The sequence below is a fragment of the Lepus europaeus genome, chromosome 9 (assembly GCF_033115175.1).
Source record: "Lepus europaeus isolate LE1 chromosome 9, mLepTim1.pri, whole genome shotgun sequence".
NCBI lineage: Eukaryota > Metazoa > Chordata > Mammalia > Lagomorpha > Leporidae > Lepus > Lepus europaeus.
In genome coordinates, this window is record NC_084835.1 from 91,099,420 (window position 1) to 91,243,598 (window position 144,179).

General features: G+C 38.9%; 1 pseudogene; it reads left to right on the forward strand.

Annotated features, from left to right (window-relative positions):
* Window positions 1-27,912: 27,912 nt before the first annotated feature.
* Window positions 27,913-85,568, forward strand: LOC133766359 (small ribosomal subunit protein uS5-like; annotated as a pseudogene).
* Window positions 85,569-144,179: the final 58,611 nt, after the last annotated feature.

The window sequence follows — 144,179 nt, forward strand, 5'->3', positions numbered from 1 at the left end:
CTGTAGCCTATGGATGGTGGTACAAAGGGGTAGAAATGCCTGACAAGGTCAGGACTCAGAGAAGTGGGGGATGTAACTTGTCATTGCTGTTGTGCAGATAAACAGCCCTGAAATGCCATGTCTTTATTAGTGGTGCAGGATATCAGGAGACTTCCAGCTGCTCCCTAGTGAACCTTACCACTGCTTTCCTCAAACAACAAGGGTTATTTGTATTGTTGTGTTGATTGACTGTTAAAGGTCAGGGTTCTCTCTGCCCCTTCCTACCCACTCTCTTTTTGTGTTGCTTTTATCCTTGCTTCTTAATTCTTAGCAATTGCATGTAGTGTGGCCTTTTTGAATGGTACTAGGAAAAGAAGGAACACAGATAAGGTAGGAAAGAAATAGGACTCTGTTTTTGATAATCAGTGAAATTTTGCTATGATAGTCTGTATATTTTTGGTACCTGCTATGTGTTGCATACTCTGCCAAGATTTAAAAAATTAACTAATATAGTCTTCATAACAGGTAAATATTATTAACCTCATCATTAATGACAAATAAATCATAGAATATTTTGACCATGACTCTTATAGCCCCAGGGCTTTTTACTACAAAACACCTACTTACCCAGCACATCTTACTGTCTCCCATGCTCAAACTAATATTGTCTCATGAAGCAAGATTCACTGCCTGATATTCAGGGAACATTGTGTTGGGAAGCTTTGCCTTCATTGTAACAAGAGGCAGGTTGGTCCTAGAATTAGAAGACTTGAGTTCAAATTCCAGCTGTGACAATTATTAATTGTTTAATGCTGTTGATGATAAAACAAGTTACATCTGGAAGCAATGGGCACATGCAAGATGATTAGTAATTTTAAATAATATGTTGCTGTATGGCCTTGGGTAAATCAGTTAACATCTTTATTTCCAGTTCCATCACCTGAAGAGTGAAGCTGGTTGTATCCCTGACTAAACAGGCTTAGGGATGTTTGGGTGCTTGGTCCTTGGACAAGCCAAAGCTGAGAGCTGGAAACTGAACCCAAGTAATCCATGTGGGTGAGGATGACTCAAGTACTTGAGCCATTCCCTGCTGCATCCTGTAGTGTGTATTTGCAGGTATCTGATTGGAAATGGGGATAAGACTTGAACCTATGGTCTCTGATATAGGATGTGAGTAACCAAAGTAGTGGTTTAAACTCTGCCTCAAATGCCCACCCAAGTAAACCCCATGTCCTCTTCCTTCTCTTTCATTTTTGTATGGATATTTGGGGAGGCAGGTATGAGCCAGCAAATGGAAGATGCCTTACTCTACATTGCTCTCTCCCTGCCTTTCAGACAAGTGAAGATAAATAAATAAAATTTTAAAAAGGAAAGAAATCTTATTTCTCCCAAGGATTATACATTTGAATGAGGGTTATTATATATGAAAGGGCTTTGTTCTTTAACAGCCAAGTGGGAAGGTGCTCTTGAGTGTAGCATCTGCTCTTGGATTCCCTCAATTATTCTAGATAGTTAAATAACATGTGTCAGATTAAGTCTGCAGCAATTATGTTAGTGTCAGACTGAGATCCACTGTAGTATGAATAATGACAGTACCTAAAACATTTGTGGTGATCACTGGGTGCTAGGCATGGTTCTCATGCATTCATGTGTTGCTTCATTGAATTTTCAGATATTCCCACGAGACAGATACCACTGTTTATTCCCATTTTCCAGAAGATGAAACTGGAGCATGGGCAGGTTAAGTAACTTGCTTAAGAATGCAGAGTTCATAAGGAACAGAGTTAGGACTTACCCAAAGAGCCCAAGAGTCTCACACTCAACTCCACAGTGTCGGGACAAGCTGGGATAAATCTTTACAGTGCCATTCTAATTTTGTCATCAGCAGACACTAAACCTTAGGTACTTTTTTTTATTTGTGTGTATCTCATAAATACAACATTAGGAACATAGTAATTCTTCCCACTGTGCTCACACTCCCACCCGTTCTCCCTGCATCTTCTTCCCTCTCCCGTTTTGTCTAAGAAAAGCAAAAGAAAGAAAGAAAAAAGAATGAATAGAATAAAAAAAACCAAGGGAACTATTCCTCAGCAGTCTATACAAGGGCTATTCTATGTTATTACTCCTCCAGGGTGATTTAGCATTTTTTTCCCCTTCTTCTTTTCCCTTCCTCCCCACCTCCTTTCATTCCTTTTAGAAACATAATTGTCTTTAAAGAAGAACCCAAGGATGATACATTTTTTTGAGCTCTTAGATGTAACTATAACTTATGAGGCATAATGATATCTTCCATTTAATACACTAAAAGGAAATGATTCTTAAGAACAAGTTTTACTAGTAAGTCTCATGGTACAACTCTTTGGGGACAGAGGTCCTTTAAGGTAATTTTGTGCGCAGTGACTCTTGCTGTTTATTTAACAAATAACACTCTTATGTATGACATCAGTGATTACTCAAGGCTCTTGACGAGCTGCCTTGGCTATGGAGGCCTTTTGGATCCACTAGCTCAACAAAGCCACAAGCAAATTGGAAGTATTCTCCACCCTTCAGAGAAAAGTACATCCTTCTTTGGTGGCCCCTTCTTTCTACTTGGGTCTCACCCACAGGAGTCCTTTGTGTAGGACATTTTTTTTTTTTGCCAGTGTGTCTTAGCTTTCAATGCCTGAAAAGCTCCCCCTGGGCTTTCCAGCCAGACTGAGTGCCTTAAGGGTTGATTCTGAGGTTAGAGTGCTTCTTAAAGTGATCCTTATTCTAGAAATCTGCTGTATGGACTGCTTCCCATGTTGGAGCCTTCACTCCTTTTTAATTCTATTATTGTTTCCAAACACTTAGTCCTATTTATGTGATCACTTTATCATTTGATCCTATCTATATGGTCACTTTACCACTTAATCCTGTCCATTTGATCTTTATAACACTTAAGCTGCTGTTTTTATCAGCCAGCATAAGGGATTTTGAGGTCTGATGGCAAGTTGTTAAGCTGTAACCTTAGAATTAAGTCCACAGAGGGCCTGCGCTGTGGCGCAGCGGGTTAAAGACCTGGCCTAAAGCACCGGCATCCTAGATGGACACCGATTCTAGTCCCGGCTGCTCTGCTTCTGATCCAGCTCTCTGCTATGGCCGGGGAAAGCAGTAGAAGATGGCCCAAGTCTTTGGGCCCCTGCTCCCGCATGGGAGACCTGGAAGAAGCTTCTGGCTCTTGGCTTCGGATCTTTGCAGCTCCGGCTGTTGTGGCCATCTGGGGAGTGAACCAGAGGATGGAAGATCACTCTCTCTGTCTCTACCTCTCTCTGTAACTGTCTTTAAAATAAATAAAATAAATCTTTAAAAAAAAGACTTAAGTCCATAGGAAAGTATGTAGGACTATACTGCTTTACAGTTATGAACTTTGTACATTTCACAATTATAGCTTTAGGATCTTGTTAATTCTTCCTACTGTGCCCACCTTCCCACCCACACACCCACCACCTTCTCTTCCCTTTCTTATTGTCCTTGTTCTCTTTTCTAAAATCTATTTTCAATTAACTTTATACATATTTGATTAACTCTATGTTAATATAGAGTTCAATGTTTTATATGAAAGAGAAAAAGTTAAGGAACACATTATAAGGGAAAAGATAAACAAAAATATAGAATAAAAAGCTTTTCCTGAACAGTCAAGAGAAGGACTGCTCAAAATCATTGCTTCTCAAAATGTCAATTTCATTTCTACATGTTGCCTTTTAGGTACTCTATTAGTTATCACAAGTCAGGGAGAACATATAGAATTTGTCCCTTTGAGACTGGCTTATTTCACTAAGTATGATGTTTTCCAGTTTCATTGATGTTGTTTCAAATGACTGAACTTTGTGTGTTTTTTTCTGCTGTGTAGTATTCCATGGTGTACAGTTCCATAATTTTTTTTCTAGTCTTCAGTTGATGGGCAGTTGGGTCGATTCCATGTCTTTTCAATTGTGAATTGAGCTGCAATGAATGTGGAGTTATAGATAGCTCTTTCATATGCTGATTTCATTTCCCTTGGATAGATTGCCAGGAGTGGGATGGCGGGGCCATATGGTAGGTCTATGTTCAGACCTCTGAGGTATCTCCATACTGTCTTCTATAGTGGCTTTACCAGTTTACATTTCCCCAACAGTGGATTTTCCTCACATCCATGCCATTATTTGTTGTTTGTCAATTTCTGTATGAAAACCATTCTAACAGGGGTGAGGTGAAACTCATTGTGGTTCTGATCTGCATGTCTCTGACAGTGTTGGCCATTTGGATTTCCTCTGTTGAAAACTGTGTGTTTAAATCCTTTGCCTGTTTCTTAACCAGATTGTTTTGTTGTTGTTGAGTTTCTTGAACTCTTTATATATTCTGGTTATTAATCCTCCATCAGTTGAATAGTTTGCAAATAATTTCTCCAATTCTGTCAGTTGCCTTTCACTTTGATGATTGTTTCTTTTGCAGTGCAGAAGATTCTCAATTTGATATAATCCCTTTTGTGAAATTTGGCTGTGATTGCCTGTGGCTCTGGGGTCTTCTCCAGGAACTCTTTCTCTATGCTGACATCTTGGTAGGGTTTTCCCAATGTTCTCTAATCCATTGATGGTGCCATGTCATAGCTTTAGGTCTTTAGTCAATTTTGAGTGAAAGGTGAAAGGTGTCAGGTAAAGGTCTTGCTTCATGCTTCTGCATGTGGTGATCCAGTTTTCCCAGCATGATTTGTTGAAGAAACTGTCTTTGCTCCAGGGATTTATTTTAGCTCTTTTGTCAAAGATAAGTTTGTTGTAGATGCTTGAATTGATTTCTGGTGTTTCTATTCTGCTCCATTGGTCTATCCATCTGTTTTTGTACCAGTACCAGGCTGTTTTGTTTATAATTCTTCTGTAGTATGTCTTGAAATCTGGTATTGTGATGCCTTCAGCTTTGTTTTTGTTGTATAAGATTGCTTTAGCTATTTGGGGTCTCCTGTGTTTCCATATGAGTTTCAACACCATTTTTCTATATCTAAGAAGATTGTCTTTGGTATTTTGATTGATATAGCATTGAATCTGTAAATTGCTTTTGGTAGTATGGCCATTTTGATGATATTGATTCTTCCAATCCATGAACATGGAAGATTTTTCCATTTTTTGTATGTTCTTCTATTTCTTTAATGTTTTGTAATTCTCATCATAGAGGCCTTTTACATCCTTGGTTAAATTTATTCCAAGTTATTTGATTGTTTTTGTAACTATTGTGAATGGGATTGATCTTAGAAGTTCTTTCACAACCATGGCATTTTTTGTATATACAAAGGCTATTGATCTTTTACTTATTGATTTCTGTGTGTTGATGTTATATTCTGCTACATTTCCAAACTCTTCTATGAATCTCAATAGCCCCTTGATTTATGAGGCCAAAATCTAAAAAGCCCCCAAAGCAAACAATTTCATCAGTTTGTGGCAAGTTGATTTGAGGGCCAAATCTGACTTGAACTTTAATGGGACTATATATAGTTTTATACCATGTAGTGTGAATATGTTTGAATGTATGTTTAATGTGCTTGAATCAAATTGATATATTATGTAATATGTGGTATACATATAGTATTAAATTTGAAAGATAAAAAATGGAATCATTGTTTCAAATATTTAAGAAAAAGGACATGGACTTGTCTATGTAGAATAATACTGGCTGAAGGAACATCTTGCTTTCTGCCTCGTGCTGAGGAGTCTGAGTGCAAAATGTATTTTGTACCTCCCTAGAAGAGCAGTGCTTGGCATCACTATCCATGTCCTTTCAGAAAGCAAGGCTACTCCCTAGCTCTCTCCTCACAACACAGTTTATATCTACCTTCATAGGTCTGTTGACTAAATATACTGGCAGATCAAATATGTTGGTAGCATCTGTAGTAAACCTAGGATTCCCTGAGAGGTTCCCTTTCTTGAGATGCATAAAATCATCTGCAGTAATCTATTCTAGAAATATAACAAGTAGTGAAGTCCACCTTGCAATTTTCCCTTTTGAAAATTGACACATACTTCACTGAGTCATGTCCTCTTTCCTACTCCCATGTAACCTTCCTCCTCCCTTACCTCTTCCTTCTTTCTGTCCTTCTCTATTTCCATGATATGGGAGGATGGGGAGAGATACCCATTTATAATGGAGCCAGATACAAAGCTAGAACTCAGAGGTAACAGGGAGTCTAATTCCAGGCCAGACCAGGCAAGGGATGTGTTTGTAGTGGGGGGGGATTGGGAAGCACCCAAGACACCAAACAGATACAAGCATCATCATGGCCCTATATTCCCTCTTAGGCTCCTACTTTCTGGCCTGATTCTCTAGTCATCTTCCAGCAGAATGGAGATACAAATCTGGAATGACCGAGGCAGACAGAGGTCAGACAGAGGGTATGAGCAAAGAGAACTTAATAACTGCTTATGGAGGAGAACCAATCAAAGATGAAGACTTTTCTGGGTTGTATTGAACTTTTCTCCAATGCTCTTTTAGATATGCTGACACATTCTTCTCATTCCATGCATGCACTGTTTGTATAAGTCCTGCTAACATTTACTGCATTTGTGTTGAGTTGGCTCCACATACTTAGCTTTACACACAGGCACAACACTTGTGGGTGTAATGACACCGTGGCTTTCTGTAGAGGTCTTCATTTCAGTAAGTGTAACTTTACTTGAGCGTTATGACTTGATGAATGATGGTGAGCAGTAACCTCAGGATATAATACTTGAGTCCATTTTTTAATAAACATGATAAAGATACAAGACAATCCCATAACCATTTAGGTGCCGACCGGCATCTCATCAAATGCAGAGGTCTGGAAATATGGATCCCAGACTCTTAACTGAACCAACATAATGAAATATGACTTGTTGATTTCTGTCATTTTACATTTCGATAGTTGTAAACAAAGTTTCTTTGCTTCTTTCAGCTTCATTTGTAATAAAGAAAACTTCAGTTATTTGAGCTCTAAAATCTCTTTTGTATATATTCTAACATTCTGAGTCGAAGAGCTTTGAATCTGGACAGTAATTCGGTAAAATTAGAATAGAGTTTTCTCTGACGCCTTTGTCACTATGGTTACCATATACCCTGATTTGCCTGGGCAGTCCTGATAGATGTCTCTGTACTGACATAATTAATAATAGAACATCTTATATTCTCTAGGGGAATCTCAAGATTAGAAGATGACTTTCATGGTCATCCTAGTGATGTTATGCAATACTAAGTTCTTAAACAGATTCCTTTTGTATTTCTCACAAGTGTTCCCTAAGTAGGAGCATGATTTGGCTGTTTTACTGAGTCCTATGTCCTCTTTGGTTTCCTTTTCCTTTTTGGCCAGACAGGTGATAAATAAATAAAACAAATGGCCTCTCAGGAGCTGTTGTCAACTTTGCTCCGATTGAGCCCCAGTTGGAGGTGCTTTTTTTTTCTTTTGTTCCTGTTCCCATCACTCAGGCCTTGAAAGCTGATAGATTTCTGATTTCTTCCTTGAAACATGACATGATGAATAAGACTGTATGTTTTACTGCAAGCGACAAGGGAGAGAACTATAAAAAGGGACTGTCCTGTAAAATGGGAAATTATTTAACAGGTTGGCCTTTTGCATGAGAAGAAGGGGCCTCTGTATGGTATGATTTCAGGCATTCTGGAAAGTTTTCTTACCCACAATCCCACTGGACAGATAGGTAGACTTGAAGGTTTCTTCAATTAAGAACAAAACATTTACTTCTATGAGAGAACAGGTTTCAATGATAAATAACTGTAGGAGGGGATTCAGCAACAATAAAACTACCCACTTTTCCATGGCAAGACAGGTCCACAATATAGAAATAAAGTGCTCATATCTGGAGAGGTGACAGTTCCTCTGTTCTCTTGGCTCACTGCAGATACAATATCTGAACTACTCTGACCAATTTTGGTATATCATGATGTGTAAGCACCAAAAATATTCTGCACAAAATTCATTACTAGTTACAATGATGTTCCTGTTATGTTGGCTTTTCATTTTCTAATTTTTGGAAGTCAGATTGCTTCTTTCTTATAACCTAGCAGATCTGAGCTCACCAAGGGCCAGAAAGTTCAGAAGAAGCAGTGAAGGGGACTAGAGAAAGGATGAGAATGTTCATTTGCTTTTCTGCTTACTATTTGTTACATTATTTAGTGGAGGGTTAATATTGTGAGTATAAATTAATTTGAAAGTATGTCATTGTAAAAATTAAAAGAAAGATAAGGAAAGAGAAGAGGATAGGAGTGAGAAAGGGAGGGTAGAGAGGGAAGTATTATGCTCTTGACATTGTATAAATTAGATACATGAGATTTGTTCCCTTTATTTAAATAAAAAATTCTAAAAAATTCCAATCCTCCCTATCCGAAAAAATCCAACATATAAAACTGGAAGAGTTTGCGTCAGTTAAAATGGTCTAGTGATAGAATTCAGTGGTCTAGAAAAACATGAGGTAATGCACAAAATCTTCCATGATTTTGGAGTTTGTCTCTTTTCCTTTCTATTCTATTGCCTGAACCTCAATGATTAATTTATCAAGCATTTTACATGTAATAACTTATTTAATTTTCATAAAAGCCCTAGAAGGGAAATTCTATTAAATTTCACAGTTTATACATTATGAATATGAAGCTTGGACAGGTGACGGGTGAAGCACCTTGCCAAGATCACACAGCTTTTGGGCAGAAGTCAACACTCAATCTACACATATATTCCAAATCCTCACATTTATTTTGCTTTGCTTTTGTTATTTTTTTTCTGTTTTCTTTTGATTTTTGTCTAATTTCAGATGTAAAGAGAATTTGCAAGAAAAAAATCCTATGGCCCTTTACCTAGCTTTCACAAATGTGGACATTTTGTCACATTTCCTTTCTTTTGTTCTCTATTTTTGTTGTAAGATACCTCTTTACCCCTAAGTACATAAGTGAGTTTCCTGAAAGTAAAGAATCCATTTATATGACCATACTATAATTAAATCAGCACATTAATAATATGACAATAATATTATCAATCTACAAACTTATTCAGATCTTATGTATTATACAAATAATGCCCTTTATAATCAAATAAAATTCCAGATCATCTATATCATTCAATTCTCATGTTTCCTTAGTCTGCCTTAATTTAGGACAGTCCATAATCCTTATATTTCATTAACAAATACAGATACAGACCAGTTATTTTTTAGGATCTTCCTTATTTGTGCTTTGTTTGATATTTTCCCATAATAAGAGTCAGATTATGCATCTGGGGCTTGAATACTTCAGAAATGATCTTTGTTCTTCTCAGTGTTTCATGCCAGAGGCTCATGATGTAGATAACGATTGTCCCATGACTGCTAATGTTAACATTGGTCACCTAATCAAGGTGATATCTTCTAGGTGGTTAGTGATGTTACTGTTTTTGTCCTTTGTAATTAATTAACATAATTTCTGAGATACTTTGAGACAAAGAAAATGTCCTATTTTTACTCAAAGTTTCATTCATTCTTACTGGCATCCACTCTCGATTCCTTCCTTAGTTAATTATTATTATTACAATGGTTACCAAGTATTAGCTTTCTGTCTGACATTCCTTGTACATTTATTCGTTGGCCATTCTATAAAAATATCTCCTCCCTCCCTCCCTCCCTTCCTTCCTTCCTTCTTCCTTTGCTCCTCAAACCCTTTCTTTCTTTATTTTAATAATGTAATTATGGATTCTTTTTTAAAAGATTATAATCTATTACTTCTCTTTAAAAAAAAAAGTAAAATTTGGTGCTCAGTCTCTTCAGTTTTGGCCACAAGGTACTTGAAGCTAATTCTATGGAAGAAGGATGTTTTCAGATATCCATCATCATTCTTCAAGTACTTTCTTATTTTAAAGAGGTTCAAGGCTTATCTCTCTTTTTTTTTTTAAAGATTTATTTAGTTTATTTGAAAGGCAGAATTACAGAGAGGCAGAGGCAGAGAGAAAGAGTGAGGTCTTCCATCTGCTAGTTCACTCCCCAGATGGCCACAATGGCTGGGACTGCGCCGATCCAAAGCCAGGAGCCAGGAGCTTCTTCTGGGTCTCCCATGTGGTTGCAGGGGTCCAAGGACTTGGGCCATCTTCTACTGCTTTCCTGGCCATAACAGAGAGCTAGATCTGAAATGAAGCCGCTGAAACTCAAACCAGCACCCATATGGGATGTCAGCACTGCAAGCAGCAGCTTTACTGCTACACCAGCCCTGGAACCAACAGTTCTACACGCAGTACTTGTTTATATTATTGGAGAATATATTCCAAATCTGTGTTTGAGCTTTCAGTCTGTGTTGTCTGGACTCACAACCACTGTGATAACTATGTCATTTAAGCCTTTTTGCTCCTCTGGACTCAATGACAAAATTTTATTGACACCCCTGTGTCTACCCTGCTTTACTCCATTTTGTCTTCTGCACTGCTTTTTTTCTAAATCCTAGTATGTGGGAAAGCATTTGGCTCAGCAGTTAAGAGACTACTATGGGTGTCCACATCCCATGTCTGAGTGCCTGGTTCAAGTCCCAGCTCTACTTCCAATACAACATCCTGCTAATGTCTGTCCTGGTAGGGAGCAGGTGATGGTTCAAGGACTTGGGTCTCTGGCAACCATGTGAGACCTGAATTGAGTTCCTGGATCCTGGTGTTAGTCTGGCAGAGGCTTGGTTTTTCTAGACAATTGGGGGGTAAATGGGCAGATGGAGGATTCTCTTTCTCTCTCTCTCCCCGACCCCACTTCAAGTAAAGTGAAAATATAATAAATAATTCCTTTAAAAATTGCTAGTATGGTCTTGTAAATATTTTGCTTATAAAATCTCTCTTTGTTGTCTTTTGGTAATGGAATCTAAAACATCTTTCATATGCCTCCTGAGACCATGGCAGTATCTTCTCACTATATAGTCGTTGCTGTCTTCCAGACTCATTGGCCTTGCTTTTGGTCCCATGAAAGTCCTAGTACAAGATTAACTGGTATTAATTTCTGGTATTATTGTTGGAATGATCCAAGTTTTATTTAAACTCAATAGTGCCTTAATTAACTATATAATATTTTAAGCAAAAAATATTCTAAGTAAAAAAAAGTCACTGTGATCTCTGCAGCTGAATCCTTTTTCTTATGAAAAAATATAATCAGGCTATGTCCAACTTCTAAGACTTGGAGTGGGCATTCAGTTTGCCACCCAATCCAGCATTATGCCACAAATGCTCTCAATTCCATTTTCTCTTAAGATTGGTAGGAGGGGAGCATAGTATGTTTGCACTACACTTAACAAGGCCTGCGCTTTTTAAATCTTATTTTAGCACCATCCCTTTCTAAGGATTTAAATTTTCTTCTAGACTAATTTTTAATAAACTTGCAACCACAGATGAGAAATAAGAACCCATATAAGAAGTGATTAAAACATAATGGACCATTATTCATTTCCACAAGTATCCTGAGTTCCATGGCAAACTAACAAATTTTAGCTTTTAGTAGGAAAATGGATATGAAGTGAGTAAAGAAAATTTTGCATTCAGGATGAAAATTACACATATGCATAACACCAATAAGAAAGATAATTACTGCAGCTTCACTTATTTGCCAGTGGACATTTGTTTGATATGAACACAAGTTCTGAGGAAAACCTGGTTCATTAGCCAAATGCCGTCTAATGAGGATAATTTAAGGATTCAGAATATGCTGAGGCTTTTGTTTCCAGGCATTGTGATGTTGAGACTAGGATCTTTGTGTTTAAGGATCTTGAAATAATTCTAAGTTGGGACTTGGACTTTCAAAGAAAGCCCTGAAGCAATAATGGGAAATGAGTATTGATTATACTCCATTCATGAGTTTATAATATGGTTATCTTCTCACACTTTTTAAAAAAGAGTGACATAACTATATGTGGCATGCATAGGAAATCATATGAAGTGCACTACTATTATGAATAAAGCTCAATGAATTTTGACAAATGTACATGCTCTTGCATTTATATCTGGAAGAAGATATGAAAAATTTCTAATGCCCTAGAAAGCTCTCATGTGTATTTTTCTACTTGGTATTCCCCACTTGGACCCATAACCAGTACTCTAATTTATTTATTATAATGGAATAATACATTATCCATATTTTGTATTTTTGTCTTTGCCTTATTATATTTAGTATACTATCTCTAAAAGTCACCCATACTATTACATGTATTAGTTTTTTTGTTTAATTTGTATATAAATTTCCGCTGTATGGAAATACTACCATTCATTTGTTCATTTTCTTGCTCAACACTAGACTATTTCCTTATCTAGGTCATTACAAATAAAGCTATTATGATCATTACTGTATACAGTTTTGGGCTATAGTTTATTTATAATGGCTATATACCTAGAAATGGAATTTCTGTTTCAAACATTTAATTTAGTAGATACAGTACCATCAAACGGTCTTCTATTTTACTTAAGCATTTTACATTTTTGTAAGCAATATGTGTGAGTTTCAGTTGTCATCAACTGCTTATATTTGGTATTGATGTTCATTTTAATTTTAGCCATTCTCACTTGTTTGTAACTTTTATTTTTTGGAAATTTTTTTTTTTTTGACAGGCAGAGTGGACAGTGAGAGAGAGAGACAGAGAGAAAGGTCTTCCTTTTGCCATTGGTTCACCCTCCAATGGCCGCCGCGGTAGGCGCGCTGTGGCCGGCTCACTGCGCTGTTCCGATGGCAGGAGCCAGGTGCTTCTCCTGGTCTCCCATGGGGTGCAGGACCCAAGCACTTGGGCCATCCTCCACTGCACTCCCTGGCCACAGCAGAGAGCTGGCCTGGAAGAGGGGCAACCGGGACAGGATCGGTGCCCCGACCGGGACTAGAACCCGGTGTGCCGGCGCCGCAAGGCGGAGGATTAGCCTAGTGAGCCACGGTGCCGGCCTATTTTTTGGAAATTTTTAGGTTTGAATATCACATGGTATTTGATTCTGTATTCTCAGATCTAGTGCTTCTTGAATATATCTGGTCCCAGCCTTCTTCTTCATCACTTTTCCCAATGTGCTTCATTGGGAATATGTGTGTTTGTGTACAACACTACCCTAGTTTTATTTTTACTACTCTAGAAGCATTCAAATATTTTAGTCATCTGGATATACCTAAAAAATGAAATAATGAAGCTATATATAATAACCATAAAAGTATGACTGCTAACTTCTTTAATTAAAAGGCCATATAATATATACAGTTACGTATATAACATAGAAAAAAATGCTGCTTCATGCCAGTATCATCTGCTTTCTTTGAAATCCCTGGGAAGAATTGGGCTGATGATATTTACACAGAGTGACGTAGAATAGGAACTGATTCTTAAATGAGAGCTAGTCTGTTTGTCACTGATTCAATGACTTAGAAGACTTAGAAGAAAATAGACATGACAATAAAGACTAAGTTACTCTAGATGTAACAGGTGGAAAATTGTATCAATTATATTTTATGGGGATCCAAAAAATTTAAAACAGATTAATACTTTTTTCTCAGATTTTCTATTGTGCCGTGTCCTTGTGTCCACATATGTTTTATTTCTCAGTAAGGCAAGTCTATTGAATGTGATTACTATTCTCTGCAGACTAGGGATCTTAAAGAGCCTTAGCCACATCTTAATGGTCATGAACTCTCAACATGCTGTACTAAAGATAGAGATAGCATACTGAATCTATAATGACCTTAGGATTTTCACTGGATATTTGAAGTAAAATTCTTCCATTTTTCTTTTTTTGCCTTCTGCTTCTTTATCTTAACCCATTGATTTGTGGAAAATACTAAATTTGCCAGCTAGTTACTTAAGTTCCATTAATTGAGGCATCACTACCACTTCCTATAAGTGTACTTTCTCAAAGTAGGAGTATGACTAAAAAACAATGAGTTCATCATTATAAAATCCCACAAGATACACAAAATAGATTTTATAATAACCCACTGAAGTCTACTTAATTAGGTAAAAGCAACATGTTCTGTATTTGTCTTGTCCTGGGACTAAAAGTGTTGGCTTGATCAAGGAGATACATTATTGTTCTCATACAGAAATCAACAAACAATAAATATGAGCAAAGATGTGGGGAAAAAGGAACTCTGATTCACTGTTGGTGGGACTGTAAACTAGTACAGCCATTGTGGCATTGTGGAAGACAGTATGGAGATACCTAAGCAAGCTGAAAATAGCTGTTCCATATGACCCAGAAATCCCACTCCTGGGAATTTACCCAAGGGAAATGAAAACAGCATATGAGTGATCCTCACTCCCATGTTTACTGAAGCTCAATTCACAATAGCTAAGATATGGAGTCAGTCCAGATGTCCATCAGCTTATGACTGAATAAAGAAATTATTGTATATATACACTATGGAATACTACTCAGCCATAAAAATGAATGAAATCTTGACTTTAACAACAAAATGTATGCAACTGGAAACCATTATACTTAGTGAAAAAAGCCAGTCCCAAAAAGGCAAATAACATAGTAAATTCCCCTGATCTGTTGTAACTAATAGAGTACCAAAAATGTAATGTATAGGAGTGAAATTGAGATTTAATGATTGTTTACAGCCCTTTCTATCTACTGTTGAAGAACAGTATTTTTTCTTCTTACTATCTGCTAAACTCTTTACTTAGTATAGGTTAATCTTAGGAGTATGAAGTAAACTGAAAGTAGATCATTGTAAAAATTAAGAGAAGGAATAAGAGAGGAAAGAGGAGGAAGTGTGGGAGCATGACAGGAGAGAGGGTAGGGTTGGAAGTATCACTATGTTCCTAAACCTGTATATTTGAAATACATGAAAATGTGTATAATTTAAATAATATTTTAAAAGTTGGGGGACAAAGATAAAATGGTTGTGATTAGCTCAGCAGCAATCTTGTCATTCTTTTACCACCTCCTACTACAAAACTTACCAGACTGGAACTTGTCTTCCCAGCGTCCTTTGCAACATCATGTGCCCTGATCATGTGGCCTAATCTGGATCATGAGATGTAGAACAACTGTCTCCCATCCAAGTACTAACTAGGTCTGACCATCCTTAGCTTCCAAGATCAGATGAGATCAGTTGCCTTCAGGATGCTATGGCCGTAGATGTAAGAACAACTATAAGCAGAGTTCCATGAAGAAAAAAAAGCAAGAACCAAATCCTCCAATTTACTAGAAAGCCAATGTTTCTTTTCATATAAATACAGCTAAAGGGGAAATCAGACGGGGACACCTTTACTGAAATCAGTAAACCTTACTACTGCCTGCCTGGGACTGAATTGTCCTGCCTTGGGCATGCATGGTAGATGTGAAAGAAAAAAAAAAAAAAAAAAGAAAATAACATGTGATTTGAAATCCAAAGGTCAGGGTGCATATTCTAGGTTAAATATGACACTGGTAATGTTACTGACTATTTTGTTACCAAATTTCTCCAGCCTAAAAATAAGAAATAATAATAGTAATACTTAAGGATTATTATGAAAATAACACGAGAAGATAATACATAAAAGAACTATGTGTTGTGTGAAACCATGTGACAACAGGAGATATCATTCTCTGGGCTGTCAGCTGGAAACATGGAGGGCATGAAGGTTTGGGATGAGATAGGGTGAGAGCCAGTGTTCTTATTGTGCTCATTTTATAGGCCTTGCATATGATATTAGAGAATAGCACATTTAATAATGAGTGAGTTTCTCAGAGTTTCCTTGAGCTTTTTGTAGATAAGAAGCAGCTGGGTTCACCTTCCCACTTTTCATTCTAATTGCTTTGGTTATAATAAAGAAACTGAAACTCACCTGTTCAGGGTTTATATCTGATGAGGGAAACATTATCTTTAAGTTATCTGATTAAGCATAATTTGAGTGGAAAAAAACCAAAAACCTGGCCATGAGTGTCTTGCTCCAAGGGCTCAGAGATGTCCCTCGATTATACTTATAGTCTGATATAGATGAAGACATGAGCTGTGAGATTTTTAGGAGAGGAGAGAAGAAGGTTTGGTGCACTGAAAAGAATGCTGGCCTGAAAATCTGGAAATCTGGATTTCAGTAAAAAGGAGATGGGTGACTTTGTTAAAGCAGCCTTTTTTCTTAGAACTTCATTCTTCTGTGTGAAATGGATGGCTTTTCTTCGTATTTCTCATCCATGTCTATTCTCCAAGTACACAGTGTCTTTATGATGTCCTTTAGGTCTCAGTTAAAATCTACTAGGAAAGGATACTAGAGCCATCCCTACTAAGGCATCAATAATTGATAGGGTTTCCATGATAAATGGGATTAAAATTTTAAGCTAAAGGAATGAAATGCAGGCTGTAGAATTCTAGGCAATAACCAAAAGGCGGAGCAGTCTTTTCAGAAGCAAAAAACAAGCTTCTTGTAGCCCATGATTAGAACTCAGGGGGTAGTTCTGTTTTATTCCTATGCTGTCATCTGCCTTGAGTAGAAAGATAAACATGGGAGAAGTAATGGCACTGGGTCATTCATCACAGCAGACAAGCCCTGTATGGGTACAGAAAGAGGAAATAACCCATTTTTCTGGATTAGCTAATTTGTGCTCCAACTTCCTCTTCATGGGCTCTAAAATGCTTCACTTAAAATATCCATTTTTTTCTACTCTGAAAATAAAAAAAAATTGTACAATTCTTTTTTTTTTTTTTTTTTTGACAGGCAGAGTTAGACAGTGAGAGAGAGAGACAGAGAGAAAGATCTCCCTTCCATTGGTTCACCCCCAAAATGGCTGCTACGGCCGGCGCACTGTGCCGATCCAAAGCCAGGATCCAGGTGCCTCCTCCTGGTCTCCCATGCGGGTGCAGGACCCAAGAACTTGGCCATTCTCCACTGCCCTCCCGGGCCACAGCAGAGAGCTGGACTGGAAGAGGAGCAACTGGGACAGAATCCAGTGCCCAGACCGGGACTAGAACCTGGAGTGCCAGCGCTGCAGGCGGAGGATTACCCCAGTGAGCCGCGGCACCGGCCAAAATTGTTCAATGCTAAAAGAGAGGAGGCTTGACTCAGTATGATAGGTCCCTGGACCAGCAGTCAGGATTGAGTCACTTGGGGAACTTGTAAGAAATGCAGTATCCCAGGCCACCCTGGACTCACTGAATCAGAATCTACATTTTAACAAGCTCCTTAGGGGATTTTCAGTTTGAGAAGCTCTAGATTCATCTATCAAGACATTTATTCCCTAGTAATTAAAATCCCTGTAAAGTGTCACCAAAAGCCCTTTTCTCTAATTTAAGTGGTTCTTCTTGCAGTGCTGCATTTATCCTCTGGCTACTAATACACAGTTGTCAAATCCTGCAGGCCCACTCAGAATTGCTGTGGAGCCCAGCATTACATATTTAGTTCTTTTAATGTTTGCTCATAAATCAAGTCTTCCATCCCCTTAATCAATCTAGCAACTCTCCACTGAATTTGTAGCAATTTGTCAACATCTTTCTATATCTGAGAAGCTCTAGGCCTGAATGTAATTTTCTATGAGGGGACATGGGTATTATTTACAAGACTTAAAATTCCTCTAAGATATGTGGTCAAGGATAATAATCAAACAAAGTGAAGGCAGTATATGTGCAAAGACTAGATAATCAATTAGAGATCCATTTGACAGTAGCATCATTACTGTGGTCATCATCATTATAAGCTGCAAGAGCTTTCAATCTCTTGTGTAGATGTAGTGCTAGGTGCTAACTCCTTATAGAAGTTTGCATCCTTTTGGAGAGAGATATTTATAATAAAATAAGTACTAGGAAACTTCAGAGAAATTTATACCATATATAAAATAAGTGGTTGAGATTTCGTAGAGGGAAGGGGATTATTGAGGACCAGATCTATTTTTAAAATATATTTTAAAAAATTTATTCATTTACTTATAACAGTGACAGAGAGAAAGGATAGATATCTCTCATCTATTGATTCACTCCCCAAATAACTGCAATTGTCTGGGCTGGGCCAGGGTGAAGTCAGGAGCCTGGATCTCTATCTGTGTCTGGCCTCTGGGCTCAGATCATCTTCCACTGCTTTCCCAGGTATGTTAGCAGGGATCTGGGTTGAAAGTGGAACAGCCAAAACTCAAACTAGCCCTCCGATATGAGATGCCATCATTATAAGCGGCAGCTTAAACCTGCTGTGCCACAGCATCAACCACAGATCGAAGCTCTTAGAAAAGTTTTAGGAGGCCTTAAGAATGTGAAGAGATAGATAGGTCTGGGCCTCTTAACTTACAAGGCCTAAAGCCCAACAGATTATTATCAAGCCCCTTCTATCAGGTTCTATTTGCCTCTCAATCAGAAAACTTAATTGTAGCTTTGACAGCACTTTTCTTAGCTCCTCTAATAATGACTCTGTCCTTTGTTCTAGACCCTGTCTAGTGCACTTGGGCCTCATTCCTTTGTAATCATAACCTCTACTCTACCACCAATGGCTCTACTCCCAACCTGTGTGTACTGATGGTCCTCTTCCCCACTTAATGCTGTATAATTGTTCAAACCTGGTAAATGCCACTCTTAGGATCATTGGTTACTATCCTCACTCTGTCTTTTATGACCTTGTCTAAATATGATCAGAGTCGGCAAACTTGGAAGGCTTCCATAGCCTTGGCAACTCATGACGACAGCCTAGGGTGGTTACTGGCACCATAAACTAGAGTGTCAATTTGTTGGGTCAACAACAGGAGTCACTGTGCACTTGCTCCTCATGTGGGATCTCTGTCCTTAATGTGCTGTACATTTTGATTTAATGCTATAACTAGTACTCAAACAATATGTTTCACTTTGTGTTTCTATGTGGGTGCAAACTGTTGAAATCTTTATACTAAATTGATCTTATGTATATAAAGAGAATTGAAAATGAATCTTGATGCAAATAGAAGGGGAGAGGGAGCGGGAGAGGGGAGGGTTGCGGGTGGGAGGGAGGTTGTGGGAGGGGGAAGCCATTGTAATCCATAAGCTGTACACTGGAAATTTATATTCATTAAATAAAAGTTAAAAAAAAAGAATCTTTAACCATCTAGATTAATGGAAAAAGTATAAAGGATATTCTGGGAAGAATACATATACTATAAGTTTGATGCTAAACCATCAGAACTTTGACTTTTTTCTTTATAGACTTATTCATCATGTTCTAAGATTGAAAATTTCAGCCTGCGCTGCGGCTCACTAGGCTAATCCTCTGCTTGCGGCGCTGGTACCCCGGGTTCTAGTCCCGGTTGGGGTGCTGGTTCTGTCCTGGTTGCTCCTCTTCCAGTCCAGCTCTCTGCTGTGGCCCGGGAAGGCAGTGGAGAATGGCCAAGTGCTTGAGTCTTGTACCCACATGGGAGACCAGGAGGAATGCCTGTCTCCTGGCTTTGGATCAGCGCAGTGCGCCATCCGAGGTGGCCATTTGGGGGGTGAACCAACGGAAGGAAGACCTTTCTCTCTGTCTCTCTCTCACTGTCTATAACTCTACCTGTCAAATAAAAAAAAAAAAAAAGGAAATTTCTCCTTTTTCTCTCTGCATTTTTCTCTGTCCTCCTATTTTTAGTAACTATGTATTACTTTAACAAGACAGACTAAATGATATCTTATGAAGCATAGAGAGAAATCTACCTTACGATTTACATTTCTTTAAATCATGCCATCTCAGTCAAAAGAAGGTGAAGAATTTAGCAAAAGAGTGAAGAAAAATATCCCCTTAGTTGTGCTTCTGTCCTCTTCAACTTGGAATCAGGAAAGGAGTGGTGAAGCATAGATAGCCTCTAATGACATCTTACAGTGAGAAAGTGGAAATGAGGCCCAGGGGACCTCAGTTCCGACAGTTGGTCCTGCTGGAACCAAATTGAATGACATTGGATGTTGCTTATTCTCTTGTATGCCAGATGATATATTATGATTGCACTGTGCTTCAAAGGGGCTAATTGGGGTAATATGACCTTAGTATGAGACCTGTAGCTTCCTGAGCTAAATGTGTGATTCAGTGATGTCAAATTACTGCCTGACTTATTGTTTGAGTCCACACATGTGAGCATGAGATGGGCCTGTGTTAATATTTACACGAAAACAGTTGGTATTAACTGGAACTGTCCCTAGCCATCAGTTTGGGTTCAGTCAGCCCAGTTACTGGAGACCAGATTATCACCAGAACTCTTTTTGAGAGTTCTCATCAGAAATGGAGCAGATTTTTTGGCCTCCTGAGACTGAGAATTTTATCCCACAGCATGAGCAGTTCTGCCCAGAAGCCGTGTTTTCTGTGTGAAGGGCTTCTGAGCATGTGAAGTGAGAGGCAGGATTTTGCTGCATGTGACGATTTTCTAGTCTCTCCTTCTCACCTCTGCTCTAACAGACTGAGTTGAGCCTACTCTCAAGGCCACAGAATAGACTGATGCATATTCTAATTCCTAATGCTTCAGGGCAATAATTCAGGCTGATTCCTTGTGCTACAATAACAAGGTTTATTTTATTGCAAGTTGGAGGCTGTTTGAGACCTCAGCAGGAGAGTATGCTCCATCCCTTGGCTCAAATAGGCTAAACATCTGCTGTGTTTCCTCCAACTTTCTCCTTATCTTTGTTTTATTGTTATTACTCTCAGAAGGCCACTGAGCAGGAGTTGGTGGGAGGAAGAATCCAAGTGACATTTGTACCATTATTCAGCACATTTAGGCAGTTTATTATCGGGGAACTCATTCTCCCTAACTTCCCAAGGACATAATATGAAATAATATTAACATATTAAGCACATAACGTGAGGCTGCATTCATTAGTGAAGTGTCCAGATCTCCTACAAACTGTGTTTTAAAAATTGTGATCCAAGGTGATGGTGTGTGTTACCTCCATGTGAGTGAGAATGTGGAAGTCCAGTGGGTAGCTAGGCATGCAAGATGCCTAGAAACAATCTTGTTCAGTGTGCAGAAGAAAAACGTAGAGTTTATCTTCCCAAGCCTGAAGGCCTGCCATGGGGAACAGGCATGCATTTGAATTAGTAATGAGCCAGAAGACAGGCTAAAAGCAACATAAAACATAAGTCCTTGACAGTGGACCTGAGTCCAGCCTATGCATATGTGAAGCATTTTAGAAAAGGCTTGTTATGAGGGTTTGAGGAACTTGCTATCCTGAGTGAGTGAAATGTGTCAGGAAGTCCAAATCTGGGGTTTGGTGGTAGGTGTATATGTATATGGACCTGAAGTTTACTAGTTCTCAGCTGGAAACCCACTTGAACCTACAACAATTCCTTGTCCCAGCTGTTGGGTTACCGCTCTCTACATACTTGTATGTACTTTCTATTCTATTTTGTTTAATATAGTAATTGGTAATCTCTTTCAAATATCAAGAATATTTCTTCAAGTTTTACCTGTGAACATTTTTGATTACCACCCAAACAAACATCCATTTCTTCTTTCCTGACCAAGCTTAGATTTCGCTCAGGTTTCTCTCCTCTGTTGTGCTGCTGAGTAATACAAGAAAAGCTGAGCCCATCTCCAGTATCAAAGATGGGTTCTTGGGCTGGCGCTGTAGCTCACTTGGTTAATCCTCTGTCTTGCGGTGCCAGCATCCCATATAGGCACCGGGTTCTAGTCCCAGTTGCTCCTCTTCCAGTCCAGCTCTCTGCTGCGGCCTGGGAGGGCAGTGGAGGATGGCCCAGGTCTTTGGGCCCCTGCATCCAGATAGGAGACTGGAAGGAAGCACCTGGCTCCTGGCTTTGGATCAGCGCAGCACCGGCTATAGTGGCCATTTGGGGAGTGAACTAGCAGAAGGAAGACCTTCCTCTGTGTGTGTCTCTCTCTCACTGTCTATAACTCTACCTGTTAAATAAATTAAGAAAAAAAAAAAAAAAGATGGGTTCTTATTAGTCAAACTCATCATGGTGACTTCTTGACAATGATCTGGGAATGGGAAGATGACCCACATCTGGCCTGTGAGACACATGAAGAAAATGGTTTGAGGCCTTTCCAAAGATTCTCTTATGAGAAAAGAAGAGTGTCAGTCTCTCCTTTCTCAGAAAGCAAAGGAGGAATGCAGGCCTCCTTGACTGCTGGCTTGGAGGAAATACAGCCTGAAGGAAATCCACAATGAGAAGAGGAAAGAATCACAAATGGAGCTAGAATTCTAAGAGATTGTATCAAGACAAAGGGCCTGCTAGCTCTGAGTTTCTAGGAAATCAGTGCAGTTCCTGACTGAGCTAATTTGAGTTGAATTTCTACTTTTTGCATCTAAAAGCTTCCTAACTTGCAAGCTAGTCCTTTAGGAGTTGATAATAAGGGACTTAATTCATCACCCATCTTCACTTACTTCTAATTTACTTTTGTTTTGAACTTTTTACTTCAATATCTTGACACCTTTTGAAAGAACTGATCATCTTACGTAGTTATTGATTGCAGCTCTACTCAGCTCTGGTTTCTGAAACTGAGAGACTTACAACTCTTGGTACATTATAAAAGTAAGTTAATTCTGGTCTTCTTTGACAGTTTTCTCTTATGGAAACATTTTCCTTTTCATGATAACATTCTAAATGGCAATAAACACAGTCTTTTTTTTTTTTTTTTTTCTGGACAGGCAGAGTGGACAGTGAGAGAGAGACAGAAAGGTCTTCCTTTTGCCATTGGTTCACCCTCCAATGGCCGCCACGGTAGCGCGCTGCGGCCGGCGCACCATGCTGATCTGATGGCAGGAGCCAGGTGCTTCTCCTGGTCTCCCATGGGGTGCAGGGCCCAAGCACTTGGGCCATCCTCCACTGCACTCCCTGGCCAAAGCAGAGAGCTGGCCTGGAAGAGGGGCAACCGGGACAGGATCGGTGCCCCGATCGGAACTAGCACCGCAAAGTGGAGGATTAGCCTAGTGAGCCGCTGCGCTGGCCTAATAAACACAGTCTAAGATTTCACCTAGGAGTGTCCTCTAGTGGTATATGCAAAATTACTTTGTATCTTATTTCTAATTGTCATTTGCTGATTTTGTTGGATTTCTAGGTTACAAAATTCATAGTCAGAAAACATGTATTGAAGACCCACTCTGAACAAGGAATTGTACTTTTTGTGGGAGACACAAGTAATATGACATAGTCCCTGCACTCAAGAAAGCAAAATATTGGGCCATATTTTCGGAGGACAGCAGGTTTCTTTTAGCAGTTATAGCCAAAATTCTATGACCCATTATTTATTTTTTTAAAGATTTTTTCTATTTATCTGAAAGGCAGAGTTGCAGAGCGGGAGAAGTAGAGGTAGATAGAGTGATAGATAGGTCAAGTTTCCGCCTGCTGGTTTACTCACCGAATTGCCACAGTGTCTGGGACTGGGCCAGGACAAAGCCAGGAGCCTGGAGCTTTATTAAAATTTCCCATATGGGTAGTAGGGGCCCAAGTAATGGGGCCATCATATGTTGCTTTCCCAGGTACATTATCAGGGAGCTGAATTGGAAGTGGAGCAGCCAGGACTCCAATCAGCACTCATAAAAGATGCTAACCACATGGGTGGTATGGTTGATACACCACAATGCTAGCCCTCTAAAACCCATTATTTCCATCAGGATATGGTGTTTCTGGGCCAGTTGTTTGGTGAAGAAAATAAGTCCTGAAAGATAGGGAGCATGTCTTCACCTCACTCTAGAAAAGGATATATGAAAGAAAACATGCATTTCTGAAGTCACCAGAGCTAGGAAATAAAATAAACACCTACCTTTTTGCCTTTCTTGGCATATTTAAGCTGGTGAAATTTTCTTCATATAAACCTTCCAAGGTTTTACAAATTTAGTATCTTTTGCTTGGACTGTCAGATTTTCTTAAATGTCCATTTACTATAAAAGTAATCCCCTGACTATTGAAATAAATGTGGAATTAACATTATTATAGCCTTTGCAAAGGCAAAATATTAGTGAAATGTACCTTGCAATAATGTCAAGCATTCCAATTAATTAGAATGAAAATGAATATGCTAATTTCCTAGAAACAATTGCCATTCTCTGAAGCTCTAAAAATATTGTAGTTGTAAAAATTATAATTTGTTCTGAAATAGCTGAAATGTGTGAGGCCTAATCTGTAATGCCTTGTAGCCAATGAAGCTGTGGCAGGTTGCTGCCATTGATTAAATGTAGTAGCAGAGCTGGAGCATTTAATCAATCATAAAAGCCACTTTAATGCATTGTATCACTCCAAAGTTGGAGCGATTAGTACAATTGTACTGTAGGCCAGAATGCAAAATGAGGAACAAAAAAAAAGAGGGTAGGCTAGGAAGGAAAAATGAATGTCTTCCTTCTTTGTCCAAGTCTTCCTGTCTCAAGACATGCTAATGGATAGTTTTGTGTGCATTTTGTGCATTATTTTAGCCACATAGATATGACAAAGCAACCAGCATTTGCAATGGGTAGAGCTATGCTCATACACAAGAGAGTAGATATAAGTAAGTATAATAGGTTGAGATAGGAAATAATCATGGATTTTTTTTTTAACAATGATGAATATTTTGTAGTGTGTCACTTCTCCTGAAAGTTACCTAATTCCTAACTGAATGAGAATTTCTGATGTTATTCATATCATAGCTATGGCAAAGAAACTAAGCTCTTGTCAGAAGAAGAAAAAAGAAGAAATGAGGCAAAGGAGAGGGAAAAAAAGGGGGCGGGGAATGAGGTAGAGGAAGCACTGAGGTTCCATGTAATTGATTTATTGGATTTGATATGATAAACAGTCAATGCTAGGAATCATCATGCAACACAGAATGATCTGAAATCAAGAAAAGTAGTGAGGACATGAATGAACCATACAACAAAACAAGATAGATGGATAGTCTGTTTGGAAAGAGGGATGATGGTTTTGCTTGGTCCAATCTGAGACAGAATTATAGTGAATGTCATAATCATAAGGCATTTATAAGTTAAAACTTGCCTTACATATATATATATATATATAATATTTAGTTCATAAATGTTTTAAACTTATTTATTTATTTATTTATTTATTTATTTATAGTGGCAGAGAGAAACAGATAGAGATAGACAAAATTCCCATCCAATGATTCATTTCCCAAATGGCTGCAACATCTGGGGCTGTGGTTTGCCAAACTGAGGAGCCAGAATTCAATCCAGGTCTCACAAGTGGGTGCTTCTGACCCAGTCACTTAAGCCATTACCCTCTGATGCCTTCCAAGGTGTGTATTAGGAGGAAACTAAAGTAGTGAATTTGAGAACAGAGCTGAGATTTTGAACTAGTTATTCTGATGTAGGGCACAGGCATTCCAGGCAGTATCTTAACTGATATGTCAAATGCCCATCCTAACTGATGTGTTTATGACATGGTGTCCAATGACTGTATGTATTTGGATAATTCCTTTGTGGTTTTTGCAAAATATTGGGGTAAAAAAACCATTAAAGGAGTCATTAAAGAGAAGTTTCAAAAACAGTAGGATCAAAATTGACATTTGAATTTGAAGCTGTGGATTCTAGAATTTATAGAAAGCCAAATATTACCCCTGATAATTGATCTTTTACCATTCTGCAGCATTTACTGACAAAATTTTTATATTTCCATAGAGCCAAAATTAAGGGGAGTTTGGCTTCTTGGGATTGTAAGGGTAAATCTGCCCTGTGCCTCCAAACTGTGTTTATCACTCCTATTTTTGCTCAACAATTAGCCAAACATTTTGGGATGTATTGTGGTTCTTGATTATTGATTACACTCTTATTTCTTCATTATTTTTCCATGGATGTTGGTTTTGATTGCACAATGATGGGCATACAATAAGCACTGTATAAATACTTTAAAAAATCAATTCATTGGGTTTGAAGTTTTCAGCTAGTACTGAGCATGATAAATAACCATGTCTTCAAGCAATTGGTAATATTATTGAGAAGACAATGTTCATATACATGTAGACAACTTGGGTAATAGAGCATGTAGGTACAAATTATGAAATAAAATTACTGTAAGAGCTGAGAGAAATTCATAGGCAAACATGGATAGTGAGACCTAATGTGGTCATGATAACTTCAGGGAAAATTGGGATTAAACTGAAACCATCATGATGGGCTTGCTTAATGAAAAGAAATAGAAAAATTGATTAAGAAAACCCATAGAGACATCATTAGATGAAGAGGGTTCTCAGTTTTGTATCCAACAACTGATTAAATAAAGATTCAGAGATAGTTAGGAGCATAATAAAAGACAATGCCTTCAATAAACTCAAAGGCCACTCATACACAAAAAAATTGCAATGTCAGTATTTATAAAATGGTGCCTGCCTGTTAATGTATTACTTTTGATGAAACAGGTTAGAAATGCTAAGGAAAATCTGGAGAGAATGGCACAAGGGAGTTAATTTGTTTAGGATAAATTAAGAAGTGACAAGGGACTGTCCTGAAAGCACTGAGTATTTGAAGACAGTGTGGGATCATGGGGGTGGATAGGGATAAAGAGAGCTGATATCCTTTCTGGAGCACTTTGCATGGGCTCTGGCTGTCTCTAGACATGGTTGAAATGTCTGTCTCTTAATTTTCATTCTCTGTCTCTTCATTTTAGAATTAGAACCTCTATATTTTAGCCAAATCCATGGCTTCGAAAATAAAGATTAAAATTTCTAGCTTTGCTTGAACTTAGTTACAGCCATTTGTCCAAGTCTTGGTCAATGAGATGTGAGGAAATGCATGTATTGAATTTCCCTGTCATACCCATGTTTCTTTGCTGTGAGCTTGAACATGGATGTGCTCATGAGCTATCTTGGACCACAAGGACAGGGCACCATCCTGGAAAGAGCAGAGTCACAAGCCAGAGTCTGTAGCTGGGTTGTGTCATGTGCTATTGCTGAGCTCACTGACAGATGTAGATGCAAAGAGAACTGCACTATGTTTTAACCTCAGACACTGTATTTTGGGGTTTCCTTAATGCTATGGTTGTTGATAAGAGGTTGATATTTTGATGAGTGCTTACTAAAGTCCTGTTGATCACTTGAGTAAATTAAAGAAATATATTTCAACATACAGAGCATGTGATTTTATCACATTTTTTGGTCAATAACTTGGTTTTGTTCTTACCTTCAGACTTAATTCACTTTGCAGGAAGGATGTGAGCCTCACTGCTCCATCTATATTTTTGCCTTATTTATTCATATTAATACTAGAGTAATATAGCACAAATGTATGACTTTCTGTTTGTTTGTATGACTGCCTTAGACACTACAGAAATATAGCAAGATATTTCATAGTCCTTAGTTTGAGACTTCTTTGGTATCAACTTTAAGTCATTGGGGCATGTAACTGCTTTACAGGGTTTATCATGTTTCTACTTTGAACTTTCAAAAAACCAAGGGAAGAGAAATAATCATTTGTAAGCAGCTGTTGTATAGGGTCATTCATGTCAACCAAATCATCTCACACAGTGACACTGAGGCTTGTTCTCTGTTGAGATTCATAATTTCATTTCCATGACTTCATTAACACCAAATAATTGATGACTATGACATTTAAAAAGGAGTGGGTGTTGAAGTCAAAGTACAGTGTTGGGTGGTGTTTTCAAGGGAACAAATACTTTTCAAAAGTCATTGGGTGTGAGATCTTGCCTTGTTTTCTTTTCTTCCACCACCCACTAATTTCAGAGTCATTTATGACTTAGAAAAATGATTAGCAAACTTGCAAGAGTACTCATCAAAGCCAATAAGGAAAGAAGCATGAGGACCTACACTCAAAGGGAGGACAGTGTTGTTACAGTGAGGTTATATAAGCACAGGCTCTGAACAAATTAGCAGTGGGGAATGACTGAGAAAGTGGTTCCTGGGTCACCAAGCTCCATCAGAAGCAAGAGCAGTGGCTATGCTATTATTATAATATGAACAAGATAAAAATTCCCAGACAAAAACATTTTTCTTTGATGAGTTTTCTTATTTCTTATTCTCTGACCATTGTTTCATTTGCGATCTTTTACCATCCTCCCTCCTCTTGCTGAAGAAATAGCACTTGCACAGTCATCAGGGCTTATACAGTGTGAGGGAGTCAAGGCTCAGTAATGCTGAAGCACTGTGGGGTGGAGATGTGCGTCTGTGAAGCTACCTGTTCTGCTGCCTCAGAAGCAGCCCTGCTCAGTCTTCATACTCAGCAAGGTGCCCAGCAACGACTCAATGACATGCAAGTATATCAAGTAGATTTCCTAATTTATGTCTGTGGGATTTGCAAACTTCGCCATAATGTATTCTGAAAATTTTGCATCCTTTCGACAAGATATATTGAATTTCAGGCCCTGGACTGTGATTGATCCCAACACTGGGGTAATATATTAGACTGTCGCACAGTATCTGACAGCCTTTTATTATGGATTTAAAAAAGGCTAGCATCCTGGGTGAAAATCCTCAAAGGTCATTCTTAGAAAAAGATTTTAAGCTTTCAAATTGGGTATAAAATGGAGAGGTGTTTCTACTCACAGTGTGGACAATAGTAAACACATTGTTTTGGCTCTGGCTGTCTTCATCAAAGTGTGGGATGCCTGTTTGGAGAGAATTGTCCTAACCCAAGGTCATGAGATTCATTCTCTAGTGGGAAAAATTGATCTTCTTATTCCTGTTCTATTGCTTTAAAGTGCTTGTAAATGAGGCCAGTCTACTTCAAATAAATATTCTTTGCACCTAGTAGACTCCAGAGGACTGTTGATATGCCAAGTTACTGAAGACATCCCTTGGAGAAATTGTGACAGCAGCAAAACTTAGATTTTGCCCATTTTTCTATCCTAATTCCTTACTGTCTCAGATCTCTGATTGCCTGGTCTTAGAAATTTCTGCAAAGAATACTGGTAATAACACACCATATGACTACTAACAGGGATTTAATCAATGTCTTGAGGATTAAAAGCCCTAGACCTCGAAGGAATAAAACTGTAATGATTGAATGAAAGCCTGTTTGTTTAATGTTTTGGGAAAGAAACTAAGACATGGGACCCATAAATCAAATTGTTGGCAGGCTTACATCCAGCCTGGCTGACCCATTTCCTCCCCTGGGATAAAGAAAACAATGCTGATTACAGATCAAGAGTGCCAGCTGCATTTGTGGACATCATGTGTATTAAAATAAATTATCTTAGGCCGGCGCCATGGCTCAACAGGCTAATCCTCCGCCTTGCGGCGCCGGCACACCGGGTTCTAGTCCCGGTCGGGGCGCCGGATTCTGTCCCAGTTGCCCCTCTTCCAGGCCAGCTCTCTGCTGTGGCCAGGGAGTGCAGTGGAGGATGGCCCAAGTGCTTGGGCCCTGCACCCCATGGGAGACCAAGATAAACACCTGGCTCCTGCCATCGGATCAGCGTGGTGCGCCGGTCGCAGCGCGCCAACCGCGGTGGCCATTGGAGGGTGAACCAACGGCAAAGGAAGACCTTTCTCTCTGTCTCTCTCTCTCTCACTGTCCACTCTGCCTGTCAAAAAATAAATAAATAAATAAATACATAATCTTAGGGTGGCTGTGCTGAGCCCACTCAGTCTAGCTCAGTCAACTTAGAAATGTGGTTTCTTCATTGGGTTGGAGAAGAAGTTAGAGAAGATTTCATCTGGTACCTTGAAGTCTATTATTTTTTCTCTCTGCCTTCTGTGGTGCACAGGGAAATCAGTGAGCAAATGAGGGTGACAGTAAATGTGGGAGCCCTGGTGAACTTCCTTAGTGTATGTCAGTCCATGTGAGAGAAGAAGAGTTCTTTCTCATTGATGGGTATTTGATGCCATTGTTAAGATGCTGGTTGCGGTATCTGCATTTCATGTCACTGTGCCTGGGTTTGAGTTTTGGTTCCGCTACAGATTCCAGCTTCATGCTAATGCACACCCTTTGAGGCAGCAGGTGATGGCTCAAGTGCTTGAGTTCCTTCTACTCATGTGGGGAACCTGGATTGTTTCTGGCTCCTGGTTTCTTATAAGCACTTGGGAAGAGAATTAATGAATAGGGGCACCCCCCCTCAAATACACAAATAAATAAAAGTAAATTTTAATTTTAGAAAGATGTTTTAGTTTAATTAAAAGGAAATACTGGCTACAACCCCTTTGAATTTCTAATATTCTTGCTCACTACTTTGAAAGAACTGACTCTAATTTGACTGCCTGGATACAGTTTTGTAGAAATGCTCAAGGTGTTATACTTTACAACAGGTAGAGTATCAAGTGTGTGGTAAAGTTACCCTGTTTTATTTGGTCAAAAATCAAATTTTAGGATGGTAAAAGGAAATGATTTTGAACTAATAAGATATTTCCCCCATGCCATCAGGTTCAAACTTTTAAAAATAAAACCATTTCTAGAAAACATACATTTTTTAAAAAAAAGTTATAGAATACTATAAAGAATATTCTCAAATTGTGGATTCCCAGGCTCAGGAAGAAGAGCTGGCATAAAGCTATATGAGAAGATCACCGTTTAGTATGCAGGGGGAGAATGTCAAATCCTAGGCCTGAAGATAACACATTTACTTATTTCTTTATTTACATGTTTATTTATTTATTTTTGGAGCTAACACTTTTAAAAAGGTAAAGGAAATCTGCCTTCCTTTTATATAAATGTAAAAAATATTTTAAAAAAGCAAATCTGCCTTTTCCTTATATGATTTGAGAAGTGAAAGTAAGGTCTCTTTTGGAACAACAATATTTATGGATTACAAAATGTTGAGACTTTAAGGGTCCAGTTAAGTGATGATGTTATGATAAAACACATGAAAATATTATAGTGTACTTCTACAAACCTTTGTATATGTTCAGTCCCTTCTAGATTTTATCATTTTTTCAACATAATATTTCTGTGTACACAGTGCTTATCACAGTATTTTCTCATTATTTACTAATAATGTGCCTTTTTCTTTGTTTGGCTGGAACTCCATGAAAGTAGGGACTGAGCTTCAAGATATTTAACATTCTATTAAGAATTTCACTTTGGCTGCTAGAGATAAATAAAGTAAAACAAGTTTTATTTTACACATAGAAATTTTCCTTTGGAGATTTTTCTTCTATTCAGAGGAAAATAGCAGCCATGGCAAATCTAATATTCAGGGTTCAAGTAGTAAGTAGTTTTGTCTCCAAACTGTAGTGTGGATCAAAGCCATTACATTTAGATAAACTGGACTGTGACAGTTCCACCAACACCGCTCAGTCTCATCTTGTACCAGACTCCCCTGAGCTCAGGTGATTGCTGTGATCCAACTCAGTCATTCAAATGCACTTGAATGTACCCTGAAAAGTGTATGAAACATAAGAACACAAACATGTACAGCTTTGTGGAAAGTATATTCATGTGAGCACTTCCTGCTCACCCATCAATACCCAAGTAGCAGCAGTTCAGTCATTCTGGTGTTTAGCACCATAGTTAATTAAGATTCTCGTTTTTCTGGGTGTTTAGCAGTAAATGGCACTGTCAGTGGGATTTTCATTTGACCACCTTTGTTCATATTTGATATCAGAGTGATGCTAGCCTCCTAAAAACAGTTTGGCAGGGTTCCCATAGTGGTATGGATGAATGTCTATTTTTGATTTAATTAAGCTAAGAATAGATTCTGTTGTTTGCAACTGAGAACACTCACCCACAGAAGAATTGTGACTAGAATGCTGGCAGATAGGATATTCACAAAGAAATGGGAGTCTGAGATGATCTGGATTGGAAAGGATCCAGTTACTTTTAAATGGTGAGACATTTGTATTATTTCGTATCATCCAGTGAAAACTGCTTTACTTAAATTGTTGCTGTGGCCACCAGAAATGAAGGAATGGTTTTGACAGACTGAAAGCATCCTGCAATTGAACATTATAGTCAGCATAGTCACAATGGGAAAATGGATTACCACTAACAAAAGTGAAGACCTTAAAAAGAAAAGTGACTCTAATTGGATTCAATTAGAGTCAAGGAGTTTCTGTGACTTACCTAATACAGTCTCCTCTAGCTCTAGGGCTGATGTGGGCAAAAGCAGCCACAGGATCTGGTCATGTAGGTGGCAGAATTATAACATAGCTTAGATTTATAGCTTCACCAGGTCTCTCAGGCAAAAATGGAAGGATCTGGCAGACTTGAACTTGGGACATTAGTAGACTCTGAATAACTCCAACTTCCCTCCTAGAGCAGCAAAAGCAGTCTGTCTGTCAGATAAGGCTGATGGTGTAAAGTTTGAAGACATTGTAATAACAGAATGTTAAGTACAACAAGGCATTGTATAGAATAGGATGCTTAAGTCTCTTCTGCCCCACTCCACTACCCAATATTGTCAGTTTGGTACATGTACAAGGAATTTTGGATTTAGTGAGCTAGGTCAAACTAGCCCAAATAGCTGGGAGTGAACTTAATAATTATATATATATATATATATATATATATATATATATATATATATATATTACTAAAACTGAAATAAATAGTAGACTATTCAAATGAAATAACAGAAATGCTTTAGTTTAATGTAAAGAAAGGAATCCAAAGTGATAGGAGGTCCTGGGATTTGGAATAAGTGAATTATGTGTGACTGGTTCATCATTTCAAAATATCTAGACCTTCCTGCATGAAGGCTTAGATGATACTCATTTTAGTGTAACAAAATACCTTAGTTGAGGGAAGTTCTAGAGACTTTAAGAACTATTTGAATGACTGTCCTTTCTTTTTTTTAAATAAATTTGTGTAGTTTTTTTTTTTTTAGAGAGACAGAGAGAAAGGTCTTCCTTCTGTTGGTTCACCCCCCACATGGTTGCTTCGGCCTGCGCACTGCGCCAATCCGAAGTGAGGAGCCAAGTGCTTCCTCCTGGTTTCCCATGCGGGTGCAGGGCCCAAGCATTGGGCCATCCTCCACTGCTTTACCCGGCCACAGCAGAGAGCTGGACTGGAAGAGGAGCAACCGGGACAAAATCTGGCGCCCCAACCAGGCCTAGAACCTGTGGTGCTGGCGCCGCAGGTGGGAGATTAGCCTAGTGAGCTGCAGTGCTGGCCAATGACTGTCCTTTCTAGGATGGGATAAAGGTGTGAAGTTTTCCGATCTCAGTGAGAATTTGAGATCCTCAGATTAAAAGACGTATAGAATCAGTTATTAGTGCCCAGAGCCAAGATGGCATAGCATTGGAGCAGGCAATGGGTCATAAGTAATAATCAGAATAATTTGGTCTACCCAAAAATTTGGCAATGGCCAATTGATCCCTAGAGCTAAAATAGGTGGGTAGTCCACTAAAATCCTCCTTGATTTGGATATCTTAAACAGCAACAGAAACAACTCAGTATTTGATGAATAGAAGTTTGACTTGAATCAATACTAGAGATAGTTGTAGCCCCACATCCAATTTGTAAACCTGAGTTGGAACCATTTGAATGAAGGAATAGTGGGGGATGCTTAATGAAGGACTCTAAATCCACTTTATATTGCTATAATTGCTGAAACTGGAAAATGCATAATAAATAGAAAATTACTGGCGTATAGTTCTAGAGGCTAGGAAGTCAAATATCAATATGCCTGCATCTGAAGAGGGCCTTCTTGCTGTGTTATTGCATGGCAGAAGGCAAGAGAGTGAGAGAAAGCAAGAGGGAACCAAACTTACCCTTTTGTAATAGCTCCAACCCAACTTAGGCAGGTGGAACCCTCATTCCCTGAACCTCTCTTAAAGACCCAGCTCTTAATAGCATTACCTTTCAACATACATTTTGAAGGGGACAAGCTTGCAAATCATTGTAGACCCTGTAAAGACTTCCCAAGTATTCACAAATCTTTGGCCTAGATTTCCCTAAAGAGAACTATGGCAAATCTGAAGTTAATTGTGCCTTACCTAGTAGGAAATATATAGAGGAAGATTATTGGAGATTGATACTATGGTACTATTAAAACATACTCTCTGGTAAATAAGAACAGATGTGTGGTCCAGAGGTCAAGTTTAGATTTATGAATATTAGCTAAAAAGATAATTTAGGTCTGCTATTATGTCATTGTGGACCCACTGAGTTCATAAACTCATCCTGTGCTGAAAAAGTCACATAATCATCAGTGAGAAAAATTCCCATGATAGCCTCCTGACTTGTGGGGTGGTAACTATTAGAAGCCAAGTGGAAGCCTTTGGAACTGAACGAAGTATTTTATCCCTAGAATAAATGCAGAGATGAGTCTATCTTCATAGACTAGAAAGAATCAAAGATGGCTATTTCTTTTTTATAGTCTAATTAACTATAATTAAATAGTGCCTCAAATTATAATTAATGCTACCGATCTTTTTTATTATCAGATTAGCCACATTTTGGACCCCTGTTCTTTAGCTATTGAACTTAAAACTGTATGTCATTCCTGCCCCATCCTAATAAACAGAAAGCATCAGGAATCACTTCTTTTCACCTGGAAGGAATACTAGTGCAACATAACCTTCTTGACTTGGGCTGTGACAATGGGTGTGTGCCTGATTTTGTCCTCAGGAATCTTTTTCATTACATAAGTATCAGGACAACATGTGGTCTTTCAAATTCATGATTTCATGTTGTAGGGCCAGGTAATCAAAAAGTAAGATTCTCCTAAATAATTTTGAAATACGCATATGTGTTTGCCATCTGAATGAAGTTGTTGGGTGATATATACTTGAGAGATATGGGTTATAGTACAAAAGGACACAATTACAAATGCCATAACACTGAATGTTGAAATCTCAAAAGTTAAAAATTCTGTAAGATGAAAATCTTAAGAACTATGGGGCTGGTGTTCTGGCACAGCCATCACCTCTAATGCTAGCATCTCTATCCAGCTGCCTGCTAATGCATTGGGAAAGCAGTGAAATATGGCCCCAGTGCTTGGACCCCTGCTACCCATGTAGCAGACCCTGTTGAAATTCTAGATATCTGACTTCGTTATGGCTCAGGTCTGGCTGTTGCAGCTATCTGGGGAGTGAAATGGAAGATCTCTCTGTCTCTCTGTCTCTCCATCTCTCTGTGTAATCCTGCTTTTCAAATAAATAAATATTTTTTTAAAAAAATCCTAAAAATATAATTATTGGAAAAGTAATAAAAATTATTTTAAAAACGTTTATTTACATTTTCAAAAGAATTTATTTGAGAAACATATAAGAACAAAACAGAGGGGTCGGCACTGTGGCACAGTAGATAAAAGCCGCTGCCTGCAGCATTGACATCCCATATGGGCGCTAGTTCATTTCCTGGATGCTCCAATTCCAATCCAGCTCCCTGCTAATGTGCCTGGGAAAGCACCAGAGAATGGCCCAAGTCTTGGCCTCCTGCACCCATATGGGAGACCCAGAAGAAGCTCCTGGCTTGGGTCTGGCCCAGCCCTGGTGGTTGTATCTCTTTGGAGAGTGAACCAGTGGATGGAAGACTCTGTCTCTCCCTCTTCTCTCTCTGTAACTTTGGCTTTCAAATAAATAAAATAAATCTTAAAAAAAGAACAGAACACTTCATAGGCAATTTTACATAAAAATAGGTAATAATAATATATATTTGATGTCATAAATGCTCAGGTATACTAACAATAGTGTATATAGCAATTGTAAGCAGATAGACAACATGCATAAAAACAGGTCAAAAAGGGAAATATATAAATATGTATCATTATGTTTGGTAATTGTGTGTACCTGACTTTATAAATGCAATCATCTGAAATACTGTGGCAGACAACCTAAGTGTTTGACAAGGTTGATCTAAAATTGTGATGGATCACTAACCACACATGCAATTATCCAAAGAATTAGCTCTCCGAAAGTTTATATTTCACAAATGCAGGCATACAAAAAGAATATATCTTCATTTATGGAGGATGTTTCAATGTTTTTATGAATACACACATTGTTTATGCATAAAGTTAGTGTTGTGAGAGTGCACTTTCATGGAGTCAAATTCAGGGAAAAAAGCATAAGAATCTGTGCCTCCAGTATTGGAAAGGATACAAAGATAAAGATAAATAGGATAGAAAATTGCAAAAAAATATAATGCTGGCAATTTAAAATAGGAGAAAAGAAACTAGAAATTTAAAAACAACCCCAAAAACTAAAAAGAAAATTCAACATGTGAAAAAATGTATTACAGGGATGGAATATGAATGATTGCATGATGGTAGAAGCTCTGCAAATTTCAAAATCATTAATTACGTTTGGAAGTTGTAGATCATTATGAATGACTGTTTTTTTGTTCTTCTTTTAGGTCCTAAGACTCTTTAGAGGGTACGTTCATACTCACTTTCTACATGGCCATGGTCGTTTTGAAATTCTTCATGATACAATGTATAGCAATATTATTATTTCCTGTCTTCTGTGCTAGGCTTCTGCATTGTTTTAGCTATGCAAAAATCTGTTCCACATGCACTCATATACAGATCATAAATTCACAGAAGCAACACAGGAGATCAAACATCAATATTGTTGTATATCTTATCTTACCTAGGACATAATTATTTTTGAATCAGTTTGTAACTTCACCAGCTTCTTCAGGCAAATGTGGCTTTAATGTTGGGAATTTCATAAGCTAGAAGGGATGCCAATACAGATAAATTACACATTTTTTAAACTGAAGTTTCATCATCCCCATATCATGCAAATAATTTTCTGCCCAAAGTATTGAGCAGAATGGAAGAAAGAAACCCTATTGATAATGCCTTGAAAATCACTTTTTAGAAGGCCTTAAATGCACCTAATTAAAATCTATCATTATGGTTTGGGGATTCAATTCAAATTAATTTTCTCTCTTAAAGTCTACAAGATTTTCAAGTAAAAAGTTTATGAAGTGTTTCACTTTATCCAGTTATTAGTATATAAAGTCAGTAAGTTCTACAATTTTTGAATCTAACAGGGGCATAAATTATATGTGTTTGATAAAAACATGAAGAAAAATTTTGAAAGTGCCATCCATTAGCCAAAGTGAAGTATGTTCTGTTGTTTCTATGTTACATTTGGTGGTAAATATAAGAGGGTAATTTTTATCACTCAAATCTCCAACCAAGAATAATTCCTCATTTAATGTGTTTTATAACACCAAAGGAACCTCTGTATGAGCAAGTCTTTGGTTTAGAAGGTTTAGAGTTTGTCAAGATATTAATGTGTTTGAGGTTGTATGCAGGAAACTTGCCTTATGTTAGGCAGAATGAATAATGAATGGTGGAAAATAAAGGCTTAGAAGCTACTATTGCTCCTTCTTATAAAATTGTAGACCACCATCACGCTCCAAATACAAGTGAGCAAGTCTTTGAAGATCAAAGAAATGAAAACACAAGTGAAGACTATCCTCTGCCAAATTACTCAAGAGTTTAATGTCCTCTGATTTTAGAATCAAATCTCTCTCCCTCTCTCTCCCTCTCTCTGCCTCTCCCTCTCTCTCTCTCCTCTTTCTGTAACTCTGCCTTTCAAATAAAAAAAAAGGTGACTGGGGTTAGGCTCTTGACCTAATGGTTAAGTTTTCTGACATCAGAGTACCTGGGTTGATCCTTGCCTCTGATTCCTATTTCCAGCTTCTTATTAATGCATATATGGGAGGAAGCAGGTGATAACTCTAGAACTTGGGTTTCAGCCACCCATGAGGGAGACTAGAATTGAGTTTTGGAAGAATTCCCTCCATTTTAATTTTTTTTGGAATAATTTGAGAATTGACATTGGGGTAGGTATTGTGGCATAGTGAGTAAAAGCCACCGCCTGTGATGCTGGCATCCCATACAGTCACCAGTTCAAAAAACAAGCCGCAGAAGATGGCCTGAGTGCTTGGGCCACTGTACCCACATGTGAGACCTGTAAGAAGCTCCTGGCTCTTGGCGTCAGCCTTGCCCAGCTCTAACCATTACCACCATTTGGAAAATGAACCAGCAGGTGGAAGATCTCTCTTCTCTCCCTGGAACTCTGTAAATCTTAAATAAATTAGTATTAGTCCTTGTTGAACAACTTAATAGCATTTAGCAGAAAGCTACAGGTTATGGACTTTTCTTTGTTTGGGAGAGTTTTATTATAGATTCAATCTCATTACATACTACTGATCTTTTCCATGTCTTCATGGTTTGTCTTGGTAAGTTGTATGTATCCTGAAATGTATCAATTTCTCCAATGTTTTCCAACTTGTTGGCATATCATTGCTCATAATAGTCCCTAATTATCTTATTTCCATGATATGATATTTCATTTATCAATTCTGGTTTATTTGAGCGTCCTCTCGTTTTTCCTTAATCTTGGTGAATGTTTATTAATTATGTTTATTTTTTCATACAACCAATTCTTCATTTCATTTAATTACTTTCTATTTTATTTAATTCTTTCTACTGAGTTTGGGTTTAGCTTGTTGGATTTTCTAGATCCTTGATATGCATGCTCAAGTTGTTTATCTGGTTTCTTTCCTTTTGTTATATAGGCACTTATTGCTGGAAACTTCCTCTTTATTACTTCTTTTGCTGTGTTCATTATGTTTTCATAAGCTGTGTTTCTGTTTTTGTTTCAAGGGATTTTAAAATCTCTCTTTTTTATTTTTAATGATCCATTGTTCATTTAATAGCATGTTGTTCATTTCCCATGTGTTGCATAATTTCTAGAATTTCTTTTTGTTAATTTTAGTTTTATTTCATTGTGTTCAGAAAAGATGTATAATATGGTTTTGATTTTAAAAAGCTTTTTGAAACTTGTTTTTACTCCTAATATATGGCCTATTCTACAGAATTTTCTATTTGTTGATGAAAATTTTCAATTGGATGGAATGTTCTATAAATACCTGGTGAGTTCATTTCATTTATTGTATAGTTTAACTCTGCTATTTCATTATGGATTGTTTGTTGTTTGGATGATCTGTCAATTGAAAGTGGAGTTTTGAAGTACTACACTATTGTTGGATTGGAGATTATTTTTCCCATTAGATCTGATAATGTTTGTTTTATAAAATTTTGTGCCTCAGCATTAAATGCATACATATTTAAAATCATTACATCTTATTGAATTGAACCCTTCATCATTGTATAATGAACTATTTCAGTCTCTGTTCAGTTTTTGCTTAATGTTTATTTTGTCTGCTTTCTTTAGGTTTCCATTAGTATGGAATATCTTTTTCCATTCTTTGACTTTCAGTCTATGTGTGTCTTTTCTGGTAGAGTTTCTTATAAACTGTATTATTGGGTGTTTTTTATTTTTTTAAATTTATTTTTAATTTTTAACATGACCTGTAGTTTTTGTGAAATTCTTTATACAAAGAAATAGTATACTCTAATACCTTACACACAAAAACACATATTCCAATAACATAGTTGTTATCATTATCAAGTATTATGTACATAATTTACATGACTGGCAGCACAGTAGGTTTACATCACCACCCCAATATGAATAAATACTGGACTGCTATTTTATAAAGGCTACAATATCACTAGGAAATTCTTCAGCTCCATTATAATCTTATGGGACCACCTTCATATATGGTGTCTTTTTTTGACCTCATTATATGGCATTGACTTATAGTTTTCATCATACATAGAGGCTTGTCATTCTGAGTTTGGAAAGATGAAATTTCTAAATCTAATTGAGAAAATGATTATTTTTAAGTTAACAATTAAAATAATTTTAAGAGATATATAAAAGATGCTGTTATTATAGTATTTTCATCCACCTGGTCATTCCTTTATTAAAAAAACAAATGTTGCCGTCCTACCTATACTAAACTTTATGAATGAATAAGAATTTTTTTTCTCTTTCAGAATGTTCCATAATTCAAATAAGAGTTCATTTAATGGTATCCCAAATATCTCAAAGGCCATCTTCATTCTTTTAATTATTTTTCTTTCTTATTTTCTTTCTTTCTTTCAATCCCTTTCTTGTCTTCAAGTTCAGATATTCTTTCTTCTGCTTGATCTAATTTGTTATTTAGGCTTTTAATATTTTTATTTGCTTTATACAGTTCTATGAACTTTCTGTTTGGTTATTTTTCAAAATCTCTATCTCTTTGGTGAATTTCTTATTTATACCAAACATTAATTTCATAATTCAATTTAAGTTTCTATCTTTTTTTTATATTTCTTTGAGTATCCTTACACTTATCTTTTTAGGTTTTTCATCAGATATTTCATTAGTTTCTCTTTCTGTGTAATCTGATCTTGAAGTATTATTGGATTCCTTTTGGGGCATGGTATTGCCTTGTTTTCATACTTGTTGTGTCCCAACATTAATATTTGCATATCTGGAAGATCAGTTGTCTCAACTACTTTTAGAGGGAGACTTTCTGGATGGATTTAAAGCTTTTTCTTGAAGATTTGTCTTCGGATATAGATTTGTTAGGCTACTTTGGCTTTAGTTCTCATTGACTGTATATACTCTATCTTCTGTGCCAGGGACAATAGTGATGTATAAAACTTCTTTTGGTCCCAGCTAGGCTATGTGGAACTTGGTAATGGTGGCCAGGGTCATGAAAGTACCAGACTAAATCCACCAAATATGGGATAGTGTTGGGCCATGGCAGCGCTGAAATGCAGGAAACTCACCAGAAAAGTTGAGAGAGAATGAGAAGGGGAGACCAGTAACATTTTATAACAAAGCTGAACTATTAGTGTATTTTTAAAAGATGTATTTATTTGAAAGGCGGCGTTACAGACACACACACACACACACCAAGAAAGAGAGAGAGAGAGAGACAGAGAGAGAGAGAGAGAGAGATCTTCCATCTGCTGGTCACTCCCCAAATGACAGCAACAGCCAGAGCTGAGCCAATCCAAAGCCAGGAGCCAGGAGCTTCTTCCATGTCTCCCTTGGGGGTGCAGGGCCCAAACACTTGGGCCATCTTCTATTACTTTCCCAGGCCATAGCAGAGAGCTGGATCAGAAGTGCAAGAGCTGGGACTCAAACTGGCGCCCATATGCGATGAGCCATCTTTCACTGTTTTCCCAGGCCATGGCAGAGAGCTGGATCAGAGCCCATGTGGTCGTGCAGGTGACGGCTTTGCCTACTATGCCACAGTCACAGTGCAGGCCCTGAAACTAGACTATTAGTATATTGTTCATAAAGTCCTGGCAGAACATATGGATGGCAATGATGCCTCACATAGCAGTGTGCCTGAGTAACTGATAGGATTGACACTCATTGGGATGGTTTCCTAAAAAATAGCTCTCTTATTCCTTTGACTTTGACTTCCTCAGGGATGGGAAATATAGAATGGAAAGTAAGTTTACCATAAGCCATATGCTTTAGAGGAAGGATATAACTGGATCTACTTTAGAAAATAGGTGATATACCTTTATTTTTCTATACATTTAGATATAAGGAAGTAAGCAAAAAGAAGGATAAATTAATCTCTGAAGGTGACTAGAGAATGGCGCAGCTGATACTAAAGTTCAAGTATTCTCATTCCACATCAAATGTCCTTTCCCTCTAGAATTCTGTTTCCCTTGGGCTTTAATTCTGTTATTTTGAAGAATTGGTAGAGAACCTTTACATAGTACTGTAAACTGTTATACAATTTCCAAACTCTCTTCCGTTTCCTGGGGAGTTCTTTACTTTCCAGTCCCAGTACAAACTTCATGTGCTCCATCCCACCTTGTAACTGCACCATCTTCATCCTAGTGCAACAGTAGTTTGTCTTTAGATCACGCTCTTTTCTCATCTTGTAATGGTCTCCCATTTTTCACATGGACAGGGTCACATTATGCCATCTCCCGATAAAAAAGGATCAACATTATTTTCTTCTTTATTCTAATCACTATGTTTTGTTAAGGGTGTCTGGTGTTATACTCAACTTCTTTTTGAGTAATTTTAGCCTTTGTATCTCTATCTTCTGTTAAGCTGACCCTGGCAATATAATCTTAGATCTTCATTTAGCATTCTTGATTATTTAGTTGCTAACTAATAATGTGATCACCCATTGTCCTGCTTTTACCTATGGGATCTGCTCTTTATTGTCTAGTGGTTAAGTTCTCCTTACTCTGTCTTCCCTTTCTGTCCCAAAATTATATCAGGGCACTGGAGTGTGGTTCAATTTGTAGTTATACCTATATGATCCTGCTTTGTACTGAAGGTACCATATTTGCCATATTGCTTTGCATCTGTAGTTTTGTAATAACATATTATTATTTTAATTTTGTGGAAAGGTATTTAGTCCCTCCTTGTCCTATTTGAACATTATCAAAGAATTCTCTGCCTTCTCAACCTGTGACTTTCAGAGTTATTCCGAGGTTTAGGCAGCTATTAAGTTTCCTTTATTTCCTCCTTTGACTTGGGAAGAACTCTACAGAGCATTGGAGGCCCCTGAATCAATGGCCCTAATCTTAATTCTTCACTAACTTTGACAACTGTCTTGTATTTTGCCCTTCTCTGTTTGGCCCAGAGCTAACCTGCTTCCCCCTCTTGTTGGAAGATAAGGGACCTCAGTGTTTTGCAAACTGACAGGGTGAGAGATATAGTGACTGCAGTGTGGCCTGATGGGCATGTTGTCAGATGTAGTCAAAACCACTAGAGGTATATTTTCTCAGAGAAGGGTAGTCCTGAATGTTCCTCCAGCTATTGCCACGTGTTCCCCTGGCTGTGCCCTGTATGCCCCAGGCTGGCTGCAGCGCTAGCAGAGCATAGCTGCCATAGAGCTCAAGATAAGTCAGAGGAAAAGTACAGAAATCATTTACCAAAGGATATCATACATAAATATCACATACAAACAGGACAGCATTCTGTAAAAAGGCAGATTACAGCCAAGATAAAATTTTAACCTTAGCTGAGTAGGGGAGAATCCTAGGGAAAATGCATGAGTTAAACATGTTTTTTGCAAGTTGTTACCTTAAAAATAAAACAAAATGAGTATGTTAGTAGCTGCTGCTCTTTTTTTCCCCCTTAAAGCTAAACTTTTCTCTCTATCAGTCTTCTTCCATCCCCCAATCCCTGAAATCATGGTTACCACTTGCATGCATTTTGGAAGAGATAAATGAGAAAGTAAACATATTTTCATAGACTTAAGGAAGTATCTAGGGCCAGCATTGTTGCATAGTGTGTTATCCTGCCATCTGCAGTGCCAGCAACCCATATCAGAATGCTGGCTGCTCTGTTTCCAATCCAGCAAAAGATGGCCCAAGTGTTTGGTCCCTTGCCACTTGTATGGGAGACCCAGATGTAGTTCCAGATTCCTGACTTTGGCCTGGCCTAGTCCTGGTGTTGAGGCCATTTCTAGATGTACCCAGTGCATGAAAGATCTCTTTCCCTCTCCATCTGTTCCTTTATCTATGTGTCACTCTGCCTTTCAAATAAATAAAATAAATCTTTTAGCAAGAACACCTAGGAAGCGTTTATCCTTACTGGATCAATAATATGGCATAAATTGTGCCCTAAAATCAGCCAACAGAACAAACCCAGAGAGATTGTTTAAGGCCTGGACAATTTTCTGTCTCCCAAATGTTCCCCCTTTTCAAACCAAGTTACAATTTCACCGCCTTTTTGCAATGTCTCCCTATTAATTTTCAACCAGCAGAAATCCCTGTCCCCTTGAGCTGACCGGAGGGTGCATGTTGTCTCTGACATCTCTTATCTGGTAGCTTTGGAATGGGACACTTGCTGTGCATGCATGTGCTTCCAGCCATGAATCTGCCCCAGCAAACTTTGTGGCCTGGGGCAAACAGGTTAGCCTGACCCCATCTGTGTGCCCTCATCTCTCGAAGAGGAATGATAGCAATGTCCCACCCATCCTATCCAATAGTTTGGGTGTTATCATGATTCACTGCTGTTATGTCAGTACACTTACTTTCTAAGCTGTGAAGAATCCCAGTAAAGTCTGTCCTGATTATTATGATGTCTGATCATTTCCAAAGTTTAGACATATTTTCTTCCCAACCACATGGAGAAGGACTTGAGAGCAGGGATTAAACATTGAGTCTTTACTTCTCCAGCATTCTGTATAGAACCATCACTCTATCCTCAGGATAATTTTATAGTCCCTTACCTAATCACCCTATTTCTGTTCACTTCGCCCTACAATGTATTCTTTACAAAAGAATGACAGTAACTCTTTAAAAACATAAAAATCAAGTAATGTCACTGCTATGCTAAATGCTTAATGATTTCTTTTTGAAATACAATATTTTATTCCTGACTTTTTTTCTTTTTTTTTTTTACCAGAAGATATTACCATTAATACATGTGGATTGTTATCTAGTATAATAAGGTTTGATGCTTGTGATTTGAGGTGTGTCCAGGGGATTAGTGGGAGATCAGTCCAACTGTAATTTGTATTTAAAATTAAATGACATTCTTTGTATTCAATATGGAGGAAACTTTTGTTTCAACATGTCCATATCACTTATCCTCATGTGGAGATACTGACCAAAGCAGAATGGCAAAGAAAATTCCTCAGGTAGCTTTTGAACTTGGCTTTTCTTCCTGAAGTCTTTCCCAATGTGTTCCAGTGAAACCTTCTATTATGATTGTGAAAAATTCAGCTGATTTGTGTTCTCTATCTCTAAAAGGCAGGAGGAATAACTAAACAATGTGGGGTAGTAAAGCCTGCAGGCTATATACATTTTCCTAAAAATTTCACAGGCAATAAGAAAACCTGTGAAAGCTGAAAACTTTTGGTATTCTAAGCATATAAAATGTTTTATTGGTATAAATGACCACAAATAACTTGCATATGGTAGAAGTTGGGATTCTGTGCACATTTCAACTCCCCATACACTTATTTCCCAACACACAAAAAATGCTTCTATGATGGAAAACCAGGGTTCTGGATACCTCAGGGATCTGTTCTCTGACTGGATCTCTTTTTAAATTTTAATATCATCCATACTTAAAAGGGACTTTTCCTAAAACCAGAAACTGCATCTTGGAATATCAACAGAGTATTTATAAGATCTTATTATAATAAACACTGGGGAAGAAAATATGAACACAAAGTTTTCCTCCAAGAATCACAGTATATAAATAAACAACAGAAAGCGAAAAATGGAAGTACAGTGTTTGAATATGAAAAGAGAAGATTTAAGACAGACTACCAACTTTCTATTACTGAATAAATACAACATGTCCTGACTGTATATCCTTTAAAGTATAATTAAGAAGTAAAATGCAGGCAGAGTTAGACAGTGACAGAGAGACAAAGAGACAGAGAGACAGAGAGAAAGGTCTTCCTTCTGTTGGTTCACCCCCTAAATGGACATTACTGCCGCTGCGCTGCGCCGATCTGAAGCCATGAGCCAGATGCTTCCTCCTGGTCTCCCACACAGGTGCAGGGTCCAAGCACTTGGGCTATCCTCCATTGCCTTCCCAGGCCACAGCAGAGAACTGGACTGGAAGAGGAGCAACCGGGACAGAACCAGTGCCCCAACTGGGACTAAAACCCAGGGTGCCGGCGCTGCAGGCAGAGGATTAGCCTAGTGAGCCGCGGCACTTGCCCTGCACTGTCAGTCTTAAAAGTAGTCTTTTATTAACAGAATACTCTTACAAAATTTATTTTATAAAATAGACTAACTCATGTTAAGGTGAGATTTATGAATAAATATTTTGAGCTCCTACTATGCTTTCTGTTCTTTGTTAGATATGCAGTAAATAAAAGAGAAATAACAATATTTCCTCTGCTTTTTCAGGACTTTGCTGCTTTCTAAGGGAAATAAGTCTAATAAGACATGATAGCATCAAATGATAAAATTTTCTGAACAGATTTCAAATGCTCTAGCATCTTATGCTTGTTGGGGGTCATCTTTGTCTCAAAAGCAGGTAAAAACCATTCAACCATTAAAATTTGGGGAAAAACACTAAGATAGGAACATTATTATCTGTGGAGTACATCAAGATGTACCTGTCCACTTTTTTCCAGGAATGGTACCCTATGACCTCCAACACTGTGGTCTCAGGCTCCTGAAAAGATAACACAATTTCTTCCCAACATGCCATCTGAAAGTGTCTTTAAAAGTATGACAATATTGAATTTACTTAATAAAAAATTATAGAATTTTTTATGTCCAGTGATTTTTTAAAAAAAAGAATATGAACTGAAAATACATTTTAGCTTACCCATGACAATTTTTCTTATTATGTGTAACTCTCATGGGAACCCAATATATAATATCAATTAGATCTTGGGCTAGTTGCATTATATTTCTTACATTTTCTCCTTTTTCAAAAAAATAAGAGACGTATACTAGCTAATATTTAATTTCCTTTCTTAATCAAAATATTTATTTTTCAATTTTGTGTTTAGGATATTATCCAAATGTCATATGTTTAGTGGTCGTTGTAAAAACATCTATTGATGTATTTTTTGGATATCTGTCCATCTATTCTAATCCTTCCGTGTCTTTTAGATGTTAAATTCTGAAACAACCAAAATTTATCAAGTGTGATAATGAGCTAACCATCCAACATTAAGCCTACTGCTAGAATATAAGCCCAAATGCAAAAATACTTTGTGGTGGCTGGCGCCGTGGCTTAACAGGCTAATCCTCCGCACAGGGGGTTCTAGTCCCGGTCGGGGTGCCGGATTCTATCCCGGTTGCCCCTCTTCCAGGACAGCTCTCTGCTATGGCCCAGGAAGGCAGTGGAGGATGGCCCAAGTCCTTGGGCCCTGCACCTGCATGGGAGACCAGGAGAAGCACCTGGCTCCTGGCTTCGGATCAGCGAGATGCGCCGGCCGCAGCGGTCATTGGAGGGTGAACCAACGGCAAAAAGGAAGACCTTTCTCTCTTTCTGTCTCTCTCACTATCCACTCTGCCTGTAAAAGAAAAAGAAAAAGAAAAAAAAATACTTTGTGGTTTTGCTTTAAATGAATGACATATATCTTTCTATCTCAGTAGCCTATATAAGAAAATTAATATTGTAGGGGTTGGCGCCATGGCACAGTAGGTTAACCCTCCGCCTCTGGCGCTGGCATCCCATATGGGCACTGGTTCTAGTTCCAGCTTCTCTTCTGATCCAGCTCTCTGCTGTGGCCTGGGAAAGCAGTAGACGATGGCCCAAGTGCTTGGGCCCCTGCACCTATGTGGGAGACCAGGAAGAAGCTCCTGGCTCCTGGCTTCAGATCGGCATAGCTCCCGCCGTTATGGCCATTTGGGAAGTGAACCAATGGAAGGAAGACCTTTCTCTCTGTCTCTCCCCTCTCACTGTCTGCAACTCTACCTCTCAAATAAATAAACAAAATCTTTTTAAAAAAAGAAAATTAATATTGTAAAAATTTGAGCCACGGCGCCCCTCTTCCAGGCCAGCTCTCTGCTGTGGCCAGGGAGTACAGTGGAGGATAGCCCAAGTATTTGGGCTCTGCACCCCATGGGAGACCAGGATAAGCACCTGGCTCCTGCCATCGGAACAGCGCGGTGCGCCGGCCGCAGCGCGCTACCGCGGCGGCAATTGGAGGGTGAACCAACGGCAAAAGGAAGACCTTTCTCTCTGTCTCTCTCTCACTGTCCACTCTGCCTGTCAAAAATAAAAAAATAATAATAATATTGTAAAAATTTGAATCAATATTTCATTAAATTATTGGCTCCTTACTTCCAATTTCCTGGCCATCTATTTTCAAGCACATATACTCACTCTCCTACATTTTTCTTCCCACTTATTAGCATTTTGTGTGTCATATGATTTCATTCAGAACCTTCATCATCCACCAAATCTTGTGTTCATAGGCAGATTCCATTGCTAAATCATTCAATATTTGGGTAAGTCATTTATTAGTGCCTTGGTTTTCTTATCTCTAAAGTGGGAATGCTAATAGTGTTTCTCATTGGATTATGATGAAGAATAGATGAGATAATGCAGTAATAAGTTTAGAAATGTACCTACCACATATGACAATAAATAACAACTCTGACTTTATTATTATCATTTGGTAGATTATTTATAATAACTTCCTATACAGTTGGCTTGGCATTAGTATTTGAACTGCAACTTGTTTTCCTGAGTGAAGCCACAATTATCTGTGTCAAACCATGGCTATAATGATGCTACTGTGATTTAAAAGCCTGCAATGGTTCTTGCTGTTCGTACAATGAAGTCCAGACTTCTTACCAAAGTGTGAAGACTAATAAAAACTGATTGCTACTATTTTTTGAACTCTATCCCCACATAATTATCAGATATTGCTTTCTTACAGGACATGCAACTGACAAGATTATGCTCTTTCAGGTCCCACACCCCAAGCTCAATGCACTTAGTGCTCATGAACCTTTTTGCCTCTCTGCTTTTGTCAGTCTTCCTTCTGCCTAGACTAACCACCTTCTTCTTTTGTACATCTGGTGAGTGTGAACTCATCCTTCTAGGACCTATTCACATGGCCCTTTCATTTTGAAGACTCTCATGCAATCGAAATGCAGACAATTGTCTGAGTATGAGGCTTCATTCAGCATTTTATGTATGTCCCTATTATGGCACTGAACCCTCTGAAACAGTCTTGTTTCTCCCCCTCTCCTCTGCATTATAAACTCATTGAAAATAATGACGTTGTCCAGAAGCAGAGTGGAGGTTGGTGAGTGGCTCTAAGCTAAATACATTTCCAGGTACTTTTCTTAAGCTTTTCCATCTTTAATCTGCACAATGAGGCTCTACGTATTAATGAGCCCAAACCAACTTTAGGAGGTTAAGTTATCTGTCACAGTTATGAGTTATAAAAATACAAGCCAAGTATCAACTGTGGGAATAACTTCTTTCAAAATTACTTAACGTATTGCACAAACAAACAAAGATATCTTTCACATTAATACATCTCAATTTGTCTTTATCAAGAATTGGCCTTTTCATACTGATAAAACGTGTTTACAGCAAATCTTCTATACAGAGCAGAGCTTTACAATACTCATCATCAGGGGACTATGTCTGCCCCTGGGACTACTTTGGGAAGGAGGACTTCCAGACTTTTTAGCATTAGCTATTTTTATTTTTAATTCACTAACCAAATGTCCACAAAAGTTCTTGGCTGGGGCCAAAGCTGAGAGCTGGAAACTCAGTTCAGGCCTCCTACATGAGTGTGAGGGACCCAATTACTTAAACCATCACTGCTACCTCATAGGGTCTACATTAACAGAAAGCTGGAATCAGGAGCCAGAGGCTGGTATTGAACCCAGCCTTAACCATTTTTAACCATAGAAACTATACTTTTGTTTATCTTCTATATTGGGTTTGAGGTTGTCTTTTCAAGTAAACAATCCAGTTTATTTATTTTTTTAAGGAATTATTCATTTATTTGAAAGGCAGATTGACAGAGATGCAGAAGTCAAGGCAGAGAGAGAAAAAGAGATCTTCCATCTGCTGGTTCACTCCCCAAATGGCTACAATGGCCAGAGCTGTGCTGATTGGAAACCAGAAGCCAGGAGCTTCTTTTGGGTCTCCCACACAGGTGCAGGGGTCCAAGGAATTGGGCCATCTTCTATTGCTTTCCCAGGCCATAGCACAGAGCTGGATCAAAAGTGGAGCAGCCAAAGATTGAACCAGTAGCCATATGATATGCTGGCACTGCACACAGGGTCTTTACCCACTACATCACAGCACCAGCCCCAGTGATGCAGTTTAATGTTTAAGATGAACTCATCTACAGCATCTTTAAACCTTACCCCTCATCATAATCTCTAAATGATAATACATACAAAGCCATCCACAAATAAACAGTAGTTTCACTTTTAATTAAGTTCAAGTTTAGTGCAAGTGATGCCAAACCATTGTGAAAAGGAGCAGATAAAATAAAAGGATAATAGAATGAAGAACTTTTCTGATTTCCAGTTATAGCATAGGTTGGCTATAGAGTTGCAAAACTCGACTAGCTGTAGGGCCAAGAGAAACCAGCCATGCAGGATGGGATGAGAACAGGAAGCTCCTTTGCCCAGATTCCAATTTTGATTTCTGGGTAAATCACTGTACAAATCCAGTGGCTTGCTCCCAGGTGGAGCCCAGCTGAATGCAACACATGTTGCCTTCACAGCAGGGAGGATATGCTCTCTGGGTCCATTTTCATGATTTCCACTTCCCTTGCCATAGAGAGAGTCTTTCTCCTTAATAAATCTGATACTGTTGAATGGGTGTGTGATTTCCCATCTCCCATCTGAGGCCAGCTCAGGAAGAGATTTATTCCAGTCCATGTGGCCAAGCCACTGTGCAGACAGTGTCAATAAGAAAGGTCACCCGCTGACTCGCTGCCAAGCAGCTAGTTCTTCAGGCCCTATCCATGCCTGCTGCATTGAAATGTGTTCAGCACCTCCTCAGGGGCAGAGGCATTAAAGTTAAATGTTACAGATGTGAAAGGATGGCAGTAAGTGTGTTGGGCTGCAAAAGAGCTTGGGCTGGGGATGAAAACATTGCCTGCAGTGACAGAATTTATTTTCTGAACAAAAGGAGTTTTTAAGGGCAAAAAGAAAAGCCAATTAAAATCAAACTCCCTTGCCTTCATAATCCAACACCATCCTAACTGTCCGACCTTATTTTTCCTAATGTGTATCTTTATCTCAGTCTCTGGCCTAACATTGCATGTACTTCATTTCTATTTTAGAGTTCCCTTTCCCTGCCTCTTTTTTATCTCATGCAGAAGACTTGGTAGATATTAGTGACTTGATCTAGCATGTGGGTTGTTTTGTTCTTATTATTTTTTTTGTTGGGTTTTGCTTTCAAGTCAAGGCTATTGATTTGTTCTGATTTTAAACTTCTAACTCTCAGTATTTAAAAAAAGGATTTATTTATTTGAGGGGCAGAGTGAGAGAGAGAGAGAGAGAGAGGTATCTTTCTTTCACTGGTTCACTCCCCAGATGGCCACAATGGCCAAAGCCAGGAGCTTCCTCGGTGTCTCCCAAGTGGGTAGCAGGGACTCAAGCACTTAAGCCATGTTCTGCTGCTTTTCTCAGGTGTATTAGCAGGCAGCTGGATTGCACATGGGATCCAGAGTCACAGGCAGTGGTTCAACCCTCTATGCCACAACTCCAACCCATATTATCAATGTTGCTGTTAATTTTTGAGGTGGAAATTTATGGAGGCATATGGCCTTAGAAATATGCAGCTATCGGTTTGTAAGATTCATATCCTAGGTTGCAAATAGAGATGGTAATATCAGCTGATCATGTGTCCTAGAGAATTAACAGTTCATAGATTCTCCTTATCAGAGCTGTAAGACACAGTGGATATCTTTTCTGACTGTCTAGGGAAATTATGAGCAAAGTCCTGAATATATGAAGCAGCCCTTTATTAAAGCAGTTTGAATTTGAGCTGATTTGTTAATTATAGAGATATTTAAAACTAGGGAAGCCACAGTTGCTTTTGCAATCAGTGTGTTCAGTGTATAAAGTGGATGGTTGGGATTTGACAAACTGAACACAAAAGTGGAGAGAAGTCTTGTCATGAATCTGAATAAAATCTGATCACAGTTATTACAGTATATATTAAGAGACATTCTCCATAGATGAGCAGTGAGTACCAATAAGCTTGATTGAGGAACATTTGGCATGAACTCAACTAGAATGGTTTATGTTCCCAGAAAGATTCACATTCTGGGACAAGAATATGAAAACAAGACTAGGACCAAGTTCCAAAGAAGTCTGTGCATATTTAGGGCCTCACGGTAAGTACACATGGCCAGCATAAGGAAATAGGTAGATCCTTGCTATTGTTGGTGTATATGAAGGCTAGTCATCAATTTGGGAATTCCCACTTATGCTCTACTTCATCTGCTATAACAGTACAGTCCTATAAAATATACTTCACAATGGCATGTTTAATTCCACAGAAAAGACAAAGGTTACTTTTTAACTTTGTTTAACCCAGTATTTCTAGTCTTGTGAGTCTGTGTGCACATGGGTGCAAGAGAGAATCACTTTTAGCCACTCAAAGAATTAGTATGGAAATGCTAATCTACAAGTGTTTCATCTGCCTCATGCCTGGACCTAAAGGTTTAGCCCTAGAGAGGGTTGAATGGCTTCAGCTATGGTAATTTCAATGTTGAAGAATAAAGGGACTAAGCAGATTATCACAGGATGTGAATAAAGGCACAAGTTTAGGAATGAGTATGATGTGTTGGCCCACCCTGACCATAAGATATGAATAAGAGAAGGAAAAGATGAGGAGGGAAATGCAGTGTTTCTCTATCAATAATTTTATTGAATATATCTAGCAGCTGTGGTTGTATGCAGAAGGAAAGAGCAACGTGATTTTTGAGCATGAAATTACAAGTATAAAATTGTAGTAAAAGATCATTCACTTGTGATGACAAAAACAATGGGCTGGAGGAAGAAGAGGAGGGAGATTGGGCCCCCAAATGGTAAACTATTGAATTCAAAGAGCATGAGATGATACAAGTCTGAGCTTGGGTGATGACTTTGTGAATGGAAATGGATGCAAGAAGGAATCAATATAAAACCAGATGTGATATCTAATACAACAGTTGAAGGAAATGGTGAAGATAAAGATAACTTTGGAATTTAGAACCCCAGTAATGAGAGAATAGTGTGGGATTTCCATAAGAAGAATGATATTGTTCCACAGGCTAGCAGGACTTGTGGTATCATGTGTAAGAAATATAGACACAAGTAAATCACATTTTTTGTGATGTCAGTGGAGATAAATAAGAATGTTAGAAAATTAATTCAGAGTAATAAACATCATTAAATGTGTGTGTAATGTACATAAAGTCACGTGTAAATTGTGTGTGTAAGTGGTAAGATTTTAAGAAATTGAATTTAATCAAATAACTGCACCATCAATAATTAGCTTTGGCATGATTGCTAACTATTTGATCATTTGCAGATCTTCAACATTTTTGCTGAAAGTAAATGGTCATTTGACTGAAGCATGGTTATTAAACTATAATTGAATTTGTTTGCTTTCATAAGAATAAGTCTATAGTGACAAATTATGTGAATATAGAATGGTTTATTAGGGAACTCAGAAGCATCCTGCAACAAAGGAGGCTTAAAAGATTCCAAGTCTGAAGTTCAATATGTATATTCTGGCAACAAGGTCCAGTGTGACTTGTAGTGTGAAACTTTAGCATTCTGGTCTTGATTTCTTTCTTTAAATTGCTTAGTTAATTAACTAGAAGTGTAGAGTTACACATAGAGAGGAAAAGCAGACAGACAGACAGAGATATATTCCACCTACAAGTTCACCCCCCAAATGCCTGCATCAGCCAGGGATGGGCCAATCAATGCCAAGAGACAGAGATTCTATCTAGGTCTCTTACAAGGGTGGCAGGAACACAAGTATTTGGACCATAATCTGCTGCTTTCCCAGGTACATTACCAGAAAGCTGGGTGGAAAGGGTACAAGCCAGGACTCAAACCAGCACTCTGAAGTGGGATGTGGGCAACCTAAGATGCATCTACTCTGCCATAATGCTCACCCCCTAGCTTTGATTTCTTATCCATAAAATGATATAATGAATGTCATAATGTGGTGATAATTAAGCTAGATAATAAATTCCATAATGAGCATATAATCTAAATTAATGTGTTATCTTATGCTTTGGGTAGCTAACTAGTAGTATGACCAGATAAATAATCATAACAACTGGTGAGATTTCATTTCTCCCAATTTAACAAGAATTTGAAATGAACCAATAACTAGAACTTTTATATTAATAAAATAACTTTTATGGAACTGAAATGGTCAGAAATTATATTACTTCTTATTATTCATTTTTCTAGGTGTCAGAGACTTCCTAAGATAGTACTTTCTGTAAAGACTGTCAATTCTGTTCATCCTAGAGCACCATAGAGATTAAAGAAATCTTGATAAAAAGACATAATTCCATTATAAGAAGTTCCTCAAATCAAGGCCAAATGAAAACACAAACAGCATTAAATTTTACTGCAGAGTGTGTTAGTAGATACAGTTCAAATATAAGTGTTTGCTTTGGCAGTTGTATGATCGTTCATGCCATGATGAGAAAATTGAATGGAAATCTTGTCCATTTGGGTGATTTCCTTTAGGATAGCATTATTAAAAATCATGTGAAAATTTAGGTCCTTGCTGAGATGAACTCTTGTTTTCAAGAATGAAAGTGATTCTATAAGGAGATGTTACACAATACTTTTTCATTTGCCCATTTTGAGTTTCTGAAAATAAGCAGTCATTTTCAGCATTTAAGTATTTCAAACAAGAGTGGACCCATATGGGACTCAGTAACGAGGACCACGCATGTTTCCTCACATACACCTGGTACTCTCCTTCCACACACTCGTATTGGGTGCACTTCTGCAGATGTTCTGACAATCATAGAGGCAGTAGGGAAAGATACTGTAGGGTCCCAGGGGGTTTTGTCAGAAATTTTGCATTGACTTTTAAGTGAGTTGAAGAATCACTGGATGTTTTTGAACAGACAACTGACATGATCTGTATTTTAAAATGTAACTTTGGCTTCAGTGGGAAGAACAGATGGTGAGGGACAAGGTGGGGAATAAAGGAAGTAGTCTTGAAGCTGTTGAATTTGCCCAGATAAGAGACAATGGTGACTGGCATTGATGAACCATAGTCAAGCTGAATATATCTGAGAATTGAGGTCAAAGAGTTGACTGACAGATTGGGTCTGAGAATTAATTGGAAATTAGGCATGATTTTTAAAATTGGACTGAGAAGACAAAATGAATGAGTTTGTCAGTTACAAGATTAAGAATGTTGAAGGTCTGGTCTTGAGGAGTTCGAGTTTAGCTGTGTTCAGTTTGCAATGCCTAGTGGACATCCAAGTAATGTTGACTGGTATGCTATTAGATCTATGAGTCCAGAGTTCAAAGGATAAGGTGAGTAAGGCAACAGGTAAGGACTGGCAGAATGATATTTTATATAGGATGTTCAGAAGATTTCTCTGTTAGAATAACATTTCAGACTTGAGGAAAAGGGATAAAATAAATGGAACTATTAACCTGGGATTTTTCAAGATACATGTGCTATTTTGTATACACTTGCCTGCACGAGATTGCCTAGACAGTGTGTAGAGTAGTTGTAAAGATTGGGATTCACCAACAGAAGAAATCGAAAAGAAACAGCCAGCCAAGAGAAGTAACGTGTTAGAAACAAGGAAAGAAAATATTTCAAGAAAAATAGAAGTAGGCACTGTGACAAATGCTACAGAGACATTACATAAGTTGAAAACAGCTGAACATGAAATTTGGCTACACAAAGAATATTGGCGATCTTGATGAGCTCAATTTCTGTTAGTTGGTGGGGATGAATTTCATATAAATTATCTGGTTTGAGAGAAAAATCAAGACAAAGAAATAAAAATGGAGAGAACAGATGATTGTTTCAAAGAGTTTTAAGTGGTAGAGAAATAAGGTAATAGGAAAAGGATAAATGTTCAAGGTGAGGTTTTATTGATTACTTTGCTGTACAGAAGCTTCTGAGTTTGATATAATCCCATTTGTCTAGTTTTGCTTTTGTTGCCTATACTTTTGGGGTCATATCCGAGAAGTTTTCACCTACACCAGTGTCTCAAAGTGTTTCTCCTATGTTTTCTTCCAGCAGTTTCATAGTTTCCAGTCTTACACTTGGGTCTTCAATCCATCTTGAGTTGATTTTTGTATATGGTGATAGGTAGGGATCTAATTTCATTCTTCTACATATATATGTTTTGTCAGCACCATTTATTGAAAACACTATCCTCTCTCTAATGTATGTTCTTGCTTCTGCAAAAACAGTCAACAGAGTAAAGAGACATCTGACAGGGAGAAAATATTCGCAAGCTACTTTGTTTTTACAACAAAATATTAGTATCCAATATATTTCAGCAACTCAAAAAGCAACAAAAGCCATCAATCCAGTTAAGAAATGAACAAAAGAACCTCAACAGACAGTTCTCATAGAAGAAATATAAATGACCAACAAATATATGAAAAACTGCTCAATATCACTAGCCATCAGGGAAATGCAAATCAAAACCACAATGAGATATTACCTCACCACTGTCAGAATGGTCATTACCCAAAAAAACAGAGTAATAAATGCTAGTGAAGATGTGGAGGAAGGGAACTCATGCACTGTTGATAGGGATGTAAATTAGTATAGCAACTGTGAAAAACAACGTGGAGATTTCTTTAAACACTAGAAATGGAACTGCCATATGATCTGGCATACTACTGCTGGATGAATATCCAAAATACCTTAACAAACTGTATAGAAGAGGTACCTGCTCCCCCATGTTTATTGCATCATGGTTCACAATAGTCAAAGTATAAAATCAACCAATTATCTTTCATGAAATGAATAAAGAAAATGTAGAATATATGCACCATGGAACACTATTCAGCTATTTAAAAAATATAATGAAGTTCTGTCATTTGCAGCAAAATGGATGGAACTGGTCATCCATAGTTATATATGATGTGCTGCTCATAAAACTAAAGCGTTGTTGGTTCTGTGGTTAGCTGTCCTCCTATAGGTTCCTATGGACTTTTTCCAGCCACTTTTATTGTATTCAGTACTTTGGGATGGCTCTGTAAACAGATGAAACCAATAATGTATTAACAGTACCAACTGAGAGAAAGTATGGTTAACTAAGTTTACTAAAAACAAAAAGCAATTCAAATCAATTGGCAATCTACAAAAAGAGTTAAAGATTTTAAAAGCTATTATTAAAATTGCTATATTGGTCTATTATGCTATGTTATATGTGTGTACATATTGTATGTCCACATGGGGAAATTTTATTAAGAGTTTTATTTTAAATGGCTTATAGATAAGATTGTCCATAAATTTAAGCTGCTAAAATCAATCAAAGATACATTTTAATTTGTGTGACCTGAATCTGTGTATCATATGTTTTAAACGTGTTGGTAGAAAGAAACTAAAAACATTTTAGATGGTTGTGCTTAAGTTTACTGGCTAAACAAACTACACCATGTTAGATATTTAAGAGGTGTTTTCAAATACATGATTCTTAAAATTTAGAGAAGGCATTGGACCTTCTGGTAAATGTTTTCTTAAGTTGTTATCTAATGGTTGAAACTGTTTGCTAAGTATTCATGTGATATTGCTATTGTCAGCAAGCGATCTAGGACTTGCTCCCTCATTTCTCTATTCTAAGCCCAACTTGTTCTTTCATTTCTCTATTCTCTTCAAGGTAGGAAACTAATTCTATTATAAAGGAATCTGTAGGACGCACAATTTAATCTTTAGAGCTTATAAAAGAGATGGCTAACATTTTTCTGTAATAGCATAGCCAAAATAAGAGCTTAAATTATAATCTCATAGCTAGATTCACTTCGCCAACAGCGAAGTATACAGTAAGTAGAAAAAACCTCCCTTTCAGACCAAAGGGAAAGAAAGTTTTAAAGTGAGAATATAATTTTCTCATGGGCATTGTCTACCTTAGAAAAACTACTACAGAACATGCCTGTGACTATAGACTTGTAGTTCAGGCCACTGAAGATTAGAGATGGGATACGGGCACTCCCTTGACTTGCATCCTCTGGTCTGCTTTAACACAAACCAGGAGGAAAAGAAAGCTAGGCATCAGAAGCAATGCGTGGCAGGCCTATTAATGGCTGATCTGTACAGTGATCTGCCCTCAAGGAGACCCAACAGGCCAGTCCACTGCAGTGGCTTTCAATGTGGTAAGCCTGGGCTTCAGCAGAAGTCAGCTTGTGAAGAGTCCTGGCAGCTCTGCCAAGAGTTGGATCACTGGAAATGGACCTGCCCTGGAGGCGAAGGATGCCCAGGTCAGAGCCACAGATCTTATTGGCTCTAAGCTGAAAAGCCCTTCACTCAGCCCAACTTCCAAAGTGACCACTGCAGTTGAGGGTATGGTCAAGTAGGGTCAGCAACATTGCAGGCAGAACTGTAAATTTCTTGTTAGAGATGCCCCCTGCCTTTACCTGGCCAGCTCTCCTCCCAGGCCAGCCAAGTAATGAAAGTCAACAGAGTGCCTTCCCCTAGGAGGTTCACACCTCCCTTAGGATATACCCCATGTGAAGAGATAGATAGGTCTGGGCCTCTGAATTTACAAGGCCTAAAGCCCACCAGATTATTATCAAGCCCCTTCTATCAGGTTCTATTTGCCTCTCAATCAGAAAACTTAATTGTAGCTTAGATAGCACCTTTCTTAGCTCCTCTAAGAATGACTCTGTCCTTTGTTCTAGGCCCTGTCTAGTGCACTTGGGCCTCATTCCTTTGTAATCATAACCTCTACTCTACCACCAATGACTCTACTCCCAACCTGTGTGTACTGATGGTCCTCTTCCCCACTTAATGCTGTATAGTTGTTCAAACCTGGTAAATGCCACTCTTAGGATCATTGGTTACTATCCTCACTCTGTCTTTTATGACCTTGTCTAAATATGATCAGAGTCGGCAAACTTGGAAGGCTTCCATAGCCTTGGCAACTCATGTCGACAGCCTAGGATGGTTACTGGCGCCATAAACTAGAGTGTCAATTTGTTGGGTCAACAACAGGAGCCACTGTGCACTGGCTCCTCATGTGGGATCTCTGTCCTTAATGTGCTGTACATTGTGATTTAATGCTATAACTAGTACTCAAACAGTATGTTTCACTTTGTGTTTCTATGTGGGTGCAAACTGTTGAAATCTTTATACTAAATTGATCTTCTGTATATAAAGAGAATTGAAAATGAATTGATGCAAATGGAAGGGGAGAGGGAGCAGGAGAGGGGAGGGTTGCGGGTGGAAGGGAAGTTATGGGAGGGGGAAGCCATTGTAATCCATAAGCTGTACACTGGAAATTTATATTCATTAAATAAAAGTTTAAAAAAATATAAAAAAATGTAGAATATATGCACCATGGAACACTATTCAGCTATTTAAAAAATATAATGAAGTTCTGTCATTTGCAGCAAAATGGATGGAACTGGAGGAACTCATCTTAAATGAAATAAGCCACACACAAAGAAAAATACCATAAAGCCCCACTTACATGTGGGGGCCAAAACAAAATAAAATATTTTAAAAATTCTTGATATGAACACAGAATGTTGATCACTAGAGGCTGGCTGGGGCAGAGGAGTTTGTATATAGGGGAGATTAGGTGCCGTTCAATAATTGTTGAGAAATGCAGCATGTTACTATGAAATGTTAGTAATGGGGAATCTGGGTGTGAGGGATTATAGAAAATCTTTGTACTACTTCACAGGTTTTTTTGTAAAAAAATTATTTAAAAAAAGAAAAGTTTTAATAAAATGGGTCACGCTGAACATGTAAGATTGCTGATGAGAATGACTTGGTAGGGAAATAAACATTGTTGACATTGTAGAGAGGGGTTGATTTCAGGAGTTAAGTCCTGGAACATCTGAGTTCTAAGAAAGGAAGCATAGGCAGTTTGTGCTTGGTTCCCTATGCAGGTGAAGGCAAGCTTGTAGACCTGGCAGTATGTGTGTGTGAAGTTCTTTATTGATGGCTTTATAGTTTCCCCAAAGGGAATAAGAAGCAAGGTCATTATCTGAGATTGATGATATGGAAAGGAAAAGCTGTTGGGGAGACAGGAGAAGAAAGAAAAAGATTTTAAATGACTGTTGAGGGAAAAAGTTAATTCTCAACTTCACCAGAATCCTTCCTTGACCTTTTTTGGTAGGCTAGTAATTTAATAGCCTTTCAAAATGATGTTATTTAAATAGTTAATTTGAAGAAGAATTTATTTTAGTGTACCATACAAACTGGCTCCAAGGCTGCTGCCCTGCTGGATCATTCTTTAGATGAGCTCTATCCCCAGTGACCAATTGAGAGATGTTTGAAGTAGCAAATGAGGGCGTAGGAGGTAGAAGGAGCAAAGGGCCAAGAATCAAGAGATGAATGTTATAGGCTCTACCAACTACACACCTCCCCTACCTGCAACTATGAGCATGTTACTAGGGGGCATGCTGTTCTTTATGTGCAGTACTGCCTTATCTAGAATTGGGTTAGGGCAGTCTTGACCCTTATAAATTCTAAATAGAAAAGTAATTGCAATATTGAAATATAGCAGCAGGAAGAAGGAAAGTACCACATTGAAAAACAATGTTGCATGGCCCCTCATACCTACCTATATATTGATTGATTTGAAAGGCAGAGTTAGAGAGAGAGAGAGATGGAGAGAGAGAGAAAGATTGATTTTCCATTTGCTAGGTCACTCCCCAAATGGTCATGATGACTGAGGCCGGGCCATGCCAAAGCCAGGAGCCTGAAACTCTGTCTGGTTCTCCTAAACACTTGAGCCTTCCTCTACTGCATTCCCAGGCATGTAGGCAGAGAATTGAATGGGAAGTGGAGTAGCCCTCAAACTGGTACTCATGTGGGATGCCAGCATCACAGGTGGGGACTTAACCTTCTGTATCATGATGCCAGCCTCATGCCCCCATACCTAAAACAATTCTGGCATCATCTTTGCAACTGCTTCCATGCCAGAACATCTGTGATGCATTATCTCATTTAGTATATTCAGAATCTTCATGTAGTGTTTAGATGTCCAGCCAATACCCTATGATATTTATCTAACAGGAATCTCCTGGGCTTTTTTCTGGAGAGAGGAAAATCTTATCTTCTCTTGGATTGTTCTTATATAGAAGGCTAGCTTTAATTTGAACTTGAAGATTTACTAGATACAATAGTATCTAGTTTATCTGACTAGCCAAATAGCTATATGTGTGAACTATTTGTGTCTGGTTCTTTTCTCTCACTGTACTGCTGACTGCTCATATAAAAGTGGAGTGGCCAAGGAAGGCCTTCATCAGCTATATTGATGTAAACATTGATTTGGGTTGTGATATGACCTAGGCACGGTATGCACTGTCCTTTACCCAAAAGTACAGGTAAGGCCCCAGGGACTGCATACAGATAACGTTATAACATATGAAGAGCATATAATGCATGCTTTAAAAACATATTATATTGTGATGAATTTAACTGACATATTTAGAAATCTAGAGAGCAGCATTGTGATGCAGCAAATTAAGCCACAACGTGGACGCTGGCATCCCATGTTGGAGTGCTGGTTTGAGTCCTGGCCACTGCTTCTGATCCAGCTTCTAGCTAATGAACTTGGAAGGCAGCAGAAGATAGTCCAAGTACTTGGGCCCCTGCTACCATGTTGGAGACCTGGATGGAGTTCCTAGCTTGTGGCTTTGACCTGATTTAGATCCAGCTTTTGTATTGATTTGGGGAGTGAAACAGTAGATAGAATATCTTTCTGTGTGTGTGTGTGTGTATCTCCCTCTGTCATCACAATGCCTTTCAAATAAATAAATAAATTATATATATATATATATATGTGTGTGTGTGTGTATGTATGTGTATATATATATATATATAGATAGATAGATAGATAGATAGATAGTTTTAAAGAAATCCATCATGTTCCTCAGGACCAGGCATGCTCTGGTTAACATTGCCTAGGTGACTATGCCAGACTGTAGATATGATAGAAATCAGCTAATGTGCCAGTTGATCTGCTGACCTGAGTTTTTATAAGTGAACTGTATTTTATATCTTAACTGGCTCAAAATAACTGTCCTACATCTTAATGTAGCTAAAAATCCTTTGTTAATGTCTATTTACCCATATGCCCTGTTCTACCCAAATATACATGATTGTTGAACATTTTATCAAATAAGGACTTGAGCATCTTCAATTGTTTTGGCCTTCGTGAGGATGTTGGTAAAGGGAGAGGTAGAGGCCAGTATTGATTTTTTACTGATTTTCTGCAAATGAACATTAGCTACATTACAACAGAATTAATGTGAAATTAAATATTACAGTAAGGTTATTATCAAAAGAGGTCATTGTGATGAATGGTCTATTTAAATGAGACCACCAGAAGGAATTAGAACTGGAGCATATTAATCCTAGTCAGTTTGCAAGACTCTATTTTTATGCAGATTAAACTATATTTCAGGTTGATAAATCAGCATGATGTACTCTGTGACAAGAGTCAAATTTCTCTCCTGTTCTTTATTTCCATGTGCTGGGCCACAGCTGGGTGGACACAACTAGGATAGAACATCCCAGTAATGAGCTGCATAGATTAAGATGAGTGGCAGATGATCATGCAGTTCACATTGCTGGTCCTTTGGTCAGGCTTCCTTTTCCTTTAGTAAGGCTGCTAGTAATTGCATAATTATTTATGTCGAGTGCATTGGCACTGTTTGCTGTGCTTAATCCTGCTGCTTTTCTTAGAAATCCAGTTGCATTTCCCAGATATCTTCTTTTTTTCTCTTCAGAAAACTCTTGCTGTCACAAATATGTTTTTAACCTCCTTAAAGTAAGAGAAATTCAACAAAAATATTTCTAGAAAAGACTGATGTGCTTTATGTGGTGCTACAGGTGAAACAGTTGTAGCCATAACGCAGATAAAGCCCATGTTATTTGCCCAGTTGATAATGGTTAGCTCCAGAACATGTGGCAGAATGAAATGATGGATAACACAGCTGAGAGCCAAGGCAGCTAGTTTAGCCCTACGATAACCAGCTCACTGACCTTGGACAAATCATGAAAATTAAAACATATAGCATAGTACATTGTGCATGATAGGTTTTCAATGAATATTTAGCATTAGGTGGAGTGAACTTAACTTCTCTGATCCCAGACTTCCCTCTAAATTAGGCAGCATATCTTCCACAGGTAGAAAGTGTGACAGATGCAATTGACCTACTTGCCTACAAAAATAGACCTGCTTGCTCTCAGTGGTCTCAACAGACGGTCTGGATGAACAACTTTTTGTTATAATTTAGTATTATTTAGTGTCTTAAAGTTTTTGAAAATGAGGCCTGGCATTGTTATTTTTTTATTTTGACAGGTAGAGTGGACAGTGAGAGAGAGAGACAGGAAGAAAGGTCTTCCTTTTCTGTTGGTTCACCCCTGCAATGGCTGCTCCAGCCGGCGCACTGCACTGATCCGAAGGCAGGAGCCAGGTGCTTCTCCTGGTCTCCCATGCGGGCGCAGGGCCCAAGAACTTGGGCCATCCTCCACTGCCTTCCCGGGCCACAGCAATAGAGCTGGACTGGATGAGGGGCAACCGGGATAGAATCCAGCGCCCCGACCGGGACTGGAACCCAGTGTGCTGGTGACGCAAGCAGAGGATCAGCCTATTGAGCCGTGGCGCCTGTGGGGCCTGGCACTGTGATACAGGGAATTAAGCTGACAGTTAAGACACTTGGCATCCATATCTGAGTGTCAGTTTGAGTCCAAGCTGCTCCACTTCTGATCCAGTGCACTGTTGATGTGCCTGGAAAAGCAGCAGAAGATGCCCCAGGTGTTTGGGCTTCTGCTACTCATGTGGGAGATCCAGATGGAGTTCCATACTCCTGACTTTGCCCTGGACCAGCCTCAGGTGTTGTGCCCATTTGGAAGATATTCTCTCTCTCTCTCTCTCTCTCTCTCTCTCTCTCTCTCTCTTTCTCTCATGTGTGTGTGTGTGTGTGTGCGTATGTGAGACTCTGCCTTTAAAATAGACAAACACATCTTAAAAATGTCTTTACAAATGCTTTCATGTCTCTAATAGCTGGGCAATCCCTGCAGCCTAGGAAGAGTGTGCATCATTATTTGCCTGTGGAAGAACCACAGGGAAGAGATTAATGACTTCTCCAAAGGGATGCAGTTGATCAACTCCCCTGCAGCACTGGGACTCAGGTCTCTTATGCTTAGGACTATGTTGTATAATGTGATGCTTCTAACATAAGTCATCACTATTTCTTTGCACAACCTAAGAAAGTCATCTTGTTTCATGAGAAACAAACTGAAAATGACTAAGAGGAATTACCCTTTGGATCTGAAGTCCACAGACATCTAGAAAGAGCTGAAATCAGAGTTTGCCATGGTATCCCTTACTCTCCTTGTTGCTTGCCTGCATTCTTTGTTACTTGCTGTACCTGTGTCTTACCCATCGAATAGACTCCGGAAGGAAGGAAATTGAGTTGGTCCCAAAAGCCTCACACTGAGACTGTGGCTTGACCCAGTTATGTCATAAGCAACATGTCTCACAGAGGGAAACAGCTTGGAAAATGGCCAGGGAAGGAGGGAAGCCACATGGTCAGTGAGCATGGGATGCTGGCACTGTAGCAGAAAGCAGCCCCTAACTGTTTGCCATCTTGGGAGCTTACGACTTTGCCAAAACTAAGATAGGGCCTTTTTGTAAGTGGAGAAGGTGACTGTATCGGGACCACTTCAACTCTCTCCAACAATTTTATATAAATCCCTCTGAAATGGGTATTTGAGATTTTTTTTGTTGTTGTAGAACAAAAACTTTTGATTCTTTAGCTGAGGTTAGGCTTAAAATGTGCAGAAAACAGAAGTTTATATTAATTCACATTAGTACAGATTATAGGAGTTATTGCCTTTATTTCAGAAGGTAGGGCATGCAAACATGCACGTGTACACACAGACATACACACTTCTACACACTCTCCTGACTTTCTTGTACTGTTTCCTCAGCCCAGAATCTTTATATTAATCAACTGATGTTAATTTTTTGTTCTGTGTATATTTTAGAATAGAAGATTTTTTTTTCTTTAAAGATTTATTTATTTATTTGAAAGGCAGAGTTACAAAGAGGCAGAAGCAGAGAGAGAGAAGTCTTCCATCTACTGGTTCACTCCCCAAATGGCTGCAATGGCTGGAGCTGAGCCGATCCAAACCCTGAAGCCAGGAGCTTCTTCTGCATCTCCCACATGGGTGCATGGGCCCAAGCACTTGGGCTATTTCCTACTGCTTTCCCAGGCCATAGCAAAGAGCTGGATCAGAAGTGGAGCAGCCAAGATTGTAACTGGTGCCCATATGGGATGCTGGTGCTGCAGGGAGAGGCTTAGCTAGCTGTGCCACAGCACTGGCCCCGAGAACAGAGTTTTAATAACATTATTCTGTATTATTCTGCATATTGTAAAGAACAAGGTCCAAGGGTTAACATGATCCTCTATACGTGCAATGGCTCAATGTCTCACATGAAATGAACTCATGGAGATCTGTCAGTGGGAGAGAAGGCCACTAAAAACAAGAGTGAAGTACTCTTCTACTCCAGTGTTCAATGTTGCCTGACTCCCTACAGAGATTCATTCTGACTTTTAGATGGTGTGTTAGAACAAATCTTAAATTAGGAATATTCATAATTTAAGTTTGCATTGATATGTGCAGGGAATAGACAGCTGTTGAGATTCCTGTCAGTAGGTCAGGCATTGCACTGAAAGGGCAAACGAAAAGGGTAGCCATGGGAAGTGGAGAAGTAAATTCACCCTCCCACATGAACTGTCATTTGATCCCTTAACAGTTGTATCTGAGATACCTACTGTCCTAATGGCCATCTTCCCCATAAGTCAGCTGTGTCTGTGTCCTACAGATTCATGGATTTGACTGTCCTATATCTGGATACCAACACCTGCTCAAATTGTGATTCTGAAATTCCTAGGAGTTCAAGGCTTAAGCTTGACTATACCAGCAATGCTAAATTAACCCAGCCATTCCACTAGCCAACCATAACATTGCTGTCTCCTCTAATAAGATGTATATGTGGGTATCATTCAAAAATGGTTAGGTAGAAGAAGCCTTTGGCTCAATTACAGTAAAAAAAAATCCATTTTGATACTTGGGCCATTTTCCTGTCTACATGCATAGTTCTTACACCCCCTTAACAGAATTTTTGAACTGGGCTTACTGTATTTTTCTGAACATCATGTTTGACCTATCTCTGACATATAGAATTTTAAAAACTAATCTGTTCCATAAACACTAAAATAGGAGAAAATTGGTGACAAGCATGGATCTCACAGTAGGGAAATTAGTTTGAATTGACTATCATATTTCCCTTATTATCAAGTAAGTATACTTGTTTTCTATAATTTTATGTCTTTGGTATTAAAGTGCCTGGTAACTAATAATTACATTTTATGCAAAAATATCTTTTTCTGAAAAACTTATGTAATCAATTTTGAAATCTAAAAATAAAATGTCTGTGAACCTTTTGATTATATTGACCACTGACATGGGTAGGATGATGAAAATTGGGTATTAGGGGGTCAGTGCCGTGGTTCACTTGGTTAATCCTCCTCCTCCAGCGCCAGCATCCCATATGGGCACCGGGTTCTAGTCCTGGTTGCTCCTCTTCCAGTTCAGCTCTCTGCTGTGGCCCAGGGAAAGCAGTGGAGGATGGCCCAAGTGCTTGGGCCCCTGCACTCGCATGGGAGACCAGGAACAGACTCCTGACTTCTGATCGGCGTAGTTCCGGCCGTTGCGGCCATTTGTGGGGTGAACCATCGGATGGAAGACCTCTCTCTCTGTCTCTCTCTCTCACTGTCTGTAACTCTACCTGTCAAATATATAAATAAAAAAATCTTAAAAAAAAGAAAGAAAATTGGGTATTAGTCCAGGCATGGATTCGATTCTCAAAAATGACCTCTAATTCTTTCATAACTATTTCTATGAGCATTTAAGCCTCTTTCCTAGTGGTGCAAGCTGTTTCTTATTTTCTGGATGGTCTTCTTTTTTTTTTTTTCTTTTGTATTTGAGAGACAGAGTGAGAGAGAGAAAGAGAAACAAAGACAGAGAGCTTCTACATACTGATTCATACCCCTATTTGCCCTCAAATGGCTGCCTATGGAAATCAGGAGCCGGGATCTCAATCCAGGTCTCTCAAATGGCAACAGAGACTCCATTGCTTCAGCCATTGACAGCAGTCTCCCAAGGTCTGTACTAGTAGGGAGCTGAAATCAGAGGGCATCTGGGTTTGGAGCAAGAGTACTCTGATGTGCCACACAGATGTCTTAGCAGTTCAAATGCCTTCCCCAGTCTGCTTCCTCATGTATGAGGCTAAGCTTAGTGGAGGCTTTGTCTGAATTCAGTTTGCTGCTTTCCTATGGTGAACTGAGCCTTTCAAGGCACAGATAATTTAGCAACAGGCAAAATGTCCTTCACATTTTTTATACACATCTTACATGCCAGAGCAAATGCTTTATATACATTTTATAATTTAATTCTCACAATGAATCTATGAAATACCAACTATTATTTTCTTAATTGTACATATAAGACAACAGCCCAGAGGTGCCTAGTCAATTACTTATGTTCATATAAAGGATTTGTAAGGAATTTAACAACAACTGTGTCACTCTTTGAAGTCCATCTTATTAAATGGTCATTATTCTGATCTCAATAGATTTTAACTGAATATTGTTAAAACATAGATATATTTATATACTGACATACTAAACATACACACCACACATACACACACATATAAATTTATCAGTACTATCACTGAGGGCAGGCTTATGTGGAAATGATAGAGGGGATTACAAAAGCATCTAGGAGATGGAGAGCAAATCTTATAGAAAGGAAGAGGGTACCTATAAGAAAGCCTACAACTTTTGGCACTGGGTCGGAGAATTCTGTACACACAGCCACCCAATGCCTGACACTGAGGAACAGAGAAGGGTTCTGGGAGTTTATCTAATATCTTCCCTAGTTTCAGACAGCTCAGATTTAAACTATTCCAAAAGCATTTATATGGAATTTGAAATGAAAATGTACCTGCTTAGTCTTTAATAGAAGACAAACAAAATGTAGGAGGCTGTGGTCGTTCTGAGGAAGGTATCTTTTTTTAATGCATCACACTAGGGGGTGAACTCATATTTGAAAGGGCTTAGAATGCACACAAAGACTCTGTACTTTGACCTTGACTAATGCCAGAGAATGCAAATCCCCACAGCAAGAAACCATCACCCAAATCTATAAATAAAGTAAAAGGAAAATGAGAAATAAATGAGCCACATTTTGATATTTTGCGACAAATCCCTCAGATTGATGAAAGAAAAACCACTTGAACTCGTCTTGGAATGCTGAGACCCATAACGTGCAAAATGCAAAAGCCATTCTTCCTAAAGCTTCTTTATAGGCTGCTTGTCCACAGGGTTGCCCTGAGAGAAAATGTGTTTGGCGAAGAAAAAAAGAAGTGTCACTGTAGGATCTTAGCTCTTTGGTGCTTTAATTCCTTCTCACAGTGACAAACAGAGGCCACAGCTGATGCTTTTGAAGTTAGGTTTAATCTAAGGAAAGATTCATAAGCTTGTAACACGATCTCTAGACAGAAAAGCTGTATCAGGATTTTTTTTTAATGTATTTTAAACTTCGCTGAACAAAAAGCACTTGGAGACACAGAAAGGATAGGGCATTATTAACTAGAGGAAATGTAGTGATTTTCCTTTTATCCTTCATTCTTAATACAGTATATGACTTCAGCTAAAATAAATGACACTTGATATTCATAACTATTTCCCATTTCATATTTACTTTTGTGGTCCTTCCTCAGTTCTTGTGAGCCAAATTCTTTACAAAGCCTGGTGTTTGTTACCTTAACTTGATGTAGAGTTCTAGACAATAAAGATGATCCCCTCAAGCCAGGAAGGAGAAAATGGAAGTAGGTGAGGCATTCCTCTGGTGTTCCTCAGAATTGCCTTTGGTGTGAACTGCAGGTTTACGGGAGATTTTGTCCAGTTGTGTGCTGGTAAATGCTGAACAACTGATTCCCTGTAGAAGAAAAGAAAGAAAAAAATGGAAGCAGTAAGAAGGAAAGGAGGCAGGAAGAGAGGGAGGAAGGAAGAGAAGAAGGGAAGGAGGGAGGGATAAAGAAAACCCTGACCATTAGGTTTGACAATTTCTTTGATATATACTCTCATTGATTTCAAACTGCCATTGCTTTAATAAGTGGCTTAGAAATTCCTGAAATTTTTTCATTGGCAGATGTTGAAGCTGACTTTGACATACCGATAAGTCCATCTCTTTTAACTCACCCTTTTTTCTCAAAAACCTGTCAATCAAACTTGGGATGACCAGTCTCATAGTTAGAAACCACCGTAAAATCACCGCCCAAAAGTCAAGACTAAATACCGGCCGGCTCTGCGGCTCACTAGGCTAATCCTCCGCCTGTGGTGCCAGCACACCGCGTTCTAGTCCTGGTCAGGGCGCCAGATTCTGTCCCGGTTGCCCCTCTTCCAGTCCAGCTTTCTGCTGTGGCCCGGGAGTGCAGTGGAGGATGGCCCAAGTCCTTGGGCCCTGCACCCGCAAGGGAGACCAGGAGAAGCACCTGGCTCCTGGCTTTGGATCAGCGTGATGCGCCGGCCGCGGCGGCCATTGGAGGGTGAACCAAAGGCAAAAAGGAAGACCTTTCTCTCTGTCTCTCTCTCTCTCACTGTCCACTCTGCCTATCAAAAAAATAATAAAATTAAAAAAAAAATAGATTAAATACCAAGCCCTGGGGCTCTACCTCAGATTTACTGTCTTGTCCTTTTTCAGGTTCACAAAAACAGAGAGTGATAAAAAAAATCCGTCAATTTTTGCTCCTAGATGGCTTTGAATAGTAGAGAATAATAGTGTTCAGCACATTTCCCTCTCTTGCATGGGTTTGTCAAAAAAGATAAAAAGGAAAATATTATACAACAAAATTTCATTTAAAAAGAGCAAATTATTACTTCTAAGCAAAAGTCCATGTGTTTTGATAGGAATATAGAATCTGTCAATCTATAGAATTCTAGCTCCCAGATGTCCTCGACTCTGTCTGAAATGCTATCTGGTGGTTTCTTCCTGTCACTGATGCCTTGCTCTTCTTGTCAGCAGCCAAAAACAAAACAAAACAAAACAAAACAAAGCAAAACAAAACAACCACATGTTTCACACTCATTTGGTTTGACAACCTGTAGATTTGGAATTTGATCTTTCAGCTTTCAGTTGGTCTTTATTATGTACTCTATAAAGGAATGGGCTTCGCACACTCTCAATGGCCACTCAATGGCAGCTATGGCAAATAATGCTCATGCTCTTTACAATACAAAGGCAATACAAAGAAAGTGATGACATTTGTTCATGGATTATTATATTAATTCATGAAATGCTAAAGAACATTGCATATGATTACCATCTAATATAAGATCAAAGGCTGAATAATACTATATGCCCAATATAAATGAAAACATATCCACTTGAAGTTTGCCTTTGATGAAGATGATGAATCTTTTCTCCATGTTCACCTATGTGCATCTTAGCAAATTGGCTCTAATCATAGTGAACTAAGTCAAGCTGGCAGCCCCTGACTGATTAATTATTTGGTTGATTTGACTGAAGGTTGCCAAAATTAACTTTCTGTATATATAGAATGAGCCAGTGATGGAAATTAGAGTTAAATACTAAATGTAAATACAAAATAAAATAAAATGCTGAAGATATGTGTATTTTATGCAAATTTTAAATTTTATAGATAAAAAAGCATCAGAATTTGGAGTCCCCAAATCACATAGAGAATTAGCAACAAATAAGACAAAATTAAGACTATTGACATACTAATCAAGCCAATCTCCACTATTTTGCCTCATTTTATAGAGATTCAGGGAGGGACTTAAAAGCAATGTCTCTTCTTTAACAATTCAGGGCATGCTGATTTTTTTTTTTGTTGTTGTTGTTAGAGAAAAGGCAATTATAGAATTGTTTTATTAAATACCTATTTTATATTACAAGTATTAAGTATAGAGATATTGACAAACAGAGTAAAGGGAAAATTGTTATATTCTAAGCTGAACAATTGTGCAGGAAGATTATTCCTGATTTCCTGTGATTGTTGCCCTGGTAGATTGAGTATTCTCTCCTGCAGATGACATTATTGCATGATGGAGATCTGTTATTTTCTATTGTCTTAGTACATTTATTGTTTGCCATTGAGACTTTTTAGTTCAACACACCAAGAGAAATAAGTAGAATGGTCTATTGAGGAACATTTGGATAGGGGCCTCTTCTCAAAGACAAACAAAAGGAAAACAGCTCAAAATATTTGTCATTATCTTCAAAAGTGACCCTATCATGAAAGTGGTCTTGAATTTACTACCAACAGCAAGAAGAAAATTTTTACAAATTTAGTTATTATTGGGGGTGGACTTTACATCCTCCAAGATAGTTATGCGAAGTTGGAATGAGAACAACAACCGAAGGAGAATAGAAAGAAAAATGTGTAAAAAATAGACAAGCTGGACCTGAGAATCACTCAGACACCTCTCTTCCTTCTCTCTTCTCCTCTCACTCCTCCTGCCCACCCCACTTCCTGTTTCTCAGGTGCAGATTCCAAGAGTGGGCTTCAAAGCTAGCATTACTGAAAAATCTTTGAGGTTTATGGAATATTGGGATATATGCTGTTTGGAAGACCAAGTGCAGACAGGATGAAAAGGCCTGTCTGCTGGAACAGACCTAAGAGATGAAGTCTCAAAGAATATGATTGAAGGATCCTTTAGTTTTCCCATTAGTTTGTTATATTAATAGTTATGGAGCATTTATTTTGTGACATATACTTTGTTAGGCATATTGTTGGGATGGTGAATCAGTTAGCTATTGCAACTAAGCTGCTCTAAAACCCAGCAGCTTTAAACAATTACTTATTATTGTTTTTGTGTCTTCAGGTTAGGAAGGAGGTGATTGGCATTGGCTGGTTCCACACTAAATTATGGGCTGAGGCCTCCTTCATGAATATTCATTCTTGGACCTGAGAAGAAAGTGCAGCTACTGCCTAGGGAAAGCTCTTCTTATAATAACACCAGATGTACAAAAGCAAGTAGAAACACAAGAGACCTCTTAATTCGTAATACTGGAACATGTACATATCACCTCAATCTCATTTTATTAGGCAAAGCAAGTCATTTAGCAATGAATTTAACTGTAATTTTATGGAAAGAATTGCAAAGTCACATAAAAAAGTTGGAGAATGGGGTAAATAACTGATACCAATGATGCTATCTACAGCAGATAGGCTAAATATATAAATATGAATGATAATCGGTCTCTGCCTTTAAATAAAGCATACCATAGTAAAAGAAATAGAAAAGCAAACAATTATATAAATTTTTAGTTTCTAAGGGTTTATGTAAGCTATATAGGCCATATATTTATTATATGGAAATATATTCTCTATGTGTTTGACCATATAACTAAATCAAAGATCTGGAGATCCAAATTTTATTTAGGAAAAATAATTGTTGTGTATTTGCTCCCTTCTTTCCTCTCCACAATCTCATTCCCTTCATCTCTCTTTCTTCTTCTCTATTTTATTTTTCTTTCACTGTAAACTTTGGAAATTGAAATGTGGAAAGTAAGGAGAATTTGGGATCTCAATTGATGGTTCTAAATAGCCCTTCTTCCTATGGTCAGTACACATACGAGCTCTTTAAATGAATGAAGAGTTGAAAAGCATCTTTAGATAAAGACATTTGTATTTAAGGTTCACATGTGATGTACCATTAGAAGTGTTTTCTCCCAGAATTGTGCTTTAGAAATCTCATATTCTGCAATATATTGAACAACAAACTGTGAAGCACTAGTTCTCAGGAACTGTCTAGCTGACATTTTCCCAAGAAAATACCAAGATAATTACAATAAGGACCCCTTCATCTGCCAAGTAACACATGTTACTTCACACAGCTGGACTGCTTTGATTATAGCAAGAAAATAACAGAAACACCTTACCTAACTCATGGAAACACAAGGCTGACCCCCTGTGAAGGAAGAACATGTGGTCAACCAGGAGAAGAAATATGAGGAGTCTTCCTTGTTTGAAGCCTTACTCACCATCTGCCAGTCACCAGTGTCTAATAAATTGTTAGTGAAAGAGATGGCAGGCACTGACCAATGAGTAATATAATCAGATGTCCATTTTGTAAACACAGTTTTATTGGCATACACTCATGCCCATTCATTTACTTATGTCTGGTTGACATTGTGCTACAACAACAGTGTTAATTAGTTGTGATAGAGAATGCATAGCTGGCAAAGTCACAGATATTTACTATTGATAATTTATAAAATTTACTGACTTCTGTGTTAGAGACATATTCCTTTGGAGTAAATTTTTATTATTCAGTTGAAACATAAATGCTGTTGAACAATTTTTGTTACTTATGGGTAGAGGAAAGTATGGGACATACAAAAATTCTCAATGAAGATGAGACACAAAAGACATTCTTATTTCTAATATAATCTGGCTTTTTCCCTACTGTGCATTCAAATATTATATCCTCCAACATTTCTTTTTTGTTCCCTATTCTTTTTCAGTACCACCATTATTATTTAAATGATTCAACAAATAGAGAGCCCACAGGAAATGATTATTTTTCTATGGAGATAGCAAGGCCTAGCAAATAGAACTGAAGTTCTTTTGAATTTCAGGTATGCCACTTGGCAGTAATGAGAATTTGTAGAAGTTCTTAAGGCTGGTTTCCTTTTATTGTTGTTGTTAGTTTCATGTTATACAAATTAGAGTTCTGTGTATCAAACACAATTAACATGAGAGAAGAAATAATTTCATGAAAAATAGAAAATTATATAACAAAATTAGATCAAAAGCTATCCAAACACTAGACATGCAAGTTAACTAATTGGAAAATTTGGAAATAAAATGTAATCAAAAAATGGAAAACCTTTTCAATTGAATATTATGTAAATATTAAAAATAGGGTGAAATTCAGATGTATAAACATACATGAACCTAGGGAATAATAGTGCTCATGAAAAATTTTCTGACTGCTATATATGTATACAGTATGCTAATTATTTATATAAAATTTGACAATAAAACTATGTATATCTATTAACATTTAATAGTAATGGTATTAAATATCTGCAATGTTAAAAATACTGTTTTCCTTTAAAAGAAATGATTAAAATGGAATCAAAAAGGTTTACACAGAAAGCTTTAATGGTAGCTATGGCATTTTCTTATGTAAAAGTGAAAGATCTGAATGAAGGTTAACATACTAGTATTTAATAAAGTTGGGTCATGGGTATATGAGTGTTTATGTTGTTTTGTTTATATTTTTATATATTTTGATATGTTTAATTTTTTTAAAAAAATTTTATTTTATTTATTTGAAAGACAGAGATATTTCATTTGCTGGTTCATTCTCCATTGCCCACTAGAGCCCAGGCTGAACAAGGCCATAGCCAGTAGCTGGGTCTCCCACATGTTTAGCAGCAACACAGTTACTTGAACTATCAGTCCTGCCTGCTGGGAAATGCATTAACAGGAAGCCAGAATCAGGATCAAGCTGGTACTCAAACCTAGGCACTTTGATATGGGATGCAGGCATCCCAAGTAGCATCTTAACCATGATGTCAAAACAGCTGACTCAAAATATTTGTGTTTTTCAACAGAGAGATAAAAGGCATGAAAAATTATAGACCAGCTTCTCAGTTATACATTTATTGGAAAGCTTAACCAGGAAGATTATTAAATTGAAGGGTCCAGATGCCCTTTTCAGTAATGTATCCTATCAATAAATGCTATTATTTCTCTCTCCTTCCAAATTATTTTTTGCTGTTATTCGTATCCACCCCTACCCCGCCCATTAATGATAAAGTGCTATAGCTTCCTAATGTTTCCCTCAAACATTTCATTTTGTTGAGTTCGCTAGTATTGGAGAAGTGAGTTGCTTATGAATTGAAAAGATCACTGAAGTAAGTCTTCAGAGACCTGAAGATTTGTGCCAATTCTGGAGAGTGGATTGTGGTAATTATGATTCTTAAGTTACTTACTCTTTATGAAGAACTTTATAGACTATTACACACTGTTTCATTTAATGCTTACCACACTCAGATTAGGTAGTTATTAATTTGCTATTTTACTGATAGTGAAGCTGAGATACAGCTATATGTTGTTTTCAGAGTATAAGTTGACCATATTTAGCGAATGTAAATATAAAATTTTCAGTAAAATGTGAATATCAAATAAGTATAATTTTTAAAATATATTAATATGTTTCCTAAAGTGTTTTTAAAATGTATTTGAAAGGCCGAGAAGCAGTAGAAACAAAACAGTCATGAAGCAACCTATAGAACAAGGGCTCTGATCTCTGGTTCATTCCCCACATGTCCACAATAGTGAGAGCTGGGAATGCAATTGAGGTCTCCTGTGTTGGTGGCAGGAACCAAATTATATGAATCATTACTGCTGCCTCTCAGAGTTTGCATTTGCTAAAAACTTGATTCAGAAGCCAGAGCCAGAAACTAAACCCTGGTATTCAAATATGGAGTAACCATTAGGCAAAATACCCACTCCTCATGTAGTGTTTTAAATGGCAACCCTGGAGAGATCACACTTCTCTAAACACGAAAGTAGTCCTGTGATAATAATCCCTGTTTTCATGCCCACACTTCTTTCAAGTTTGTCTGAAATGAGTCTTCCTTCATCCATTCAATGGTTATTATTTAATAAACAGAGATTTAATGAGCATAGATTTAACAAGTTTTAAATTTATATGAAGTTACATGAACTCCTGTTCTCCATGTGAGGAAATCCAGTAGGCATTATGAGTCATAGATCTGAAGATGAAGGTAGAGATTGAAATTGTAGCAATAGATTCAGGGTCATTATCATTTGTATGATACCATATTCCTGCCATGTGTATCAGACCCTGTATATTATAATAAATTACCTTGTCCTGCCTCTCAGAGAATTTGTTTATAGTCCAGGGAAGGAAGCAAACAAATAAACCATCAGTTAAAACACAGAGTGACAAGAATAATGGTGAAAGAATACATAATATCCTCTGGGATCCAGAGGAAGAAATGGTCTCTAACTTGAGAGTAGAAAGAGAAATAGGGATTTTGTCAATGCAGAATAGTGGGAATGGCAGAAAAAGATCCAAACTGAGTTTAAAAAAAAAAGACAACATGGAACTTTGAAAAGCTCATTATGAATGGAGTGTGGAAGTTAAAGGGTGAGTCAAATTACATGAACTGAAGGGATAAATAGGAATATATTGTGAAGGGTTTTCTTAGCCCTAAAAAGACTTTGAACCTTTCTTTTATAATCAAGGCAATCATTGCATGATTTTCATGAGGGAACTGATATTCTCAAATTTGAATTCCAGAAGAGTCATTCAGACTATGTGAGAAATGAACTAGAAGGTAAAAAAGCAAAAGTGAGACTAGTCAAGAGGTTGTTGCTATAACCTAGGCAGATGATCATAACAGCTTGAAATCAGAATTTTGAGAGTTATTCAGAAATCATGGTCAGTATACTAAGTGAATGACTGTTTAAGAAGATTGAGGAAGAAGCAAAATTCAAATCCAAGACACATGTTGTAGTTTGGGCAACTAGATGGTGATGAGGCCATTCCATGAGATGTGGTAACAAATATCAGATGTATAGCTGATTTAGAGAGAAGAAAAAGGGTTGCATTTTTGAATACACGGAGCTTGAGATATTTGTGAGAATTACAGGGGATCAACTGGATACATGAGTCTGGAACTTAGTAGAGAGGCAGGAGATGAAGTAAAGACTTTGGAATTATTAATTAAGCTTTAGCTGATTTCTTAAGGTCACAAAAGTTGATGAGACTTACTATAAACAGCGTGTAGAGTGCGGAAAGAATTATTCCTTATGCAGAACTCTGAAAAACTCCAATATTATATGTAAAGGTAGAAAAAAGTAAACTGCAATGGATCTAGAGGAGTTACGTTGTTAGGAAGAAGACCTGAACAATGTGGTGGCAATAACCTGGAGATAGATAAAGTGGTAGTTGAATCCATCCTAAGTTGGAATACTAACAGGTGGTTGTCATAAAAGAAAAGAGAGGCAAGGACTGGCAAAATTTTATTGAAGTGATCAGAAGGTGGAGACTGTCACAGGGAGTCAAAGAAATACTTGAAGAGATAAACTAAAAAATGGAAGGGGAAAAAAAACCAGAAGTTCTTGATAAGGTCGAAATATAAGTTAAAGGAACAAATAGAACACAGTAAAGTTGCAGTCAGCATAGCAGTATAGGGGATTTTTTTTTTCACATTTTCACATTTAACAATTACACTATAATGTATACATATACTTCTATTGAAAGCAATTGACGACATGCAGGACAATAGAGGGTAGAGCATTGACATGTCTCCTCATCTTCCCCATCATCAATTTCTTTTCAAAGCATCCACTCGCAACTGTTTGGTGTTCTTCCTTGTGAGAGCTTTTCTATGAATTTTTATATACATACACATGGATGCATTGGTGTATTTTTACAAATGTGGATTGTGATATTTTGATAAAAATTCAGTTATTTTAGATATGTTGTTAATTGACTCTTTCCAATTATCAGCATATCTTAGTGAATGTCATATCAGCATCTTTATCAGACCTCCTATATGCTACTCTTTATTAGACAATGCCAAAAATTTAGCCATTTCCTGTTGTTGGGCAATTGAGTTACTTGAAACTCAATTTTAAATCAGATGCTTAAGAGATTATTCATAGTGAATAATGACAAAGTCTAGGGTAAAGGCATGGAATTCGATGGCAAAAATAGCCTGGGAAGACCTTGGTGATTTAAAAAAAAAAGAAAAAGAACAGTACTGAGGGACAATTGTTGTAGTTGCTACTATCAGCAACACTGACATCTCATATGAGTGTTGGTTCAAGTCCTGGCTGTTCGTTTACTTCTGATCCAGCTCCCTGCTAATGTTCCTGTAAAATAGCCCATGTACTTGGTGCTCTGCCTGTCATGTGGGAGACCCAGTTGGAGTTCCCATTTCCTGACTTTGGCCTGGCCCAGCCCCAGCCATTGTGGACATTTGAATAGTGTTCTCCACCACCCCCCCCATTTGTGTATGCATGTGTATGTGTGTAACTCTTCCTTTCAAATGAATAAATCTTAAAACAAACAAAAAATCAAACCCCTCCAAAATACAGCACTGAGTTATACTGGTTGTGGGGTAGCTTAAAACCAGGGTGATTGAAGGCACCCAGGGGAAGGCAGGAATTGTGATGGAAAAAAGGATGCTGAATTTTAAGTTAAAATGTCAATGAATAAGTATAAAGTAGCAGGAGCATTGTAGATATCAATAACAAAGATGTACTGAAATCATATGATGATGTAGAAAGGACCATAAAAGATTTTGCTGCTTCTTTTATTTTTTCACTGAGATATAACTAGGATTCTTTGGAAGGAGCACTAGAAACATATTAAGGAGGATAATGACTATGTCTTTGATCGATAGCAAAGAACAATGAAGAGGAAAGAGAAACTTCTAATGGAGCTTAATTTGTCCCAAATATCATCCTCCAGGCACTGATAGGTATCTGTGAAGGCTGAATCCAGGCAGAGCAATTCATAAAGGGGTTGAGACTGCAGGGGATTTAAAATGGATGGGAGGATCAGATCCATGTGGTACAATGGAAGAGTTTGTGGTTGGGAAGCCATGGATATATGTGTTTTTGGAAAAAGGAAGCCTCAGGCAATGTGGTGTTTGAGAGAAGAGGCAGGATTTGAACATGGAGTGTGAGGTGATAGTTTAGATGCTCTCCTGATTTTCCCTATTACTAGTCTTTCCAGTACCTGAAGAAGCAGTGAGTGTGAGAGGATTCAGGCCTCCCAGGAGTTGTTCATGATTGGGGGGTGTGGTGCTCCTGAGAAAAGTTTGGTCACAGCAAAGAGCTGACAATGATAAGAAGTCCCTGGATCTGCCATGTGCACAAGACACAGCCCCTCTATCTATGGGGTGGGGACTGTAAGAGTAGCACTATGTCCACACCACACAGTCCCCTCCACAAGTGATTTGCCTTCTCCATCTTTAAACTAAGCAAATATACTAAATTATCCCCCATGGTCAAGATCTCTCTTTCCAAGTAGTATGCCTCCCATATGTAGGACTGTCTGGCCTACAGGTGAAATGATTTGGTCTGTTTCTGCCAAGACAACCACAGGTGAGACTCAAGATTCAATAAATCTGTAGCAGGCTGATTTTTAAGCTGACAATTTTGTATGGCTCATGAATTATATAAATATCCAAATGGCCTTTGGCAGAAAAAAGGTTCTCCATCACTGAAAAATTTTCTTTTCCTTCTTCAGAAAATTATACTGTAAAAAAGACTAGCATTGGCAAATAATTCTCAGTGTTGAAAGTTCTGAGTTTTTTAGAATTTTATATGAGATGTGACATTTATTTAAATGCTTTTGTTTCTTTGCTGTTCTTATTCCATGATGGCTAGACAATTCTCCTTGAGTTTGCTTATCTATTTCTGTGCCATTCCATTAATCACTCACAAAATCATTAATTTACCTGTGTAGTATTGCCTCCTGAGGTTTGCTATTTCTGAGTCAATAGAGCTAGAAGCTAATATATATTTCACAAACATTGCAAGGAAGGGGTTTAGGGCATGAATCAAGATTTTCCTTTTTACTATAGGATGGGCTATAAAATTTCATTTCTTTACTATATATATATTTAAGAAATAAACTCTCATGTTAGAGGCAAGCCTATCAAAACAGAGTTATGTCCACACATTAAACAATTGAAACCTATTGTGTGCCAAGCACTGAAAAGGAGAAGGAAGAAACATAAAACATAGGTTTAACCTCAAAGTATTTACAGTGAAGGGGGAGACCAAAAACAAGCATGCAAATAGGTGAATGAAGATAAAAATCTACATATTTTTCTCTAATGAAAGAGAAAGCATTGTAAAGTAGAACTAAATGGACAAGTGACTTGTACAGACAAAAATTGCCATAGACTTTGAAAGTAAAGTATATTGTTTCAGAATATAATACATATGGAAGGCTTTGAGTGAAAATCTTGATTATTTCACGTATTAAAATAGATTTATTTATTCATTTGAAGGGCATAGTTACAGGGTGAGAGAGAGAGAGAGAGAGAGAGAGAGAGAGAGAGAAACGCTTCCATTCACTGGTTCACTCTTCAAATGACTGCAACATACAGGGCTGGGCCAGGTCTCCCTTATGATACAGGGGCCTTCAACACTTGGGCCATTATCTGCTCTTTTCCCAGGTGTATTAGCAGGGCGCTCGATAGGAGATGGAGCAACTGAGACTTGAACTGGCACCATTAAGTCTACCTCTTAAAGTATATGGATAGGGTTGGCAAGGAAGGGTATAAGGTGGACTTCTGAGAAAGGTCTGACTATTTACATGAGGGTAACAAAATGCATGGCCTGTGTCTAGTAGAGGCTGTATGAATGGAAACACCAGGAGGTGGAACCAGAAGAAGGGGGAAATAGAAAGTAGGGTAGAGGAATCTGGACCACTCTTCAGAGAATGTGTGCGCAGAGCTAGGGCAGTGGAGCTCTGATATAGGAAGATATTTTGAGTGGCAAAAGGAATGAAGAGAGCATGAAAGCAAGAAGATCATGAGATGATGAGAATGAAGCAAGAGTGAGGGAACAGATAAAAGCAGATGTGGAGCCCTGGAGAAGGTGAGAGAAACCCCAGGAAGAAAATTGATTCAGAGGCATCCAACCTCTTCTTGTTGCACACACTGATTCCTCCTTTTGTCATACTCTTCTCCCATAGTTTTGTATAGCTAGCTTTTTCTTGTTTCCCATGCTGTTAAAAAGTTCTCTAAAATTTTTATTAAGTTAAACTGTCTTGTTCTCTTTGTAAATTATTTTAATATCCTAAACTTATTATTCCTCCACTTATTTTCTAAAAAGGCTATTTATTTATTTGAAAGGTAGAGTGACAGAGGGAGGAAAAAAGATCTTCCATTCGATGGTTCACTTTCCAGATGGCAGCACCGGCTGAGGCTGGGCAGGGCGAAGCCTAAGTCAGGAGACTGTAGCCTCTCCCATGTGGGTGGCAAGGGTCCAAGCACTTGGGTCATCATCTCCTGCCATCCCAGGTGCATTAGCAGGGAACTGAATTGGAAGCAGCTGGGATTCGAACCACTGCTGTGCTGGCTTAACCCACTGCATCACAATGCTGGCCTCTCACCACGATGCTTGCTTATAAAATTACTCCCTCAAATACATATAAGCTCCACAAGCAAAACTCTTGGCTGCAAAGTCTCATCATGATAATTTGCAGCACCTAGAATAATGACTGCATGTAATTGGTGCTCAATAAATGCTTGTTGATGAGATAGAAGACTGAAGGAGAAGGTGCAATGGTGCAAGCATAATTTCTGCAGATTGTCATCCACATTATTATTATGTGTAAGGTGTGATAATGAGTTTATGCTTGAAAAATTGCAAATTAAAGTTTTGGTGCCAATGAGAAACAGAAGATGTTACCCCTAGGAAATTAAATGTTGCACAAAAGAAAATATATGAGAATCTTACTTCCCTTATCCAAAATGCCCATAGGACTGATGAAAAATTATTTCAAATCCATTAAAAGAATGTTTCCTACAGGTTCTAATATACCAGCAATATCTCCCAAGGTCCCCTTCCTTCCAATGCCAATATTCTCATAATTTTAAGTTACTGAATTCATAATCCAAATCAATATTCTTTTCATATAAGTGCTCAGCCAGGATAGTCATACAGTTATTCCACTAAAACTCCCAATGTCTAAAATATTTATGGATGTTACCATAGGGACCAATATTCACAGCCTGTTTCAAGAACCACATAATTAAATATATCTCATAACTTTATACACTTCAGTTTTTGTTTAAAGTTTTATAGCAGAAATCTCTATTTTTTAAAAATAAGCATTGCAATGTGTGCTAAGACTGAATTGGGTATCTTTTGTACAATCGAACATTGTGCAATGAAAATTCAGAAATGTGAGCGTAACTTCAGGTTAAACTATTCATTTGTTTTTAACCAAGGAGTGACCAAATCAAGATAAAAGTCTGAATTTTTCATGTCCATTTTGCTGTGTAAAATAATATAATAAGTAGAAGGCATCTCAGGGATGTCTGTATGCTCACATTTCAGTCTGATGAGTAGGCTCCAACTGAATCTTATTAGGAGGCAGTAGCGTCAAAGGTCATCCACACCCAAGAAAGGGAACTGAAGAGTGTGAATTATACTCCTGTGTTTGCAGTAGGTGGAAAATGTTCATTACAGGAGGGTGGGAGAGAGAGGGGAGGATGAATCAATGACTCACACTGACTAGTAGTGATGAAAATTGCTTCTTAATCCAAGCAGGATTTATTTATGATTAGGTGAAAAAGCCAGAAACCGAAGTTTGATTATGAAAGGTTATGGTTTCCTGTTTTGAAAAGATTTGTTCCCATTCATTCGCCACTATTCAAAATATTCTTAGCAGGAATCTAAGCCTGCTGCGAGGATCTCAAAAAGAAGGCTTAAACAGTCCCATTCAATAGATAGCTGTGCCTTAAATGCATGGCACTGCAGAGGAGTGGTGTCATGGGAACATTTGTTGAGGAGCATAGGAGGTGGGGGATTGAGCAGAAGGAAGGAAGCGGTAGCCCCAAAGGAAGAGTGTGGAAGAAGCAATTCAAGGTTAAAAAAGAAGATCATGCTTAACTTTGTAATTTTGTTCCTAAAACCTTGCTCAAATGTCACTTTCTTCCAAAAAAGAAAGGAAAAAAGGAACCTGAAAACCAAGGAAAATAACTTTGGCAGTGTTTCTATTTTCTACAAAGTCCTGCAGTCCAGCCTGGGAAAATTCCTTTGATCTGGAAACAAGTTAGATAAAAATTCCCATGGGGTAAAGCTATTGTGAAGTGATTATTGACTTTCTCTCTCTCTCTCTCTCAAAAAAAAAAAAAAAAAAAAAAGCCACCTATACCTTGTACAATTGCACAGTCAGTCTGGCTATTAAGTTCTGCATTAGACATGACTCAGAAGATCCAGTGAAAGTACTTTTACTATCAGGTGAAGAACTGAACGCTCCACAGCCTATTTAACATAGATGAAAGCAGAATTTCAGGCAGAAGTAGAAGTTTATTGCTTGATCCTATTGTGTGATCTTCTAAGGTGTTTATAAATAACTGATAGGTTTTATCTCAGTGACAAAGCTAGGATTTTTCTCTTTTACATGACATGAAAGGAGTTTGACTTTCATTTTCTCTGTGGAACTTAGAGCCTCTGGATGATGTTGATAACAACACCTTACAAACTCATACAAGGCATGCCCCTTGTCTCTTTTCTAGAAGCAATGACTACTCATTTTCATCTATCAGACTCTGGCAAGGCAGTGCAACCAGTGATGTATTAATAAATGGTGTTCAGTGTTAGTTAACAATGATAATTGTAATGGCGATGATAATGATTATAGTGAACTTAATTTGATTCAAAAATAAGTCTGTGTGTGTGAGTGTGTGTGTAAAATATATTTCAAATTGTATTCATTCTTGAGCAAGGGTCTTCCTGAAGATAAAGATGTCATGTTTTTATGCATACTCTGTAAAAGAAAGCTTCCAGTTTCCCATATAAAAATTCTAGGGCAAGATTGTATCACCAACGCTTACATTTAATTTTAATCAGTAGTCATTTCTGAGGTACACAATGAAACGCTTCAGTAAAAGAGGTGGGAAAATTTATTGGTCTATCAGTCAATGCAAAAAAAAAAAAGACTTCTTTTCAAACTGCATGGGTTACAGAAGTATGCTGAAATAGTAGATTTTTAACTTCTTCATAAATCTTTTCTCAGTCTTGAGGAATCTTCAACTTTAGCCTGTGCTGGGTTTCTTCTTGAATACTCAGAGTTACTGCTATTCTGCTCCAAGTCACAGGTAAGATAGATGAATTTCAAGTGTGGTTGGAAAATTTCCTTTTATTCCAATATGTTTTGAAAATTCCAATAGTAGAGGCACTGATAGGTACAAAAAGAAATTAAAACATAAGAGGAATCCATGCTTTCTTAGTTGTAACAGGGAAATCACAGAGTAAGACTTATTTTTTGTAAAAGGAGTCAGGATTTTCCAGAAAAAAAAAAAAAAAGCATTGCAGTGAAGGAGGGTAGAGAGCATTTCAGGAGCAGAACAGCTTGTGAAAATGCTTAGAACTGGGAAAAGGCAAAATACGAACTGAATGGAATAGCAAAATGATCAGAAGGTCAAGAAATTATGACTAGGAAGACCTCCTCTCAATATAACTTGGAAAATAAAGGGGCAGGTAGATTCTTGACCATCAACTAGATACTAGGACCCATGGGAATAAGAGCTTTTAATTAGACTGTCCCGTTATTAATGAAATCTACAGTGATTCTCTGCTTGGTTTAAGTAGCACAGTTAAAACAATAGAGGAAGCAGCTTTGTAGAATTAAATAGCATTATCAAAATGGGAATAAAACAAAGTATATATACGTTTCTAATTTCAAAATGCAGATCAGAGGGTAAATATCAAATGGTAATATCTGTATTTCAAAGGCACTGTTTATCACTAGTTTGCAACTTACTATTATTGGACTATTACTTCGATGATTAAACTTTTCAATTATGTGTTGCATTGTACTAGGCTTTATACAATCATTAATTAGTTCACTCACATAAAACCCAGTGAGGAAGCAGAGGGATTTTATTACCCACTGTTTCGCAGATGAGAAAATAAAGGCAACAAGGTTAAATGGCTTCCTGAATTCTTCCTATAAGGTTTAGAGCCTGCAGGAAGGGAATCTGGCCCCCAGCATCTCCTGGCCTGGTACAGCTTCCCCAGTTCTACTCCTACTCACACTCTCCACTAATTGGGAATAGGTGCCCCTGGTGTTCTTGAAAATTAATAATGTTCGGAGCTACAAGATGTATTTCTTACAGTCTGCGTTTGTTTACTTCTGGTAATTAGCAACCATCTGCTCTGGAGGTAAGTGTATTTAGGCCCACCTTTTTTCGAAGTATTGACTTCCAAGAAGAGGTTCTTGCTATCATGGAAGCACAGCCTAACCAGAACTTCAGATCCTCTGGAGAGATGGAGGAGGTTGCATGTCAGACACTCCACAGGAAAGTCAACTGTAGTATCCCTTCCCACGTCTTGGTGCCTCCCCTTCTCCTCCACCCTCTTTTAATCCATGCTTGCTTTTAGAGTTCTCATCAGGCTAATAAAGAGGGTACTGAAGAGGCAGTGTGGTCTCCAAGACCTCAGCCCTTTTACCCAAAGACTGAACACCATGGGTTTAAGAGGATGATCCTATACCCACAATTTACTTGTTAATTCACCAAAATGGCATGGAACTGTCCTAGAGGATTGAAGGAAGAGGAACACAGCAGGACCATAAAGGAGCAAGACATGAAGAAGCAGTTCCCTGGCTAACATGGGTGTTGCTGGTAGCCACTTAGTGGTAGTGCTCAGCACCTTCTTGGATGAACTTGCCACTTGGCCTCTCTGCTTGTAAGGAAATCAGACTAGAAAAGCACATGGAAGAACTTAAACTGTGCTTCTTCTCCCAGATAATACAAAGTCGTAGATGATGCTTGGTGCAGCAGGAGGGCCCAGAGACCCTGGGAACACTGGAATGGGAGTCTGAGTTGGCTTCCATGGAGGTTTTAGCAGTGACAGTGGGGGCCACGGTTGTGGCTGGGGTTGGGCCGGGGCTGAGGACAAAGAGTCGCTCCCTGTCACCAAGCTGCACTGCCTGCTTAAGGACATGAAGATCAAGTGCCTGGAGGAGACCTATTTCATCTCATATTATTGACTTTTTCCTTGGTGTCTCCCTGAAGGATGAGGTTTTGAAGATTATGCCAATACAGAAGCAGACACAGGCTGGCCAGTGAACCAGTTTCAAGGCATTTGTTGCCATCAGGCACTACAATGGTCATGTTGATCTGGGTGTGACATGCTCCAAGAAGGTAACCACTGCCATCTGAGGAGCCATCATCCTTGCCAAGCTTTCCATTGTGCCACTGCAGAGAGATTGCTGGTGGGGAACAAGATCAGCAAACCCCACACCATGCCTTGCAAGGTGACTGGATGCTCTGACTCTGCTGGTGCCATATTCGTGCTCCCCGAGGCACTGACATTGTCTAGGCCTCTGTCCCCTAGAAGCTGTTGCTGTTGGCTGGCATTAATGACTGCTGTACCTGAGCCAGGGAATGCACTGCCACCCTGGGCAACTGTGCCAAGGCCACTTTCAATGCTATCTTCAAGAAGTACAGCTATTTGACCCCCAACCTCTGGAAAAAGAAGGTGTTCACCACATCTCCCTATCAGGAATTTAATGACCATCTTTTGAAGACTCATACCAGAGTGTCTGTGCAGAGGACCCAGGCTCCAGCTGTGACTACAACATAGGTTTTCAGATAAGAAAATAAAGCGAAATAATCCTGCTAATAAAAAGAAAGAATTTAATGTACAGATCTGATATGCAAGATGCAAACTCCTGGTTCTGTTCCTTGCTGCCAACTTGCAATGTGACCCAGATGAAGCAGTGCTTCCCAGGCTCACTGTGTACCTGAAGCTGAGATTTAGTCTTGCTTACTTAGGATTCTGCATTTTTCTCACCTAAACAAATTTCTTCTTCCATTCTCAAGTCTGTCTGCCATTGTCCTATGCCTGGGATCTCCGTTTTCATCCTGATGATTCTGCTTTTCTAACACTCCTTTTCCATTTCCATCAAAGTTATTTTTTCTTTTTTTTAGAAAAAGATTTATATATTGATTTGAAAGTCAGAATTGCAGAGAGAGAAGGAGAGACAGGAAGAAAGAGACCCTCCATCTGCTGGTTCACTCTCCAAATGGTCGCAACAGCCAGGTCTAGGCCAGGTCAAAGCCAGGAGCCAGGAGCTTCGTCCAAGTCTCCAATGTGGGTACAGGGGTCCAAAGACGTAGGCTGTTTTCCACTGCTTTCCTAGGTGCATTAGCAGGAAGCTGGATCAGAAGTGGCACTCATTTGGGATGCCCGCATTGCAGATGGTGGCTTAATCTACTTTGCCACAATGCAGCCCCTCAGGGCTTCTTTTCTTGGAAAGCCATTTACCAGTACACCATTACCTTTAAGCTCCACTGTGTAAATAATGGCCTGTTGTGTTGGCAATTATATGTGGTATTGTCTGATTCCCTCTTTGTACTCACTATTCAAACTGTAAAATATTCAATATACTGAACTGTAGAACTCACAATGTCCCTGGCCTGAGTGTTTTTGGGGGAAGGTTGTAAAGTGGGCATGAAAGCACATACAATCCAACCTGAGTACCATTTTAAGTTGCTGGCATGTTCTTTGGAAAAGAGCTCAGTCATGTAACTGAGTGCTGTGAGGATTCATCTCTGGTCTCTTGCTAATCATCTACATAGCACAGACCAATGATTATATGCTAAACTTTCCTATCTGTTAGATGGAGACTATAATTTGCTCTCACATGGATCTCACTGGCTTATCCTGAGAAGCAGATGAACCAATAACTTAAAAAGCCAGGAGTTGTACCTGTCTAGGATGAAGAACATGGGTTTGGGAATGAGAATGAGATGAACTTGGTACAACACTTGGGCTTACCCATGATGAACCACATGACCAGCTACAGCTACATCAGTTCTAACACGCAGCTGTTAACACCAATTTATCAAGACGTATATAATGATTGAATGAAGTAATCTTTTTAAAAAATGATTATAACTCAATTAGTGGATGTTGCTATTATAAATAATGCTAAATAAAGATGAGGAAATTATGATTATTTCATTTCAACATATGAAACACTCATCCTAGTGCATGGTCTATAGAAAATGTTTAGTAATTTGTAAAAGGGTTTTGAAACTAATCAGACTATTTTCAGTTAAAATTCAGATGATTGATTTATCTGATTAGCTGCACTCCTCAGAGGACAAAATATAATTTTTGCTTCAGATAAAATATTTTTGGCAAAGTGACTGAAACTTGTCTTTCAAAAATCTAAAGAACATGAGTAAGTGAAGCAGGGTGGTAATAAATTGCCTTAATAGATATAAGACATTATAGATTTTATCCTGGGGATGTGGGAATTGTCATAAAAAATGGCATTTACAATCTAATTTATTTGGAGGGTTACTTGTAAAATTCTCTCATGTTCCCTGAATCTGAATAGGAATCAACCTATTCACATTCATACTGAATACAGTGGTATACTTAGATGATCCTTCTTAGAAATACGAATTTAGTCATTACATATTTCTTCACTTATTTATTTTTAAATTATTTCCTCATTTTTAATGTTTATTCATTTTTATTTATGCGAAAGGCAGAGAGAGGGAGCAAGATCAAGAATGAGAAAGAAAGTTATCTTCCAGCCACTATTTTACTCTCCAAATAGCCAACAGCACTGCGGCTGGGCCAGATTGAAGGCAGGATCCAGGAGCTGCATCCAGTTTTTCCATGTTGGTGGCAGGGACTCAAGAACTTGAACCATTAATGCCGCTTCCCACAATATGTATTCTCAGGCACCTGGGTTGCCAACAGAGCTGTAATCCAAGGTACTCTGATATGGAATATGGGCATCCCAAGTGGTGGCTTAACCTGCTGTACCCCTCAAGTTATTCATGTAAACAGTTTTAGGAAGGCAGCAGCCCCCTTTGCTATCACCCTCCTCACAGAACCAAATTGGAATTCATGGTTATCTGAGGGCATACTATTGAGGACACAGGCCTATAACTGGTAAGAAAAATGTGTCCCCATCAAAGTAATTAATTCCATTCTGTCAGATTAATGTCTTACTCTTGAAGAGAGAGTAATCATGGGGTAGTGATGAGGCCACCTCACAAAAGGCTCTCATCCTCCATATAAACTGAAGAGAGGTGCTGAGCCTTCCTTTGAAGCAGAGGCAAATGTGGCTACTGGAATGAGCCCCAGCTTTGAGCTCCATAGAGGAGTAGGTAACTTTGGGCTTGTGGTTAAGTTTCCCTATGTCCATTCTGCATCTGACATATAAGGCATTTCTACTCACTGGAGGAACAATAAGGACTGAAGAAGCTTCCTGTGGGTAATAGGGTAACAGGCACAGAATCTGAAACAGTCTTCTTTCCAACTTCCAGAGATTTTCATTAACAGCCTAGAGTACAAATTATCTCAATTTCTAAGGTACCAGCAGATTCTGACAAGGGAGGCAGGACAAAGCTAAAAATAAAGACTTAAAGCTAAGTGAATTGGCTTTTGGATTAGACTAGGCTCCAAGCCTCAGGACTCCTGGTGGCCTGCTTGTGGCAGGCATCATAGGTACTGCCCAAGAGGGAGAGTCCTGGGTCACACTGTGGCAATCCTTCCCTACATTGCAGTTTTACCTAGGCCGAGTCAAAGAACTGGGATACCTCTTGCCCTTGGAACAAGTGCAAAATTTCTGTGCATTTTGCAATTCTACCGGAATTATTTTTGGGAAAACAGATTTCACCTGGTCAGTTTAACAGAGAAAATGACTGTAATTGCATTCTTCAAATTGAACATACAGGGAAGCAGTGGTACTTAGTAGACAGTACCCAAGAAAATATAATTGTTGCTTAAAAAATAGGCAAGACTAGCCAGATGATAAAGATGTATGGGTTAATTGCCAAACCTGTGTTTCAACTGCATCTTTTATGTGGCAGATATGAATGCTTTATAGGTAATGAGGTCCTCAACAGGAGAGTTATGGCCTAACGACCTGACATTTGTAAAGCTGTAAAATGTAGGAGGAGATTTAACAAGCAGGATGAGCTGCCCTTCTGCATATTAACACAATTATGCACCTATGCACACGTCAAGGAGTAAATAGTATATTTATAGCATTAGGATTCTCAAAAGGATATTAAGCAGACATTGCAATTTGCATTTTAATTTTCTTACAAGAAAATCTTTCTATTTATCTTGAAACTTCTAGGGGCTGTAGCGTTTTTAAACTGTGCTAGTAGTCTATGCTTTGGTTCTATATGTTTAGTAGCAGAGCTAGCTGGACTAAAGGTTCACTCAGGTTCCAACCTTTATTCTCAGGGATCAAGCCTGGAGTGGAGGGGTGGGCATTGTGGCATAGGAGGTTAAGCTGCCAGTGGGAACTCCCACATCACATATTGGAGTACTTGGTTCATGTCCTGGCTACTCCACACTTCTGATCCAACTCTGACTACTGTTAATGGGAGGCAGAGGAAGAAGTCCCAACTACTTGGATTCCTTTTGCCCATGTGGGAGAACTGATGGAGTTTCAGGCTCCTGGCTTCATCCTGGCCTAGTGCTGTCTGTAACTGGCATTTGAAGAGTGAACCAGCTGATGGAAGATCTCTGTCCCTCTCTTTCTCTCTCTGCTGTTCAAATAAATAAATAAATAGTTACAAAAAAAAAAGCTACGGTGGAGGGTGATTCAGACTTTCTAATGTGGAGATGCTGCTGGCACTGGGGTGCTCAGGGTTCTAGAAAGCCACAAAATGTCAATGCAATGCTGCTATCAGTTTCCCTGCAATATTTAGCTGCTTTTTTTTTTTTTTTTTTTTTTGCCTATCTACCTTTTTTTCCTAATGATTTTGGACTATCTGACCATCTGTTATAATAGTGTAACTCCCTGAAATATTCTCTTACCTAATGTGTGGGAAGAAAGAAGCACTGCTGGGACACTAGCAGAAATGAAACCACTTGAATAATTAATGAAAAGAGGGAAGGAAGATTTCAGTACTGCTTTCCTCTTGAACCATGTTTTCCTGTCACTCACCTACAACATTGTCTTTACCTGAGATAAACTCCTCCAAATCACAGAAGATTAAAATACCCTTTCTTGCTTTCTGAAGTCCAAAATCAAGATGTGGGAAGGTCCATGATCCCTTGAAGACTTCCTTTCCTCTTCTTAGCTTCCAGCAGCTCCTGAAAATCCTTGGCATTCTTTGACTGAAAGCTGCATGACTGCAGATCCTGCGTCTTCTATCACATGGTCTCCTTTTTTGTGTGTCCGTGTCTCTGAATCTCCACATAGGGACTCTACAAGGACCTCTGTAAGGGCACCACTCATTAGATTTAGACCCCGTCCTATTCCGTTATGCCTTCATAATGCTTGCTTACATCTGCAAAGACCCTATTTTCATTTACAGATAGGTGGGGTTAGGATATCTTTACATCATTTAGGGGAATATGATTCAATCCACAACACTTAAGTAATAAAAGTAAATTCATCATCTACTGCTAGTATGAAAAATAAAAATTGTGAACACATGCCCAGACTAATAGTTAGCCTTATATAACAGAAACCCATTTTAGAAGAGATGGATGTGTAGCTTGCTAAGCCTTATGCTGTTTCAGCAGGCATTTTCTTTGTAGAACAGTTTCTTAAGGTCTGAGCAAACCAGGGTAAAATAATTTTATAGTTCCTGTTAAATTTGAACTTCATTCCCAATCTTCTCTGTGTCTTTATTTTTTTTTCTCCTTAAATAAAGATCTGTCCATACAATCAGCCATGGTTCTGAATTCCTACCCCTGTTTTATAATTTATAATAAATTTAAATTCCTGGGTCTTCCTCCTCCCTCTCAGTGTAATTTCCCACTGAGCTGCTCATCTCTAATGAAAGGAAAGACTCTATCCTTTCTCAAAAAGAAGTGTAAGAATTAGTTATCAGTGAGCAGATTAGGAAGGCATTTTGAAGTAAGAAGCTTGTTCCAGTGCTCTTATCATCAGCAAGGATGCCAGTTCTGATTAATGACCTCTGTTTGTGCATTGAAGCCACACTCAAAAGTATGTAGCTAGGTTTTCTCCTTTGCCTGAGTATCTGAATCATTTTTCATCTTGCATCTTTTTAAATTGAGACACAGGCATGCAATAGAGGGAGGGCAAAGCTGTAGACAATCCATTTGTTAGGTACTTCGAGCTCTTTCTTGTTTTCCAAGACAGAGAAGCCCTTGTCTCACTCATGGAGGCATTCTCTACTTGTGGAGAGCAGGTCCACATTGCAAGAGCAAGAGCTTAAAATAGAAAGCTGACTTATTTGCCTTCATGATGCCATTGAGGGGTGTGCAGAAGAAAAGAATGCATCCTCTTCTCTCTTAAAATTCCCTGACAATACAGATGATTCTGACAAAAGTTCCATTCAACAATGCTTTTTCTTTATTCCACAACATAAGCCTGTAGTGGAAATTTGCTGATCTGGTTATAGCACATTTTCTGCAATGGAAATCCACATGATATATTATCACGGGGTTTTATTCTTGGTCCAGCCCATGAAGCAGTCACTGTCTATAGCACAACTCTTCATGTGCTCCAGGTAGTTTCACAATGGTAGGAAAAGATTCAATGGCTCTCTGTCTTCTACCTCTTTTTTTTAAGCTATTATTTTCATTATTCTTAACTCCTTCAGAAAATGTATTCCAATCCACTATTTCTCCTCAAATTGTGCACCTAAGTAATCTAAATTTTGGCTGAAACAATTTTCCTGTCTCCCTCAGAGCATACCTTCTCACTCACATAGGGACACAAACAAATTTACTTATTACTCCTTCAGTTTGGGCAGCACCCACTATTGGCAAGGTACTGTACTACGTGTTGAAGATAGAAACACACATGTTGTTGATGTTTCAGGAGGTGCTCATTCCTATCTAATTCCAGCTTAACAAAAGAATGTGAAAGCCCAGTGGAGTTCATTAAAATGGATGTGAAATATGTTGCATGTGAATGCACATTACTGCAGGTTGCGGTGCATTTACATATATTTATTAAAATGGAAAGGAAAACCTGGTCTTCTGTGATGAGTGATATCACTCCCTCCTATTTAATGTGATTAAAGGCTACATTCATTACTTCCACAGAGCTTTCACTGATGATCCACATCTCCTGGGAAGCAACCCTTTCCTTTTATTTTTACGTACTATTGTACATGTGAAATAGCAATGTGGCATCAGTTACAAAAGAGAATTGGTAAAAAAAATTAAATGCAGCTCTGTGATTTTTATGAGGCATGTTTCGTACATAGGATTTCTCTTTGCTTGTTTTCTTTCTTTCCCTGAGGGGTCCTTACATTTGCAGTTAAAACAGGGAAGTACCCTGGTGCTATCTGCTGACAGAGTTGTGATGACCCTCAGTGATGGCAGCAGCAAACCCTTTCTTCAGTGGCCCACACTCTGTGTCTCCTAGTCTTTGGACAGTGTGAATGAACTCTGGAGTTGTATGTGCATAGAGGCAATGGGGTGGTGAGGATAGAGATTCCCAGAGGCTTATTAGCAAATGAACCTTAATAGGAGGTCTGCATGGATTTAATTCCATGTGTAGAATGAGTCAGCCAGCTTTAGACTTCCTTGCTGGAAAAGCGATTGAGTGGGAGAGGTGGCATGAGGGCTGGTGGCAAATACCTCTAGAGAAGCACTTTGAAAATTTAAATAAAATCCTTCTTCATAAATGAGAGAAAGGACCACTTAAATGTGAAGATACAATCATTTCCCACCCACCCCCCAACCAGGGCAGGTATAACCTCTTTTGTCTTTTATATTTGATAATTTCTGAGACACACGTGCATTAAATAGGCATGCTCAAGTTTTCAGTTCAGATTTTTTGGAAACTCTATTTACTTATGAAACTCCTACAACATGTCCTTCATTATGCTAATGGAGATACAGGCACAGAAGGTGCAGAGTCCACAGTCTGGTTGGGATACATACACACAGGCATGTTTGCATTTGGCAGTGTGATTAGTAAAAGTTAGCTCAACACTTACCCAGTAAATTAGTACAATGAAGCAGTCACGAAATGCAAGGTCCTGGAACATCCGTGTGACAGAGCATGGGCTTTACCCCTCTCTACCTGTGTTTCCTGAGACTCTTTGAACCTATGTCTCCTCATTTGCAAGATAAGGGTGATATGCATTTTATCACATTCTAATGTGATGATAGCACAGCACCCGGTTCAATATATGTCACTAAGCTGACATTTAATAAATACTAGATTTCTGGCCCTTGCCCTGTAACTGAGTCCCTATGTGGAATTGTGTACTTTTTGAGACAGAATTTCTTGATATAAAATTCAGGTTTCTAATAGCTCTACCACTGTGGAGTCTCTTATTAGGAGGGTTCCTGTTTGCTGCATTGCCCCAGTTTTTATTAGCAGACACACTAAATCTTAAGTCAGTTCAGAGCTTCTGTTTTAACTCTCAGGGACCCAGTATTCTCATCACACGTATCATAATCTCTCAGTTGTTCTAGCTTTAGATGTCCACAATGAGGTGTTCTTTTTCACTTCTTATGTAATGTATTTCCCACCTGACTGTCATGTCCTGCCTTTCCCCTGGATGGTCTTTCGAATTCCCATTCCAGGCTTTTTTTTTTTTTTTTTTTTTTTGGTAGGGGAGAGGGGTGAAACAGGAACTTCTTGCTAAATCCAGTTTCCAGTTGTGAATAATCCATAACTAATAATTACACTAAACAAGCCAATAAATATAGAGTAATCCTTTAGCTCCTCCCACCCACCCAGTTTAACATAGGCATATCAGGAGGGAAAGTGATTAGTAAAACTTACCAGGGTTAGTGTTTGCCTCCAGCAACACTAACAAAACACTGCATCTGGAAAGTGCTGATGCACGGATTTCCTTGTTCTACAAGATATTTCTATTTTTTTAAAAAATTTATTTGTTTATATGAAAATCAGAGTTACAGAGAGAGAGGGAGAGACAGAAAGAAAGAAAAAAGTCTTCCATCCACTGGATCACTCTTCAAATGGCTGCAATGGCCAGGGCTGGGCCGGGGGAAGCTTGGAGCCAGGAGCTTCATCGAGATCTCATGTGGCTAGCAGGGGCTCATGCACCTGGGCCATCTTCCTCTGCTTTTCCCAGGTGCATTAGGAGGGAGCTGGGTCAGAAGTAGAGCAACTGAAACACAAACTGGTGTCCATATTGGATGCAGGATTTGAAGGGAACAGCTTTATCCTCTTAGGCATAATATTGCCCCCTACAAGGTATTTCTGAATGAACTGTTTCACAGTTCATAGTGCAATAGTCGCAAAGTTCAGAGAGGGCCAGAGAGAAAGCAAGAGATTGAATTTACAGCCTCGAAATGTTTATATCATCATCATCATCATTTGTATTTGAAAGGCAGAGAGAGAGAGAGAGAGAGAGAGAGAGCCTGCACAAGTTCCCAGTCTACTTGTTTTACTCCCCAAAGGCCCACAAGGACTGGGAATAAGTCAGGCATATCCGAGAGCTAGGGACTTAATCCAGGCTTCTCATGTGGGTGGCAGGGACCCAACTACTTGAATTATCACCTGCTACCTTCCAGAGTGCACATTAGCAGGAAATTAGAACTGAGAATGGAGTCAAAACTCAAATTCAAGAATTTTGATATTGGTGTCCCAAGCAATGTCTTCCCTCCAGACTAAAAGTCCATCACCCAAGCCCTTCAATAATTGGCATTAATCCATTCATGAATGTTGTAAACACCTGCTGTTAGGTTTCATCTCCCAAACTATATTGCTTTTGAGGTTAAGTTTCCAACAGACAGTTTTTAAGGAACACATTCAAATCAGAGCAAGGGACCATAGCAACCATTAGATGAGGTGTTGGGGACAGAAAGTACTGTTCTCAAATGCCTTGACTGTTGCCAAAGCTACTTTGGGACCTGTTTACAATCTCAGATGATCTTAATCATGCATTCAGAAATATCTAATACAAGTAGTATACAGTATGATAGATTTATAGACATGATTTCATTTAATTTTCATAAGTAATTTATATGTATGATTTTTGGTTAAAGTCTTTGGTATCTGCAGTTTTAAAATAAGACAACAGACTACAAGATACTAATGAACCAGACAGCAAGCAGCTGTCAGATGAATATTCATATCCAGGACTGATTTGATCAATGCAGGGGAATGCTTGTTACACTTTTGACCAGTCCTGCTCTCAGTGCTTTGCCAGTGGCCCAGAGCTGAGTACCTTGATAGAACTTGTTCCTGAGTCTTAATTTTCCCACCATCTCTGTGAGGGGTTCAAATTCTCTTACATCCTCCTGATATCTTTCTCTGTTTTTACCCACGTCAACCATATCTGGGGAGATAGTCCTTGTGCTTGAGCCCCTGACCATATCAGAAATGTCGCCCGATAACCTTGTCTCATGGGACTCATTCAGTTTGCTCTGCGATGGTGCCCCACATACCACAGCCTTATTTCCCAACTTCCCAAAGCAGAACATTGAGCACCTGGTACACTTTGACATCTAATGCACCTTACGTCAGACCATTAGCTGCAGCTGGGTGGTCCTCTTGGACAGTAGTTATTGCAATTACATTCATACTGCTCAAATACTCCTAGCTTTTGCTGCATGTGAAGTTATATTTCTTCATGTAGAAGACTGACATCCTCCTGGCAGAGTTTGTTTCTGGCTCCAGTGAAGCGTAACAACCTTTAGCTAGAGGACAACACGTTCATGGACTTCTCAGCTGCAGCGCTCAATTAGGCTTCGGTATATCTCCTCCTCCACAACCCCGCCCCATATTTTCCCCTAACACCCTGTCAAACATGTCAAACCCAGAGCAACTTTCTGATGTGGACACTGGCTCATTAGGCCCCAGCTGAGATCATTAAATCCCGTTTCTTTAAGAAAGAACAGAAAGGGCAGATTTATGCTTCCTTTGATAGAACCGGCCTTAAATATCCTCCCTATTGTAGACGGATAGTTGGTGATGAATCAGTGATATTTCCATCCCCCACTGGGGGCACACTGGCTGTTCCTAAGATTGAGATTTCTGGGACAGAAGAGCAAACAAAAAGCCATTGAAGGGCACATACATTACCTCCTGTCATGGGCCAATCTTAATGGTATTACTTTTTTTCTTTAAGACAACGTATCTCAAGCCCGGCAGTACTGACATTCTGGGCCAGAAAAGTCTTTGTTGTAAGGACAGATTTTAGGATGTTAGCAGTGTGCTTGACCTCTACCCAGTACCTGTCAGTAGCATTTCCTTCCAGTTACGACAACCAGAATTATTCACACATATTACCAAATATCATTTGAGGGCACAATCACCTCCAGTTGAGAAACAAAGCTTTAAGTTATGTCAGAATTTTGCTCCCACAAGTTGATGCCCTAGAGAAAAAAAACCCTGGATTATAAGTTATAAAATGATGGGCATAAAAGCATTAAATAGTTGTCACTAACATGTCTTCATAGCCAAAACTGAACAGGGGAAAGCATGTTTGCAATGGTTTCCAAATTCTCTTCCAGTTCCCTCTCCTTCTACTCTCAACCTTCCCCTTACCCCCAATTTTACCCACTGACACTGAGTGCTTATCTGCCATCCTGTAGCACATAGAGGCCCCTGCAATAGGTTGAACCAAGCCTGGTGACTATATATTTTCCTGACTTTCTTTTTATTCCCATAACCCTTATGGGACACAACTTCTATGTGTTCTGTTTTCCAAGAATCCTCTGGCTAGAGAAACAATACATACACCAATAATCTATTATTAATAGTTGGGAAGGGCTGAATATGCTGACCCTCCCAGATTTTATTCATATAAGAGAATTTCAAGGGCCGTCGCTGTGGCTCACTTGGTTAATCCTCCACCTGCAGCACTGGCATCCCTATGGGCATCGGGTTCTAGTCCCGGTTGCTCCTCTTCCAGTCCAGCTTTCTGCTGTGGCCTGGGAAGGCAGTGGAGGATGGCCCAAGTGCTTGGGCCCCTGCACTCTCATGGGAGACCAGGAGGAAGCACCTGGCTCCTGGCTTCGGATCAGCGTAGCTCTGACCCTGGCGGCCATTTCGTGGGTGAACCAATGGAAGAAAGACCTTTCTCTCTGTCTCCCCCTCTCACTAACTCTATCTGTCAAATTAAAAAAAAAAAGTAGAAAGAATTTCAAAACATTTTTGGACAGTGCATATTATTAAAAAACTTCAGAGCTCAGAATGAAATTATCTTTTAACATACATTTTCTACAAACTTTTTTAAATACGTACACAGGAGCTTCAAAGATTAATGGAAAATTCGTATTATCTTTTAAGTCAGTTTTTCTGTGAAATTTTGAAGCACCTTAATGTTTATGCATGTGTGTGTGTGTATTTCAGTACATAATAACTAGCTAAATGAGTACTGAATAATGAGTCCTACATACCATGGTAGGACTGTATGTATAAAAATTAAATGGCTTGCAAGCCCTCATATCACAGTTTTATATAACTTGGAAACTAGTCTTGGTTCTTAGAGTTCATAAATGGGATAATTTTCAGCAGAAAAAGGCACTTTACTTCTGATCCAAAAGGACTGTGTTTTTCAAGCAGTACTAATGATGTAATATCTTTTAAAAAATTTTAAATTGTGGCCCTCAATATATGCTTTATTTGTAAATTAAGTGTACTGTTTTAATCATACTAAATATTGATAAAATTTAAATTATGTAATTTTCAGAGAAATTTTAGATTTCTTTATCTGAAAGGTAGAGAGAGAGAGAGAGAGAGAGAGAGAGAGAAGAAGAGAGGGGGAGGAAGAGAAACGGCATGAGAGAGAGAGAGACAGAGACAGAGAGGTTTTCCATTTGCTGGTTTTCCATCTGGATCTCCCATATGGGTGGCAGCAGCCAAAGTACTTGAGTCACCTTCTGCTGCTCCCTCAGGATCATTAGAAGGGAGCTGGACTGGAAGTAGAACAACAGAGACTTGAACTAGTGTTCAAATATGGGATGCTGGCATCACAAACAGTAGCTTAACTTGCTTGCCACAATGCCAGCTCCATCAGATAATTTTTGGAAGATGTCCTACTGCATTTTTCTACATCCCGTCAATGTCATCCTTTATTCTGAGACCACTTCAATCCCTATCCTAGAAATCCTTTCTTGGTATTCCATGGGTAAGTAGGGAACCTCAACCCCCCTGAAATTATACATGTAATGTTGCTATCTTAGGTACATGCTGAATTATTTTTCTATAGCACTCATTCCTTTTAAAAAGAAGCCTATAGTCCAAAAGTTTTTAATACTATATTGTAGTTGGATCTAGTGTTGTGGCATAGCAGCTTAAGTCACTGCCTGTGATGCCTCAGTCCCATATGATTGCCACTTGGATTCCTGGATAGTCCACTTCCAATCCAGCTCCCTGCTATTGAACTGGGAAAGCCGCAGAAGATGACCCAAGTGCTTGGACCCCACGTGGGAGATCCTTAAGTAGTTCCTGGCTCCTGGCTTTGTCTTAGCCCCGTCCTTGGCATTGCAGTCATTTGGGGAGTAATGGGAGATATCTATCTATCTGTCTATCTCTGTATATCTATCTATTATTTCTCCCGTTCTCTCTGTACCTGTGTCTTTCAAATAATTAAATAAAACTTAAAGACCACTTTATGATCTTTGAGAGTGATTGAGTGTAATATGGTAGCATCCATGCCTTTATAAGGATTCAGAATAGAGAGCAAGGATGTCTCTTGTACAACTATTAAGAAATAAACAATGCATTTCCAAAATTCATCTTGAATTTCATCCAGGTCTGAGCAACTGGCCAGAGTTACTACACCTAACCTCATCATTAAAATGGGTGGAATTATTTGAGGAGAAACAAATGGAAATGGTGAGTAACACTCCAGTGTCTTGAGAAGCACAGAGGACTCTTATTTCAGCCAGTCTTTGATGAGGCTGTTTTATGGATTGCATTGTTTGTAGGTATATGCCAAAAATGGTCATTTTCCTTGCTAAACTCCAACCATGGAATATATCCTCCCTGAATTAAGTTGTCTTTATCTTTACTTAACTCAATGGGAAAAATGCATTTACTGGATTTGTTTAAATGCAGTCATAAAGTGGTTGCCAAGGATGTTTCAGAGATGTCGCTGTCACCCAGTTCTAGGAAGAACTGACCTGGGCTTGTGTGGCTCTGGTGCTAGAGGGGCAGCCTTTGCACTACTCACCTTAATCTGAGTACTTGCTTGAATTGCCTCTACCACTGCATTTTAAGACTCAATGTCCACATGCTACTGTATGAATAATCCATGTAATTGTTACATAAAATTTTAACAGAAATGCTGAATAATCAATATTCCAAGTCAAGCTCCTACCAGATCTTCAGTACTCTTACGTCCCTTGACTTTAATATTCACAGCCTGTCAGGTGACTGGGGTCACAAAGGAAGATAATATGTCTCTCACTTAATGTCATTTGAATTTGAATTTTGGTTAAAGCATTAACCAGCAGAATAGGAATATCATGGCTAACCTAAGTCTGTGTACGTGTGTGTGTGTGTGTGTGTACTGGTAGAGAGAGAGAGAGAGAGTCCTCCAGATCACTTGGGGATATATCTATCTGCAATCTGAACATGGAGCTTGGTTGAAATAAACAAAAATAAAAAGCTGATAGTTTCAAAAGAGATCATTTGCTGAAAGTATCTCACAATGAGATGAAATCTTTGATATGTAAACAAACTTATTATTTCCAAATTTCTACACAAGAAATAGACTGAGAATAACAATGGACAGGGGAGATATTCTCAAGTCTCAAAACCAGGGCCTAATATCTAGAAATATTGGTGCAGATATTATCATAAGATCCAAGACTTTGAGCCTGATCATCTGATTGGATGAAACTTTTGGTATTTTTCTGAGGATGAGTTTTTGTGATCAAAATGAAATAAGAAACATAAACAATTGGGTGACTATGATAGATTGTGTTATTCAGCAAATATCCATCTCAGGCCCCTTGCTTACTGATACTGAACTCATCCATGGGATTTTTTTTATTTATTTTTTAACCAGTGGAAAGTGAGTAGACAAATAATTCAATATGTTGCATTGTGGATGTAATAATGATCAGAAAAAGGATACCTGATTTTGGGCCTCAGTGTGGAGCTGAGCCTATCCAAGGCTAGTAGGACTTAGCAGTGAGGACAAACTGCAGCAAGCACAAAGATACAGGAACAAGAAACAAATCTTTGTTGATCTAAGCCATTAGATTTCTTTCTTTTTTTAAGTGTAACAGAACATCTGCAAAAGCTGACTAACATAAGCAGTTACCATATGTCAGGCACTGTTCTGAATGAAGAAAATAACCAAATATTTCTCCTCCAAGAAGATTATATCTATCCTATCCCTTTGTATATGTATCTTTGTGCAGTATAACTTACAGCAATTGTAAGTGAATATTAACAATATAATATATGGATATAGGTGTGTTCAAATACAGGAAGATATGCAAGAAGCATGTGCACTTGACATTCCAGGACTGATTGACTCAGGGTGGTTAGGAAAAACCAGCCATTGAAACACAGAATAAGTTTCTAGGGATGGGTGTTGTGGTGTAGTGGGTTGAGTCCTGACTTGGGATAGCTGCATCTCATATTAGAGTGCTGGTTCAAGCCCTGGTTACTCTACTTCTGATCCAGTTCTAAGCCCCCAGAAAGCACTGGATGACAGCTCAAGTACTTAAGTTCCTGCCACTAACATAGGAAACTCAGGTGCAGTTCTTGATTCCTGTCTTTGGCCTGATCCAGCTCTGACTTTTGCCACCATTTGACCATCTGAGAAGTAAAGTAGCTGATGGTGCTCTCTCTCTCTCTCTCGTGCATGCTTGTGTTTTGTTTTGTTTTTATCACAAAATTTTATTTTTTTTCTTTTTTAACTTTTATTTAATAAATATAAATTTCCAAAGTACAGCTTTTGGATTACAGTGCCCCCCACCCCCATAACTTCCCTCCCACCCACAACCCTCCCATCTCCCGCTCCCTCTCCCATTCCATTCTCATCAAGATTCATTTTCAATTCTCTTTATATGCAGAAGATCAATTTAGTATATATTAAGTAAAGATTTCAACAGTTTGTACCTTTCTCTGAAGGGAGGAGAGAATTTCCACTTTGACTATGACCTTGTCTAAATAAGATCGGAGTCAGCAAATTCAGAAGGCTTCCATAGCCTTGGCAACTCATGACAAGAGCCTAGGGAGATTACTGACATCATAAACAAGAGTGTCAATTTGTTAAGTCAACAAAAGGAGTCACTGTGCACTTACTCCTCATGTAGGATCTCTGTCCTTAACGTGTTGTTCAATGTGAATTAATGCTATAACTAGTACTCAAACAGTATTTTACACTTTATGTTTCTGTGTGGGCGCAAACTGATGAAATCTTTACTTAATATATACTACATTGATCTTCTGTATATAAAGAGAATTGAAAATGAATCTTGATGTGAATGGAATGGGAGAGGGAGAGGGGGAGGGGAGGGTTGCAGGTGGGAAGGAAGTTATGGGGGGGGGGACGCCATTGTAATCCATAAGCTGTACATTGGAAATTTATATTTATTAAATAAAAGTTAAAAAAAAAGAAAAAAAATTTAAAAAAAATACCAGGGATAATGTCCATCTAAAGGAGAAACAGTCCTGAATTGACTTCTCCCCTTGTATCAGCCTAGGCTTAGCCTGTTAATGCTTCACTACTACCTAGAAGAAAACCTTTGCCTTAATGAAGCCTCACATGCAGATGGAGATGTTTGTCCCCAGCAAGCTGATGAGTGCTCAGGATTGCAAATCTCTGAGAAACTTCCAGCTTTTTTTAAAATTTGACTTATTAAATATTTCATTTCCATTTTTTCTGTCGGTTTGTATTTCAATATCTTTATCTCTTTTCTGAATTTCTCATTCATATACTGATTTCCTAATTTCATTTAACTCCTTCTTTGTATTTTTGAGAAACCTTATGGTCATTCTTTTGAATTCTTTTTCAGGCATTTTGTCAATTTCTCCTTCTTTACAATATTAATGCATTATTATGTTCTTTTTGGGAGTCATGTTGCCTTCATAGTTCACATTTCTTATGTTTCTATTTTGTTTTCTGTGCAGCTGGGGGTTCATTTGTTTCTTTTCTGGAGAATGCTTCTTTTTCTATTGAAGAATTTATTTCTGTAGATGTGCCTCTGGGGTTCAATGCAGTCCCTAAGACTTGCACTTGAGCTCCAGGAATTCATGTGGGATTGGCCCAGGAAGCCACCATTTTGGGGTGGAGCAAAAAGGATTGGCGTGGTGAAGTACCTCTTGGTAACAGCCAGTGTGGGAGGGGGATGGTAGAGCAGATTGTTATGTTCAAAGCCCCAGTTTTCTCTGTGCTAGAGTGAACTAGCCAATTCACAGTTTAGAGTGAGTTCAGGGTGCCAGTGTAGGGTTCAGGGTGCTCTGTCCATAGCACAAACTCACTCCATAGTGTGTCCCTCAACTCCACTGTGAGATCCATCCCCAGTATGGAAGAAGATCTGTCTCCACAGTCAGACTAGGGATGGGTGCAGCACAACCCAACTGCAGCCTGTGATTTTCTTAGATCAGGGGATTATGCTCAGAGCTATCATAGTCATAGAGTACAAGGGGGTCTGCCCCCTGCCCTGTAAATTTCCCTGTCTTTTGGTTATGGTGGCTTCTGATAGCAATGGAACTGCTTGCTGTCCCTTGAGTTAGAAAAGAATTCAACAGTGACTCTACTACAGCAAATTGACAGGTGCTTTGGTTGGGGGAGGAGGGGGAGGTAATGTGGCTTCCCTTTATGGGGCAGAGTAGTTGCAGGCTGGACTTGAAGTCAGTGGGGACCATGATGTTCTCCCTCAGTTAAAGCTGCTGCTGGGGGTGGAGGTACCCATGGTACCTTCTTCCTTTATTATCTTGGCAAGAGAGCAGTCAGTCACTAGATACAGGGGTGGCTGGTAGCACAGCCAGTTATGGAAGCATGTATGTTACTGCCCCATGGAGTCTGTTCTATTCTGTTCTGTCATTTGCCTACTGAACATTTCTCTCAGTAAGTCCCCTAGGGACATGGTCTTCCTTTTGTTTTTCAGGTATCTTTCTGTGGCTGCGATTAGTGCAGCCTGTCATTATTCAGCCACCTTGAATCACCTGAGAAAACTTCCCTCTAGTGATCAAGCAGGCCTCTCCTGCCTGTCTTTATTTACACAATCTTAGTCCATGTCACCCATGGCACTGGAATCACTTGAGCCCTTGTAGAAATAATTGGAGATTATTAAGAATTATATAAATGTTGATTGCATACTTAGTGTTATATCATGCTCACACTCCAACATATTCAAAACATACACATTGAGGCTGATATTATGGCACAGCAGGTTAAGCCCCTGCCTGCAATGCTTAGTGGCTCCACTTCTGATCCAACACCTGTGTGGGACCCTGACACCCACTTGGAAGACCTGACTGGAGTTTTCGGCTTCTTGTTCTGGCTGGTCCATCCCTGGCTATTGCAGTCATTTGTGGAGTGACCCAAAGATGAAAAATCTTTCTCTCTGTCTCTCCTTCTCCCTCTATAACTCTACCTTTCAAAATAAAGAAATTTTCTAAAAAATAAAGCAGCAAACACACAGAGACAAATAGAAGGTCTCTTTTAAGAGTTCACTAATATATCTATTATGAAAATTGTTTCACAATGTTTTTGTATTAAAATAAGCTTATTTTTAAATTCAATTTTTCATGAGCTTTGTGAAATACCTTTGCATATCTTTGTGGAGTCTATTTTACTTTCTAGCCATTTTTACTGATTTACCTCATTTCATCTTCATAGCATCCTGATCATGTAGGTAGAACAGGGTTTATTTTCCAATTCAGAAGTGAGCCCAGATTGTTCTAGTGGTTGGCAAAGGCAACACAACTACAGACAATAAGCTTGGAATAGAAACCTGCTTTCCAACCACCTTGTCTGATAATCTTACCACTTTAAATTGTTTAGCTACCATGTCCTTTTCAATTTTATGAATATCTGAAAATATTAACCTTTTTTTAAAATTACAGTTCCGGCCGGCGCCGTGGCTCAACAGGCTAATCCTCCGCCTTGCGGCGCCGGCACACCGGGTTCTAGTCCCGGTCGGGGCACCGATCCTGTCCTGGTTGCCCCTCTTCCAGGCCAGCTCTCTGCTGTGGCCAGGGAGTGCAGTGGAGGATGGCCCAAGTGTTTGGGCTCTGCACCCCAGGGGAGACCAGGATAAGCACCTGGCTCCTGCCATTGGAACAGCGCGGTGCGCCGGCCGCAGCGCGCTACCGCGGCGGCCATTGGAGGGTGAACCAACGGCAAAAGGAAGACCTTTCTCTCTGTCTCTCTCTCACTGTCCACTCTGCCTGTCAAAAAAAAAAAAAAAAATTACAGTTCCATAAAAGAAATAGAGAATCCATGTAAAGGGCATTGCTGAACAGCATAACTTGTGAGGAATGGAAGGAATCAGCTTGAAAAGGGGTTAAAATAAGAGAACAGAAAGGGTAAAGCTCAAACCCCAGAGGGTGACAACTTAGTCTTGTTGCATTTGTATCTTGAAAGCCTTGAAAAGAACCTGATCAAGAGCAAATACTCGGCTGGCCCCATGGCTCAACAGGCTAATCCTCCGCCTTGCAGCGCCCGCCTGCGCACCGGATTCTAGTCGCAGTCGGGGCACCGGATTCTGTCCCGGTTGCCTCTCTTCCAGGCCAGCTCTCTGCTGTGGCCCGGGAGTGCAGTGGAGGATGGCCCAAGTCCTTGGGCCCTGCACCCGCAAGGGAGACCAGGAGAAGCACCTGGCTCCTAGCTTCGGATCAGTGTGATGTGCCGGCGGCGCGCCAGCCGCGGCGGTCATAGGAGGGTGAACCAATGGCAAAGGAAGACCTTTCTCTCTGTCTCTCTCTCTCTGTCCACTCTGTAAAAAAAAAAAAAAAAAAAAAAAAGAGTGAATACTTGGCCGGCACCTCCATGGCTCACTAGGCTAATCCTCCACCTGCTGCTCCAGCACCCCGGATTCTAGTCCCAACTGGAGTGCCGGATTCTGTCCTGGTTGCTCCTCTTCCACTCCAGCTCTCTGCTGTGGCCCAGGAAGGCACTGGAGGATGGCCCAAGTCCTTGGCCCTGCACCCACATGGGAGAGCAGGAGAAGCACCTGGCTCCTGGCTTCAGATCAGCGTGGTGAGCCAGCCGTAGCGGCCATTTGGGGGGTGAACCAACGGAAGGAAGACCTTTTTCTTTGTCTCTCTTTCTCTCACTGTCTGCTCTGTCAAAAATAAAAAAAAAAAAGGAGTGAATTCTCACCATTTTGTTGGGTGAGTGAATGAATCAGAGTGTGAACACATTTTCTAATCTAACAACACATTGTTGTAATTAAATGTAAACTATATCTCTAAAGATGCATGCCTAAGAAAAATAAGATGCTATTGGAAATAGGATCAATACCCTTTTATAGAAAATCAAATATGAGTAATCTGAAGCAGAACCTTCATCAGCACTGTCCCTAACATCCCTGTGACCTTTTTCCTCTTTCGGATCTCTCTCATCTTCCTGTCTTTTTGGCCCCAATACTCCCACCTGAGACATTTCCCTCACTAAGCCACAACTGACCTGCCGTTGTGGCCAACTCATGAAGACCTTGGGAACTGCTGCCTCCTGAGTAATGCAAGCTGTCCTTGCCTATTTGTTCCTGGCAATAGAATGGCAACATAACAGTTTTGCCTGCTTTTATCACATTGGAAAGAGGTTGTTTAATCTACAGATGAAACTCATCTGCAGTGTTGGACCCCCTGTGGTGATTCTGCATCCAGTAGAGTATTTGGGAAGCAAGGAATGCTCTAATGCCTGAACGCCTGCTCAGTTCCCATGATTCCTAGAATTTAGCCTGTGTGCAGCCCACGAGCCCCTCAGCCTCAGTTCTTTTGGCTTCCTGAACACCAGGTGTGTGAGGTAAGATAAAACACTCCAGCCCTTTCTAAAAGACAATTTGGGTTTTAAAATCTATACTCATAAAACCCTAAGGGGGCTTCTATTTTACAGAAAAGTAAAGAAAACTCATACATGGTTATTTTACTATAGCCATTTAGTTCCTCTCTACTGAAAATATAACTCTACTCAGGAATTTTCACAGCTCCCTCTGAGCAACTGACCCAAGCCAAGTCTCTTGGTTGCACATGCCAGACCCGTATTGCAACTTATGGCAAGTTTCCATGCATGACTTTTAACATTACCTGACTCTTTTTTGACTCCCTACCATTTATTCTTGGCTCTGGCTGCTACAATATCATTGTTAGGCCAACACTTTCCAATTAAATCCAAACGTTACAACCCCCAACTAAGACTTGTTTTCTTCTTTAAACTTTCATAAAATAATGCCTGCTCTGGTCTCTAACTTATAAAAATGTGCTAAAAGAGCTCAGCTAACTCATACTAATGTTGTATGAATAGTTTCTTAGAATTGCTCTCTATTTGCTTTACATGTTTATTTGCATGTTTCAAACTGAATTATAAAGTCTGAAGAGCAGAGAAAATAGCTGATGTTTTAAAAAGCCCTCTAAACATTTTGCAGAGAAGTCTCAATTTTAGAAAATAGTGCTCAATGAATTATTTATCTGAACATATCTTGAAAGGTAGATTTTCCTTAGGAAGTTACCATCTCTGACTCTTCTTTAATGATATCTGCTTATTCCCTAAAGCTGTTTGCTTGTTGAATAGCAGAAAACATTTATTGCGCACCACAATGTGCCTGGCATTATCTAAGCACCTAAAAGTTAGGTTCTCATTTAACTCTTACCACATCATTATGCTAAGTGAAATAAATCAGAAGCAGATAGAAAAATGTTGCAATACCTTATTTATATTTTAATATAAATATATATAATATTTTAAAAAAGGATTCAAATGCACAGAGTTAGAAAATGACAGAAAGCTTATCTTAGTGGTGGGGGTATGGGGAGGTGTACCTGAAAGGATGCAAAATAGATGTAAGGGGCCGCATTGAGGTGCCATCCCATATCAGAGCACCAGTTCTAGTCCTGATTGCTCTGCTTCCAATCCAGCTCCCTGATAATATGCCTGGAAAGGCAGTGGAACATGGCCCAAGTACTTGGACCATGCCACCCAGATGGGAGACCTGGATGGGGTTCTTGGCTCCTGGCTTCAGCCTGACCTGGCCCTAGCAGTTATGACCATTTGAGGAGTGAACCAGAGAATGGAAGATCTCCCTATCTCTTTGTTTCTCCTGCCCCCATCATTTTGCCTTTTCAATAAAATAAGGATTCTGTCCTGGTTGCCCCTCTTCCAGGCCAGCTCTCTGCTGTGGCCCGGGAGTGCAGTGGAGGATGGCCCAAGTCCTTGGGCCCTGTACCCGCATGGGAGGCCAGGATAAGCACCTGGATCCTGGCTTCAGATCAGCGCGATGCGCTGGCCACAGCACGCCGGCCGTGGCGGCCATTGGAGGGTGAACCAACGGCAAAGGAAGACCTTTCTCTCTGTCTCTCTCTCTCACTGTCCACTCTGCTTGTTAAAAAAATTAAATAAATAAAATAAAATAATTTTTTAAAAAGTAGTAGATTTAGGATGAGCAAATTTAGAGATCTAATGGACATGGACATAAAATTGTATTAGAGATTTTTGTTAAATAAGTAGTTTTTAGCTGCTCTTTTTTAAAAAAAATTATTTACTTACTTGAGAGGTAGAGTTATAGACAGAGAAGGAGAGACAGAGAGAGAAAGGTCTTCCATCCACTGGTTCAGTCCCCAAATGACCTGAATGACTGGAATTGGGCCCATTCAAAGCTAGGAGCCAGGAACTTCCTCCGGGTCTCCCACACAGGTGCAGGGGCCCAAGCACTTGGACCATCTTTTCACTATTTTCTCAGGCCATAGCAGAGAGCTGTATTGAAAGAGGAGCAACCAGGACTCAAACAGGCACCCACATGGGATGCCAGCACCTCAGCAGAGGCTTAGCCCACTATGCCACAGTCTGGGCCCCTTTTATCTGTTCTTGACATAAAAGATAATTAAGTGAGATGATAGGTTAATCTGTTTCATTACAGTAACCATCTTTTTTTTTTTTTTTTTTTGACAGGCAGAGTGGACAGTGAGAGAGAGAGAGACAGAGAGAAAAGTTTTCCTTTGCCGTTGGTTCACCCTCCAATGGCCACAGTGGCTGGCGTGCTGTGGCCGGCGCACCGTGCTGATCCGATAGCAGGAGCCAGGTGCTTATCCTGGCCTCCCATGGGGTGTAGGGCCCAAGCACTTGGGCCATCCTCCACTGTACTCCCTGGCCACAGCAGAGAGCTGGCCTGGAAGAGGGGCAACTGGGACAGAATCTGGTGCCCCGACCGGGACTAGAACCCGGTGTGCCAGCACCGCAAGGCGGAGGATTAGCCTATCGAGCCGTGGCGCCGGCCCGTAACCATCTTATTATGTATATTTATCCCATGTTGTTTGTAAACCTCAAGTATAGATAATAAAATTATTTTTAAAAAAGTAACTCCGTAAAGCTGTTTAATGGTTATGTATTCTTTGTGAAATAGTCCACATTCAAATCTCTTTTACTCTATAATTGCTTAATTCAAGTTTATAATCACCTCACAAAACATCTACTATTATCTCTATTTTGTAGATGAACACTGAAGTCTAATGCTTGAATGCTGTTCCCAAGAGAACTGCAATAGGGGCTCCTGGTGTGCAGGCCAGCAAGCTTCTGCCCATCTCATATCTTTCTTTACTTTCCATTGTACTGTACCTGATATGACACGCTGTCCATTTGCACCCTTACATCATGATGCTCTGTAAGGATGACAATAATTGTATGCACATTAGTGTAATACAAAAGTCATGTGTGATGGCTTGATGGATCCTGTGGATTTCCATGTAAGAAAGGGCTATTGAGTTTGGGATTTATAATATCGATGAGTGCAATCATTCTACAGTTTTGTGTGAACAGGTTACAAGAAATGCTTCCTGACAAGTTTGGTGAGGCATGGTAACCTGACAGAGCTCATATGTCACCTGCCAATCCAAAGCTATCCTTGTTGTGTCCTGGCCCCTCTCTGTGCCTTTTTTAAGGTACAGTTCACCTGCAAGGATGTATTTTCATTTCTTTGAGCCGATCTATGAACTCACTGAAGTGCAGTTACAGGCTTTTCATTCCCACATGCAGCACTTTCACAGGCCATCAGTGGAACCACTGGAAAATTACAGGCCTCAATAAAACCTACAGTTCCCTGAATTCAGCCCATGCTCTGCAGTTTTCAATTTGCTTCCCCCATTATTTCTTATAGGTGTGCTCAGTGTTATGCGATTTTACCACATTATACATTTAAAACTTTCCCGCTGACTCCCTCTTTATCAGATGTATCAGAGATAAAGTGTTTTTAAGTGTTGTTTAATACTAACAAAATCTGGGAACTAATAAGAAAAGTTTCATGTATGTATATATTCAAGATTTCTTTTTTCTTTTTGGTAAGATGTAACACATCATACTACCAGTACGGTACTGGTATTTAGATTGCCATCTTCTTTTTGCTTTTTTGTTTATATATCTGTTTTGTTTGAGAGACAGAAAGACATAGAGCAAGACAAAGAGAGAGGGAGAGGGAGAGAGACTTCTTGTTTACTCTTCAAATGTTCAGGAGTCAGGAACTCAATCCAGGTTTCCCACCTGAATGGCAGCAACCCAGGTACTTACATTGTCACCTGCTGCCCCCAGGAGTGCACAGTAGCAGGAAGATGGAGTCAGGAGCCAAAGCTGGAATCAGAAGCCAGAGCCAGAAATTGAGCCCAGGCACCCTGAGATGGGATGCAGTAGTCTCAAACAGCATCTTAACTGCTGTGTTAAATGCCTGCCAATGGAACATCATTTTCTGAGTCATACTCACAGATTAAGGATTCTAGCCATTTGATTTTAACCATATATTCATCATCAGTGTAACAAAACATAATATATATCAATAAATATAAGTTAAAATATAAACATGTTTATTTGTTTTGAAATATTTCCTTTGATCATTACGTCCAGTAGAAATATAATGTGAGCCACATATGGATTTACATTCTCTAATAGCTGTATTTAAAAAGGATACAAAGTGACACCTGTAATTAATTTTAACAAACTGTGATTTAAGCACATCTCACATTGCACTAACCATCTTGGTGGTGTATTGGTACCAGCTGTCAGTGGATTGTAAGAGCTTTGTTAAATTTTCAGAATTCTGTGAGCCGATTGATTAATAGTTTAAAATTTTCCACCATGAGAGCATTCGTCCCAGAGAAATCATCAAATGCTACATTTTGGGGAGAGACAGGAAGGGAGTGAGAGCTTATTATTGAACATTTGCTAGCACACTGCTGCTCAGTAGCCACTGAGGCATATGGCTACCATATTGGACAGTACATCCCTTAAAAAAGAAAATTAATGTATTTTGGTTACACATTTTTCTTCTCTCTGTTTTTAGATTTATTTCATTTATGTGAATGATGGTGAGGAGGGAGAAAGATGGGGGAGAGGGAGAGAGAGGGGGAGAGGGGGAGAAGGAGGGAGGGAGAGAGGGAGGGAGGGAGGCAGGGAGAAAAAGAGAGAAAGAGGGAGAAATTTGAGACAGAAAGTTTTTGCACCTGCTGGTTCACTCCTCAAATGTTGGATAAGACCAGAGCTGGGCCAGGCCACAGTCAGGAGCCAGGAGCTTTCTCCAGTTTTCTCATGTGGATGGCAGGGCCCAAGCATTTGGGCCATCTTCCACTGCTTTCCCAGGCACATTAGCTGGGAACTGGATTGGAAGTGGAGCAGCCAAGACACAATCTGGCACCCACTGGGATGCTAGCATTGCAGGCAGAATCTTAACCTACTGTGCCACAATGCTGATCCCTGTTACATACTTTTCATAAGCAGGTTTAGAACTTTCTTGAATTTGTTCTAAGTGTGGTAAAGGATAGTGCCTTTCTCTATGGACTCTGCTTGGAATAATACCATTGGAATGGAAGAACAGTAGGCAATTCTTGAGCATCTATTAATTTTGAGACCTTGCACCAAAGCATAACTGCCTCACTGTTCCACATAGATCTATGTAAGGCTGGGCTTTGGAAGAGATGATTCTTCTGGACTTTAGGAATGTGTTTCCTTCTGAATGCGAGCATTGGTGAGGAGAGATCCATGGAACAGGATAAGCATAAAAACATGAACAATATACACAGTTTCTCATAGTAATCATAAGTAGCAGTACTTTTGTTTATGAGAAAACAGAGATTTTATAATATGATCTTAACTCTTATATTTAAACCTCATTAGGAGTTATTAAATGTTATTCACTAAAGAGCATACAATTCATTCGATTTTCAAGATTACCTAATTTGCTTCTAATAAATGTAACTTAAATAATTAAATCTAATTTTAGTGGATCATGAAATAGGCTTTTTAGCATGTTTTATTGTAAAAGATTCTGATATATATATATATATATATATATAAACAAATATATACTGTTGCATAAAAGCAATAATAGCTTGCTTTTATTGAGTATATAACTAGGTGTCAGCACTTTAAATATTTATTTCATTTGATTTACACAATCATTTTAAGGGGTGGGTGTTATTATACAGATTCCAGCAGGAGGAAACTGAAGCTCGGGAAAGTTAGTGAGCTCTAAGTCAGTCATCTAGTAAATGGTAGGCCTGACCAGAAGCAATGTCCTTTTTACTTTAAACTCTCTAAGCTTTTCTCTAGATCATACTGACTGCCTAGAATTTCAAGATCACTAGACTTTTTACTCATTGGGGAAATGGCACTAAGTGAAAGCTGGAAGTATCTAGGAGCAATAAAGATACTTTTGTTCCAAAGGTGGCAGTTGTCATTAACTGAGCAAAGTAACAAGTTCAAACATGTCTAGTAGAATACAAGCTTTGTCTTGTTCACCCTGATATCCCCAGTAAATTTAAAGTTCCAGGATATGGGGCTAGCACTATGGGGTAGTGGGCTAAAGCCTCGGCCTGTGGTGCCAGCATCCTATCTGGGCGCCGGTTCGAGTCTCGGCTGCTCCTCTTCCAATCCAGCTCCCTGTTATGGCCTGGGAAAGCAGTAGAGGATGGTTCAAGTGCTTGGACTCCTCCACCCACATGGGAGACCTGGAAGGAGCTCCTGGCTCCTGGCTTTGGATCGGCCCAGCTCTGGCCACTAAGGCCATTTGGGGAGTGAACCAGTGGATGGAAGACCTCTCTGTCTCTCCCTTTCTCTGTCTGTAATTCTACCTCTCAAAATAAATAAAATATATTAAAAAAATAAGGTGCCAGGACCACTTAGGTACAAAGTACATACTTGTATATGTAGAATGAGTGCATGCTCTCACAGAAAAATAAATCCAAACCCTGAACAGTATAAACACCTTATTCTTCCCAAATGATAATGGAAGGCAGAACTCTCTGAACACATAATATGGACCAGGCACTGACTGAAGTGCTTCCCATGCATTGACTCATTTAATCCTCTCAACATTTTATGAGGGAATGACAATTAAAATTTCATTTTACAGATAAAGAAAGCTAAAGCAGGTAGAATATAAGAGGCTCTCGCATGCTAGAAATAAGAAACAGAATGACTTTTTAATTTATTTAAGGTATACACATTTTGCATTTTTTATACACAAATTCTGGAACATAGTGATACTTCTCACCCTGTCCTCTCTCCTGCCCACTCCCCAATCCTTCTTCCTCCTCCCTCTCCTATTTCCATTCTTAACTTTTACAAATATGTATTTTCAGTTTACTTAATACTCATAAGGTTAACTCTACACTAAGAGGGCAACAAATAGTATGAAGAAAAAAATGCTATTCCTCAGCAGAAGACACAAGCACTATAAATAATCATCGAATCTCAAAATGCCCATTTCACTCCAATACATTACAATTTAGATACTCTGTCAGTTACCCCAGATAAGAGAAAACATATGATGTCTGTCTTTTGGACTGGCTTTATTTCACTAAGTATAAGGGTTCCCAGTTGCATCCATTCTGTTTTAAATACAGGATTTCAATTTATTTACAGTTGAATATTATTCTATAGTGTATATATACATAGTTTCTTTATCCAGTTCTGAGTTGATGGATATCTGGATTGATTCCATATCTTAACTATTGTGAATTGAGCTGCAAGGAACATGGGGGTATGGATAACTCTTTCGTGCGATGATTTCTTTTGGTTTGGGTACATTTCCAGGAGTGAGATGACTGGGTCATATAGTAGGTCTATATTCAGATTTCTGAGGTGTCTGCATATTGTCTTCCACAGTGACTGTACCAGTTTACATTTCCAGCAGCGGTGGATTAGGGTACCTTTTTCCCCAAACCTCGCCAACATTTGTTGTTGATTTCTGTATGAGAGCCATTCTAACTGGTGTGAGGTGCAACCACTATGATTTGGATTTTCCTGATGGCTAGTGATCCTCAGCATTTTTTCAAGTGTTTCTTGGCCATTTGAATTTCCTCTCTTTGAAAAATTCCTGTTCAAGGCCTTTGCCCATTTATTTATTATTTTGGGGGAAAAATTTTATTGCATTTTGTGTCCATGTGGAAGCACTGACAATTGAAAAGAGGCAGCATATTCCACTAAGTTTTCTGAAAAATCACATGGTTGGATGGAGTTTCCCTACCCATGGCTAGGTTGAATGAACCTTCTCCTACTCTCACCCCAAGCAAAAGCTAAAAAGGGAGGTTTGTAGAACTGCTTAAAGAACCAAATCAAGATGTCCCAGTCATAGATGGCCAGTGCCAAGACTTCATCTCTGAGCTGAAGGTCCTCCTGACCACTTCACACTCCCTACTGTCTTAGACCTTTCTCCAAGTTCTCACCACCTCTTTCAAATGATTTATCACACCAAATGCTGCTCAAGTGAGAAAGCTATTCAGTCTCAGCACCACAGGGTTATGCATATGTGCTTAGTCCAGATGCCTGGATGGCCACCTGTCCTCTTTAAAGAGTCCATGGTTTGTGATGTTGCCCAAGCATCATGGCCATCCCTACATCGTTATCCATTTCTTAACTGGATTGTTTTATTGTTGTTGAATTTCTTGAACTATTTATAGATTCTAGATATTAGCCCCTTATCAGTTGTGGAGTTTGCAAATATTTTCTCGCATTCTGTTGGTGGCCTCTTCACATTGCTGAGTGTTTCTTTTACAGTACAGAAGCTTCTTGGCTTGATGTAATCCCATTTGTCAATTTAGGCTTTGGCTGCCTGTGATTCTGGGGTCTTTTCCAAGAAGTCTTTGCCTATGCCAATGTCTTGCAGGGTTTCCCCAGTGTTCTCTAGTAATTTGATGATATCAGGTTGTACATTTAGGTCTTTGATCCATTTTGAGTGGATTTTGTGTAAGGTGTAAGGTATAAGGTAGAGGGGCTGGTGCTATGGTGTAGCGGGTGAGGCCATTGCCTGCAGTGCTGGCATCCCATGTGGGTGCCAATTTGAGTCCCAGCTGCTCCACTTCTGATCCATGTCTCTGCAATGGCCTGGGAAAGCAGTACAAGATTGCCCAAGTACTTGGGCCCCTGCATCCACATGGGAGACCTGGAAGATGCTCCTGGCCCCTGGCTTCAGATCAACACAGCTCTGGCCTTTGCAACCAATTGGGTAGTGAGCCAGTGGATGGACGACCTCTCTCTGTCTCTCTTTCTCTCTCTGTGTAACTATGACTTTCAAATAAATAAATCAATCTTAAAAAAATGTGTAAGGTAGAGGTCTTGTTGCTTACTTCTGGATATGGAGATTCAGTGTTCCAAGTGCCACTTGTTGAAGAGACTGTCCTTGCTCCAGAGATTGAATTTATCTTCTTTGTCATAGATAAGTTGGTCGTAGATGTGTGGATTGATTTCTGGAGTTTCTATTCTGTTCCATTGGTTGACACATCTATTTTTGTGACAGTACCAGGCTATTTTGTTTATAAGTGCCATGTAGTATGTGTTGAAACCTGGTATTGTGATACCTTAGGCTTTGTTTTTGTTGTATAATATTGCTTTAGCTATTCGGAGTGTCTTGTGTTTCCAAATCACTTTTAGCATCATTTCTTCCAGATCTGAGAAGAATGTCATCGGTATTTTGATAGGGATCACATTGAATTTGTTAATTGTTTTTGGCAGTATTGGTGTTTTGATTATATTGATTCTTTCATTCCATGAAGGTGGAAGAGTTTTCCATTTTTTAATGTCTTATTCTATTTCTTTCTTTAATGTTTTATAATTTCTATCATAGAGGATTTTGGCCTTCTTTTTAAAATTTATTCCAAAGTATTGAATTTTTATAGCTATTGTGAATGGCATTGATTTTTAGAAGTTCTTTCTCAGCCACAGCATTGTGTGTATACAAAGGCTATGGATTTTTGTGTTAATTTTGTATCTTGCCACATTGCCAAACTCTTTTATGAGTTCCAATCATCTCTCAGTTGAGTCTTTATGTTACCCTGTATGGAATAATGCCATCTGCAAGTAGGGATAGTTTGACTTTCTCCTTTCCAATTTGGATCCCTTTGATTTCTTTTTCTTGCCTACTGGCTCTGGCTAAAACATCCAAAACTATATTGAATAGCAGTGGTGAGAGTGGGCATCCTTATCTGGTTCCAGATCCTAGAGGGAATGCTTCCAAGTTTTCCCCACTCAATAAAATGCTGACTGTGGGTTTGTCATAAATTGTTTTGATTGTGTTGAAGAATGTTCCTTCTACCCAATTTGCTTAAGGTTTTCATAATGAAAGGATGTACTTTTATTAAATGCTTTTTGATCTATTGAGATAATCATATGGTTTTTGTTCAGTTTAATAATGTTGTGTATCACATGGATTGATTTGCAAATACTAAACTATCCCTGTATACCATGAATAAATCCTACTTGGTCTGGGTGAATGATCTTTCTGATGTGTTGTTGGATTCAATTGGCTAGTATTTTGTTGAGGATTTTTGCTCATCTATGTTCATCAGGGATATTAGTGTAGTTTTCTTTCTCTGTTGTATCATTTTCTGGTTTAGGAATTAAGGTGATGCTGGCTTCATAGATGGAGTTTGGGAGGATTCCCTTTCAATTATTTTGAATATTGGGAAGAATTGGAATTAATTCTTCTTAAATGTCTGTTAGAATTTGGCAGTGAAGCCATCCAGTTCTGGGCTTTTCTTTGTTGGGAAGGGCTTTATTACTGATTCAATCTCCATTTTGGTTATTGGTCTGTTTCGGTTTTCTGTGTCTTAATGACTCAATTTTGGCAGATTTTATGTGTCCTAGAATCTATCCATTTCCTCTAGGTTTCCAATATTTTTGACATACAGTAATAATTACAGTAGTAATTCCTGATGATTCTTTTTATTTCTGTGGCATCCATTGTTACATTTCCCTTCCCTGATTTTATTTATTTGGGTCTTCTACCTCTTTTTTTGTGTGTGAGTTGGCTCAATGGTATATCAATGTTTTTTTTTTTTTAAATCAGCCCTTCATTTCACAGAACTTTTGTATTTTTTGTTTCAATTTTGTTTATTTCCCCTCTAAATTTAATTATGTCTTTTCTCCTACTAATTTTGGGTTTGATTTGCTGTTTCTCTAGGTCCTTGAGTTGCATTCATAGCTCAGTTCTTTGGTATATTTCAATTTTTTCATGTTGGCACCAATTGCTCTAAATTTTCCTCTTAATACTGCTTTTACTGTGTCCCATAAGTTTTGTTGATATATTGTCATTTTCATTCATTTCCAGAAACTCTTAGATTTTTTATTTCTCTATGACTTACTTTTCCTTCAGGAGCCTGTTGTTAAGTCTCCATATATCTGCATGTGATCTAGAGAGTCTTAAGTTGTTGATTTCGAGCTTCAATCCACTGTGGTTAGAGAAAATGCATGATATGATTCTGATTTTTTTAAAAATTTGCTAAATTTATTAACTTGCTTTATGGCCTAGCCTGTGGTCCATCCTAGAGAAAATTCTATACACTGATGAGAAAAATATGTATTCTTCAGCAGTGGGGTGAAAGTTCTGTAGATATCAATGAGGTCCATTTGGCCAAGAGTATAGATTAGTTCTGTTGTTTCTTTGTTGATTTTCTGAGTAGATGATCTGTCCATTGCTGAATGTGGGGTGTTGCAGTCCCCTGTTAATATTGTTTTGGAGTTTGTGTCCCCCTTGGGATCCATTAACATTTCTTTTAAATAGTCAGGCACCCTGACATTGGGTACATATACATTTATTACAGTCACATCTTCCTGTTGAATTGATTGCTTAATAATTTTATCATGACCTCCTTTGTCTCTTTTAGCAGTTTTTGTGTTAAATTCTATTTTGTCTGATGTAGCATAGCTACACCTGCCATTTTTGCTTTCCATCAACATGGACTATCTTCTTTCATCCTTTCATTTTGAGTCTGTATGTATTTTTGTTGGTCAGATGTATTTCTTGTAGGCAGAAAATAGATGGATCTTGTTTTTTAATCCATTCAGCCAGTCTATATCTTTGAACTGGAGAGTTGAGGCCATTTACATTCAAGGTGACTATTGATAAGTTACAACTGACCCTGCCATTTTTCCATGAATATTCCCATTTTTTACTTTGGATTTCTTTTGTACTTTTACTGGGGGATTTTCTGCCTTCACCTGCATTCATAGGATGACCATGCTTCTATGTTTCTGAGTGTAGCACACCCTTAAGCATCTTTTGTAAGGCTGGATGAGTGTATGTTGGAAGGCAGGAAGCACCTCACAGTCTTGCATGGGTGCCCAGCCCCCATCAACCCTCCTAGCCAGATTCAAAGTCAGTGGGGAATGCAGATTTTTCCCTCTGCTAGAATCTCTGGATCACATGGGTACAGAAGAGCCACTGCCTAAATGTTGCCTTCTCCTTACTGGTTACACCAGAGCTGCTGCCACCAGTACTTCTGGGAAGATGGTGTCTTTCCCCATCCAGTTGTTGTGTGTGTGCACAAAGGCTTCCACAGCTGCTGCTATGACCAAAATGGCACCCACTCTCTCAGCTGGTTGCCGGCACCAATGTTGGGAGGTTGGGGTGAGAGAAACGTGCCCCCATTTTTTACTGGGTCTGGGAGTACCCTCTCTACTTTTGGGCTTCAGGCTGAACTCATGCCATTCTCTGCCTCCAGCTATATCACCAGTGCCACAGATTGCTGCAGTTTGATCTCCTCTCACTGTACAAAGCTGGTGCTTTTTCCGGTCCATGTTCATGCTGTGCATCTGCACCTTTCACACAGGTCCATGGAGTTCCTCCTCCTTCTGCAGAATTTTCTACTCTGGTTTTCTCTCAAACTCTCCATTCTTGGACCTTTGGCCTCAGACAACAAGTTACATCATTGGTTCCCCTAGATGTCAGGCCTTCTGTCTGGAACTGAACAGCACCACCATGTTTCCTGGGTCTCCAGTTTGTGGACAGCACATTATGAGGCATCTCAGCCTCTGTAATAACAGAAGGCTCGCTGCGCCATGACTCACTTGGCTAGTCCTCCGCTTGTGATGCTGGCACCCCAGGTTCTAGTCCCGGTTGGGGTGCCAGATTCTGTCCTGGTTGCTCCTCTTCCAGTCCAGCTCTCTGCTGTGGCCTGGGAAGGCAGTGGAGGATGGCCCATGTGCTTGGGCCCTGCATCCACATGGGAGACCAGGAGAAGCACCTGGCTCCTGGCTCGGATTGGCACAGTGCGCCAGCCGTAGCAGCCATTTGAGGAGTGAACTAACGGAAGAAAGACCTTTCTCTCTGTCTCTCTCTCTCACTGTCTAACTCTGCCTGCCAAAAAATAAAAATAAAAAACAAACAAACAAACAAAAAACAACAAAGCAAAACAGAACGCTCTTCCTATAATAAATCTCCCCCTTATGTGTATTTCTATAAAGCCCATCATTATGGCTTTTCTAGAGAATCTTGACTAATGCATACATTTACCACAGCAACGCCCATAACTTCTTTCATCTCTGATCTTCCATATGTGATTGTGTGTCTTATTTTGTGTGCTTTCTTCTTCTTTTTTTTTTCTTCAATTAGGGACTGTTAAAGATGAACTTGATTTTTTTTCCAGAAATTATCTTTTTCTAAAAAAATATTTATTTATTTATTTATTTGAAAGGCAGAGTCACAGAGAGGCAGGGGGTGGGGAGGTGGGGAGGGGGGTCTTCCATCCCCTAGTTCACTCCCCAGATGGCTGCAATGGCTGGAGCTGGACCAATTCCAAGCCAGGAGCCGGAAGCTTCTTCTGGGTCTCCCACGTGGGTGCAGGGGCCCAAGGACTTGGACCATCTTCTACTGCTTTCCCAGGCCATAGCAGAGTGCTGGATTGGAAGTGGAGCAGCTGGGACTCAAACTGGCGCCTTAACCACTATGACACCGTACTGGCCCCAGAAATTATCTTTATATTACAATCTTCTAAAATATTTTTTCTAGGCAAAGAATTTGTAGTTGACACTTCTTTTTAACTCCTGTCATATTAAAGATAATATTCCAGTGTATAAAACTCTCACTTTTGCCAATGAGATATCGGATGTCAGTATGTTATTTCTTTAAAGTAATTTCTCTTTTTCTCTAGCTGCTTTGAGGTTTTCTCTTTATCTTTGATAGTTCATACATTTGCTCTGTTTATCTTATTTAAGATTCATTAGATTTGTTGGTATCTTCCTTCAGTTTTAGAAAATTCTCAGCATTTTTATTATAATATATCCTTGCCACCACTGTGAATTGAATGTAGCTTGAATGTACTCAAAGCTTTGTTTTGTTTTGTTTTGTCTTGTTTTTTTGACAGGCAGAGTGGACAGTGAGAGAGAGACAGAGAGAAAGGTCCTCCTTTTCCGTTGGTTACCTCCCCATGGCCGCTGTGGCCAGTGCGCTGCGGCCAGTGCACTGCGCTGATCCGAAGCCAGGAGCCAGGTGCTTCTCCTAGTCTCCCATGTGGGTGCAGGGCCCAAGGACCTGGGCCATCCTCCACTGCACTTCCGGGCTACAGCAGAGAGCTAGACAGGAAGAGGAGCAGAACCGGGACAGAATCTGGCACCCCGACCAGGACTAGAACCCCGTGTGCTGGCTCCACAGGCACAGGATTAGCCTATTGAGCCGTGGTGCCGGCCCTGAAGCTGTGTTTTGAAATTTATCCCAACTATGAACACTAAGAGGATAGAAACTTAATTTAACTTTCATGTTTAGAGGTGGGGCCTTTAGGACCTGAGTAAAATTAGGTAAGATTGTCAGGGCAGAGCTCCCATGAGTTAATCTTTATGGCTTTACTTTTTTTTTTTTTCCAAAGAAACTTTTTATTAATGAGTACAAATTTCATAAGAACAAATTTAGGGATATAGTGATTCTTCCCATTACCCGCCCTCCCACCCCACTTCCTCTCCCCTCTCCCATTACTCGTCCCATTCTCCATGAAGAAAGAAAGAAAAAAGAAAACTGTTCTTCAACAGTAAAGAGGAAGAGTGATCAGGCACAGTTGCTCCCCTCTCTTGCCATGTGATATAGTGCTGTTTCAAAATTCTGTTAGCAAGAAATCCACCCTAAAACGTGGTCCCCAGACCTTGTACCTCAAGAATCATGAGCCAGAATTAAAGCCCTTCCATTTATGAAGTAGCCTGCTCAGGTATTTCAATATAGTGATTTTAAAAAACAACGAAGATGCCACTTTTTATTTTCTTTTTTGAGCAGCAGGTTTTTGCTCTCTAAACATGTGACTTAATTTTCTTTCATGCTTTCCATAATTCTGCCTCCTTTTATAGCTTTTTTGATAATTTCTTCAATCAATGTTCCACTTTGGTAATTTTCTTTCCTGCTATGTATACTGAAGTGTTTAATTACAAATAATGTATGCATTAATTTTTGAAAATTCTGTTTTCTGCACCAGAATCTACTTGTTTATTCCTTATAGATGTTTGTTCCCTCTATATATTCAAGCTAGTGGTTAATTTCTTTGAAAAAATAAGGAATTTTTTTCATTTTAGCTTATGTTATTTTAATTCCTTTTTTTAAATATTTATTTATTTGAAAGTCAGAGTTACACAGAGAGAGGAGAGGCAGAGAGAGAGAGAGAGAGGTCTTCCGTCTGCTGGTTCACTCCCCAATTGGCTGCAATGGCCAGAGCTGCACTGATCCGAAGCCAGGAGTCAGGAGCTTCTTCCAGTACTCCCACGTGGATGCAGATGCCCAAGGACTTGGGCCATCTTGTACTGCTTTCCCAGGCCATAGTAGAGAGCTGGATCAGAAGTGGAGAAGCCAGGACTTGAACTGGCGCCCATATAGGATGCTGGCACTGCATTGCAGCGGCTTTACCTGCTATGCCACAGCGCCAGTCCCAAGAATGCCCATTTATTCTTTATGCTTCCATGTTTCTATTTAACTTTCCTATTTGTTGATTCATTTCCATCACATTTTTCTTTTAAATATTTGAATATAGTATTGGTTTATTCTACTGTTTTTGTAGCTGAAGCTGAGGAGGGAGGTGGCAGTAGTTCCATGCAAAACACTGTAGACTCTGCTGCTCTTAGAAAGAGTTTTAGCACTTTTTCATAAATATGCACTTTCTGATTTATTGTTTGGCTTAGACTAATTAGCAAGAGTAATTACATGGTTGTTTTTAATAATTTTGTCTAATTTTATACTTGATTTTAGGGGTACAAATTCATGAAAGTTTCATTTACAATATAGTTCTGAAACATGATCCTGAACTATAAAATGAAATGATAAATTTATAGTCTCTAGTAGTTCCTGTGTCTAAAATATTTAATCTCTATAGTTTTTTGTTGTTGCTGTTGTTGATTTGCTTTTACTCTTTGTTGGTTTCATCCGGTTTTTGCTCATGGTGTCTTGTAAGTTAATAATTTTTTCTTTTAAGTATTTTTGGTAGGAATTTTTGAGGCTGTAGTTGAAGAAAATTTCTTTGAGAGAAGATTCCTTTGCTTTGTCAGATGTCTGAAGACTCCAAAAAACCTGGTGATACTCAGAATTAAATTTTTGGCTTGGGGATTTTATGGCTAATAAACGGATAGATTTGGGGTATAAATTTATGTAACAGCTGATTTGTGTGTTCAGTGGAGATTTTCCCTACTCTGGTAGGCATTAAAGTTTAGAAAAGTGTATTTTTATGAACTCGAGGATAGATGGGAAGAACAGTTTATATATAGTAAAAACGTACATTGAAGATGTATGTGTTTGGCATTTCAATGTTATAGAGTGGATATCTTCTTTCAGGGATAAAAGTAGGAAGATTCTCTACCTTCTTGTTGTTTTCATATCTACTCTTTAGAGTCTTAGAAAACAAAGCCAAAGTTTGCAAAAATCCTTAAGGTAAAACAGACATTAGTGCTCCCTTGATTCTCTGAGGTAATTTTTCTTCCCTTCCCTCCCCTGTCCTCCCCTTTCTCCCTCCCCTCTCCTCCCCTCCCCTCCCCTTCTCTCTTTTCTCATTCCCTTATCTTCCCTTCCTTTTGCTTTGCCAAGAATGTCTTCTCCTTCTGTGATATATCTAGAATGTGTTTAAGAAACTGTGTATGCATTTATATTTATATTTTCATTTATAATTAAGGACTTGTTATTTTAGTGTCAGGATGAACACAAGTCTCTAATTACCCATCTATAATGTCTAGTACAATATCTCATATGGAATTGAAATTCAGTATACATTTTTCAATAAATGAACTCCTTTTATTTCCTCTCCTTTTAGTGAGTACAAGATTCTTTTAAAAACAATGTATTATGACTTTTAGATCCTGCCATGTGATCTTACAACCCCTGCTTCTGTTTGTGAATTTCTTCAGTGATTTGTAATTCCTTCCTTTGCTCAGCTTGTTGGGAAATTCTTTTGGTGTTGAGCTACCAAAAAAAAAAAAATCCTAGTAGAAAAGACATGATATCCATAAATAACTATACTGCCAAGCAATCTATAAATGTAACCAGTAAGATAAGAATGAAATTTCGAAGCTAAAAATGGCCCATACTGACTGTGATGATTAAGAATAAGAGAAAGCATGTAGCTTGCAACTGAAAGATGAATAGGACTTCAAAAGAAAAGGAGAGAAACAAAGGTCAGGACAATGAGTAAAAGCAGCATGAGTATTTTGGTAGAAATTATTACTTTTGAGGCTGGCGTGGCTCAATAGCCTGATCCTCCGCCTGCGGCGCCAACACACTGGGTTCTAGTCCTGGTCAGGGTGCCGGATTCTGTCCTGGTTCTGCTCCTTTTCCTGTCCAGCTCTCTGCTGTGGACCGGGAGTTCAGTGGAGGATGGCCCAAGTCCTTGGGCCCTGCACCCGCATGGGAGACCAGGAGAAGCACCTGGCTCCTGGCTTCGGATCAGCACAGTGCGCTGGCCGCAGCGCACTGGCCACAGTGGCCATTGGAGGGTGAACCAACGGAAAAGGAGGACCTTTCTCTCTGTCTCTCTCTCACTGTCCACTCTGCCTGTCAAAAAAAGAAAGAAAGAAATTATTACTTTTGTTTGGGAAATTACAAATAGTTTAAAAAGTTTTGTATAGGATAAATTTGAATCAATCTTGTGAAGCACTTTGAAACTTTCCATTCTTTTTTGGTTTTGTGTGCAATAAAGAGGGCTGATTTAGGAACATTAATTATCTAACGGTGTATTAAGTATATAGCATCATTGGATTCTAAAATCAGGAAAATAATCATGTTGGGCAACAGTTATACAGTCTGGACTTGATATGATCAAGAGGTAAAGTGAGGCACTTAGAATGAGAATGGAAATAAAGGAATGGAATCAGAGCATATTGTAATGGGAGGATAAGCTTTAAATATGAAAAGATGTGGAAAAGCTAAAGAGAAAAGCAGGAAAAGTTAACTAGAATTTCTAGGGAGAGTAAAAGTGTGCCTGTTTCAGGACTAGAAAAATAAATTTGGAAGTGTTTTGAGGGGTTAGAAAATGAATTCAACTAGGGCTGGCACTGTAAAGCCAGCGAGTAAAGCCGCTGCCTGCGGTGTCGTCATCCAATATGGGCGCTGGTTCGAGACGCGGCTGCTACACTTCCGCTCCAGCTCTCTGCTATGGCCTGGTATAGCAATAGAAAATAGCCCAAGTCCTTGGGCCCCTGCACCTGAGTGGGAGACACAGAAGAAGCTCCTGGATCCTGGCTTCAGATCGGCGCAGCTCCAGCCAGTGCGGTCATCTGGGGCATGAACCATTGGATAGATCTCTCTTTCTCTTTCTCTCTGCCTCTCCTTCTCTCTCTGTGTAACTCTGACTTTCAAGTAAATAAATAAATCTTGAAAAAAAAGAAAATGAATTCAGCTTTTAGACTTATTGAGTTCAAGACATCAATGAGATGTCCATCTCTTCTGTAAATGGGCATATGGAGCTGGAATCCATAAGAGAAGACTAAGGGGAGACACATGAGAATCATCTAAATGAGCTTGATAGATGATGTCAGAGATCATCGAGACAAAATAAATGTGCATTATAACACTCTGCTCATTTGTGTCTGGGAATTCTGAAAAACAAAAATATCTGCAGGGAGTTCTTGGACACCATATTGGTCAGTTGGAAACCTTTGATGTAGGAAATCCTGCCAGTGAGTATTTGAAAGCAGAGAGTGTATTAAGGATTTTCAAGATCATTGGACTTTCATCTTGTGGCCTCAATCAGATTTGTTCAATGTAGTCTCCTGTTGCCATAATTGGTTTCCCAAGGACTTGTTATATCCAAATGCATACTTTTTTTTTTTTTTTCAAGATTTCAGATCCCTTCTGGGCTCTCTTGCCTTGAAGATCTGTTTAAAGAATTACAACTTGAGGAACTTCTACCCTTTCCCTTAAAGCACAGACCACAGCACTCAGATGCATGATTATTTTTTCAGGTTCTTTTTCTGACTTCACTTAGCCTTTCATAGTGGGAAGTGCATATCAAAGAGAAGGCAACTCCATTGCAAAATTCCACAATGAGGAGAGGGAAAGGCAGATTAATAAGAAAGAGGAAAACTGTCCTGATACTGTCATTCCTCTTACCAAGGGACCTAATTTTCCAGGCATATAATCTAATTTTATGGATTCATTTTGTTTTTTGTTCTGAGTCCCTGATTGAAAATAGATTAGAGATAGTGAGAGAACATTAGAGGGATAAGCAGAGTGTGAGACAGATCGTTCACCTGTATAATTATGTATTGGAGAAATAACAGTGTAGATATGGGGTGCTGGTCGATGCCATGAGTAAGTAGTTGACAAAGTTGGCTGCCCATCAGAATAATTTGCATAGCTCTTTAAACAAGGATCACAGAGAGTCGCCTCTGGAAAGTCTAACTCAATAGGCTTATATATACTTAAGCCATATGCATAATAAACCAATCAATCTAACATACAAAAGCATCTCATAGTGAATTTGAGGGGCTGGATGCCTGCCAACTTAAGTAGCATCTTTGTTGAATTGGATGGAAGTATACCCTCTTTCTTCGTCAGGGAGATGAAACCTTGTACTAAGAGACAGGGCTTGGTGAAATTCATGTTTGTTTTCATTGAAAAGTCAGAGTTACAGAGAGAGAGGGAGGGACAGAGAGATCTTCCATCAGCTGGTTCACTCCCCAAATGGCTGCAATGGCTCCAGGCCAATGTCAGGAGCCTGAAGTTTCTTCTGAGTCCATGGGTGCAGGGTCCCAAACTCTTGGGTCATCTTCCACTGCATTCTAGATACATTAGCAGGGAGTTGGATCAGAAGTGGAGCAGCTGAGACTCATACTGTCACCAATATAGGATGCCAGTATCATAAGAAGCAGCTTAACATGTTAGGATACTATGCTGGCCCCAGTAGAGTAGTTTTGAATGGATTTCAAGTCCCACCCATCTCCTTCTTTATTGAGTACCTTTGTACAGTACACCCATTGTATGTCAGCCCACTTCATGGGCAAAGAGGTGTTGTTTTTCTTCCCTGGGATCACCAAATTTTAAAAGATTTTGAGCATGAACTTATTCTGTGACTTCCCAAATAAAAGTATAGCACTAGTGCTAAATTCCCATTAGCCAAGGAATATATCTGTTTCTGCGTCAATGGGTACTATTTTCCCAAATCTATCTTCATCTCTTCATACAGACTGTCTCCTCTCATTCAGTACTTTGAAAACTCCAATTACTTGTCCATAGTTCATGGTCTCCTCACATACCACCTGGGGATGCTGTCTCAATCCTGCCAGCTACTTATTCAGAGATGTTTAACCTCTCTCAAGAGATAAAGAGCAGTTCATTGGCCTTATTGAAATGGACTTGCAAAGCCAACTTACCATATTTTGTTTAATTTGTTGGGCAGCATCAATGGGCTCACAACATTATATTTCCCCATTACTTTGTCAAGTGCTTGTAAGCCCAGCGGGAATTGTGCTGTAGGTGATTTACTAACACTGCTAGGATAAAATGAAAGGAGAATAGGCACTGTTGCCAGCATCAGCCAGCGATATACTGCTGTGCCTGAAGAAGATAAAGGTGCTGTGTGCCTCAGCCTGGTAGATAAGTTGCTGAGTTATGCAACACCTTTAGGGGAATATTACAAAAAGGATTACTTCAAAAAGTTCATGGAGAAACTGAGTAAAAAGGTAAGTTTAATTCTGGTGCAAAAGTTTTAAAAATCCATACATTTTTTTCATAATGCACATTTTCCATGAACGAATTGAAGACACATCATATCTGCAAGTAAATGCTAATGCTTATGTTTGTTTTTTAATGTTTTTAAACAAGTCTGCATTATCTATGAGAGTATATAGGGAGCATGGAGGCCTGTAAAATGATGTTTGGGATGAAAATGAGTATTACCTAAGTGTTTCCAGAACTCCCCATATTTTTTCTTCCAATGAAGCCTGACACTCTACCTAATTGTTGATTCCTGAATCGTAATTATCCCTAGATAATTTTTCATGTGAGAAAACTAAGGAGTGAAGTAGCCCAGGGCTACATAACAACTTGTTCACAAAGCTAATGCAGAACTCTGAACTTCTGTTTTTATGCAGCAATATAAAATGCAGTAGCATTTGTGTTAACCCTTGATCTTAAGAACCCAACAATTTCAGGAGAGACCATACAGTAAGTTCTTAACAGTTCAAAATATATAATATTATCTTGAAGATATAAGCTTCAAGATAAAAGATACTACAGAAAGATAGAACCAGGACAACATATTCCTTAGATCTTGAGAAATAGAAACAGTATGGGAAAAAATGTAAAGGAAAGAGAAGCTAAAAGTGATGCCTTGGAGTGACAGGGAATTTTTGGCCTACCTGATTTACAACATTGACTTGAGCCAAGATAACTTTGTAAAATATAATGATTTTTGTTTGTTTACTGTCTACTCCCCAAGACCAGTGTATTATCACTGTGTTTATTATCTGTGAAGCTCTGTGTTACCAGTTCACTTTATTTCTATCCCTTTTATTGTGAGCAAGACAAACTATTGTGCTATCATCGAAGTAGACAGCACCATCTGTGAAAGTGTTCTGCTCCCATGAGTAGGATATTGCTACACTTTTAAAAGAATTTTAAATCAGACGAGACACATCACTCATCATAGAGAGGAATTCTTTACTTCTTCAAGTTCCCACCACCTTTTCCAGGTGTTGCTGCAATCTCCACACAGCTGAAGGAAGTCAGGCATGAAATAATTTTCTATTCAGTTTAGTGGCTAACAGACAGTTTCAGCAGCTGCATTCAGCGTATTAGCCCTGTACTGAAAGATGTGATAATATTTAATACAGTAAAATACTATTTGGTGTATAACCTTAATGTATAGCCAAAGTATTCTTGACCCTCTTTTTCTCTTCATTATCACAAAATATATTGGGAAGGGATGTGTCTTAATGGTGCTTTTCTGGGCTTTGCTTACATAAAATGAGTAGCTCATTGCTCTTTGAAGTTCAAAGCAAGATTTAAATTGAAGAACTTCCTCTAAATTTGGAAAATATCTCAGCTGTCCCCTAATCCAGCTGTTCTTATTTGTCAGTTAAGGAAATCAGGCCAGAAAAATTGAGAACCCCAGGAACTCAGCTTGTTAATGCAGTCTCTCCTTCTAATTCTTCCTTCTTTCTTCCTTCTGCCTTTAGTATCTTTCTTTTCTTTTTTTTTTGGTAGAAAATGTTTTCTTTTCTTTCTTTTTTTTATTTAATAAATGTGAATTTACAAAGTGCAAATTTTGTATTGTTGTGGCTTCCCCCCTCAACCTCCCTCCCTCCCGCGGTCCTCCCCTCTCCCATTCCCTCTCCCATCCCGCCCTTCATCGAGTTTCATTTTCAATTACCTTCACATACAGAAGATCAACGTAGTATACACTAAGCAAGGATTTCAACAGGCTTCCCTCTCACAACCGTACAAGGTATAGGGTATTGTTTGAATAGCAGTGTTGTTTTTAAGTTTCATAGTAAACCACATTAAGGGCAGAGATCCTACGTGGGGAGCATTACCCAGTGACTCCTGTTGTAGATTTAACAATTCTGCCTTTAGTTTCATCTCTTCCCTCTTCCTTTCCCGAGTTTCTGCCTAAAGCCACAAGATTGTTTTTTGTCTCTCTTTCAATTATATACTTGTAAAAATATTTTTATTCAATATAAGAATCTTTCTCTTGTGAGACACACAGTTCCTAATAGATGTAACAACCTTTTCCTGGAAAAAGCAGTGCAAAGTATCTCATTGTTTCTTACTTTATAATTATTATGTTTTCTAATCTCAATAATCCTAACCTTCAAAATTCTCAGTACATCCTAGCTCTTTTTCATTTCTATTAATTTGCTGGATAAAGAAACACTATTATCTAAAATCACATTAAAATTTCAACCTTCATCTCATTGGCTTAAGGATTAAAAACTTCAAGAAATATCATAATAATTATTACTTTGATGAAAACATGAAATATCTTAAAATTATGGACAATTATTTTCCAGGGATATCTCATTTTACTACCTCATGTGATTTATACAACTCCCACAGTAATATAGAAAATATGTCATTATCTTAATTTTTTTTTTTGACAGGCAGAATGGACAGTGAGAGGGAGAGAGATAGAGAGAAAGGTCTTCCTTTTCCGTTGGTTCACCCTCCAATGGCCGCCACGGCTGGCGTGCTGCAGCCGGCACACCGCGCTGATCCAAAGGCAGGAGCCAGATGCTTCTCCTGGTCTCCCATGCGGGTGCAGGGCCCAAGGACTTGGGCCATCCTCCACTGCACTCCCTGGCCACAGCAGAAAGCTGGCCTGGAAGAGAGGCTACCGGGACAGAATCCAGTGCCCCGACCCGGACTAGAACCCAGTGTGCCAGCGCTGCAGGTGGAGGATTAGCCTATTGAGCCGCAACGCTGGCCCATTATCTTAATTTTTATAAATGAGAAGACAGATTTCTAAAATGTTGCCTGTCCTGGTCAAAGTCCCATGGCTTAGTATCAATGCCAACACTGAAAGATTCTCTAATACTCAGCTCAGTGTTCTTCACTCTATAACAAACCACTTCCACAAATGACAGTAGTTACAATTCAATTTTTTTTAAATAAGGACCTGAGTCTGAATAACTGGGATGGGGGCCAGTTGTGCGGAAGGTGATACTTGGGAAAGCATAGAAGAGGGGACAGGAGAAGGCCGGATTGTTACATTTACCTGTAGGTCCATACAAAGGTAGTACCTGGTTCATACAATAGGCTTCTCATCATTAAGAAACTGTATACTGAAACAGAAAGTCGTGTTTGGAGCAAGCACCGAGAGAACCCAGAAACATACCAAGGACTGAGAAGTAAGGGGCTATGCCAAACACAGAGAAAGTGATCTGATGGGGGAAAAAAAATGGAAACCAGAACAAATAAAATCTTACAGTGAAACTGGGGGATTGGATGTTTTTGCTTTTCTGTCCTCAAATAAACATTGTATACAAACAAATTTCCCTTGTGTTTGTGTGTTTCCAGAATTTGTTATCTCTTTTGCATATCCTAAATGCATCCATGAAGTTCTTTCAAAGGTGCAATACGATGAATTCCTTGATACTCTTCTTGACTGAATTCTCAGATTCTCTTCATTCTAGGGTTCTGAACTAGTATAGAGAACAAGATCCACTAATTTGGATGTTAAGTGTTTAGTTCGTTTTTGCATTGGTATCTTAAAGGCTAATGCTTAAATTCTGCCCCCACTCAAATAATTGTATATCACACCACTGTTTAAGTTACTAATGATATTTCACTTCACTTATAGAGACCATTTTACAAAGTAGTATAAAGTATATGGCTTGAGCTTGTGCTGTCTCATGAGCTACTACCATAATTTATATGTTAAAATTTTATTAAATGCTTCAAAAAGGTGCTGTTTCCTCCTAAGGCAATTATTATGGGAAGCTGGAAAAAATTCCAAACACTGATCTCATTTTTGGAACCCTTTTTGTACATGTGCACACACACACATACACATACAATATAGGATATGGACATATATGTTTATATATATATATATATATATATATATATATATATGGGGTGAGAAAGACTTATTAGAAAGGCAAAGCATCAGATTGTGTTGGAATCCCCTGGCACATTTCTAACTCCACCATTTGCGGCCAGTCCGATTGAGCATGTTCCAAATTGTTCATCTCCTCCCTCTCTTTTTCCACTCTTAGATTTAACAGGGATCACTTTTCAGTTAAAATTTAAACACCTGAGAATAATTGTGTGTTAATTACTGAGTTCAACCAATAGTACTAGAACAACAACAACAACAACAAATACTAAAAAGGATAAAGTATTACATTGTACATCTAAAGTCAGGACAGGAGCTGATCAGTTCATTGTTGCTTATAGTGTCCATTTCACTTAACAGGTTTCCCCTTTGGCGCTCAGTTGTCACCGATCAGGGAAAACAAATGATATTTTTCTCTTTGGGACTGGCTTAATTCACTCAGCATGATGTTTTCCAGATTGCTCCATCTTGTTGCAAATGACTGGGTTTCATTGTTTCTTACTGATGTATAGTATTCTATGGAGTACATGTCCCATAATTTCTTTATCCAGTCTACTGTTGATGGGCATTTGGGTTGGTTCCAGGTCTTAGCTATTGTGAATTGAGCCGCAATAAACATTAATGTGCAGATGGCTTTTTTATTTGCCGAATTAATTTCCTTTGGGTAAATTCCAAGGAGTGGGATGGCTGGGTTGTATGGTAGGGTTATGTTCAGGTTTCTGAGGAATCTCCAGACAGACTTCCATAGTGGCTTAACCAGTTTGCATTCCCACCAACAGTGGGTTAGTGTCCCTTTTTCCCCACATCCTCTCCAGCATCTGTTGTTGGTAGATTTCTGAATGTGAGCCATTCTCACCGGGGTGAGATGGAACCTCATTGTGGTTTTGATTTGCATTTCTCTGATTGCTAGTGATCTTGAACATTTTTTCATGTGTCTGTTGGCCATTAGGATTTCCTCTTTCGAAAAATGTCTGTTGAGGTCCTTGGCCCATCTCTTAAGTGGGTTGTTTGTTTTGTTGTTGTGGATTTTCTTGATTTCTTTGTAGATTCTGGTTATCAATCCTTTATCTGTAGTATAATTTGCGAATATTTTTTCCCATTCTGTTGGTTGCCTCTTCACTTTCCTGACTGTTTCTTTTGAAGTACAGAAACTTCTCAATTTGATGCAATCCCAAATGTTAATTTTGGTCTTGACTGCCTGTGCTGTTGAAGTATTTTCCAGGAAGTCTTTGCCTGTGCCTATATCTTGCAGGGTTTCTCCAATGCTCTCTAATAATTTGATGGTTTCGGGTCATAGATTTAAGTCTTTAATCCATGTTGAATGAATTTTTGTGTAAGGTGATAGGTATGGGTCTTGCTTCAAGCTTCTGCATGTGGAAATCCAATTTTCCCAGCACCATTTATTGAATAGACTGTCCTTATTCCAGGGATTAGATTTGGATCTTTGGTCAAATATAAGTTGGCTGTAGATGTTTGGATTGATTTCTGGTGTTTCTATTCTGTTCCATTGGTCTATCCATCTGTTTCTGTACCAGTACCATGCTGTTTTGATAACAACTGCCCTGTAGTATGTCCTAAAATCAGGTATTGTGATGCCTCCGGCTTTGTTTTTGTTGTACAGGATTGCTTTGGCATGTACCAATGCCATCGCACTAGTCCAAGTGATCAATTTCAGCTCACAATTGATAGCTCTGATAGGTCTAAGAGTCAAAGAGATCACACAAATAAGACAAGTATCTGCTAATACTAACTGATAGAATCAAAAAGGGAGAGAAAGATCCAACATGGGAAGTGGGATACACAGCAGACTCATAGGATGGCAGATGTCCTAAACAACACTCTGGCCTCAGAATCAGCCCTCAAGGCATTCAGATCCGGCTGAAGAGCCCATGAGAGTATAGCAGGCATGGAAAGCCAAGATATCATGGGAAAAAAAAAAAGACCTAAATGAATGACCTCTGTGAGTGAGATCCCAGTGGAAAGAACGGGGCCATCAAAGAAGGAGGTACCCTTCTCTGAAGGGAGGAGAGAACTTTCACTTTGACTATGACCCTATCGGAATAAGATCAAAGTCAGCGAACTCTAAAGGCTTCCATAGCCCTGGCAACTCATGACTAGAGCCTAGGGAGATTACTGACGCCATGAACAGGAGTGTCAAATTGTTAAGTCAGCAACAGGAGTCACTGTGTACTTACACCCCATGTGGGATCTGTCCCTAATGTGTCGTCTAAAGCCAAGTGATGCTATAACTAGTACTGAAACAGTATTTTTATACTTTGCGTTTCTGTGTGGGCACAAACTGATGAGGTCTTTACTAATTATATACTGAAGTGATCTTCTGTATATAAAAAGAATTGGAAATGAAAAAAAAAAAAACAACCTGGTATTAAAATGGAAATGGCATAGAAAATTAATTAATTTAAAAAAAAATTATGTAGGATCTCTGTCTTTAATGTGCTGTACATTGCTATTTAATGCTATAATTAGTAATCCAATGGTAGTTTTTTTCACTTTATGTTGCTATATGGGCAAAATGTTGAAATCTTTACCTAATATATACTAAACTGATCTTCTGTATACAAAGAGAATTGAAAATGAATCTTTACATGAATGGAAGGGGAAAGGGAGCGGGAAAGGGGAGGGTTGCGGGCGGGAGGGAAGTTATGGGAGGGGGGAAGCTATTGTAACCCATAAGCTATACTTTGGAAATTTATATTCATTAAATAAAAGTTTAATAAAAAAAAAAGAAAGTAAAAAAAAAAAAAAAGAAAGGCAAAGCATCAGAGAGAGAGGGAGAAAGATAGGAAAAATAGATCTTCCATCTGTTGCGTCACTCCCTAAGTAGCCACAACAATTAGGACTGTGCTAGGCTGAAGCCAGGATCCAGAAACTTCATCCAGATATCCCATATGGGTGACATGGGCCCAAGAACTTGGGCACCTTCACTGCCTTCACTGACACATCAATAGGGAGTTGGATCAGATATGGAAAACTAGAACTGGCACCCTGATGTGGGATGCCAGTGCCACAGGTGGTGGCTTAACCCACTGCACCACAACTCTGGTCCTTCTTTTTGCATATTTTGCTTTTTTTTAAATAATTCTTTTGAAAGAGTTGGAGAGAGAGAATCTTCCTTCTGCTGGTTCATTCCCCATATGGCTGCAACTGCCAGGGCTGGGCCAGACCAAAGCCAGGAGCCAGGAGCTTCTTCTGTATCTCTCACATGGGTGGCGGAGGACCGTGCACTCGGGCCATCATCTGCCATCATTCCCAGGCCATACGAAGGAAGCTGGATTGGAAGTGGAGCAGCCAGGACATGAACCTGTACCCATACTGGATGCCTGCTCCACAGGCAGTCACTTTAACCACCGCACCACAAAGCCAACTCCCTTTTTTGTATATTTTTAAAAATTTACTAGTGTGGTTTATTTTGACTTGAACTTCATGTAACAGCCCCTCCCTCTCAAATACTTGCTGGTGAGTATTGCATATAATGAGATGATGATCAAAGAAATAGCAAATGGAGGAAATCCTCCCAAGAACTCCAGTGACTCTACTGATCTTTGTTCATCATCTTTGATGTAATTCAGGCAACAACATTTCTGTTCTAAACCTTTCTGTTAATTTACTGCGCAGCTTGACACAAAGTTTTTTTTGTTTGTTTGTTTGTTTTTTTTTTAAAGATTTGTTTATTTGAAAGGCAGAGTTATACAGACAGGGGCAGAGAGAGAAATATTCCATCCACTGGTTCATCCCTCAAATGGCCACAAGGGCCCAAGTACTGGGCCGTCTTCCACTGCCTTCCCAGGCACATATGCAAGGAACTGAATTGGAAGTTGGGCAGCTGGGACTCAAACCTGCACTCATATGGAATGCTAATGTTGCAGACAGTGGCTTAACATGCTGGGCCACAGTACTGACTCTGACACAAGTGTCTTAACTACCCAGTTTCTTCATTTAAAAGATTGGATTAAATGATGCTCCAGTTTTCTATCAGCCCCCTCAATCTCTGTTTCTGCAGTCCATATAATGCCAAATCCAAAATTAGGTTCTTTCAAGGAATGTATGATCTACTTTTGTGAAAGATCATCTAGACTCATTGATTCGATATAATCCTGCCTATGCCCTGGAAATGCTATCATGGTCAGATCATTTTATAATGTGCAATTGCAGAGTGAACAATAAGTTTTCAAAATATAAAACAACTTAAATTATAGTTACTTGTTAATTTTTGAGCAAAATGGACATTTGCAGACTTTTATTCCAGTGAGCATAATTAAATCTCCAAATAAATGACTTATTGTATTATTTATATTCTGTTGCGGCTGCAGAAAAGAGCACTGCTGGGCTATAGGCTTTGGATGAAATGAGTTGGTGGTGTAGGGGTGGGGAGTTGTGCTAAGCAGGAGCAGGGGTCAGAGAACAAAATGAATGAGAATAGAGAGACACAGAGATCTTCCATCTCCTGGTTCACTCCTCATGTGACTGCAACCACAGCATTATGAACATTCAAAAAAATTATTCAAATGACACACCCATTTTAAAACAATCATGGATTAATTTATTTGCATAAACATAAAAGATTGCAAAAAACAATTTCAATGAAAGTTTATACATGTTTTGGCCTAAACATAGTTGAGAATGAACATCAGAATATGAAATCAACTTAGATATCAGCAAGAGTCATCATAACTAAGGAAGATGCAGAACAAGTAGCCCAGTTTATTTTCACAGTCTATGAGATGTCTTATGTCCTTTCTAAGATTTTGGCAGAATTTCAAGGTCTTGTAATTTGCTAAGCATTTCTGGACACTCCATCTTTCCTCTAGCTAACCTTGAACAATGTAAATTTCCCTTTTTGGGTAAATCACATTTATATACTTTGTGCTGGACCCCAAATTTGACTCAGTCTTTTCATGTGATTATCCATTCATACCACTCTAGAAAATTAGGGTAATGCAGGGTATTCAGGGAACAAAACAATCTGTAACTGAGTTTTGCACACTCCTATTGCAGTGCGTTTGGGCCAAACCACCATTTAGAACTATTCATGTCTTCTTAAATGTAGATTAAGCCCTCTCACTTTAAAGCAAGATCTCCCTCTTCAATCTCCCTGCTCAATGCCCTCTTCCTTTAAATAGTTCCATTGAGGATGTGTTCTACCTGTCACAAGGATGCAGAAGCCTCGCACTATGTTTAGAGAAGTTGATCAATAAACGTATTAGCTGAGTAAACAAAATATCTCAGACTATTGAGTTGGATAAATTGTTCTCAGGTTTACTTCTTGTAATTTCTACTGTTGCATGTTGTTACCAGACCATGAAACTATTAGAATGTGTATAGTTTGAATGTTTTCCTTCCAATCACATGGAATTTCTATCTAGATATAAATTTGAAGATGGAGACTTCAATACTGAAATGAAGCCCTAAACACAAGGTTCAAAGAAGATAAACATTACATTTACAGAGAACATGGCAGTAATTTAAAAGCACATGTTTCAATCAAATAAATACATTTGCCAAATTGTTAAAGTTCCTTTGCATCATTTAACCCTTTGCAGGGAACCCATATGTCATGGATCCACCGACAATAGAAATAAATATATAAAAATATCTGTATTATTGACTAAATTGTTATTTGATTCTTTAAAATGTGGTTTATGGTATTTCAGGTTCATTTACTCAAGGAATCAAGAACAATACCATATGGACACCTTGCTGGATAGAACAGAAAGGCTTTCTTATTTCTTAATGTACCTAGATAAACACTACACTGGGTTACAAGTTATTTTGCATTTTGAAATCCAAATTTCCAGAATTACTGAGAGATCTCAGACTGTTGTGCTGATTAAATGTGAGATCTGAACATTAGCATTTTTTTTTCTAAATTCCTAGGGCATTATTCTACAAAGAAGAAAAGTCTTACAAATAATAAAACCAAGGGCATTAGGTGAGAATCTTCACCAAGAAATCAGTGATGCTGAGTCACAAATCTGGGTCAGAAGGAGTGAATGAAAACCAGCAGACGGTTTAAGAGTTGCCAAGAGTTGGATCACTGGAAATGGACCTGCCCTGGAGTCGAAGGATGCCCAGGTCAGAGCCACAGATCTTATTGGCTCTAAGCTGAAAAGCCCTTCACTCAGCCCAACTTCCAAAGGGACCACTGCAGCTGAGGGGATGGTCAAGTAGGGTCAGCAACATTGCAGGCAGAACTGTAAATTTCTTGTTAGAGATGCCCCCTGCCTTTACCTGGCCAGCTCTCCTCCCAGGCCAGCCAAGTAATGAAAGTCAACAGAGTGCCTTCCCCTAGGAGGTTCACACCTCCCTTAGGATATACCCCATGTGAAGAGATAGATAGGTCTGGGCCTCTGAATTTACAAGGCCTAAAGCCCACCAGATTATTATCAAGCCCCTTCTATCAGGTTCTATTTGCCTCTCAATCAGAAAACTTCATTGTAGCTTAGACAGCACCTTTCTTAGCTCCTCTATGAATGACTCTGTCCTTTGTTCTAGGCCCTGTCTAGTGCACTTGGGCCTCATTCCTTTGTAATCATAACCTCTACTCTACCACCAATGGCTCTACTCCCAACCTGTGTGTACTGATGGTCCTCTTCCCCACTTAATGCTGTATAATTGTTCAAACCTGGTAAATGCCACTCTTAGGATCATTGGTTACTATCCTCACTCTGTCTTTTATGACCTTGTCTAAATATGATCAGAGTCGGCAAACTTGGAAGGCTTCCATAGCCTTGGCAACTCATGACGACAGCCTAGGATGGTTACTGGCGCCATAAACTAGAGTGTCAATTTGTTGGGTCAACAACAGGAGCCACTGTGCACTTGCTCCTCATGTGGGATCTCTGTCCTTAATGTGCTGTACATTGTGATTTAATGCTATAACTAGTACTCAAACAGTATGTTTCACTTTGTGTTTCTATGTGGGTGCAAACTGTTGAAATCTTTATACTAAATTGATCTTCTGTATATAAAGAGAATTGAAAATGAATCTTGATGCAAATGGAAGGGGAGAGGGAGCGGGAGAGGGGAGGGTTGCGGGTGGGAGGGAAGTTATGGGAGGGGGAAGCCATTGTAATCCATAAGCTGTACACTGGAAATTTATATTCATTAAATAAAAGTTAAAAAAAATGAAATAAAATGAAAAAAACCAAAAGGGTCTAAAAAAAAAAAAAAAGAAAAAGAAAACCAGCAGACGGAAATCACAGAGGGTAAATGGTCAAAGAAAGGCAAAAGGAGGGAACGAAAGGTAGAGGTTGGAGAAAGAGGGGTTATGGAAGAAATGGGCTTATGATTCTGAGTGAGAACATGATTGCCATGTAAGTGTTAATAGCAATCCCTCCTCCAAAATAATTTGGAGCGCCTATCCACATAGATTTCTCTTCTTTTTACATCATTCTCCCCAAACTTCCCTATTTTTTTTTTAAACAGGCAGAGTGGACAGTGAGAGAGAGAGACAGAGAGAAAGGTCCTCCTTTGCCGTTGGTTCACCCTCCAATGGCCGCCACGGCCAGTGCACTGCGGCCGGCGCACCGCGCTGATCCGTAGGCAGGAGCCAGGTGCTTCTCCTGGTCTCCCATGGGGTGCAGGGCCCAAGCACTTGGGCCATCCTCCACTGCACTCCTGGGCCACAGCAGAGAGCTGGCCTGGGAGAGGGGCAACTGGGACAGAATCCGGCACCCTGACCAGGACTAGAACCCAGTGTGCCAGCGCCGCAAGGCGGAGGATTAGCCTATTGAGCCGCAGCACCAGCTCCCTATGTGTTTTTCTTATCCTACTCACTTTCTTAGGGGAGTTTTCCAAACTAGACTGAGTCTTTGGAAACTAGGAATGAATTTACAAAAGTGAGTGAGTTTGAGGGAAAGGTAAAATTCAAGGAAAACCTTGACCTATATTACTAAAGAACTAAAAAAAGAAGGAAGAGAGAATTTGAACAACTTGAGTGGAGAAGAAGATTTTATTTATTGTGAGGCTTTATTTTGTTTTCTGTTTTGCTTTTTTTTTTCTCAGTAATTTTAAACATAGGCTTGTTGGAATTCCTACTTGCAGAATATGAGTAAAGCAGACTAGGGAGTACTAGGAGTTTCAGTAAGTGCTGTCCATGGATTAAATTTTTAAACCATCCTTTTGTCCTCAGGAAATTGAAGAAATTTTTAAAAATGACTTTATTGAATTATGTTTCTTGGTCCAAGAAAAGGCATGGCCACAAGGTTTTGGCTGTATTCAAATTGTATGCCTAATGTCAGCTCTGATACATGGAATGTAGTTGGATTTGATTCCATTGGAAAACCAAGAAGGAGTGCACAATCATGAAGAACTTCTTTATTTGGACTATGAAATGAGTGTAAAAATAGACAAAAGATTTAGGCTACTATAATTTTACCTGTGAAGACCATGAGCCTTAATATAAAAAGAATTTAAAAATAGAGCATCTGGATTGCTTATGTCTTTTGGCACATCTGGAGTAACTAGTGCCCTTTGTCCCTGGTGTCCACACCTGAAATCTTAATGTTTCCAGGAAGACTTTAAGAAATGTGAGTGGCATAGCCTATGTTCTCCCTGGAATTGGAACAAGATATTCATATGACAGAGGAAGAACAAAGTTAATTACAGTGATTAATATGACTAGTGATGAGGTTTTGTATTTTAGCAGGTGCTCTTTAAATTTGCTTACATATCATGATTATTCATCTCCTTCATTTCAAAATTATCATCACTGAGTCATTTATAAATAATAGGAATTTACTTTTTACAGTTCCAGAGGCTGGGAAGTCTAAGGGTTTCTAAACTAGTACATTCTTGCTATTTTCTCACATGGAAAAAGGGGGAGGGGAGAGGCAAAACAGGCCCCTTAAACACTGTTGTAAGAGCGTTTTTCCCATTCCCATTCCATTCCCATGGCCTTCATGACCCACTATCACCACCTAATGGTTCTCTCTCTTTATACTATTGCATAGGGAATACATTTTAACATGGATTTGGAAGAGCATATGCATTCAAACCATCATAACTACCAATCTTGGAGCTGTTGCCAAAGTGCACTAAATTTACATAAATCAATTTCCATCCCACATAACGGATGCTGCATTTGCTACATAATTTCCCCCCACCATTCTTTGCCTCCTTCTTGTCATTTTTACCATTGCTATTGAACACTCAAATACGCATTGAATGCTATTTTCATGTCACATTTGTTTTGACAAATATTTAAGGATTCTGTCTCCCTCATTGCCTGTACAATAAAGAGCTATTACTTTTGTTTTAATATCCTACAGACCACTGCGCATTAGAAAAGCCGTCTTTTCAAGGGTTCCATTAATTAAGTTGGTACAAGCCTAGCAAAAAGGTGACTTGAGAACCTATTCAAAATAATTTAATCTTTTATCACAAAGAGAAAATGTAATTCCACCTTTCAGTTTTTAAGTTTCTTCATGACTGTCTCCTGGCTATTTGTCTAAGCTAGTCTTCTTTGTCAGAAGTGACTCAGTTTCCATCCTTTCATCCTGTTCTTGGGACTTCTCATGTTCTTCCTTGCCTAGGTTTTTCTCTGCAAACCTCCACATTAGCTCTCTTGTTTTTGGGACCTCCTGTCCATCATTCAGGTTTAAAGGAAACTTATCTCTCTGATAAGCTTTTCCAAATACCTGGGTTTGAACTAGGTATCCATAATGTGTGTTACCATATCATCTAGTATGACTTTTATCATATGTAAATGTTATGACACTTCATTGTAATTGTTTCCAATTGTTTGCCTCCCTATAGACTGTAAAAATGTACAATCATGTTCATTTTATTCATGACTTTATTCCAGTATCTTTGAGTAGTTCTTGGCTTCTAACATATGAACAAATGCAGTTTGACATTTGAAACAATGGAAGCTGAAGGCTTTTTTTTTTTTTTTTTTTTTTGAGTAGAAAAAAAAAAACAGTAAAACTGAAAAACTAAAGTGTTGAATGAAACTATAGTATTAAAAAAATCCAGTTTTTCAGAGTGAATGCTAACTTAGTGGTTAAGACACCCATGTCCCACATCAAAAAAATTCCTGGCTCTCCTGATGCTGACTTGCTACCAATGCAACTCTCTGGAAAGCAGCAATAATGGCTCAAATCATTGGATTGTTGCCACCCCCATGAAAGGCCCAGATTGAGTTCCTGGATCCTGGCTTCAGCTTAGCCAAGGTCTGGCTATTTGTGGGTATTCAGAGACTGAACCAGTAGGTGGTCAATCTCTCTCTCTCTCTCTCTCTCTCTCTCTCTCTCTCTTACTCTCTCTCTCTGTCCCTATCTCTTTCTCTCTGTTTCTACACCTTGCAAATAATTTTTATTTTTTAATCAAGTTTCAAACATTGTGTCTTAGTAGAAAGTATAGTCATGAGCAAAGTCCTACAAGGAGGAAGAATGGGACAGGATGTCTGCTACTCTTCCCCAGAACAAAATAGACCTTAGAGTTCCAGGTAGGCAGGGCCACTGTCACACTCTGACTACAAATTCAAGCTTCATTCATTTGTTTATTTTGCTTTTACAGTTTTTGTTCTTTAGTTCCTTTAATTTAACTGAATTCTAGTTTCAAAACCTTATCAATTTTAGTTTTTATTGAAAGTCTCCTTTGACATAATTATCTTCTACCTTCCAGCCTTAAATTGCTGTCTCACTACTGGTTTTATTATTGATGTTATTATTGTCTGAAATTTGATCCTAAATTCCTCCAGGAAAAAAAATTGTCTTGTTTATTTTTGGGTCCTCTCTCAAATTATCATGAGTGATGTCTGTTACAAATCAATAAGCAAATAGTCTACTCAAACTGGTCAGTTTTTCTAGGATACAGCATCCCATTTGTCAGTAGGAATATATATTTTTTTTTTGACAGGCAGAGTGGACAGTGAGAGAGAGAAAGGTCTTCCTTTTTCCGTTGGTTCACCCTCTAATGGCTGCTATGGCCAGCTTGCTGCGGCTGGCGCATTGCGCTGATCCGAAGCCAGGAGCCAGGTGCTTCTCCTGGTCTCCCATGCGGGTGCAGAGCCCAAGCACTTGGGCCGTCCTCCACTGCACTCCCGGGCCACAGCAGAGAGCTGGACTGGAAGAGGAGCAACCGGGACAGAATCCGGCGCCCCGACCAGGACTAGAACCCAGGGTTCTGGCTCCGCAGGCAGAGGATTAGCCTATTGAGCCACAGCGCTGGCCAGCAATAGATATTTTACAAACAAACAAACAAACAAACAAAAAAAACATTGATAAGGAGAAAACGTTTTTAAAATACCAATTAAATTCATATTAATTATTTGATGTGATGATTTATTCTCTGAAGTATTCCACCAGAATGTGCTATGGGTGAAAGTGTAGAAAAGCCAAAAGTACCTGAGACTCTAATTCAAACTTTTACTTTAGATTGTGTAAGTTTTCTGGCCATAAACAAGTCATGTGACTATCCTGTGCCTCTGTTCTCTCATATATAAAATAAGACGCTTGGATCAGAGAATTTTGGTGTTGCCACTAACTAGAGCAATTCTGTTACTCTTTCTGTGCTGTGCTAAGAGAAATTTTCACACCTTCTAGCAACACATACAGCAATTTTCTACCAAGAAACTCAATGTTTATCCCTGAATACTTTTTTTTTAAAAAAAGGTCCATTAACTGTAGAATACTTTCACTCAAATTGTTCAATGTGATAAATGGGTATATTTATTATCTCACAGATAATGGTAAATAATGGATGTGGAAAACATTGAGTGATATAAAAAACCCTTACCACTTGCCATAGAAACCACCATCAAAATAATATATATAAAAAATCAGTCATGAAAACGCTAACATTATAGTGTATCTGTAATTTGCATTGAATTTTACTGTGCTGCTCTTATGAGTTCTGCAAGAACATGCTGTGCTTAGCTAACCCTTGGGCACAGATTCATAACTATTTAAAATGCAGGAGTTTTCAAGTGCCCCTTTCCAAAGTGGTTTGAAGGAAAAACTTTCAGGAAGACAAGTCATAGCTAAATGCATCCTTGAAGATTAATTATCACTCAGATCTTTTCAGCTTTCAAATATACCATTGTATTAAGCATAAATTAACTACCTCAAGACTGCATAATGGACACTGGGAAGAGGACTTTCACCTTTATGTCTTTGGTTTGAATCTATCCCCAGCTGAAGATTGACTGAAAGTCATTATCCTTTGTCAACTGTTCAGTGACTTATGAAGTGAATTATTGGTCCTAGTTAAGTTCCTAGCATAGCAAAAAATGCCTTCACAATTGATGATCATCGGGAGCTGCTGGAACTTGAGAGAGGTTCAGAGTTTGAATTGATCTTGGAAATTGAATCAGCATCTCTCTCTGGTCCACCTTGCAAATGTTGAGCTTAGTTTTGCCCTTCTCTAGAAGAGAACTGTTAAGTCTCTAGGGTTTCTGATTGAATGTCTTTGATTAGCATAAAATGATAAAGACAGTATGCGGCTTTTTGTCTAGCTAGCAGAGCATGATTATCCCCAATTTCTTTTTTCACAGAGAGATATCTGGTCGCTTTGTCATCTCCAGGAAATGCTTTTTGTGTTCTTTTTTGTTAATTTTAAAATTCACAGAATGCAGAAAAGCATTTATAACCTTTTCCATCATTATGTCTCTCTAGGAGCAAGAGTATATTGATATGAGATTGTTATTTATAAAAGTTTATTTACTGAACAGGCAGAGATACCAAGAGACAGAAAAAGATCTCCCATCTGCTGGTTCACTCCTCAATGTCTGCAATAGCTGGAGCTAGGACAGGCCAAAGCCAGGAGCTAAGAACTCAGTGCTTGTCTCCCACATGGGTGGTAAGGGACCCAACTATTTGCAATATCATCTCTTCCTTCTAAGGTACACATTAGCAGGAGCTGGAATCAGGACACAAAGCTAAGACTTGAGCCCAGTCACTCCAGTGTGGGATATGGGTGTCCTAATCATTGAACCACACACCTCTATGGAAATAATGTGGAATAGCAGAAAGTGTTCTTATCCCATCAAAGAATTTGTTGCCTGACATTTTAGTTCCTGCTCCACATCTGTCAAATAGTGAACAGAGTTCAAGGCCTCAGTTTCTCCACATTTAAAATAAAATACTAGATTTCCCAAAGCCTTTTTGAGTTAATTGGATTCCAGGACTGACAAGTTTTTCATTCCCCAAAGGCCATCTGCAGCCTTGGGACTGTCTAGAAACCAGGTTTATCTGCTATAAAGACTTCATTAGTTTAATGGGTGACTGATAAACAGAAGTTAGCTTAATTTGGAAGTCACAAGTGGGGGAACATACAAAATTTCACACTCAATAACTAGCATCAATTACTAACAGTGACGGTAGAGAATAGGCAAATAAAAACTAGAATTAGAGTTTAACTGGGTAAGAAAAGCCTCATACAACACTCCAGGAGGAAGAGAATCTAGTACAGGAATAGAAGAATCTGTGAAAGCAAAGGCCAAATGAAGAAACAGCCGTTGAGTTGGGAAAAGTCAGACGGCAGCAATTTGTGTCTGGGAACTCAGAACTCTCCTTCCCCTCCTCTCCCTTCACCATGTTCTTGTCCCCTCCCGATTACAAATAATTTACTTAAGAACCTAAGAGTTGTCCTTGAGTCTTTTCCTGTCCTATTACAGTCAGCATATACATTCTACACTCAGGTTCAGTAGGAATAATTAAATCTCCATTCTACCGTCTGTCACTATGGCCATTGTTTTTGTTTGGACAGCTACCATCTTTTCCCAATTTACAGGGAAATGGTTCTGATTAGTTCTTTTCCCATCTTGAATCCTTTCTCCTCACAGTAATATAGATGATCTTTATAAAAATGTAAGTTAGGAAACATACTTTCCTTATTAAAACCTTCTGTATCGTCTCATTTTATTAAGAAAAATCCAAGTT